At 46.2% G+C, this 142,963-nt stretch overlaps 2 protein-coding genes and 1 long non-coding RNA gene across 8 annotated transcripts; 1 reads left to right on the top strand and 2 right to left on the bottom strand.

The window, feature by feature from the left end:
* Positions 1–26,312: 26,312 nt before the first annotated feature.
* Positions 26,313–43,290, bottom strand: METRN (meteorin, glial cell differentiation regulator). Of its 2 annotated transcripts, none has more exons than XM_083414275.1 (4): positions 42,806–43,290; positions 36,124–36,548; positions 31,481–31,546; positions 26,313–28,821 (listed from the first exon to the last, which is right to left on the bottom strand). In XM_083414275.1, exons 1-4 carry the CDS (start codon positions 42,892–42,894, stop codon positions 28,505–28,507), a joined length of 897 nt encoding a protein of 298 aa, XP_083270401.1. In that variant the 5' UTR covers positions 42,895–43,290; the 3' UTR covers positions 26,313–28,504. The 2 variants fall into 2 exon arrangements, with proteins under 2 accessions (XP_083270401.1, XP_083270402.1); XM_083414276.1 differs by having other exon boundaries at positions 31,481–31,540.
* Positions 43,291–49,557: 6,267 nt separating this feature from the next.
* LOC310664754 lies at positions 49,558–66,435 on the bottom strand. The gene is made up of 3 exons (XR_014505050.1): positions 65,978–66,435; positions 51,874–51,940; positions 49,558–49,591 (listed from the first exon to the last, which is right to left on the bottom strand). It is a non-coding gene; the product is annotated as an uncharacterized lncRNA (long non-coding RNA).
* Positions 66,436–77,591: 11,156 nt separating this feature from the next.
* Positions 77,592–140,235, top strand: FBXL16 (F-box and leucine rich repeat protein 16). 5 transcript variants are annotated; one of them, XM_083414208.1, is made up of 7 exons: positions 77,592–77,642; positions 85,153–85,416; positions 128,861–129,582; positions 133,169–133,677; positions 137,314–137,398; positions 138,820–138,883; positions 139,968–140,235. In XM_083414208.1, exons 3-7 carry the CDS (start codon positions 128,875–128,877, stop codon positions 140,114–140,116), a joined length of 1,515 nt encoding a protein of 504 aa, XP_083270334.1. In that variant the 5' UTR covers positions 77,592–77,642; positions 85,153–85,416; positions 128,861–128,874; the 3' UTR covers positions 140,117–140,235. The 5 variants fall into 5 exon arrangements, with proteins under 5 accessions (XP_083270334.1, XP_083270332.1, XP_083270333.1 ...); XM_083414206.1 differs by lacking the exon at positions 77,592–77,642 and adding an exon at positions 84,462–84,556; XM_083414207.1 differs by lacking the exon at positions 77,592–77,642 and adding an exon at positions 84,703–84,803.
* Positions 140,236–142,963: the final 2,728 nt, after the last annotated feature.

The following is a 142,963-nucleotide window of genomic DNA, read 5'->3' as shown; positions in this document are numbered from 1 at the left end:
TTAACAAACATTAGCTCCTAGAATTCTTGCGGGGAGGGGCAGCCATGGCTGAATGGAGAGCTATAAATTGATGGTGTGACCTGCGTTGAATTGTTAAAGATACCAGCAGATGTAACACAGGGCAGGGTTCTATCACACCTTTAATATGTGTGTATAATACTTCCATCATGGCAGGACTTTCATGGCAGAAGGCTAGGAACTCAGCAGCATGAGCAGAAGGGAACACCCCCACCCCACCCTGCACAAGGCTAGCTCAACCCCTTTTGAAGTAAGTGAAGTTTCACAGGTTACCATTTAAAGCAAATATGGGGATCCTGGGCCCCTCAAGATATTGTTGGACTGCTGCAACAGCCTTCAGGCTGAGAAGGAGTGGCCCCCTCTAGGAGCTTTGTGGTGGTGGTGGTGGTGGGGTTCAAATGCTCTCTCATTCAGGAAACTTACTGCCAGTGACCAGCTCACAGACTAACCTACTTCATGGGGTCATTGTGAGAATAAAAGTTGGGTCATGCATGACATAAGGTGGCATAACATAAAAATAAAAATGACATAAAAATAAATAACTAGCAATGGTGGGGAATGATGGGAGCAACAACATATGGAGGGCCACAGGTTCCTCACTCTTGATCTAAAGGGAGGGAGTGGGACATAAGACCAATGAGCCCAGAGTCTGAAAACACCTCAATCTTGATGTATACAGATGATTTAGTGCTCATCTCTCTTTCCTGATTTGACCTCAAAAATCTCTTGGAGGTGTTCAGTACATACTGTAAACGTCTGGCATCTTCCCTTCAATATTCCAAACATTATCTAAATTATACCATGTATTAATTTCTACCATTCCCTAACTCTATCAGTTATGGGTGCCCTTGCCCCCCAAGCTCTGTTACCCCAGAACTGTGACAGTATATTAAAAGAATTGCTACTATGCCGGTTGAGCATTTTCTTGCACTGTGCTATATGGAATTGGGTAATAACCATCTCTAGAAAGAAGCTTGTCAAGATGTTTTAGACTATTATTATTTCCTAGACCTGATCTCTGCATTAACCTTGAATAAGTGTCATCTAAGCGGGATTGGCTCTCCTGGACAGAATGCAAAAGGGACTTCCAACTACAGTGGTACCTCGGGTTAAGTACTTAATTTGTTCCGGAGGTCCGTTCTTAACCTGAAACTGTTCTTAACCTGAAGCACCACTTTAGCTAATGGGACCTCCCGCTGCCGCCATGCTGCCGGAGCACAATTTCTGTTCTCATCCTGAAGCAAAGTTCTTAACCTGAAGCACTATTTCTGGGTTAGCGGAGTCTGTAACCTGAAGCGTATGTAACCTGAAGCGTATGTAACCCAAGGTACCACTGTAATTAGAAACACCAAAACATCCCCTTGGTAGAGCCAGTGTGGTGTAGTGGTTAAGAGCGGTAGACTCGTAATCTGGGGAACCGGGTTCGCGTCTCCGCTCCTCCACATGCAGCTGCTGGGTGACCTTGGGCCAGTCACACTTCTTTGAAGTCTCTCAGCCCCACTCACCTCACAGAGTGTTTGTTGTGGGGGAGGAAGGGAAAGCAGAATGTTAGCCGCTTTGAGACTCCTTAAAGGGAGTGAAAGGCGGGATATCAAATCCAAACTCTTCTTCTTCTTCTTCTTGGTATGCACTCCTAATAATGGAGTGTTATAGAGATGGTTATCTGAACAAACTCTCACCAGTTTCCCTAAGAAATGCCTTTATTGAGCTGCAGTCTTGGATTGCCACTATAGCAAGGTCCTGTGCAGAGGTGGATTTTGTACAGTATTTGTGTCACCCTCAGGTGAAAGACATCACTCTCTTAGCATGTCGCGTATATAAAAACTCATGTGTCCCTTAACTACTCTCTACACCCTTAACAAACCAGAGTTTCCAGGATTTTTAAGGGGAAGTCATGACTCTTAAAGTGGTATAAAAAGCACTTAAAATGTACGGTGTGGACATGGCCTCAGTTCTATGACTCTGCAGTTCTAACAGCACCCTAATACGCAGCCTTACCCTTGTGCAGCACACTTTTGCGAGCTTCCCCACCAAGACAGATAGTCACCCAGGATCTGTCTGCTGCCCATACTGGTTGGACTTTTCTCCTGGCAGTCACTTCATTACCCTTGAAGCCCAGGCAATGCTGGACTTTAATAAATAAATACGTAGCTCCTGTGTTTTAGAACATGTCTCGCAGAAAGAAGGGGGGGGCAAGAGGGAAGATTAGACACAAGTCTCTGAGAGGGGTGAAAAACCAGGGGGAAGGAAAGTTTGTATAAATAACGGCCTCCACCCGACTCGTGGCTTTTGGCGTCGTACGTCCGGCTCAGGAGGGAAATGTGATCCTGCTGGACAGATAACTTCAGAGGGAGGGAAACATCCATCATCTGACAGCCCATTAAACAGATCGCCCCAGTGTGAAACCAGCCCTCCTCCGCCTCCTTAAACCAACAGCTCCCTAGACCTCTACTGCCCAAATAAACATTGGGGTCCGGGAAAGCCGGGTGGGGGTGGTCACAGACAGGGATAAAGGCCAATAGTACACTGTAGTGTGTCACTTCTATACAGACTTTTCCCGTCGTCATTGGTTTCTGGATGTTGGAGCATATACGTAGCTCATTTCATCTACAGTGGTACTTCGGGTTAAGTACTTAATTCATTCCGGAGGTCCGTTCTTAACCTGAAACTGTTCTTAACCTGAAGCACTAGTTTAGCTAAAGGGCCTCCTGCTGCCGCCATGCCGCTGGAGCACGATTTCTGTTCTCATCCTGAAGCAAAGTTCTTAACCCGAGGTACTATTTCTGGGTTTGAGGAGTCTGTAACCTGAAGCGTATGTAACCCGAGGTACCACTGTACAGTGGTGCCTCACAAGACGAAAAGAATCCGTTCCGTGAGTCTCTTCGTCTAGCGGTTTTTTCGTCTTGCGAAGCAAGCCCATTAGCGGATTAGCGCTATTAGCGGTTTAGCGGCTATTAGCGGCTATTAAAGGCTTAAGGGATTAGCGGATTAGCTGCTCAAAGGCTATTAGCAGCTTAGTGCCTTAGAAAAAGGGGGTGGGGAGCGGAAAAAACCCCCCAGGAATCGCAAGACATTTTCGTCTTGCGAAGCAAGCCCATAGAGAAATTCGTCCTGCGAAGCACCTCCAAAACGGAAAACCCTTTCGTATAGCGGGTTTTCCATCTTGCGAGGCATTCGTCTTGCGGGGCACCACTGTACTTGTAAAAGTTAGTTGCAAATGCACACCTCTCGATTTTCTGGAGTGCAGGAGCAAAACTTCACCTTGATACAGAAAACGAGCCTGGCTGCTGCATAATGCCAAACATCCCTCTAATCTAGCAACCTTTTCTCACAGGTCCAACTAGATGACCCAGTGGGAAGACTGCTCAACAGCAGTCTCTGAGGTGCCTTGCCCCCAACAGTGGAGGGAGAGCACAGCCATCATGGTAAGTAGCTTGCGAATGAGTCTTAGGAATATAAGGAGAGCTCTGCTGGGTCTGGCTGTTGGCCCATCTAGTTTAGCATCCTGTTCTCACCGCGGTGGTAGTCTGTCTGCTGGATCAGGCCAAAGCCGCGTGTAGCCCAGCTCTCAACCCTACTGTGGCCAAACAGGGGAGTATGGGAAGCCCCAAGCAGGACCTGAGTGCTACAGCATTCTCTCTGAAACACATCCATATTTTAAAGAAAACACAGTTGCACTTCTTTGAATTTTGCAATGCAGCTCTCCAGCCAAGTAATGTGTACAAAGATGATGATGATGATTGAAAGTAAGATTAAAAAATCATTAGGGGAAACTGCTTTGAAAAATGTGAGTATTGGGCACACAAAAATGAGTATATTAGGTGAAATTCACATTGAAATGGTGATAAATTGTCATGATTTTATTTTAAAAAATCAAACTGATGTGAAAATGTGGAGAACTGAACTGAAGAGTGGAAAAATGAGAAACTGAAATAAATATTTCCTATTAGCAGTCCAATTTGTGGCAATGTGTTCCCAGTCTGCCTTTTCACACATTGTCTTCATTGGAAGGAAGGCAAAATATAAATTTAATTAATTAATGCTGATGATGCACACGTAAGATGAGAGCATCACGGAGGAGGGGCAGACAAATTTGGAGAAATAAGATATCGCTTCATGGAATTTTCCACCTCAAATGCACAGTGGTTTATGAATAACTGAACTTGGTTAACAACATTATCCCTTGCTTTTCCTTTCCTAAAATTGTTTTCATAAGCTGTTTTATTTCCCTTGATAATAATTTTGTATGATCTTGATCTTGCACTCTGTTGACGGACCGGCTTTGCTTATTGATCTGTGTTGTTCATTTGTCTCTTTACAGAAATTAATAAATATGTACAATAAAAAAAATGGCAAAGACGGTGATGTATGTATGATGATGCAGTGTGTGTTTTTAGGACCCGCCTTATTTTTATGGTTGCGAGTTGTTCGTTATTGTTCTATTAATGCCGCAACTCAGTCTGGGGCATTAGGGTGAAGGGTGGGAAACAAGCAAACAAACAAATGCACGTCTAAACAGTTTTTCAGCTCATGCTCTCAAGGTAGTTTTCACAATCAATCTCATTGAACAAAAACAAAATCTCACTTAACACCCTCCCCCACTATAAAATGACGCAACCAAACTATATAAAGCATCTGTAAAACAGAAGAAAAAGAGGGGACAGAGCTTGTTGCTGAGGATGTGTGTGGGTTCCTCCCACGCACACACACACACACACACATGCACAGAGCACTGATCCAATCCTTGCAGTGGAGGGCTTCATGTCTTTGGTCTGCTGAGGAATGCGGAGCTTACAAGCAAATCCGCTGGGAAACTGCTGGCGTGGTGAATGGGAATGGGGCTGTGGAACTGAAAGCTGCACGGCATTAACATTCCTCAGCTGCTGCTGCCGCTGCTCCTCTGCTTTTTTAATTATTTTTATTTGAAAGTTGCCTTCTCTCTCTCCCCCCCCTCAAAACCTCACAACCCTCTCCCTTCCCCCTCTCACCCAATGCCTCCAAAGGAAATTGGCTTGACTTTAAAGCATGTAGGGAGAGGGAGAAGAAGAAGAAAAAACCCGCCCCCTCCACCAGAGCTTTCCATTGTAAAACTCTAGACTGGCTGACTAGCTTTGCTCTTTTATTCAAAACAGATTCCGAAAATGGGGACGAAAGCCTTGGAAAAATAATGTCACTTTCTCTGCCCGGAGGAAAGCACTTTGCAGGCTGGTGGTGATTCTGGCTCACGAGACCACAGACCTTGCTCCTTGCCAAGGATGCTTTGGACCAATGCTGATGTAACTTCCCTCCTATACACACACAGAGAGAGGGTGGGGGGGGGAATCATTCATTTTTAGTTTTTATCTCCAGGTAGGATTGGGAGAGAACGCTGTCTGAAATCCTGGACAGCTGCTGCCAGTCATTGTCAACAACACTAAGCTAGATAGACCTACGGGATGCCAAAAGGACTGTAGCTCAGTGGTGGAGCATCTGCTTTGTATGCAGAAGGTCCCAGGTTCAGTTCCCCGGATCTCCCAGTTGGGTTAAAAGAGATCCCAGTCTGAAGTATTTAGAGTGGCTGACCAGTCAGTGTCAAAAATACTGAGCGAGAGAGGCCCATGGACTGACCATATAAATGGCAGCTCCCATGTTCCTATGTCTACCTTATACAGTGGTACCTCGGGATACATACGCTTCAGGTTACAGACTCCGCTAACCCAGAAATAGTACCTCAGGTTAAGAATTTTGCTTCAGGATGAGAACAGAAATCGTGCTCTGGTGGCGTGGTGGCAGCGGGAGGCCCCATTAGCTAAAGTGGTGCTTTAGGTTAAGAACAGTTTCAGGTTAAGAATGTACCTCCGGAACCCGAGGTACCACTGTACAGCAAATTTTTCCACAGATCTGCCTCCTGATCCTTTTAACAAATAACTGTGAGCTATTGTTGTCCTAAGCCCTTGCTTCTCCATCTGATTGAGCGGACAGGGCAGGACATAGGAAGCTGCCTTCTATAGAGTCAGACCATTAGTCCACCCAGTTCAGTATTGTCTACCCTGACTGGCAGCAGCTGTCCAGGGCTCCGGACAGGTAACATTCCCAGCCCTACCTGGAGATGCTGTGGATTGAACCTAGGACTTTCTGCATTTAGAGTGGACATTTTACCGCTGAGCTACGGCCTGCCTCCTAAATGAAGGTAAACTGTGTTACATTCTGGCAAAGTGGATTAACAGCAGTGACCTGTCTTCTTGAGGACAATCCGGCCTCCTTACCCTGTCTCTGAATCTGAGAGAAATCCTGCTGTCTGCCTGGGTAAGAGTCCCATCAGACACAGCATTAATTAGCACCAGGGTGAGGTTTCCGCATGAAATGAAAATATAGCAGTCTCAGAGAGGTGAATTTGTCAGATTTGGAGTCGGCCGAGGAAGAGTTAAACTTCCCTTTGCCACCCACTGCTGCTATTTACATAATGGCGGGCAGGGAGGGGAAGAGAAAATGTGTGGTTAATTGCATTCACACAATTGACACCAAATCTAGTTTGTGAACCTTAATCTGGATCTGAAATAGGATTTGTCTCAAGTTAGGGGAGTGAGGAGGAGCAATTGTGTTGTCCTTAAGTACACAAGGCACAGTTAATTCCTTGTGGCTCAACACAACACACTGCATAGATGGTGTTGAAGGTTCATGCAACACAGGAGCGGTAGCCAGTGACGCTCAGCCTAATTTTATGCGCCCATTGGCTTAATTTCAAAAGCCCTCTGAGAGTGATCAGTTCAGACTTGGACAAGACCATTCAGTTCCTTTCTTCTAGAAGCTCACCGATCAGGGAGGAAGAGAGTGAGAAAAAGTGGGTGCCAGAAAGAGAGACTGTGGGGGGGGCACCCATTTCACCCATTGTTTACACTTTCTCCACCCACAGTCAGCATGTGCTCCCCCAACAGATTACCCGCTGACGTTAATAAGGTTGGGGGGGAACTGCATGGGTGGATAAGTGTTTTCAGCCTGAGGGCCACATTCCCTTCTGGACAGCCTTCTAGGGCCACATGCCAGTGAGGGGCAGGGCCAGAGATAAAAGTGGGTGGAGCAGCTAATGTATCTCACCTTTCTAAAGGAGGCTGGTTTCTACACATGTTCACAAACACACCCCTCTCTATGCTCCCTCCAGGCAAGCAATAAGCATTACAGTGGACACTCGGGTTGCGAATGTGATCTGTGCAGGATGCACGTTTGCAACCCACAGTGTTCGGAGCCCTCAGTGGCGTGTCTGCGCATGCACGGTTGCAATTCGGCGCTTCTGTGCATGCGCAAAGCGAGATGTAGTGCTTTTGCGCATGCGCGGCTGCCGAAACCCAGAAGTAACCCATTCCGGTACTTCCGGGTTTTCATAGAATCATAGAATCATAGAGTTGGAAGAGACCACAAGGGCCATTGAGTCCAACCCCCTGCCAAGCAGGAAACACCATCAGAGCACTCCTGACATATGGTTGTCAAGCCTCTGCTTAAAGACCTCCAAAGAAGGAGACTCCACCACACTCCTTGGCAGCAAATTCCACTGTCGAACAGCTCTTACTGTCAGGAAGTTCTTCCTAATGTTTAGGTGGAATCTTCTTTCTTGTAGTTTGGATCCATTGCTCCGGGTCCGCTTCTCTGGAGCAGCAGAAAACAACCTTTCTCCCTCCTCTATGTGACATCCTTTTATATATTTGAACATGGCTATCATATCACCCCTTAACCTCCTCTTCTCCAGGCTAAACATGGGGTCCATAACCCGAAAAAACGCAATCTGAAGCGTCTGTAAACCGAGGTATGACTGTATAAGGGTTGAAGGAGGCATTCCTGCCAGGCAAAAGCAGGCTCTGAGCAGTTGTAGCCTGGAGAAGAGTCCTTGAGGCCAGACAAAGAGTCGTGGGGTGGCTACATTTGGGCCTAGGGCCTAGGATTCTCTATCTCTTGCTGTAGCATTTTTATGCAATATGTACATCATGGGCAACGATGCCACACCACCTTCAGAAACGATGGGCAAAGCCCAAGAGAGAGATGTGCCTGATTTGGGTTTTTGGTAAGGGGTCAGAGGCGATGAGCTTGCCCTGATGAAGACCCTTTCGTTGCCTATGAATCTGTGAATTGTAAATGAATCTGTGACTCCCACTCTAGCAAAAAGGGAGAGTGCTGGGGGTGGGGTGCATAGCTGTCAAATTTCCCCTTTTTTTAAAGGGAAATTCCCTTATTCCGAATAGGATTCCTCGCAAGAAAAGGGGAAAGTTGACAGCTATGGTGGGGGTGGGGTGGGGAGGGGATCTCTGCAGTTGGTGGGAGAGGGAGCCTCAGAAGGGGCTGGTTGCAATGAAGAAAAGAGACAGTTATGATGTGGCAGAATCTCTAACCCTCCCCCCTTTGGGGGAAAAAAATGCCCCTTTCCTCTAATTGACTCATTGTTGTGCCTTCTCTTATGTTTGGCCCAGTTGTGGGTGGGCACATTGTCTCCTAAATGAAGGGGAAGAGCAGCTAGCAAAGCCCGACTTCCACCCCCTCCATGCGTGCGCTCACACACACACACACACACACACAACTTCCCTCCTTCCCTCCCACCCCCACCCCCTTCTCTCCTCTCCCCAGGGCTCCCCACTGTCTTCCCACACGCTGCAACTTTCCCACAGATATACCCTCATTCCCAAGCCTGTTTTTATTAACAGGGGAAACTAAGCTGAGCATCTGAATGTAACACGGTGCGGACAGCCGCAACAGGTGGTGCCGTTTTCAGATGCAGTGGAGAGAAAGGAACAGGCACACACAGAGGCTGACGCAAGGGAGGGTGGGTGGGTGGGTGTGCAAATGTCGCAAGAGCAAGATGCAATCGAGAAAGAGGATTCCAAGGCAGGGTTTCGCACTCACTTTACAAACACGAACCAATCGTACAATATATGAAGAAAAACTTAGTCGTCCTCAGAAATCTGCACTTCTCTGAATTTTGCAACGCGGCTCTCCAGACAAGTAATGTGTACAAAAATGAATATGCTAAGTAAGGTATGCATTAAAACACATATATCTTAGTGGAAAGAACATACTAAAGTGCATTATATTAGGGAAGATTGCTTGGAGAAATGTGTACACCAGCAGAAGTTTGCACTATAATGGTGAGATATTGTGAGTGCTGGAACAAAATGCAAACGGATGTTGAATTGTGGAGAACGGAGGGCTGGGAAAATGAGAAATTGTCAGAAATTGTTAAGTTCACCCATTCTCTAGCCATTTTTGCTCATGGGAGGAAAAGGTGAATTTGGAGTCCTCAGACTTTGTTCTGGGAGCAAATGTTGCAGGAACAGACTCTTGGAAGAAGATTGGACTTTGGGGACTCACTTTACAAACACAAACCAGCCACTTCCTTGTGGCAAAAAAAATAGGCCCTAACAGGACAGGCGATGTATAATGATAATGATCTCAGTTCACATATTGAAAATGACACGTAAAAAATGAAGTATATCATCAGCCTTGGAGGAGCCCCATAGTTTGCAGAAGTGGAATAAATCCTAAGTGAGAGGAAAACAGACAAAACAGTCCAATGAAGATTGAGCATGCTGAGCTGTCTTGGAATACTGACTGTTGGTGTGGTGGGCAGACTGAAAATAATAGAAGGAGAAGGAATGGAATGGTATATCCTGGAAGAGGGCATGGCCGAATACTTCACACTGCAACACTGTGTTGCAGATTCCTCTATGACAGAGGTAAATGGATTTCAGGATTGCAGGGACTAACTTTGTTTTTTTACTAGGCTGCCAATAGCCCACTGACCAGAACCAGGTAGAAAAGAGTGGCTCAGAGGGAGGAAGGATCGAGCTCAAAAATGGTGACTCAGGCCTGGGGCCAGTCATCACCTCTACCCTGTGAGCTATACATTGAGTCATATACAAGAACAGTCTTCTCCAACATAGTGCCCTCCAGATGTTTTGGACTACAGTTCCCATCAGCCCCCAGTCATGTGTACATGACAGGAGTTGTAATCCAAAACATTGGGACTGCACCAGTTTATCAAAAGGTGTACAAATACATCTGAGTTGTTATCAATCAATCAATCAATCAATCAATCACTTCCCATGAGGTTTCCTGAAGCAATGTGCAATGAAATATTACATATAAAACAGCTACCTATGTAAAGTAATTTTTAAAAAAACCTACATATATAAAAACAAGCTTAAATAACAAACAAATATGAAAACAGTTTTAATCCAACAACAGCACATGTATAAAATCAATTAAAATCCATGACAGATACCAACTGGGATAAAGATTTGAGAAGGCTTGTTGGAAGAGGAATGTCTTTAGCAGGTACCAAAAAGACAATAGGGAAGGCACCCCGTCTGATACACAGTGGGAGGGAGTTCCAAAGGGTAGGTACTGCCACATGAAAGGCCCGATTCCAACATTGTGCAGAATGCACTTGATTGGATGGTATCTGCGAGACGCTCTCTCCTGGACATTGTGGGGGTGGGGGAAGAATCTCAATGGTAAATAGATGGGCGGAAAGGGTTAAGCACCCCGCCTCTCATGTTTCTACTTCAGGTGATCCCTTCTGAAAAAAGGTGTCTAGCAGAACCAGAGCCCTTCCAGACCCTTGCTCTTTTGGGTGAATTCAATCACATAATGGCAAATCCAGGTTGCACAATGAAGTATGATGGGAGGTCTTGTGCTTTCTGTTCCCCGTCCAGCCCCCCCCCCCCCCCCCAGATCTGAGTTTTGCCAAAAGGGAAAGCAATGGGGAAATGCACTGGAGAGTGTGCGATAACACTTAGAATAAGAGAATTGTAGAGTTGGAAGGTAACCCCAGGGTCATCTAGTCCATCCCAGGATCAGCTGCCAAGCGATGCCATTCCAGGGCCTCTGTATGCTCCTCTACCCACTTGCTTTGACACAACGCTGTTTAACCTCCCCACAAACAAATAAGAGAGAATGCCCAAGAAACAGATTTACTCATCAGGTTTAAACCACATGCTTGCATAGCACTCGTAGTTATGTGCGGACCCTGTGTGGTACAAAATTTTCAGCTGGGAAAGTGGTTTAGTTAGAGAGTGGGGGCGGGGGGGGGAAGCTTTCTCTTTCTTTTTGCTTGAAAGTCCCTTAGTTCTCCTGCACCCCCCCCCCCCAGCTCATTGCTTTTCCTTTCTATGCTCACCCGCATTTTTGTGTCGGTAAAAGACAACTACGAGCCAAGAAAGAGAGGCTGCCAAAACAGAATGTGTGTTTCTTTTCTTTTCCATTGCTTACGCATGGGAACCAAATATTTGGTTTCTTCTTGGAATCAGACTCTCTCTCTCTCTTGTACACACACTCACACATTAAAACTCACTCTGAAATCTAGACAATTGCACAACTGGGATTGCAAGCATCTGTAACACTGATCTCAAGGGGGAGGAGATGTAGTATGGAACATAATGGTGTGTGGTGGTTTTTTTTTAAAAAAAACAACAACAACCCTGATAAAGAAACATATGGATTTTCTCATCCCAGTCAATTTGTGCATTTGAGTTGTATATGAGGCTGGTTATTTATAAATACTATCATTCTACTGATTTGATGAAATGTTAACATACTGGGGAAGGGTGCCCTGATAAAGCAGAGAGGAGACAGGGGTTGTGCTAGCTGAACCATAGGGAACTGTGGTTGTAATTCCAGTTTTTCTGCTGGCTCCTAATTTGGCCTTGATCAACAATATCTACAGGGCAATCCTGTGTTTGCTTAATTGGAAGTAAGTCCCACTGTTTTCAGTATGTGTGCATAACAGAGGAGGGGAATCACTGCTGCAATCCAGGGCCACATTTCCTGCAGGGTAATGTGCCAGGAGGCGCATGCTGGCAGTGGGTGGGGCCAGAGTGGGCGGTGGGCGGAGCCACAGATAAAAATGTTCTTGAATCTGGAATATAGAGTACCCTGCTTCATTTTTCATTATGGCAAGCTCAGAATTCCCATTCCTAAGCAGGTCTGCTCAGAGCCCCACAGGGTCTGATGGGGTTGTTCTCAAATGAGAATTAAAGAGCTGGGTTTTTAAGTACAGTTTACAAACACTGCTACTGTTCTAAAAAGGAAGAGAAAGCGGTTCTTTTCTAACTTTAATGTGCTACATACACCACAACTCCACCACCAATTTCTTCTCGGACTATTGGAGGGTAAAACCTTGCACCCCCAAAGACATGCAACCATGAAAAAGGTTTGAAATCCAAAGAAAACCCCACATAATTTTATTTTCATCATACAACACATGACCCCTCACAGCTGCCCTGAGACTACCTTGAAGTAAGGTGTAGGGAGGCATGTTTAAAAAGCCAGGAGAGGAAGAAAAGAACAGGAAACAAGGAACTGTGGAGGGCTGGACAAATGAGCAGCTTCTGGGGGTGCTAAAGTCTGCATAAAATGAGACTGGGGCTCATGTGTGGTTATCCATCTGTGATGCATAAGAATGCAGCCTGACAGTGCAAGCCACATAACTCTTAGCCTTTCTGCTTAATTTGTTGGCTTGTCAGTTTAGAGGAAAGGTGAGTAAGAGTTGACATGATGGGCATCTAGCTGGTTAGCCACCATTAAGAACAGAATGCTGAACAATTGGCCTTTGATCTGATGCAGCAGATTTCTTAATATCCATCCATCCATAAGAAGAGCCTGCTGGATCAGGCAGAAGGTCCATTGTCACAATGACCATCCAAACACCTGCGAGAACCCAAGCAGAACCTGAGAGCAACAGCGCTCTCCCCTCCTCTGAGTCCAAACAATGTGTATTCAGAAGCATTTCTGCCTCTGACAGTGGAGGGGAAACACAGCTATTGTGGCTAGTGGCTACTGATACCTCTACCCTCCATGAATTTGTTTAACCTTCTTTTAAAGTTACGTAAGTTGGTAGCCATCACTACCTTGTGGGAGTGAGTTCCACAGATTACTATATGCCTTGCAAAGCGGTACTTTCTTTTTCAGCAATCAGCTTCATGGGATACTCGAGTTCTTGTGTCTTCAGAGAGAGGGGAATAACTTTCCTCTGTCCAGTCTACTTTTCCCCACACCACCAGTAATTTTGTAAACCTATCTATCATGAGCCCTCTTACTCACCTTTTCTCTAAACTAAAAATCCAGAAAGTTGTAACATTTCATCAGATAGAGAGAAATACATACATACATACACTTTCAGATAGATTCATAGATTTATTTTTTAAAAAAAAGGCTGAGAACCATTGAGAACCCGTGACAAAGGGTTACACTAATGTAAACAATCTGGAAGTTGGGCATATCCAAATCAGTCAGCCATGGCGGCTTCTCCAATTTTATGGTTCTCGCTGGCAGGTGCAGCCAATTAGCCTAATAGCAAGCAGAAAATCAGAGAGAGAGAGAAAAGGCTGGGGGGATATACAGAGGAAAAATAAAGAGGCGAAGGGAAAGAGAGGGAAAGAGAGGGAAAGAGAGGGAAACTGCAAGATGAAAGCAAGGAAAGACAGGAAGACGTTTTACAGGCAGAGGGGTTGCATCCGACTCTCCTTGCTCCCACCATACATGTGTGTTCACTACAACTTCTGAAAGAGTGCACAGACTGCATGGTATACACATGATGGGAGGCCCTGCTTTTTCCAGGTTTTCCAAATGTGCAGATTAAGCCTAAGCAACCTGTATTGCACACATGGAGGTTCCTTCAGAAGCTATATGCTGAATGGGTTTAGCGGGCAAGCCTAAGGCAGCAGCCATGATCCAGCTCCATCCTCTATGGCGTCATCCTAATGTGTGAATGGTCCTAGAGGGCTGGCAACTGATCAGGAAAAAGAAAACCCTATCCTGGTTAGGGATGGGCAAATGCGTCAGTTTTGGTCTTTCTCTGTTTCTCATTTTTGCCACCTTAGATTCATTTTTCCACACTTCCACATCAGTTTGCAATTTTTAAAAAAACCTCATGAAAATTCATCAGCATTTTGGTGCAAATTTCTCTTAATAAACATATTTTTAACTGACTAATCTAAATATTTTTGTAAGCAATTTCCTCTAACTTAACACAATTTTATATGCTATTTTCACAAATACATGCACTTTTATGCATACCCGAGTATATTCATTTCTGTACACATTACTTGGCGGGAATACAGCACTGCAAAATTCAGAGAAATGCAAATTTCAAACGATGGTTGCATTTCAGTTGCTGCGTTGCTGTGGGAAGCACAGTTTCAGTAGGTTTGCCTTTCAATGCAGGTTGAACGAAGTTTCTTCCCCATCCCACCTTTCGGCCTGTCATGCAAGCTTATGAAAGACACAGGAGCCCTGCCAGAATGGAAGGTGGCAATGCGAGCTTGATTCAAATCCTCAGTAAGGAAATAGACAGGAAGAACAACCCAAAATTCACAAGAGAGGCTGTGCAAGTCACTGAAATGGAAGAAACAAATAACTTTGGAAGCTTGCAGCAGGGGCAGGAAGAGGTTCTTTATTTCCTTGGGTGGGGGGGACATGGGAAACTTGCTTCTATTCTTATATTTGCTGCAGGCAGCGCTTATAAAGTTAAATCTCTTGTATCTGTATTTACTTCTGGTAAGCAGAGATACAACCGTACCAGTGAGGTGTTCCACAGAAACAGAACACTCAGAAGAAAATATCAAAGTTAGACTACTAGCAGAAAAAACAAGGATGGGTGTATTAAATAATTTCCCCTGCTTTCTATACTCTGAATACCGATTGGATGTGAGAAAGGGGCATGTGTGTCTTGGGAATGTGCCTTCATCCTCTCACAGCGGCGACCTAGCTGAAAACAGCAGGAGAAATGTATCAGTGGGGACTTAGTGATGACAGAAAACTTCACCTGTTTTATTTCTGCCTGTTGCGCTGCTGTTTAAAGGTATAAGCAGCCCGCTGGGGGTGGATATGTGTGTGCAGTGGCAAACGAAGAATGTAGTTTAGGCTCCAAGCCTGAAGCACTTATTATTTAACTAAGCAGGTGTGCCTGGGAGTAGCAGGCATCCCCTAGAGATGGTTCTGTGCTAATGAGAGCGAGTTTTTTTTTTTAAATAGAAAGCCTTCAATAAAAGCTGATTCTCTCTAACCTCCCTCCCCACCCCCCACCCCAAATCTCAGGACTTTTTCTCAGAGGCTGTAAAGCAGCAGTGAATGTAAAGAATTTGTCGCTATGCACTGCTAAGTTCTGCCTTCCCCAGCTGTCAAAGGCTCAGCCAGCCACTGGAAAAGCTGTGGGGGCCCAAACAGATGCACAGAGTTGGGGGGTGGCAGGAGGAAATGCGGACATGGAGGGATGGCAGACTGCGCCAAGAGAAGCTGGCTCCAGCAAAATAGCTGTATTGCAGCCCAATTCTGCACATTTACTCCGAAGTCTGACTCCTCCAGTTTCAATGCACCAGTACACTCATGCTGATTTCCTTCTGGAGCTTTTGCTATAGTGTTGCTCTTTTATTTTATTTTCTGGATTTGTACCCTATCCTTTACAAGAGCCTCTCCCAAGCTGGTGCCCTCCAGATGTTTTACACAACACCCACCAGCCGCAGCCGGCATGGTTGCTGGTTGGGGTAGTGGGAGTTATCCATCTGATAGCTTTGCGGATGCCACAGATGTGCTCATCGCTGACATGAAATCTGTTTTCCGGATTTCAGAGGGTGATGCATTTTAACAGTTAATATTTAAAATAATCTTTGGTGGGGCCTACTCACATGAAACTCCACTGATGCAGCAGCGCTGCACAAATCCTAGGCATAGCAGTTTATAAATGCTTTAACATAATATAAAATATTAAATTGGAAATAAGTGAGAGTGAGATAGCTCAGCTGGTAGAGCATGAGACTCAGTCTCAGGGTCATGGGTTTGAGCCCCATGTTGGGCAAAAAGATCGGTTGGACTAGATGATCCTTGTGGTCCCTTCCAGCTCTGCAAATCTATGAAGTCCAACTGAGGCAACAGGACTTGTTCTCCCAATGAAGTATGCACAGGACTGCAATCTGAGGCTTGCTCACTACTGCAGTAGAAACCTTTTGTTGTCATTATATTGTCCAAGATGACAGGAAAGATACCACCCTCTATTATCCAGTGAACACATAGCTTATAATTGTCAATCTGATTTACATACCTATTTGGATATATGGACTGCCTATATTAGTTCATTTGTTTAAATTAGAATTGATGGAATACTCCTATTGTTAATGTCAGCAGGCAATGTTTATACCTTTATTCATTCCTTCTTCTGTTATATTTGCAGTCTTTTTTAAAAAAATAAACCTGTTCTGTAATTTATAATAACATAACATAACAACATAACATAACATAACATAACAACATAACATAACATAACATAACATAACAACATACATAACATAACATAACATAACAACATAACATAACATAACATAACAACATAACATAACATAAACATAACATAAACATAAACATAACATAACATAACATAACATAAAACAAATATTTATATTTTGTTAGTGAACAATTTTACAAATAGAATATATTGTATTCCTGAAATTGCTCACTGCCACAATAAGAACCTTTTGTACAATTAGATTATATATTTGGTTGAATTAAATCAGGGTTTTCCCCAAGTTGTCAGTATTGACCCCCTGGGGTCATTGGGACTGTGCAGGGGGTGAATAAAGACCTTGGGGTGAAAAAAGTCCTAGGGAGGGGAAAGATGTTAATGAGTTATAATGTGAAAAATTGAATTGGGAACTCTGAGCCTCAGAAACAAGGGGCATGTGCGGAGTGCACATCTCTTGCTACCAGGGAACCTCTGTGTTTAATAAGATGATTCCACAATGCAACAGTATTCCCTTTTAACATTTTATGATTCCTGGTCACAGTGCTCAATATTGATTACATGCCAGTATTTCTTGATTTTAATTCATTTATGTTCCTAAGACTCTTGGTCGGGATCAACAACAACTTTATAATCTCCTCAAGGGGGCCAAAGAACTCAAGCATTTTGGGGGACGGGGACCTGATTTAAAAGGCATTGCGTAAAGGCTTACTTTGTTTACTCAACCACCTTAAAAACAAACATACCCCGCTGTACCCCCACTCTTCCTCCAGCCCATGTCAGAGGGTATATTAACCTATGCCCTCGAAACACCTGCCGTCCTGTCCTTTATTGTACGGGAGGCATAGTCTTAATTTTCTTGTTGAGCGCTTGGCTGGGAAGGATTACTTCACAACCAAAGTTCGCGGAGTTCAAGGGCCGGGGCCCTCAGGGACGCCTGAGAGCGATCTTTTGCCATTCGCTCTGCCTGCCAGCTCGGCGCGGCGGCCCTCAGGAATTCCCCCAGCTGCTGTTTTATTTCAGATAAGCCCCTCATGGCACTGCTGTCCGTCCCCCCCTCCATCCGCCTCTTCTGCAGACCTTGTACATCTACAATAGAGGGGGAAGAGAAGGAATCATCAGCACCGCCAAAGGCTTATTCTTCATCCCATAGGCCTCGAGCCCTTTTCACTGGTGGAGCGGCATTAAAGACTCCAGTTCTCTTCGCTTTTGTCATTCCCTCCTTTGTAATAGAGTGATTCACAAATTCAGGCTTTTATCTCCCTGGAAAAAAAAGGGGGGGAAGCAGCGGGGGAAGGAGGAAGAAAAAAATGGTGGTGGGGGGTTGCAAGAGGAAAGTGAAAGGCTACAATGAAGAGGGGAAAATGGCGGGAAATGTCTCCTCAGAGGTCCCATTGTGCGCCTTTGCCGTGTTACAAGGGTAAACACACTAATCATGTGTGAGAAGGAGGCCTTGGGCCCCGGTGGGGAATTCACTGAAAAGCTGCACATTCTTCACCGTTGTGGTTTTTCTTTTTTCTTTTCCTCCCCCCAGAGCTTTGGGGAAAATCACGCACCAGAAGAGAGTTTTTCTTCTTCTTCATCTTCCCTTCTCCTCATTTGCCTGAGAGCTCTTGAGTGCAGAAAAGAGCTTGGCCTATTGAGCTAGCCAGGCATTTTCATTACATGCATGGTCGTGAGTGACTGCGTTGGGGAAACACCCCACAGGATTTCTTCACAGCTTTCTGGGATTCGAGAAAGGATCGCTGCAGCCCCTCACAATGGCTATCTCTCCTGTGGCGCTTTCTTATGTGAGGGCTGCCATGTGGGAGCTGCTAGAAATGGTTAGGTATAGCCAAGAATGCCACACTGCACGGCAGAATGATAGCACATTTCCCATTATTATACATCCATAGGTAATAGAGCTCCTGTTTAAAGCAGGGACGGTCCTGAGTTTGTAACTTCTGCCCTTGCTTCATACACATGTTGATTTGGTTTCTCTGTCTCCAGTGAGCAATTTTTAAAATGTTACTGGGCACAGGTATAGGTTAAGGTGGAAGAAGAGCAAGCTGAAAATCTCTGTGTGTGTGTCTGTGAGAGAGAGAGAGAGAGAGAGAGAATGGTGTGCATATGAGAAAGTGAATGGGTGTGTGTGAATATGGTATGTATGTACATAGGCACATAAAGAAGCTGCCCTATTATGGTCCATCTATGTCAACACTAAGGTAGCAGCCCTCCAGGCTTTCAGACAGATGTCTCCCTCAGTCCTAGCTGGAGATGCCATGGATTGAACCTGGGACCATCTTTATGCAAAGGATGTGCCCTTCTACTGAGCTGTGGCCCTTTTTGTGATAATGTGCTTTGGCCTTATCCGCTTTCCCCCCACCTACCACCACTTGACCACTTTTCCCCAGGGAAAATGTTGTCCTCATGGGGGGGGGGGGGGAGTGTTCCACAGCCTAGTTCAGAAGTTCCCATCTTTCAGGTTTCAGCCCCTTCCTTGACTCCTTCAAGTTATATCTCTTGGTGAGACACAGGTGCATCTTGGGTCTACTGTGCATGCATAGGGATGTGCATACGTGAACACTAAGGTGCCAAGGATTGCATCATCTGCCATTTCACATTCTGCCATTCTGAAAGTTCAAAAGGACAAAATGGTGCCTGTTACAAGCTCTCCTCCCTGAGCTGGATCCCTCCTTTCACAAGACTCCTGGTCATTCCACTCTTGGTCCTCCTTGAGTAACTGATCTTAAAGAGAATGCATAATGTGCCATGCTCTTGGGCATGAACCCCACTGCTCCAGCATCTCATGTAGTCAAAGGAGTGATTCCAAAGTGGTAACAGGGTTGTACATTATGTGCATATGTCCTAAAGCAGTGCTCTTCAATCTTGGTACCCCAGAAATCATTGAACTCACCTTGATGGCTGTGTTCTGCGTCTGTTGTTGGAAGCAGTATCCCTCTGAATACCATTTGCCAAGGACCACAAGTGGGGATATGGCTGTTGCACTCAGGTCCTGCTTCCTTGCGCGTCATTGGCATATTTTTGTCCATTGTGAGAACAGGATGCTGGACTAGATGGGTCATTGGCCTGATCCAGCAAGGTTTTTCTTATGTTCTTGTGGACAGTGACTCTCATCATGCCCAGTCAACTTAGCCAATGGTCAAGGATGATGACAATTGTAGTTCAACAACATACTGTATGTGGACCAAAGGTTGAAGTATACTGCTCTAGAACCACTGCTGTAGGAAGTCCACAACACACAACACACATGTCCAACAGCAGCTTGGAAGTGCTTCACACCATCACAGTCACATTTAAGACAGAATGGAAGTGACAATGAAGAGAGAGACACATGACTTTTTGATTCAGCCACTGATAAGTCAAAGGCTGGTTCCGAGACCAGGGAGAAGAGTCAATGGAAGAAGATTGGAAAAAATTTAAAGTATATTTACAGAAATATTGCAAAATTAATGAATGTTAGAAGTATATTGGAATGAAGTCATACGGTTTTAGCAGAAGGGTTATTAAGAATTATATGAATATTAAGTGTTAATGTGTTAAATTGGAAAATTGAAAGTTAAATTGTGTTAAGATAAATTATAGAACAAAAATTGAAGAAGAGGGAAAGGAAATTTGGACTAGAATACAAAAAGGAGGTGCGAGGAAGTCGAGGAAATAAGTTAACGAAAGATTTGGATATAAAAATTTGGATGTGTGTTTTTGCTCTTTTTTATGTTGTATTGCTGTATTGTTTTTTCTTCTTTTTTGTTGTCGATGTATTGTTTGTTGAATTCATGTATTGTTTTTCTTCATTGTTTTTCTCTTTACAATTGTAAAATATCTAATAAAAATTTATTATATAAAAAAAAGATAAGTCAAAGGCTGGTTGTGCCATGTCAAGAAAACAAACTTTGTTTGTGCAAACAGATCATTCATCGCTCATGTTGCTTCTCTTGCTCACTCTCTGTTCTCTCCCATTGTGACAGGAGCTGACACACTGTTTTTCATCCTGCTGAGGAAATATTAATTTGGACGTGTCCCTTGAGGGGCATGTTTTCTTTTTGATACAGGTTTACTGAATTCTGTGCCAAGGTACCAAGGTTCATGAGGTTCTGTATAGCAAATAATTAAGCCAGCATGTTTGAGTTACAGCAGGAGCCCAGCAGAAGTCCTTGATAGAAATACACCTAAGCTGCACCACAGCCATGTTGCTTGTACCGTCTGTTAGTGTGGAAATACTCATATTACTGGAAAAACACTCCTGTTAACATTAATGTGAGGCAGGGGGAAATTGGCAGGCGAGTGAGAATGGGTTGTAGCCTACTAACATTTATTCAGAATATACCTACTGGAATTCAGAGATCCATGCTACTCATGTTCATTCATTTCAATAGGTCTACTCAGAATAGGAATAACATTGGATACAAACCAGTGTCCTGAACTGGGCTCCACCTGGCCTCACCTGGGGCCTGCATTCAGCTAGCAGGCTGGATCTTTATCCACACACACAACTGTGGACCAATTTCACATAGGCAAAAGCACAGGACTTTGCAAGCCCTGATGATCAGCTGATGAGCAAGGCCTGCAAATGTCATATGTAATGATAGGTGTAGGGCAGTTAGGCATGAATTACCCAAAACAGGCAGGGGAGGGGGTCGAATGAGGTCCATGGGCTGGAGGTTCCCCATTGTTTCAAGCAGAGTGCTGTCCTTTGTAAAGTAAACCGCATGACCATGCTAAAATGGAATAGTTCTCTGGATTACCACTGATGGGGCTGTACATAATTCTCTGCATCATCACTGGGCAGAACTCCAGGAAATGACCGTGTTGTGGTGTAATCGTTCATATGAAGAGCAGTTGATGTTTCTGTGTGTTTGGTTTGAGCTGCCTTGCTTTTGATTTGGAGTCTACAGCCTACCTTGAGCTCTCTTTCATTTGTTCTCATTTCCTCCGGTTTGGTTTGGCCATCCTTTGCTTTCTTTTTCTTTTCTTTTTCAAATAAGTCTTTCTATAGCACTGAAATTGGCTGCAGCCCAAACACCGCTCTGGAATGAGAGAGATGTGGGGAAGTGGGAGGGGGAGCTTGAATCTGACACAGGGCAGAGGGCAGCAAAAACAACAAAGGAAAAAAATTGACATGGGGGAAAGAGAAGAATAAATGTTTCACTTTGGCAGAAAAGGCTATCTGATTTGGCCAAAAAAGCCCTCGTTAAATCAAAACAAGATATTTTTCTCCTGGGCAGAAACCCCACCGGATGTGCACAGTATTAAATGCAATAATTTAAATGAGAGGAATGCATTGGGGAGGAGAGCCAAAATCTATGTTGTTTCATGAGCTGTTTTCTCTTTCCGCCTTTTTCCTTCCTCTTTGCTTTCTGCCATTCTCTCCCCTATGCACCCAGGGCAATTTGTCTGTGTGTTTCTAATGTGATATGAGACTTTTCTTGCTTAAACTGCAAACACTTTTCCATGGTACAGTCGTAACTTGGAAGTCAAATGGAATCTGTTCCGGAAGTCCATTTGACTTTCAACATGTTCGGAAACCAGAGCAAGGCTTCCGGTTGGCTGTAGGAGCGTCCTGCAGCCAATCGGGAGCCGCGCCGGATGTTCGGCTTCCGAAAATTGTTTGAAAACCAGAACACTCACTTCCGGGTTTCAATCATTTGGGAGCCGATTTGTTTGGGAGCTAAGGCATTTGGGATCCAAGTTATGACTGTATAACTATTGACAGTGGCAGGAGAGTGTGGCAAGGTGAGACCTAAAGAGGGACACTCTGGCCTGTAGTCTCTATGGTGCAAGACGACAACTATATGAATATGGTTAGCGGCCATACACCAAATCAGACCATTGGTCCATCTAGCTCAGTATTGTCCACACTGACTGGCAGCAGCTCTCTAGGGTTTCAGGCAGGGGACATTCCCAGCCCTACCTGGAGATGCTGAGTATTGAACCTGAGACCTTTAGCATGCTCAATCACTGAGCTATGGCCCTTCCCCCTCTAGCTCACCTTGCTGTGTGAGCTGAAGTCTCACATAACCAAAACAGTATATGTGTCGATTTGTCTTAGGCTGTTATGGGAGTGATAGAGGCTTCCTCCAGACTGTCAGTATTTGGCAGGAGGGATTCAAGGGCATATGTTGTTATCTGCCCTGAGAGCTATAGGGTGGCCTAAAAATTAAATAAATAAATAATACAGTATACCAGAGCCTGAGGGTCACAATCAAAGCCATACACTTTTAAGCATATTTGAAGCGCATGGCTTTCCCCAAAGAATCCTGGTAACTCTTTTGTTAAGGGTCTTGAGAATTGAAGCTCTGTGGAGGAAACGAGAGTTCCCAGGATTCTTTGGCAGAAGCCGTGATCTAAGTTTTGCACATTTAATGTGGATTAAAATGTTGTCACCCGAGAGCAACAAATCCACTTTAAACAAAAAACAAAAAACCCACCCACACACTGACTAGACTTTTGTGCTTTGGAAAGTGATGGGGGAAATGCATTAAAAACTATGGAACAAACAAATAGCTAATGGGAAGCCATATATTTGGGCTCATCCACACTTACCTTTGCTCTGTGTTTCTGGGCACAGGTCCGGGCTTTCCATGTCTGCATTTTACCACTGAATCAGAGAAAACGCCAATTTGATTTCCCACGAATTCATATTTGCTCTGATTCAGTGGTAAGAACATGCTTTTTCCTTAGGAAAGCTATAGGCATGGGCATAGCCAACATTTTTTGGGGAGGAGGGGGCAGGACTTTTGTTAGTGGGGGCAGAATCAACATGATTGATCAGTTAGTTGAGTATTTCTATTGTTTTACTTGAGGTGGGGGCTATGCCCATGGCTCCAGGGGAGGGGGGAATAAAAAAAAAACACCCCCTGCTCAGACCTGGATCTGTGCCTAGAAAACACAGCGCAAATGTTAAGTGTGGATGAGCCCTATGTGTACTGTATATTAGGATAAATCATCATTAAAATGCTGGTGAATTTTTGTGAGGCCTTAAAAAAAAATTCCAGTCTTGATGTGAAAATGTGGAGACCTGAAGACTGGGAGGGAGAGGAGAAACTGAGAGGAACTGAAATTGACAGGTTCACCCACCCCAACTCTATGCATGAGAGTGAGGGACTGACTGGTGCTTTCGGGGGACCCGGACCATGGTGTGTGAAAAATGAAAATGAAAAATCTTCCAATGCCCCAGTAGAGAAAGGATTGGTGGGCTGAGGAAATGACTCATCAGGAAGGAAGCAGGAAGACCCCTTTGGGGAACGGCCCACGAGCTGCTAGCTTTTTGTGTTTTGGGATATACGGACTGTCTGGCTGCGTTGAAAGGAGCCCAGTGGGCAGGGAACAGTGCCACTGTCCACCTCCTGGCCTTTTCCCAACTCTCTCTAGTCATGCTCAGAGAAGCTGCAGGCTAATGCAAAGGGAGGGGGGGGGGAGCCACAAATAAAGGCAGGGGGAATTCATTATTAGAGATGAAGGGCGGAGGGAACAACAGGGAGAAAGGACGGATGGGAATTTGGGAGCATGTAAGCATCGAAGCCAGGTCTCTTATGTTTGGCTGGGAAAATCATGTTTAACAAGCCCGCACAATGAGGCCTTGTGGGCTTGAGGCGTATGACAGAAATAAGGCCTGACAGCATCTAGGGTGGGAGCCTCTCGGGCCTCCTTCTCTCGCCTGCCCCTCCTCCAACAAAGCTTTTTCAGCCGTGCAGCCCGCTGCCGCCCACCACTGACAGCCCCAGCACCTCCCTGTTCCCACACACTTCTTCTCCAGCTCCACGGCTGCTCAGGCAGCCGGCTCCAAATGAGGGAAGATGCAGAGCAAGAATTACCCAAGTAGCACATTTTAGGGCGACGCCTCTTGACCGCTGCAAAGGCTTCATAAGGATATATGAAGAGCTTGCTGGATCAGGGCCATTAGCAGCATCCTGGTCTTACAGTAGCTGAAACCTGTGGGAAACCAGCACAAGAGAACTCTCCCTTCCTGTGGTTTCCAGCAACTGAAGCATTACTGCCTCCAACTGTGGGGGCAGAGCATACCCAGTGTGGCTGGTCGCCATTGATAGCTCTCTCCTCCATGATTTTTCTATCCTTTGAAAAGCCCTCTGGGTTGGTGGCCATTACTGTCTACTGAGGGAACGAGTTCCATGTGGTCCACAGTGTCCCCAGATTTGCTCTGGGTGGTTGGGGGGAACCCCCAGAACAAATTTAGGAGACCTGCAGGGGGACGAGAAGGGGACCAAGTTCCATTGTGGATAGTGGAAGTCATTGTTGGCTCACAGCGCCGCTCGGTGCTATACAGCATACAGTCCAGTGCATGTATTAGGAGAAAGGATGCATAAAAATGAATATATTCATGACAATATGAATACAAAAGTGTGTACAGTGGTACCTCGGGTTACATACGCTTCAGGTTACATACACTTCAGGTTACAGACTCCGCTAACCCAGAAATATTACCTCGGGTTAAGAACTTTGCCTCAGGATGAGAACAGAAATCGTGCAGCGGCAGCAGGAGGACCCATTAGCTAAAGTGGCGCTTCAGGTTAAGAACAGTTTCAGGTTAAGAACAGACCTCCGGAACGAATTAAGTACTTAACCCGAGGTACCACTGTATTAGGGAAAAGTTTGTGCCAAAATGTGTACACGAGTCAAAGCTGCATACAAATGTGTTTATTTGGAGAAACATGCACTATAATGCTGATGGATTCTCATGAGGAGTTAGTTAAAAGAAAAAGAAAAATGCAAATTGCTGCAGAATTTAAGACTGGAAAGATGAGAAATTGAGAGAACCAAAATTGACTGATCCATTCAGTTGTGGGTATCTTTCCAACAGAGGTCCACAGAATCAGTTAGTGCCAGCGAAGACCCAACTTCAGACCCCCTCCCCGCTGTGAAACTCATGGTGTGACCTTGGGCTGGTCACACTGTCTCAGTCCAACCTACCTTGCAGGATTGTAGTGAATATAAAACCATATACCACCTTAGCAGCACTGGAGGAAGAACAAGATATATATGCAATTTGTTGTGGTTGGTTATTAATGAAATGAGTTGCTGTCACTATTGTTACGATTTCTGTTTTGAGTCTTGAGCTGACCCCCTCAGAAGGCACTGCCAAGGCCTTCTTTGGCTCTGAAGTGGGTGCAACCGTTGCCCACCTCTGCATGCTATGCTCTGTCACTTCAAACCATGCATGGGGAACCTATTCTGTCCAAGGACCTCTTTCCCTTCCTGGGGCCACATGCAAGTGGTAGGCGGGGCCAGAAACAAAAGTGGGTGGGGCGACACATGCTAATTTTACCTTTGCACAGTCAACGAGTTTCTACACAGACCGGCATGTCCCGCTTTCCATCTTCCATCCAGACCAGAAAGAGCCCAAGGCCACATTTCAGCCAGGAAAATACACTGAATGTGTGAAACAGGGCCAGAGAAGGGCAGGATAGAAGTCTAGAGCAGGCTTCCTCAACCTCGGCCCTCCAGATGTTTTTGGCCTACAACTCCCATGATCCCTAGCTAGCAGGACCAGTGGTCAAGGGATGATGGGAATTGTAGTCTCAAAACATTTGGAGGGCCGAGGTTTGAGGAAGCCTGGTCAAGAGGGCCACACGTGACCCCCAGGCCTGAGGCTCCCGACCCCTGCTTCCACAACAAGCGCATTGGGCAATGGAGGAAAACACTGGAAGCAACAGAGCTCTGTGTCCCAATGCTTCCATTCTCATCACTCACTGAGTTGCACTTCTGGGAAACTCGTCAAAGGTGGCAACTGGTCAGTTATTATACGTGTGTGTACTTATGTGTGCAATGCGCAACTCATTGGGATTTTCCGCCTCAGGTGCCAAAATCAATGCTCCGGCCTTGTCCTTTGCTACTGCACATTCCAGAGCTTGTTAAATTATTCGAGCTCGTTTGACCGCTGCTGTTTCGGCTGCTTCCCTAGACAAATAATTATCTAGCTGACCATCCTCCAGCTCTTTTGAGCTCTCCGTTCATTTTGTTTGAAGACTGCCAAGGGGCGAAAGAATAAACCCAGCCAGGGAGAGAAATCACCATAGATCAGGCATTACTAAGAAGCATTTTTAATGTACCCTCCCAGCCCCAAGACAAATGGAAGATTAAAAAGGAACAAATAATGGAAAAGAAATCCCACCATTACAAGCTACATAGAGTCAGATTTGTCTCTCTTGACCTGTACACAGACATGAATATGTACAAAAACTATATTTAAAATATTACAGATCTTCTCAGCATTTTGTTTTGCTTTTGGTCTAAAAATTACTACAGACGGCCCAAATGCATCTGGCAGTGTCTCTCTGACTGTGGTGATTCACTTTATATTAACATTTCACTTTTTAAAAGAAAAGAAAATGAAAGAAACCACACATACACATAAACCTTACAATAGAATTTAGATTTAAAAAACAAAATCTCAAATTTGGTATCGTTATAACTTTAGTGCACATGATACTCCTTCAATCCTCACTTGTAAAAATAATAATAATAATTATTGGACTGAAAACTAGTTTTAAGGGTTTACCTAAACTTGAGATTTTCAGTGGTTCAATTTAAACTGGATTAATAAAACTGATTTAAGGTGGTTTGTAGACAGGCTAATTTCCCAAGCTTAAATTCTTTTGCTTGCTTGTTTATTTTGCATTTTCTGAAACTGTATTTTTAAATTTGTTTTTGTTAGGTTTTCAAATATGTAAGAACAAACAAGCAAAAGAAAAAAAATGACACATACAAAAAGCCCACACCTCAACAAGGTGGGGGTCCAACAACATCTGGAGAGAGGCAGGGGGTCCACCCCTAGGTTAGGGACAGGGAATTAAATTTTACCAGGAAAAGCTGCAACAACACCTGGGGTTGGGTCCTTAACACCTGAGCTCATCATTGAAGCTGGGTTAGAAATCCATATCCGATGGACTAGATTATCTAGATTTGGAATTCATAGGGGCAGAGAAACATGAAAGGTTGATTGTAATAGGGTTGGGGAACCTGTAGACCTGCAGGATTTTGGTGTACCTACAAGTTCATCGTCCCTTAACACTGGCCATGCTGGCTGCAAATGATGGGAGTCTAGCAACATATGCAGGGCCCACAGGTTGCCCGCCTTTGAACTATAGCCATATCTGTGGCATCTCAAGTGTTACATTGATGCAGGCTTTTCTTTTCTTTTCTTTTAAAGGAGTACACTGAGCAAAGCACACCAGCAGGAATGAATGATCCAGGACCCACAATTCAATCAGGTAGGAAAATTCCACGATGCAATCCAATGGAGCCTGGCCCTCCAGAACCGGCGCAGGAAGAGAGAGGCCAGGCAGGCCCGCAATATATCCTGGCCCTGGGCGTGGGGCTAAGCGCTGCCCCTGGGTGGTTGGTCCTATGCCCAGGGGAACACCCTCCAAATTTCTGCCACCATTGGCTGATTTGGCAGCAGGAAATGATCCGGCCTGTCATTCACCAGTTCACATGGAGGTCTGAGGCCCGCCTGCAAAATCACCTGCCCAAGAAGGGGCAAACGGACTTCTCACTTCTACTGCTTGCTCACTTTGTCTTCCTACCTGATGTCTTCTGCCACGTTTGATTGAATGAAGGTGTTCCAATGAAAATCAAGACTGTACTTTTTCAAAAGAGAATCTCATTCCTGTTATGTTTTTGGCCACTGACCGAGATGTAATCCTGGTTCCTTAGCTCATCCAGAAACTGGGAAGGAGGCAGGAGCAGCGAATGAAGTGTCTCCTTGTCTGTGATGCTATTTCCTGTTGGGATGGGTGGTAATGCATATGCGATCCATAGGCAATAGCAATAGGGGTTTGCTGGGGGGTGGGGCGGAACTCAGGAAGGGCATCATGCACTTATTTTTAGGTGTGGGTTTGATTTGGCGCTCCAGTAAATAATAGGATAAAGAGGTCCTGAGCAAGACAACATTTCCCACACACTGGGAGAGTTTCAATTCCCTTTATTCAATTTGTGGCATGTTCCAACCTAACCAAAGAGGAGCTCAGTTGCCCTTTCGCTTGGCCTACAATTCCTCCCTTTGCTGGAAAGACCCAATGAGAAAGTTATGGGTAGGGCCATCAGTCTCATAGAGGAAAGAAAAGAGCTTGTTCCTTCTGGGTTCAAAAGACAGGTCTCATCTCCCACTGTTAAGCCAGGAAATGCCATTTCCAGCATGGGCACGGTGTGGTTTGTGTGTGTGGATCCTGCCCTCTTGGCAAAACCGATTCCTGCCACCCACTTCCCATCAACAAATCAGTCCAAGGAGACTTCGCAGGGGTTTTCGTGAGCTTGGCGTGCACCCTCATAGATGTGGCGGAAGTCTTTGTAGCGAGGAGCGCAGCTGAGCCAAGCCTCCCCAAAATGCAGCCACCCGGTGAACAGGAAGCTGCCAGGTCCCGGCTTCACCCCACACCGTAGCAGAGTACGGATGCTGCCCGTGGATTTCCCATATTTGCCAACCGGTTGGAACAAGGCAAACTTTTGGCGGTGGATCCGGGTGGCACTGACACTGATGATGGATTCTTGCGACTCCATGTCATTGGAGACTGTCCGTATATTGCCACGGATGACTGCAGGGATGGAAGGAGTGGAGAAAACAGAAATGTTTGTTTGTTTGAAATATATATACTGGCCAACAGCAGTTTTACAAAACACACCAGAGAGAACAAACAGCAGATTAAATCCAAATGTACGGCAGTTTAAAAGCTAAAAATAGCACAGTCAATGAGATATATCAATAAAATGTCAACAATAACTTACAGAGCAGTGGCACACTGATAAAACCCAACTGTGTGTGTGTGTGTATGTATGAAATCCTACAAACCACGGATATGTGTACACACATGGGCATAGTCAAGGGGGGGCAGGGAGGCAGCTGCCCCCCAAATCAAGTAAAACAATAGAAATACTTCATTAACTAATTACATTGGTTCTGCCCCCCCCCCCCAATCCTGGCTACATCCATGTGCACACATCATGCATCTAAAGCACATTTAAAGCATAAAAGTAATGGTACCCCTGCCCGTACGGGCCAGTCTTGACAGACTCTAGGGTTGTGCGCCCATCTCACTCAAGAGGCCGGGGGCCAGCGCTGTCCGGAGACACTTCCGGGTCACGTGGCCAGCGTGACATCGCTGCTCTGGCGAGCCAGAGCCGCACACGTAAACGCCGTTTACCTTCCCGCTAGTAAGCGGTCCCTTTTTATCTATTTGCACCCGGGGGTGCTTTCGAACTGCTAGGTTGGCAGGCGCTGGGACCGAACAACGGGAGCGCACCCCACAGCGGGGATTCGAACCGCCGACCTTTCGATCGGCAAGCCCTAGGCGCTGAGGCTTTTACCCACAGCGCCACCCGCGTCCCTATTTAAAGCATACCCCCCCCCCAAATCCTGGGAGCTGTAGTTCACCCCTCAACACTAAGCTTTGGTGGGGGGCATGTCAGTTGTGGGTGGATCCAGAGGCAAAGAGTGGATGGAGCAGGTGATCTGGCCCTTATTTTTGTACAATAGGCTGCACTCCAGCTCTGCAAAAGTCAGAAGTTTTGACACACGTCTCTCTCTCTGTCTTCTCCTCAGGAAGCAAGAGGCTTTGCCACAGTTCAAGGACATATTCTGGCTGGGCAAAAGCACTTGAGGTGGTCATGGAGCAGGGCTGGCGAGTGTGGCTTGTAGAAATCTCTGAGGGCCAGACAGAGATGCCTGGAGGGCCACACTTGGCCCCAGGACCCGATATTGGTCCCCCATCCCTGCTTTAGGCAAACAGCAAAACTTACTTGTTTTGGCATGCATTTGTCCACAAACAAATCAGTTATTTCAGTTTGGTTTTGCTTGCTTGGCTTTTATGTATTTGCTGGCATTTCTAAATCAATGCTCTTCTTTATTGCTGCTGGGCTTGTTTTATTATTTTTATTTTTCTCAGCCACACTGGCGGTCCCTGCACTGAAAGGCAGCATGGAAACAAAACCAAATCAATCAACAGAAGTGGTTCTGTAGTGGCACCCAGCTCTAAGGCTACAGCTGAGTATAACTGGTCAGATCTAGCCAATTATGGAGAGGAATCCAGCTATTAGCCTGCTTGCACGCAGGTGCCTTTGGCTTCCTCCAAATCAGCAAGAATTAGCCCCTCCGAGATCATTCTGACAGGCTCGTGATCTGATCCGGCGTGGCAAATCCCCTTGTTCTCCTGTTTGACTTCCTGGTTGCCATGGGAACTTTGGAGTGGGCAGCCAGCGGACCCCCTGACCCCCTTCTCCTATTGTTTAGGGTTGCAAATCTGGAGGTTAGCAGAGCGTGCGGGGCAATAATTGGCAACTGCCCACTGAGCCGGACAGCCTTGAGTGTGCAGGCATTTAAAGGGGAGAATGGAAAGGCCACATCGTCCCAGCTGGGGAGCGAGTTGCTCTGTGGGGGCAGCTCTGGCTGCTGGTGCCTCAGCCCGGACTGGCAGGCAGGCAGCTCCTGGTTAGCTACTTAAGCAGCATTCAGGGACAGAGTTCCAGAAGGGCAGGCTTTAGCTTTCACAGCTGCACATGCATTATTAAGAGTGATTTCTATGGCATTTTTTCCCATGTAAAAGGAAAAAGCAAACGAGAGAGCCGTGCAATTAACAGTTCTTAGGCCTGGGTCCCTGGGTAACATTAGGCAAGTAAATCACAATCACAGGGTTGGTTGCAATGATGAATGCAATAAGGATTGCTAAGCAAATTGGGACGCAAACCCATGGGACGCGGGTGGCGCTGTGGGTAAAACCTCAGCGCCTAGGACTTGCCGATCGCATGGTCGGCGGTTCGAATCCCCGCGGTGGGGTGCGCTCCCGTCGTTCAGTCCCAGCGCCTGCCAACCTAGCAGTTCGAAAGCACCCCCTGGTGCAAGTAGATAAATAGGGACCGCTTACCAGCGGGAAGGTAAACGGCGTTCCATGTGCTGCACTGGCTCGCCAGATGCAGCTTGTCACGCTGGCCACGTGACCCGGAAGTGTCTGCGGACAGTGCTGCCTATAGAGTGAGGTGAGCGCACAACCCTAGAGTCTGGCAAGACTGGCCCGTACGGGCAGGGGTACCTTTACCTTTAAGCAAATTGGGCAGTCCAGAAGTCTGAAATCCTGAGCGGCTGCTACCAGTCAGTGTGGGCAATACTGAGCTAGATGGACCAATGACTCAGTATAAGGCAGCTTCAATTTATAATGCTGAAGAGAGGAGCGGAAAACGTGACGTTGAGGAAGATGTACTCACCAAAATCACTAGTGCAAACGGCCATCAGAATCTCAGTGTTGTTACACGGACGGCAGCTCCCTGCATCTTCCAAAGAGAAAAAAAAAAACAGCCACTCAAACTGAGTTCATGCCAATTGTTCTTCTTTAGAGAAGGGATGTGGAGAATGAGGGGAGGCAGAAGTAAAGCGTAGAAAGGCCTCGTGAAAAGTTTGCTTCATCTATGGAGGGGAAGGAGAAATAGCAGTCCAGGGCATTTTTGGGCCAGATGATTTTTACTTGAAAATATGGAAAGTGGCTGGTACACTCTATTCATCTTTGACACTAGAGACTCAGCCTCTGTGGCTAGAGGCATCATTTATCAGCTGTGACTGGTACAATATCATCAACTGCTCCTGGACTGGGAAAACTTGGCCACAGCAGTTCATGCACTGGTTACTTCAAGACTGGATTCCTGCAATGAGCTCTATGTGGGGCTTCTCTGCTGAGCAGGAAGAGCTGGGAAAGATTCCCGGACCAAATGCCTTGAAAGCCACTGCCAGACAATATGTGAGGAACCAGTGGCCCTCCTGAAGTTGTTGAATTGCAATTCCCATCATCGCTGGCTGTTGACCATTCAGACTGACTCCCATCAAGATCTGGAGGGCCACAGTTTCCTCATCCTTGATCAGGAGAGGTGTTGTGGTTAGAGAGTTGGGCTAAAAGCTGGGAGATGAGGCTTTCACAGTTACTCAGCCATGAAGCTCAATGGGTGACCTTGGGCCAGCCACTGCCTCTCAGCCTAACCTGCCTCACAGGGTTGTTGCGAGTTTTCAAACTCTTCATGTATTAAATGTCAAGTTGGCATATGCAGAGGTGGGGTGTTTTTTAAACCTAAATTCTATAAACAAAATTAACTCAACATAAATTCTCATTTTCCATAACTAGATATAGATAGACAGATAGATATGAAACATAAAAAACCCTAAACTAAAAGGTTTAGCTTTAAGCTCCCCCTTCTGCTCCTAGTGTTTAATGGAAAGAATATACTTAATAAGAGTTAAGATTTACAGCCAAACAAAATAGAAATTTTGGCATTATGAGCACCACGCTCCAACTAATTGGTCTTCTTAGGTTTAAGTACCTGTAGAAGGTTGCTTGAAACTAGTCAGCTTCTTAGTCTAATCTACCTCACAGGGTTGTTGCAAGGATAAAATGGGGGAAGGGAGAACCTTGAACGCCTTGAAGGAAAAGGAGGGATAGAAATGTAATAAAGAAATAGGCCTGACAAAATGGCCTGCCTTGGTAGAAGTCAGCCTCCTATTTTCCTAAGATGCCCTCTGGGCACAATCCCATTGGCATTAGAGAGCTAAGCTGGTAGGGCTCAAGTGGGCCTAACTCTGGGCTGGGCTGTGCCCTAGGTGCCAACATTTCTCAAGACAAAGCCTAGTAAAAAGTATTTTTTAAAAAAAGCCATTCCCCAGTTGGGGAGAATGCCTAGGGTTGCTATGGTAACCATGTTCAGGCCTTATCTGAGATGCAGCTGAACGTCTTGGCGGGTGACTCCGCTACGAGCTGCCGCACACTGGACTTTTGTTAGCTCAGAGATGAGGCCGATTAGATGTTCCTTCTTCGGCCTTGTGTTTTCGATTGCTGAGCACACTCCGGACGGCTTGGGTTACTTGCCCACCTCCTCCCCTTGCCGCGAGGGAGGCCCACACAGCATTCGGAGTCCTTGAAATGCAACAACAGCAAAAGGAGTTTCCACTTTCCTAAGCCTGGGAAGCAAATTAAGACTGTTTCCATGTTTGGTTTGCAAATGCTCTAGCATCAGGGTGCCTCAGAGCATGTGCAGAGTTCCTTTGCCCCAAGTAGGGAAAGACTTCTACTTTTTTTTTAAAGGATATATGAGTCATAGTACTCTGACCATTATAGAAAGCTGTTGCTTTGTGAAAGGAATGCTTTCTTGCCTGCCTGGAGAAAGCCCAGTGCGCTGTTTGAGCCGGGAATTGCTGAACCAACTCTTGGATTGGGCTAAGGCACTGCGCAAGTGAATGAGTCACATCCATCGTCCCACAGACTTTTGCCCTGGCCCCACCCAGCACTGAAATGTGGCCCCCGGAAAGTTGACCACGAGGGAATGCAGCCCCAGGGCTGAAAAAGCTTCTTCACACAGGCTAAAAAGGACACCATTCTAATCAGGACATAAATTTTCTGGTTGTGTGGCAACCTTATTTCCACACCAAGGAAAAAGCAAACAGCCCTCTTTCTTTCCAGCAGGACCTATAATAGCCCTGAACGTCATGTTTCTTCCTTATTTATTTTGTTTAATTTTACATTTATAGCCTCCTTTTCCTTCAAGGAGCTCAAGGCAACCCTGTGTGCTAGGTTGGGCTGAGAGGCAATGACTGGCCCAGCGAGCTTCATGGCTGAGTGGGGATTTGAACCCAGGTCTCCCAGGCTCTAGTTCAGCACTCTAATCACTATACCACAGTGGCTCATGATCCTACGCATGTGCCACTTGTAACACAATAGGCATAAGAATATGATGCAAATATTCATCTGTTCCAGGATTCAGTTCCTAGCAATATCCAGGGAAATTATCCTGGAAAGCTAGGAAATAGAGCTTGAGAGCACTGAGCCTCCCTTGATCTTTTCTTCCCTGAATGGGGATGGGGGATGAATTCAATTCAGTTCATGTTCAAAGGTAATGTACATTTTCCAAAACAATATGGAAACCGAAACACATCTATCTTTCAAAACGGGAGCTTCTCCAAATTTTGCAATGCATTTCCCCAGCCAAATAATGTGCACAAAAATGCACATACTGGGGTAAAGCATGCATAAAACGCATATATTAGTGGAAATAATATAGAGAAATGCATTATATTAGGGGAAATTGGTTTGCAAAGATGTGTATATTAGGGCAGATTGCATAGTAAATGTGTATATTAGGAGAACTTCATGGATGGGAACTAAAAAAAAAGCTTATGTAGAAATAATAGAATTGTAGAGTTGGAAGTGACCATGAACATCATTTAGTCCAAACCCCTGCAATGCAGGAATCGTTTGCCCAACATGGGGCTTGAACCCGTGACCCTGAGATTAAGAGTCATGTGCTCTACCAGCTGAGCTAAAATGGGGGCAACTGTACTTAAGTCTGGAGAAGTGAGAAACTGAGAAAGCCTGCAATTGACATATTTGTCGATCCCTACCTCCTAAGTGTCAACTTCAGATTTCAAAGGATCCTGGGCAAAATGTCCCGAGTGGGTTTAAAGTCTTATACAGGGGGACCCCTAGGTGAGCCTGCCTGGCCCCTGAGATCATCATCCAAAGCCCTTCCCTGCAAGCCAGGCACAGAGTGTGGTGTCAAGAGAAAGAGCCTTCACTGCAGTAAGCCCTTCTGTATGGAATGCTCTCCCTAGGGACACCTGCCTGGCCCCAAACTTAGCATCACTGCAGCGCCAGGCAAATATATGTTGGCAGCACCAATGCTATTACAGTTTATTATATTCTTTTAAATATATTTTGAATATTTATTACTGTATTTTCCACTTACTTGTATATTGCTTCAGGACCTTTTTAGTAAGAAGCAATATACACATTTAATAAACCTAAATCTGAAACCTTGCCCCTCCTTGCCAGTGTCACCACCACTGCCCATTGGCTTGCTATCTTCTTCTGGGCCAAATCTGCATTGCTGCAAGGCAGAGGGAAAGAGCCAGCTAAGAGGATGCTGGTCCTATTTCCTTGCCTTTTTCACTGCTCATCTGGCAGAAGGCAGGCGAACAGCCAGCAAGAGGGAGGAATGCTGATTATGCTGACCCTGGCCCTCTCCCGAGTCTTGTATTCAGAGGAATACCATCTTTCATAGAATCAAATAGTTGGAAGGGACCACAAGGTTCATCTAGTCCAACCTTCTGCAATGAGGGAACCTTTTGTCCAATCTGGGATTCTATCCCACAACCCTGAGATTAAAAGTCTCACGCTTGGAATGTGGGGGTTCCATAAGTAAAGGTTAAGGAATTATACCAAACTGCTTTACTTCAGAGTTGTTTGTCCTTTAACTTATTTTCCTCTTGAAGAAAAGCAGAACCAGTTTTGAGTTTGGGAGTCCCAAGGTCCAAGGAACTGGGTGAATTGAATGCCCCCCCAGCAGCAGAACTTCCTTGGTCTATGTTAGTTTTCTGAAAATGGGCATATACCTACTGCCCTGTAATTCTACCCTGATCTGGAGGCGGGAGAGAGGATGGGTCCCTGTGACATTTCCCTGTACAGTTTTATGAAAGGGGGGGGGGGTCACATTTATTTTAAGCTGAATCCACAATTATATCATGTTTAAGGAGGCTTAACTCTGTTTTGGCATGATGGCTAAATTGACAAAGTTACAGCCCCCCGCACCATGGAAATGGAAGTGGTGAGATAGTAAAACAACAGTAAACCATGGGTTGCCTATATGTTTGGAAGCTCAAACCATGGTTTGGGTTCTAAACCACGCTGGGTAGAAGCCATGATTTAGCAAGGCTGAATGGATTCTTGGTCTTGGTCTCTCCATGCTTACATGTGGAGAAGATGGTTGTTTCTGGGTTTGATAAGCTAGAAGATAAAAGCTTGAAGACAATACTAGCACAGATGCATCACAAATGTTCCCTTCAAACCCAGCCACGAAAGCCAAAAGAACTTTACCTTCCATGCTGAGGTTTCTGGACGGCCACGAGAAGCGGGAGTTCCAGTCACCCCGCAGCTCGTAGCGGAAGGCAGCGATCCGGCGGCTGATGTCCTGGTGCAAGGTGGACTGGAGGAACAGGGCGACCTTCTCCTTGGGCAGCCAGCTAAAACAGCGCACCTTGGGCTGCAAGGTAGCGTCAGCCTCCGAGAGGAGGAGCTCCAAGACACCGTCCCTCTCCAAGTAAATCTGAGCTCCTCGGAAGCTGTTGGAGGACTTGATGCAGGCTGTCACCCGCCTGGGGTTCTCTCTGCCGGTGGTGCCTGTGGGAAGGCGGGGGAAAAGGCTCAGCCGCAAGGCTCCCGCTGGGTATAGCCACTCCAGGGATCCCTCAGCACAGTGCAAGGAGATCTGTTCCACGCTGCCCGATTCCTGCGACAGACCACTGCAAGGGATAGTGGAATGGAGTTAGTATAACAAGGAAGCCGGGGCAGTTTCGTCTGTTCCAAGAAAGTCAGGACATACATCAGTCAGGTAAAGGTAAAGGGACCCCTGACCAATAGGTCCCGTCGTGGCCGACTCTGGGGTTGCGGTGCTCATCTCGCTTTATTGGCCAAGGGAGCCAGCGTACAGCTTCCGGGTCATGTGGCCAGCATGACTAAGCCACTTCTGGTGAACCAGAGCTGCGCACGGAAACGCCGTTTACCTTCCCGCCGGAGCGGTACCTATTTATCTACTTGCACTTTTACGTGCTTTCGAACTGCTAGGTTGGCAGGAGCAGGGACCGAGCAACGGGAGCTCACCCCGTCACGGGGATTCGAGCCGCCGACTTTCTGATCAGCAAGTCCTAGGCTCTGTGGTTTAACCCACAGCGCCACCCGCGTCCCACATCAGTCAAGTAGAAAGCAGCAACTGGTTTCGTAAGAATATCAGTAAAGAGAGGCAAGTTAGGGCTGAGAAGGGAGGTTTGAAAAGGTGTGAGAGGTGAGACATTGGAGAACAGAGCTGTGTGTGCTGCATAGCACCCTTCCAAGCTAGTCTGCAGCTCCCAGGTGTGAAAAAATGTCTACCCATCAGCAATGGCCATTGCAATGGACCAGGGTCAGCCCACCCATGAGGCACACTGGGGCAGCCTACAGACAGCTGAGAGGGCTGCCGCTGCTGTGCCACACGCTCCATTCCAGCCTCTTTTTAATCCCTGGGCTGCCTCCAGGCAATGGTGTCTCCAGAGAGGAGGAAGAGGCAGGGTGGTGGCTTTTCCAGTTTTTCCTGGAGCAACCAAACATCCTGGGCTGTCCTGCAGTGGTGTATGGCATGGAGTGGCAGCAGCAGCATCTGGTCCAGCAAGATTTATTGGGCCACCCCTGACTATTGCTGCTGTTCTCCAGCACCTAACTAATGTCAGAGCTGGCCCTGGCTCTCAGGGAGACACAGTGGCCAATAATGAGTCCCATAGTATTTCTCAACCACATTCTCAGAGCTTGCCTCTGCATCATTCACACCTGTTCAGATTGCTCTTCTCTCCCCAGTTTGAGTTGCCCCTTACTCTTTGTCAAAACGGATGAAATGCATCACAAAAAATGACAAAAGACACAGATTTGTACAAACTTTAAATATGCTAATGCAATAGCTTTTTTGTGGTTATCTTCACCGGTACGGAGCACAGTCACCTCTTTTTTTCGCTGCCCATGGCAGCCATTTTGTGCTGGCACTCACAGCAATTTTATAGATATAGGAGTATTGGCACTTTGTTTTTCACCACCACCAAAAATGTATGGTGCTAGTGTATATGCAAATTTAGACATAATCACTCTACTTTAAACAGAAATACATCTCAGCAGAAGGAGGAAGTTGGTGACCTGTTTGGTGGCTTAGGTGCTAAACATTTGTGGGTAAGCTGAAGGTTCCTGCCACTCTTCCTTCTTATGTTTGTAACACAATGAAGTTTAACTCAGAGGAGATTCAGTTACCTTGAGCCTAAGTTAGACCTGTCCGTTAATCTCCATGGGTTTACTGTGAGTAGGACTAGCATTGGCTAGAGCCCATTATCTGGATTTAGGCCACACAGCCTTCAAACAGAGGGCTCCATTGAATTCTGCAGGGGCAGGGAACAAATTTCAGTCTCAGGGCTGCATTCACTTCTGGAAAACCTTCCAGGGGCCACATGCCAGTGGTGGGCAGGGCCAGAGACCAAAGTGGGTGGAGCAACATATGTCCACTTCCCTACTTTCCACACATGGTGTCACACACTCTTTTCTATCTTGCATCCAGACAAACCAGAGGCATTAGCAGAGTATAGGGATGGAGCTCAGCCTGGAAAAACACTCAGGTTGCAACGCAGGGGCCACTGGGGGTGTGGCTTGTGAGAAAAGGGCGTGGCCTGGAGAGAGTTCCAAGGGCCAGAGACCTGGAGGGCTGCACTTGGCTGCTGGGCCCAAGGTCCCCCCCCCCCTTGGAACAGAGGACTTTCCCCTGTAAAGTAGGACACCTGGACATCCTATTCCCAATCCATGGACAGAAAAGATGTCTCTTGCAGCACAATGCCGTCCAGATGGTTGAAGACTCTGGAGCGACTTGCCATTTCGCAGCAAAAGTGACTCATCCGCTCTGCAAAGGATCAAGATCACTGAGAAACAGATGCGGCAGCTGTGTCACACACCCGACACGCCCCTCCAAAACCCTGTTATGCTGCCCTCTAGAGGCCCCACAAAAGCAAACGCATTATGCTAGAAGACACAGTGGGCCACTTCTTTATGAATGAAGTCTGAGGGTTCTCCTGTTCATGGACTGCAGTACACGGTTCATTCATATTCATAGAATACTCAGAAAACAGAAGGTTTGTGTAGCCAACTAAGTTTTACTCAGGGTAGACCTATTAAGATGAATGTGCATAAATAAGTCATGCCCACTAATTTCTGTGAGTCTTCTCTGAGTAGAACTAACCCACAAGGTTGAATTCTTCAAAGCTCTTGCAATCTAAATTATTCTGCCCTGCAGCTGTGAGTTATTTTCAAAAGGCTGCTTTGCCTGCAGATACCTCCCCGCCTCCCATTTTCATCTTGGACATTCTGCAAAGGACACAGGAGGAAGAACAGTTGTCCTACAGGATTAATGAGAGGAACAAGCACCCCCCCCCCCTTTTTATACTCTCCCCCTTCATTTTAAGGCTTAAAAGAGAAGTGGTTGGTACATAGTCCAAGACCTCTGGGTCAGATTATACTGGGCAATCTAAATCAATACTGGTCAGTCATCAACTCTGGAAAAATACAAGTTTCTGAGTTCAATTATTTTAATATAAAAAGACCTATAAAACTATGCCTTCAATACGATCTAAAGGGTTCAGTGCAGTTTGCAAATGTAAACATACAAATGTTGCAGAATACACCCGCAATAAAGCACCAGTCTGGAGGGGCCCTCGATTGTCCTGACTCCCCTTCCTCTGATGTTTTCCCTACGTTGCATTTTGAATCATAAACCCATCAGGATGGAGACTTGTCCGCCAGCACTCCCTACAAAGTGTTATGCTCAGTGATTGTGTAATAACGATGAAAATAATAATAATAAGACACACAACAACTATGGTCAGCTGTCTGTGGCTCAACAGCTGAATTGATTCAGCTGAGCTGCAGCAGCAACCTTTGCTCTATAAGGTAGCAAGGGCCTGCACTGCCCCACCTCCCACGGGGAACAGCTGCTAAAAGAGGGGAAATTGTAACAGAGCATTTGCTCACCAAAACCCAGCATGGTCTGTTTAGTGAGACTTTTAAAAAAACCACCAGCTTTCAAAGCCCCCACACAACCTAACAATGTTGTCATTCTTTCTTGCATTTCCCACAGGATACAACTATACTAAATTACGTGGGAAGGAAATAAAGGATGGTGAATTTATGGTAATTCCAATGCAAACTGTCAATACATTCTCTAAGTGCATTCCAAGTGCAAGGTTACCATTCAAGATGAAACGTGCAATAAAACCAAATCTCCAGTATTTCTCAGCTCGGCCACTGTAATGCATGCCACAAGGGGCTGTCATAGAGAGGAGGCTAAACGGGCCAAGCCAGCCATGCTCCAATCTCTGAATTAACTTCTGACTGTCTCTGCTCGATATGATGATGTCCTGTAAGTGGCCATACACAGGCGCTGCCTCCTTCCCTCCAGCCTACCCCACCATCGCTGCGTCACATTTCAGCATTCTACACAAAGGAAGTATGACGTGTTCTTTTGTTGCTTTTTGAAATTGGGAAGCGCCGCAGCTCAGTGGTAGAGCCTCTGCTTTGCATGCAGAAGGGCCCAGGGCCAGTCCCTGTCTGAAAGCCTGGAGAGCTGCTGCCCGTCAGTCTAGAAAACATCAGCCTAGATCAGGGGTGCCCAAACTATTTTCAAAGAGGGCCAAACAAGTGTGAAGGTCGACCAAAGTTGTTGAGCTTTTTATGATTTTACCCCAAAGTTGTTGAGGTTTTTTTTTTAGGATTGAAGTTTGTAGGATTGAAGGTTTTTTTATAGAATTTTACCCCAATATGGACTTTGGACATGCCTGGCCTAGATGGACTAGTGGTTTGACTCAGTATAAGACAGCAAAAGGACCCTGCTGCATCAATCCAATGGCCCGTCTAGTCCAACATCCTGTTCTCATGGTGGCCAAACAGATGACTGTGAGACAGCCGCAAGGAGGACCCAAGCCCAAGAGCACTGTCCCCTCCTGCAGTTTCCAGCAAGTGGCATTCAGACACATTACTACCTCCAACTGTGGAGGAATCGCATAGCCACCATGTTCAGGTATCAGAAACATTTTGAGTCCCACAAGCCACAATAGCTCAGAAGCATTCAGTCTAACGCCAATGTTTTCTCCTCTAGCCAGTGGTGCCATTAGGACAGGACTTTAGGGCAGAGGATCCCGTGGTGGAATGGGTCAGTGCGCTTTCCTGCTCATCAAAAGTTTGATGGCTCAAGCCCACCCAGGGATGTCTGTGGGCAGGATTCCTGGATCACAGGGGGCTGGACTAGATGACCCTGGGGGTCCCCTTCCAACTCTACATTTCTATGATTCTATGGTGGGGCCCCAACGCAGCAGAATAAGAAACAGGGCCCTGGAACGCAAGAGGGCTGGCTCGACACATTTTGATGGAAGCGAAGGAAAACCCATTACTGGGGGTGGGGCGATAGGGATTTAGGACCATAAATCCCACCATCTAAAATTACCTAGTTGTACCATTGCCTCCAGCCACACAGCTTGTCAAATTATTATTATTTTCTAAAGCAGAGGCTTCGGTCCAGCGCAGCTGTTCTTATGACCCTCTGCATCTCAATCTAGGCATGCATGCCCTGAAGTGTGGCCAGCATTCTGGACACCAGCGTAGCAACTAGTGTCACAAACCAGCTTCAATTATAGAAAGGTTGGATATAATATTAAAAAACAAACTAAGCCTTTCTGGTGCCAAATCCAGAAATCTTTATGGATTCGGTTTGCTACTGCAGCACACGTTGCAAAAAGGGCTGCCCTATTTAATCGGTTGTTCGGAAAATGAAGAAAAACTTGTAGCACACTAAAATGATGCCTCTAGCTGATCATACAATTGCAGAGTTGGAAGGAACCATGAGGGCTATCTAGTTCAACCCCCTGTAATGCAGCAATCTTTGGCCCAACATGGGGCTCAAACATACAACCCTGAGTTTAACAGTGTCACGCTCTACCAACTGAGCCAATTTAGCAATCCTCAGGCAGAAGTTTTTCTCCTATTTTACAGTACTTTTTATTTTGCAGTACGTACTTATAAGATTCAAATGACAAGCACCATCCTAAGAGAGTCCACAAAATCACTCAATCCGTTTCAGCCAGTATAAGTTAGGCGTCCCTAGCAGAAAACCAGAATTATGGTCCGTGAACAAGGATGGTTTAGGGCAATCAATGTTTTCTAAGCCAGCAGGAAAGTTAAACTCTCAAATAAGTATGACCTCACTTGTCTTTCTGGTAAACCATTGTCAAAGAACAGTAGGACATTCCAATACTTCTCTCTCTCTTATCCATAAAATATCAGAACAAGTTAGGCAGCAATCCTTTTCCACTGAACTCAGTAAGTCATATTTTTGAGTATGCACATATAGAATTGCACTCCCAATCTCCACTTGTGGGGAGGGGTTGGGGGACAACAATAACCAGCAGCCAAGTCCCATTGCAATTCCATGAAAAAGCTAAAATCAATCAGTTAAGGAGGATGCCAAACCAAGCCCAGGACATAGTTTTGCAACATAAAAGGCTCAGTTAAGGAGACCCATCACCAGCTCGCTTTGCAAAACCCTGAAGGGGACCCTACTCTTTATAAAAAGCTGTGGGTTGTAGCCACTGTTGGTTCTGAGTAGACCCCACTGAAGTTAATGAGCCTGGCTCACTTGGGCCCATTCATTTTGATGGGTCTACTCTGTGTAAAACTTAGTTGGCTAGACAAGCCCGTGACTCACACCCTGCACCGCTTCCGCATCCAAAATCTAATTTCTTTTTCTGCCTGTCTCCTTGAATTGCTGTTGAACCAGGACTCATTCTAAACTCCAGCTGCTAGCATGGAACACAGCAGGTTTGAAGAAGCTACCCAACCCAGTATTTCGAAGAGAGAAGGAAAAACCTCTGCGGATGAATGAAGGTCAAACAGCATCACTTTTCGACTACACGTTTTGAAGGCAAGAAATTCGTTCGTAATGAATACCTACCTCCCCCTCCAGCTACACTGATCTTCTGAGTAATTGCAAAGGGCTGTATGCAGAAGAACTAAGCCCAGGAGCCCCAACGCCAAAGACATCTTAAGGTCTCTAACTCCTGGGCAAAGAAGCAGGAGAGGAGAAGAATCAGATGTAGGGGAAGGAATCCTTTTGGAGCACCATCCTGGAACGTGCTGGCGGAGTTAGGAACGCCCGAGTCTCCCCACCATCCATCTCCTCCCTCTGCCGGCTTGCTTCTGGCTCCTCGCAAGGAATCCCCCGCTTTCTCTCCCTTCCCCTCTTTTTCAGGCTGCAAAGTAGCGCGTCCTCGCCCCCGCTCGCTGCGAGAGACGCTGCAATCGGGGGCAAGGCAGACCTGGAGAGAGATGGGAAGCTCCCGAGATTCTCATGGTGAGTTTGAAACGGACTATATAAGACGCCCGCAGAGCGCAAGGCAGTTTCAACCCGGGCGGAGGGAAGAGCCGGGAGTGTATGGGTTTGGAGACGCGGGGCGGGGTTGGAGATCCTCTGCGGTTTCCCAATCAAAACCAAGCTGGGAAACTTTCGGCCAATCGGAATGCAGACAAAGGGGAGGGTGCGATTCTCCGCTAGATTAGCAAGTTAGTGGTTCTGAGAACAATGTGATTTCAAAAAAAGGGGGCGACGGACGGACGGACTCTGAAAATATTTTCCTCCAGATGTGTGGAAGTCCATTGCAGGCAGAGGCAGGCATGCTTTGCTTTCAGAGTTTTGAGTGCATTTAAATCAAGCCATCATTTAAATCCCATTGGATTAGAAGCATTTAGAAGTTGTGAGTTTGGGAATTGCTTTTTCAAAGGAGGCAAAAATATTGTTTCGGAGAGTGAGAAATTCAGGGGGGTTCTTGTTTTGTTATTTCTAACTAACTTTTCTTTACAAGTTACAAAGTGCAACAGTTCAAGATAAGTGAACAAAATTCCCTCAACACTCCCCCCCCCTATATTCACTTCACTCCCCCCCCCCCCCGCTTCTAGATTACTCTCTAGAAAATGTGACCACATAGAATCTTTCATAGAATCAGAGTTGGAAGGGACCACCAGGGTCATCTGCTAGTCCAACTCTTTGCAATGCAGAAATCTTTTGCCCCATGTGGGGCTCGAACCCACAACCTTGAGATTAAGAGTCTCATGCTCTACCAACTGAGCTATCCTAGAATTTAGAGTTAGAAGGCACCGGAGAGTCATCTATCCAACCCTCCTGGTCCTTTCCAGTTCTACAATTCTATGATTATAAATTTTCCCAAGGTTGAGGAGGTGGTTTTTGCCTAAATTTGGATGCTGTTGGATACAGTGAGACCCATGTCAGAGACACACAGAGAGAAGAGCGCACAGCTAAAAAACTCACAAATTACATTTAAAAATCACACTTTTGGGGGTTTCTTTGAATTCCCAGGTAGCACCAGTGTGTTTCAAACTTATGTGCAAATAAGTCGCTAGGGACTTATTTCTCCCAAAGAATCTCGTGAACCATAGTTTGTTAGGTGTCCTGAGAAATGTAGCTCTGTTGGGGGGGGACACTACAATTCCCAAGATTCTTGCCAGAGGGAGTTGTGTGTTTGAAATGTGTGTTGGATATGCTTGAAATGTGTGGTGTGGATCTGCTCTCATCAGTTTATTGCATTTCCTGAGTAACAGATCCAGTTCTGAATCTACAATTAGCATTTCACAGTGCAATCTGAACCATGTCTACTCAAAAGTCAAGGCCTGTTGAATTAAATGGGGCTTACTCTTGGGTAAGTGGAGCTTGGATTGCAGCCCAAGTTGCTAATTTGCACTGATCAACTGATTAAAAGCTGCAGCTTGACTTTGCATCCAACTTCCTTCCTCTTTATTTCTTTTAACAAGGGGGGGGGGGACACCCACCGCCACAACCTTGATTACGAACCTTGTGCTGTGACTACTGACATTCTTTGTAACTAGAGATTTGGCAGGATTAGACCCAAAGGAATTATTATCCAAGCTTTCTTAATGCTAGGCAGTGATGCAATCCAGCCACAGTGCATTTTAAGACTTCTGCAAACATTTAATAAAAGAGAACCCCACCACACTGTTCTGCTCCCCACCAAACCACTGCTGTTATTATTAGCCTGTTCATTAGAACACCATACAAACCCACCGCAAGCCTCTTCTATTTATTCCTTCCCCTCCTCCTCTGCTCCAGACACCATTGTCCCCAGGTTTAACAAACCCTCCAATTAATTACATTTCCATCGGAGTGACAGCCCGCCAAAATGTTTGAAATAAACACGGAACAATTGCGATGCAGTGATATAGGCTGAAGAACAAAGCATCCAGAGGGGGGGTGGAGCAGAATGAAAATGAGGGATTGTAAATTTTGATGGGAGAAAGAGAGGAATGAGGGAGGGGAGGGGGGAGGGCAGACCAGAGAGTGCATTTGGGATGCAGCCTGTGAAAAGGGGACAGTGGAACAAGACAATCTGTTGGAATCCATAGAGAATGAATTCAGAGCATAAATAAGTCCTGGCGCTGTCAATTTATTAAAGCTCCCATCTGCTGCTAAAGCAACACTTGTGGGGAAGACACTGGCTTTGCATGCAGCAAGGTTCTAGGTTCCATCACTGGCGTCTCCAGGTAGGGCTGTGAAAGACTCCGGTCTGAAACCTTGCAAGCCAGTGTAGACAATGCTGAAGTCAATGGACCAATGGTCTGATTTGCTACGAGGCAGGGTGCTATATATGTTGAAATTTTCCAGTGGGGAAGGGCTGCAGCTCAGTGGCAGAACACCTGCTTAGAATGCAGAAGGTCCCCAAGTTGGATCCCTGGCATGCGCTCTACGTGGGGCTACCTTTGAAGGTGACCCGGAAACTGCAATTAATCCAGAATGCTGCAGCTAGACTGGTGACTGGGAGTGGCTGCCGGGACCACATAACACCAGTCCTGAGAGATCTGCATGGGCTTCCAGTATGTTTCCGAGCACAATTCAAAGTGCTGGTGTTGACCTTTAAAGCCCTAAATGGCCTCGGTCCTGTATACCTGAAGGAGCGTCTCCACCCCCATCGTTCACTGAGATCCAGCGCCGAGGGCCTTCTGGCGGTTCCCTCATTGCGAGAATTGAGGTTAGAGGGAACCAGACAGAGGGCCTTCTCAGTAGTGGCGCCCGCCCTGTGGGACGCCCTCCCTTCAGATGTGAAGGAAATAAACAGCTATCTTATCTTTAAGAGACATCTGAAGGCAGCCCTGTTCAGGGAAGTTTTTAATATTTAATGCTGTACTGTTTTTAACACTTGATTGGGAGCCGCCCAGAGTGGCTGGGGAAACTCAGCCAGATGGGTGGGGTATAAATAATAAAATTATTATTATTATTATTATTATTATTTCCAGGAAAGACTGAGGATAGACTCCTGACTGGAGCTGCCAGTCAGTGTAGGCCAACCTGTTTTGGAGCACAACTCTCATCAGCCTTTAGCCAGTGTGGGCAGCAGCCAGGGATGATAGGAGTTGCAGTCCAACAATATCCAGAGGGCACCTCGTTGAGGAAGGCTGCTGTAGCCAATATGGAGCTAGGTGGAGCAATGGTCTGGTTCAGTGCAAGGTGGGTTCCTTCCTCTGTTCCGCTGGTCATCAGAAGAGCATCTGCTTTGCCTGCAGAAGATTTCAGATACATCCTTGCCACCTTCAGGTGGGTTGGGGGGAAAGACCCCTCCCAGAAACCCTCGGAAGCTGCTGATGGTTGGTGAAGAAAATACTGAGCTAGATGGAGCAATGGTCTGACTCAGGTCACACCCACAGGTCTTAACTGTCATGGCTCCCCCAAAAAAGAATCATGGGAACTGTAGTTTGTTAAGGGTGCTGGGAATGGGAGGTCCATGAAGTCAGCAATGATAACAAACTGCAGTTCCCAGGATTCGTGGTGGGCAGCCAAGACTGCCAAAGGTGGCATAAGAGGGCTTTAAAGGTATGGTGTGGATGTGACCAATGCTGTTCTGCTGGATTTGGGCTTAGGGAGTGATTCAGGGACCCAAGCACACCTGATGCACAGCTGGAGAAAAATCACTGCTGTCCCGATGAGGAGGAGGAACTGGAGCATCACACAGAGACCACCAGGCAACCTCTTCTGTGGATAGGAGTTTTTGGCTTATATACACAGAGCTGGAGCACATAGAATCATAGAATTGTAGAGTTGGAAGGGACCCTGAGGGTCATCTAGTCCAACTCTTTGTAGTGCAGGAATCTCAGCTAAAGCATCCATGACAGATGGCCATCCAACCTCTAAAAACGTCCAAGGAAGGAGAGTCCACAACTTCTGGAGGGAGACCATTCCACTGGAAGCCACCTTCCAGGTCATTGGCCCATCTAGTTTAGCATTACCTGTAGTGCCTGTCCAGGGTTTTCTGCAGGGGTCTTCTGCAGTTGGGTGCTCTGCCATTGGATGGTGGCCCTTCACAAGGACAAGGAGCCCCTCTCCCTCCTTCCATTGACAAGCCCTTGTGGTTGCTTGCTTGAAGGAAAGGTACTTTTCACAGAGGGCTTGGTTAACCAACACCAAAAAGAAATATTTCAATATATAAATGCATGATAATTTTTTTTTTTAAGTGGGGAATTTGGTACTAAAAGAGCAGGTTGGAGGACTATGGAGCATGTGGCACGAAAGTGTTGGAACACATTCTGGAATGGAAATGTACATTTGGTGGCAAAAGGCAACAAGGGGCATGTGAACCCAAACTGAGAGGTTTCACTGTGGATCATGGGTTTTGTGGTTTTAAGGAGGCCTGGGCAGTCTCTTTGCATCATAGGTTTTGTAGTTTTAAAGAGACCTGAGCCATCTGTTTTGCATCATGGAGCCATACGCAATTCTCACGCATCTTCATTATTGAATTATTTTATTTCTCATGGCACTGGGTTTGGTTTTGGGTTCAGGCTATGTCTAGGAATCTGGGCTTCTTCTCCTTTTTTTGCCAGAGACAGAGATTCAGCTCTCTCTCTTTTTTCCAGAGTGAGAGATGTCGAAGGTTCGTGGTGGTCTCTGGGTCACCAAGGTGCTCAGAGAAAGGCGGGTGTGCTTTGCAGAGAAGAACAAGCGGTGGAGTTATTCACCCTTCACGTACTGCACACCCTGGACAAAACACCGTAATATTTGTGCGGTTCTTTGGATGCCTTTGGAGGGGAAGCATCCAAGACTGCTTGCGAGCAGGAAAGCAGCCAGGGCTCATTACCATAAAATGAGGGGAGATAAACGAAAAGGCGGCAGAGAGGAGGGGGGGGGTGGAGGGCAGGAGGCACAAAGTTGGGAGGCCCAATTGTCCTGCCCCCATCAATCACAGCTCCCGCCAGAATTGTGATTAGGAGAGAAGCAGCAAGTTTGCAAAAGGAGGGAGAAAGAGAAAGATCTGGGATTCTAGGCAGTTCGCTGGAGATTAAAGGGCTAGCCGACCCCTGCTCTCCTTTGTTCCGCAAATGCTCATAAATCTGGTAGGCTGAAATAAGAGCAGAGCAAGGCATCTACCAGTCTCCCATCTTTTGCAAGGGGTGGGGAGTAGTGCAGTGTTGTGTTGGTGAATTCTGAAAAACGGCAAGCAATCTTCATCACAAGGCCTCAGCCACAACTTCTTCCTTTACTATAAATAATTTTGTATTAAGATGTTTTTTTAATATGCCCACACAAACCCAGAATATTTAACTAGACACACACATACCCAATATGACGATATAACATTGTGCAGAGCCCAAGGTGGGGTTATATTGACCTTGGACTTGGGAAACCAGGGTTCAGTGCCCCACTTGGCCATGAAGCATGGGTATGTGTGTGTGTGTGTGGCTTGCGCCAGTCACAATCCCTCTGCCTAAACTCCTCCTCAGGTTTGTTGTGAGGCTAAATAAGGAGGGCGGAGGACCATGTCCACTACCTGGAAGAAAGATAGGATGTAAATGGATAGAAATAAGTGATATCTCTTGCACATAAAAACAGCTGGTAGAGTAGACAGTTCCAATTAAGAAGAGCCTGGCTGCTGGATCAGACCAGTGGCCCATCTAGTTCAGCATCCTGTTTTCATAGTGGCTGACCAGATGCTGCCTAGTGACAGAGACAGCCCTGGTTGCAAAGACATAAAACATAAAAATGCAAGAAGCACCGGACAAATTAGCATTAATTCCAGAAGTGTACGCTCAATTCTGACCAAACTAAGCCTATGGATGTATATTTTGCTCTAGTAGGCTTAGTTTGGTCAGAATCAAGTATACAGTTTCAGATTAAGCCCCGTAGAGGCCCCTAGGCAGTCTAAATCTCCATGGGGGGGGGGCTTGCAAATCATCTCCTAATACGTTTTTTATTTTACCAACCAACAATTTTAATTAAGCAGTTTTATGACACAATATTATTTTGATCCATTGTCGTGAGGCCCCTAAAAGACGTGGCGCCCACAGGTGCCTATTTAGTAATCCAGCATTGCAAGTACAGTGGTACCTCGGGTTACATACGCTTCAGGTTACATACGCTTCAGGTTACAGACTCCGCTAACCCAGAAATAGTGCTTCAGGTTAAGAACTTTGCTTCAGGATGAGGACAGAAATTGTGCTCCGGTGGCGTGGCAGCAGCAGGAGGCCCCATTAGCTAAAGTGGTGCTTCAGGTTAAGAACAGTTTCAGGTTAAGTACGGACCTCCAGAATGAATTAAGTACTTAACCCAAGGTTACCACTGTATGCACTTCAAAATGTCTTCAACTTGCACAGGATCCAGAATTCATAAATGGGGTGGAATCCATTAGGAGCCTCAGAGATTTACTGGTAGATCCTGTTCCATCTTCTGTTAGGGACAGTGGAGATATTCTATTCAGTTCGCGTTTAAAAGGGAACTTACCTAATTTGCATTCTCCAAAATAATATGTGGAACTCAACCCGCTTATCTTTCAAAATTCACACTTCTCCAGATTTGGAATGCAGTTCTCCTGCCAAGTAATGTGTGCAAAAATGCATAAACTGGGACGAAGTGTGCATTAATAATGCCTATATTGGTGGAGATAACATTCAGAACGTATTTAGGGACTATCGCATGCAGAAACGTCTTTATATTAGGAACAATTGCATACAAAGTGTGTATAGTAGGAGAAATTCACACTAAAACTCTGTTGAGTTTTCACGAGGGGATACAACACACACTCAAGCCCCCATATATTCAAGCCAATGTAGAAATATGGAGAATGGAGGTTGGGAGGGGGAGGGGGAATTAGAAAGTGAAATTGGCATATTCGTCCATTCTTAGCCTCCCGGTCATCAGTGGCATAATTTCTTCTCTTGGTTCTATTCACTTTCATGATCTTCATTATCTCAGCTCTGGAGGCTCCCTGCAGTGGGGCACTGAGACGGTGGGGGGTCAGAGTTCAAAAGTCAGGGGTCCCAGGGTTGGAAGCAACACAAGGAGAGGGGCCATCATAGCAGCCTCCTCCCAGCTGGTTATCATAAATGACTGTTAGTCTTGCCTAAGATCAAAGCCCACCATCTTCATAAGGGGTGGAGGGATGTCAGCATGAAACACTGCCCTCCCCCACCCCAAAACCCCAGTTCCTTTCACTGCCCTGGGGCCAGGCCTGCCACATCTGCACAGTTATGTGCTCTGCTACCCCTTTGTGGGAATAATGTATGATGCCTTTCAAATGGCAGGATAATTGTGCTTTAAAAAGTATTTACATGTTCCACAGATTTTGCCTTTCAGAGTCTGAATCCCCTGGACAGCTGGCTTAACGTAAGGTTGCCAACTGATTGGGAAGGGGCCCAGTTTCTTTCTGCTCCTTTAAAAAGGCAGGGGTGGGAAGAAGGTACACCAGGATTTGGGGTGCGTGAATCCTGTCAGTCTCACTTTTTCATTTTTCCGGTCTTGAATTCAGTTCTCCACAACAGGTTTTGTTTCAAAATGTTTTGCATTTTAGTGCAAATTTCTCCATGTATACACATTTTGGTAAAATTCCCCTAATATAATGCATTTCTGTATGTCGTTTTCACTAATAAATTACTGTATGGGGACATTTTACAGCGGTAAATGCCGTTTTGGACACATTCCATGACTGAAGAACTATACAGTTGTACCTTGGTTGTCGAACGCCCTGGAACTCAGTTGTTTTGGCTCCCGAACGCTGAAAACCTGCAAGTGATTGTTCCGGTTTGCGGACGTTCTTTTGGAACCCGAACATCCGACGGGGCTTCCACAGCTTCTGATTGGCTGCAGGCGCGATTTGGTTTTCAAACCTTTTGGAAGTCGAACGGGCTTCCGGAACAGATTCCATTCGACTTCCAAGGTACGACTGTACTGCAAAATTCAGAGAAGTATATTGTACGTTCTTTTCTCTCTTTTTGGTGAGCTGCTTTGAGACCCAGATGAGGTGCAAAGCAGGGTATTTTAAAATAATAAAAATAATAAAATCCATAGCTCCACCCACTTTTCTCTCTGGTCCCACCCACAACTGGCATGTGACCCACTTCTGAAAGGAAGCCAAAGAGATTCCTCAGATTTGACTTTGGTGCTCTCTTCACTTACATGATTACATAGCACTGCTGAATAACCAGCTCTTACGATATGCTCATATGTGGTAGCCTGTGCAGATTTAAAAGCCAGGAGGGCACTTGCTCTTCTGGAAAATATATACTGTATCAGACACTTCACCAGCCTGGTATTCCCCACCAATTGTATTAGACTACAACTTCTACCTGCCCTAGCCAGCATTGTCTGGGCTGGCTGGAAGTTGTAGCCCCAAACAGCTGGAGCACACCTGCTTGGCAAAGTGCCTGATGTTGTCTATTGTTATAGCTGATGTGGTGTATTGTTATAGTATATTGTTATCAGTGGGGAGTCAGTCTGGATGAGGCAGTCCAACATGCGGCCCTCAACGCCTTTTTTTCTTTTTTTGGCAGCCCTCAGCAACATTTGACACCCCTAGTGGCCCCTGCACTGCTTTCCCAAAGTAAGAAGGCGCTGGGCTTTGCAAAGGAGGTGTGATGGCTGTGACAGGGTCCTAGAGTCCTCCCACCTCCTTCCCAAAGCCTGGGTAGCACTTTCCCAAATAAACACACATAATTACAGTATTAAAAACTTACGGAAATTCAGCAGGAAGTTAGGGGACATGCACTAATTGGAAATGACGGAGTATGACTGCCCTGAAACCTGCAAAACAAACGGTATTGAAAATGCGAGAGCATAACTGCTCCACTACCATCAAGAGCATAAATTCACAAATGAAAAAGGCACCTGAAGGGGTAAGTGTGGCTGGGACTGCATAATAAATGTTCCATCATCCTCGCCATCAGCAGAGGAAGGCCAGTCTGTTCTAGGGTTGGTTCTTGGAGATTTACAAGCCCCTGAGTGCTGATTCCTGGCATGCTGCCGCCTTTCAAACTCCAGGAATGCCCAGCAGACCTGGCTTGTTTCCGGCATAGCAAAGCTTACTTAACGATGTTGACAAGCTGTTCCTAATTGGCTTCCAACCCTTTGCACCTCGTTAAGATGAAGAGGGGGAATCTCACACCACATGGGCAACTGTTGCTAGGCCTGGGGGTGCAGCTCACAGGTATGTGGTGAGCTGAAACACACACACAACCCAAATTAGGATGGATCAGATTGCTAGAGGGCAAAGATAAGAAACAGCCAGCCAGCCGGGTGTGAGTGCTGGACTATGATCTGGGAGACCAGGGTTCAAATCCCCACTCAGCTGTGAAGCACACTTAGAGCCAGTCACTCACTCTCAGCCCCATCTCCTTTGCCTGACCATGGTGTGGAAGGCTGAGACCAGGTGAGCTGGGGGCCTGCTGAGCCTGCTGTCTCCATGCTTGCATACCCTCCAGCATTCCTCTGATGAAAATAGGGACGTTTCTCACTCCCCCACAACTGAACCTCCTTGACCCCCCCATTCCCCTCTCAACCAGTTCCTATCAGAAGAAGGACACAGCACACTTGCCCTGCATTTTACCGTAATCCCATCCCTTTCTTAAAGGAGCTCTCTTCCTCCTCATAGGTCAGTTAGGCTGAGAGGCCCACAATTGCCCAGTGAGCTTCATAGCCAGGTGTGGATTCGAACCCTTGTCTCCAGGTTCTGGTCGGACATTCTAACCACTAAACCACACTAGCGCTGCATTGAAAGATCTGCATGGCTTGTGTGTGGCTTGTCAATCTCCAGCATCCGTCCAAGAATGGGATGGGGATCTTTCCGCACCTTCTCATTCACACCCCAACGTGCCAAACGCTTGCCGCAGGCCTGCCTCGAGCCTGCGCCTCCTCCGCCTTGAGCTCTCCATCCGGTCTGAATGAGATCAGACACATCTGTAGAGCCTAGAGAGCGGAATGCTCAAACAATGAGGGCATTGCTTTCCCCTGGATGAGAGGCTGGGCCACCTTCTCACCTACAGAGAAACATCTGCTCCCCGGCTCTTGTGAATGCTGCATTATATATACCCCACAAAGCCATCCACACGCCATATTCTTGGCATGCAGGCACTTCGTTCCGCTGAGGGGAGAAGAGGCCTTCTTGCTTGTCTCCGGCCTGCAAACAGATGCTGCCTTCCTTGGTGTTACTTGGTGGCCCATTCAGCATCAGCTGTCTGGAGCCTTTGCATTTCCTCGCTGGTGAACCCAAAGTCTCCAGCTGTCCAGACTCCTTCTAAAAGGCCTCCTCAATCTGATCATGGCAGAACGAACCATCTCCAACATGACTGGATATTGATTGATTGGGCTGCAATGGATAGGAATGGGGAAAACTTTTCAGTCCGTTTCTCATTTTTTCCAGTCTTCGGATCTCCACATCCGTTAGCAAATTTTTGTTTATTATTATTCTTGTATTATTATTATTATTATTATTATTATTATTATTATTATTATTTTATATTCTTTAATGAAAAATAAAAAGTACATAATTACAAGTGCACAGAGTAAGGTAAGACACAAAAAGAAGAAGAAACTAGTACCTATGTAGAAAACAAAACAACCAAAAAAGAAAGAAAAAGGGGGTGAGGAATGTTGTTGTAGTTAACCAGACCTTATCCTAATAAAAGTTCACTAATGTTTAAGTGCATCTTTCCCCCACCATAAATATTATTCTATGCGGTTTTGCCTAATATGCACAGTTTTGCAAGGATATTTTCCCCAATATACAGCATTTTAATATGTCTCCTGATTCAGAGGTCCTCAGCAGGAGGTGCTGCCTGCCTAGGTTGGCACAAGAGAAGACTGGTGATGAGAGCAGGAAGTGTGGACCAAATAATCAGGGGACTCAGCTACACAGCTGCAAATAAAATGTTTTAATTATAGTGCAATATACAATGGTGACACTAGATGACGAGAGTGAGCTATGGCAATTCCAATGTATTTTTCAAAAAGTTTTTTTAAAAAAGCATTGGCACAGCGTTTTTTTAATGTGTGTGTGGATTCCACCCTGGCTAAGAATGCAGAAATGTAAGAAGAGCCTAGGCCTAGATCAGGCCAAAGGTCCATCGAAATCAACATCCTACTCTCACAGTGGCCAGCTATAGACCAATGGGAATCCCACAAGCAGGACCTGAGCACAACAGCATTATCCCCACCTGTGATTGCCGTCATCTGGTATTCAGAGACTGTACTGCCATCGACAGTGGAGGGAGAATATAGCCCTCTGGGAGCTATGAAGCATGCTATAAATACTCGCAGAATCATAGAATCGTAGAGTTGGAAGGGTCATCTCTTGTAGATTCAAATCCATTGCCTCACTGCCCCTGGAGCAGCAAAAAGCAAGCTTGCACCATCTTCCATGTGACAGAACACACAAACAAGTACAGTTGTATCTCAGAAGTCGAACGCCTTGCAAGTCGAACGTTTTGACTCCCGAATGCCGCAAACCCGGAAGTGTGTGTTCCGGTTTGTGAACTTATTTTGGAAGCTGAACGTCCAAATCGGAAACTGTGCTTTGGTTTCTGAATGTTTTGGAAGTCAAACGGACTTCCAGAATGGATTCTGTTGGACTTCCAAGGTACAACTGTATACATTTCCTACAAAAGAGACGTGAAAATTGGCCTTCTCTTCTCCAGGCTAAACACACCCAACTCCCTCAACCATTCTTCATAAGGCTTGGTTTCAGACCCCCGATCATCTTGGTCACCCTCCTCTGCACATGTTGCCGCTTGCCAATATCCTTCTTCAACTGGACACAGGACTCCAGGTGGGTTCCGATTAAGGCAGAGTAGAGCAGTACACACTATGGCTTATCCTTGATCAGGACAAGTAAGTCTACGCTAAACAAAAAGCCCAGAAAACCTTTTGCTTTGGACTCTGCCAGTTAAAGTGGGCCTTTCCTGGTGTTAATCACTAGTTAATGATGCAGCCTTAGAAATAGCCAGTCTGGGAAGTGGGTGGGTGGGGGGTTGTTTTGCCACCCTGGGTGTGAGCAAGCAAGGGTGTTTCAAGGGTGTAAGGAAGGAGCAATTCCCCCCTGTGAAGTGACCTGGAGTTCGTGCCCTGAGACAGTCTCCCAGTGCCAAAACAGAGAAGAAAGATCTTCCTGCTGAGAAAAGTGGAGCATGGGGTGTGGATAATGGTAATTTTCTCTCCTCCGCACACCCCCATCCTGCCTCTCAGTCCAGCCAGAGGTGGATTCATGCCTCATTCATCACAGCTGTCAACAACACCACCTCTTGAGAACTGGGCTGTGTTAACCCTTGCCTTGCCGCCCAGCAGGAAATTTAGAAGGGAAGCTCTGTCCGTATGTGTCCTACGTTATCCAGGAAAGTCCTTTATTTGAAGGAATCCTCTATATTTCAGAGAGGAAGAATCCCAAGAAAGGAGAGTGGGTTGGGGCTTTAACATTGCCCATTGTTACCTATCACGCAAGTCACCTGGCCAAAGTCCTTCCCATTGCATTTCTGTTCAAATTATAGCACTTCTAAATTAGCATCTACACCTTGGAATTACCGTATACAAATTTTATGCAGATTTTTGTTCCCTTTCTTGGAAATGCATTGCCTTTATCCCTCCCAGCAAGACACCCCATATCATAGCATATGTTACAATTCTGTTCAGTTACCATAATTTTTGCTCTATAAGACTCACTTTTCCCCTCCTAAAAAGTAAGGGGAAATCTGTGTGCATCTTATGGAGCGAATGCAGGCTGCGCAGTTATCACAGAAGCCACAACAGCAAGAGGGATTGCTGCTTTCACTGTGCAGCGATCCCTCTTGCTGTTCTGGCTTCTGAGATTCAGAATATTTTTTTTCTTGTTTTCCTCCTCCAAAAACTAGGTGCGTCTTGTGGTCTGGTGCGTCTTATAGAGCAAAAAATACGGTAACTGAAATGGTAAATGATTGCTCTGTGAATTTATTTGTTTTATTACATTACATTTCTATCTCACCTTTCCTCCCAGGTGGCCTGCAGTGTTTTCCTCCTTCATGCTGTTTAAACTTCACAACAACCCTGTGAGGTAGGCTAGGTTGAGACTGTGACTGGCCAAGTAGGGATTTGAATCCCAGTCTCCCAGGGATTTGTCTGGCCCTCTTACTGCTGCACTGTACTGTCTCCCGTGCCTAATCTGATATGAAATATTACTTCTAATATTTGAGATTGTTCAGTCTGGAGTCATGCAGGCGTTAGACCATGTGGCCTCTTTATCCTGACCTTTGACACCTGAAATGTGTGTTTTCAGGGCACACCCTATTCCTGTGACTGTAACCAGTTTTAAATGTTTTTAATTTTGAATCTTATATTGTTGTAAATGCCTTAGCACCTGCTGGGGAAGGGCCGGGTGATAAATTTTATAATAACAATAAATATAAATGTACACATCACCAAAAAAAAAGAACAGGCAGGGGATATAGCCATGCATTAAAACGTGAATAACTACTTTACATCTATAGATGCAAATTTCAGAAGGATGACTTGAATTTAAAGAGAAGAGGGACAAATCCTGTGTGCCTGCTGTCCAAGTTCTTTAACTCAGGCTTTGACCAGGCAGCCTTTCAAAGTGGGGATGCCTTCAAATAGAGGACTGTCCCCTGACTGCCCTTCAGGCAGAGGTCTGCCTGCTGTAAAGTAGGACACATTTGGCCACCTGACTTAGAGGTTTCTTGTCACTGTTTCTAGTGTAATATAATTGGGATGTTGGTGGCACTGTGGTCTAAACCACTGAGCCTCTTGGGCTTGCTGATCTGAAGGTCGACGGTTCGAATCCCCGCGACGGGGTAAGCTCCCGTTGCTCTGTCCCAGCTCCTGCCAACCTAGCAGTTCAAAAGCACGCCAGTGCAAGTAGATAAATAGGTACCGCTGTGGCGGGAAAGTGTGCTCTGGTTTCCTTCACAGTGTTCCGTTGCACCAGAAGTGCTTTAGTTATGCGGGTCACATGACCCGGAAAGCTGTCTGTGGACAAGTGCCATCTCTCTCGGCCTGAAAGCAAGATAAGCACTGCACCCCATAGTCGCCTTTGACTAGACTTCACCATCCAGGGGTCCTTTACCTTATCTTTTTTACCTAATCGGGAAGGGGAAGGCAAATTAAACAGAATTTATATTCTTCCCAAGTCCTCTTCTCAGTATTTCATTGGTGTTCATGTTCTTTTTTAAAAAAAAAAAACTTCAAACTTTTGCAAAGCACACTTACACCTCTCAGCAGTCCTGTTTGGGCTTCATTTTTTCCACCTCTTGCGTTTGCTATTAGAGAGAACCTAAGAGCATAATGGACGCGGGTGGTGCTGTGGGTTAAACCACAGAGCCTAGGACTTGCTGATCAGAAGGTCGGCGGTTCGATTCCCCGTGACGGGGTGAGCTCCCGTTGCTCGGCCCCTGCTCCTGCCAACCTAGCAGTTTGAAAGCACGTCAAAGTGCAAGTAGATAAATAGGTACCGCTCCGACGGGAAGGTAAACGGCGTTTCCGTGCGCTGCTCTGGTTCACCAGAAGCAGCTTAGTCATGCTGGCCACATGACCCGGAACCTGTACACCGGCTCCCTCGGCCAATAAAGCGAGATGAGCGCCGCAACCCCAGAGTTGTCTGCTACTGGACCTAATGGTCAGGGGTCCCTTTACCTTTAAGAGCATAATATGGGCCCTGCTGGCTCAGGCCAAAGCTTCATAACAACCATAGGTCAGGGGCTGAGCATCTGATTTGCACGCAGCAGGTCTCAGGTTCATCTCCTGGTAGGGCTGGGAGAGACTCCTGCCTTGAATCCTGGAGACCCACCGCCTATCAGTGTAGACAATGCTGAGCTAGATGGATCAGTGGTCTGACTCAGTATAAGGCAGCTTCCTATGTTCCTAGTCCACATGCTGTTCTCACAGTGGCTTCAAGCAGCTGGTATTCAGATGCATGCTGCCTCCAGCAGTGGATGTGGCCATCATTGTTAGTGGCCACTGAAAGGCTTATCCTGCCTGAATATGCCTAATCCTCTTTTTTGAAGCCACCCAAGATGCTGGCCCTCACTGCCTCTTGTGGGAACTAATTCCATAGTTTAACTTCAGGCTGTGTGATGAAGTCCTTTCTTTTGTTTGTCCTGATCTTCATTGGGTGTCCCTGAGTTCTAGAATTATGATGAGAGAGGGAGCAGCCAGCAAAGGCCATTTAGTACCGCCGCTGTCACTGTGCTTGTCTTTCACCTCTTGCATTTCATGGTCTTTTGGCGCCACTGTTTGCATTTCCCCTCTCTATACTTCCCTGTGTGTGAGAGATGCACAGCAACTGAGGACACGACTTCATGCATACGTTGAGCTGGGCTTGAGACAACGGAAATGCATGCCACGGGCTTTTTCAGGGCTTTTTCAGCATGGGCTTTTGCAGGGAGTATATAGACTCTCTTCTATTGGGAGGGGGAGGGGGACTTCTTTGGGCTGGGGGCAGGGAAATAGTCATGGTGAGGAGGAGGATGTGATTGCCAAGGGAAGTTTGAGCCAGCAGCTGTTGCTGAAGTTATCCTTTCCCCGGGTTCTAAAGGACGCAGCAGGGGGTGCATATTGAATGGGAGAAGAGAGCTGGGCATTTGTGATTAAGATGGAGGGGGGGGTGCATTTTGCAGAAAGGGGGGGGGAGCAGAGAAGGGGAAAAGGAAGATTTGTTGATAGGAGAGATAGGGAAGCATTCAGTCTGGTGACCAGCAAAAAGAAAGAGCTACAGAGTGCTACGTTCTATAATGCTATCCCGCTTTGCTTACAAAACATTAAGACAATTTTCTGGTATGCCAAGAATACAGGTGACTTCTCTCTTGTACGTTTCACGTGTGATAATGTAGCCAACTACGTTCTACTACTCAGAGTAGACCCATTGAAATGAGTGGACCTGAGTTAGGGGTCCCTTTACCTTTAAGAGCGTAATATGGGCCCTGCTGAGTTAGTCAAGGCTGTTAATTTCAAGGGGTCTTCTCTTGAGTAGGGCTAGCATGGGCTACAATTCAACAGTTTTCTCTCCTTGGTCTGTCCTGTAATAGATGTTTCCTAGGAACCAACCTGGCCTTGTAGGTCTCTCTCTGCAGAAGAGGGGTTTGCATGGTGTTTAAGACAGATTGAGTGAGGGACACCCACATGCCCAGACTATCCCTGTACCTTTACTTCTTCTTGTCTCCTTGTAGTTTAGACAGATATGGCTCAAGGTGGAGACATGGTAGAGGTGTATAAAATTATATATGGTCTAGAGCAGCCTTTCTCAACCTGTGGGTCCCCAGATGTTGTTGAACTACAACTCCCATCACCCCTAGCTAGCAAGGCCAGAGCTCAGGGATGGTGGGAGTTGTAGTCCAACAACATCTGGGGACCCACAGGTTGAGAACCGCTGGAAAGTGGATAGGGAGAAGGCCCCGTCCCCCAAGTACTGAAACTCAAGGCCATCCAATGGAAGGTTCAGGGAAGATAAAGAAAAGTACCGTATTTTTTGCTCTATAAGACTCACTTTTTCCCTCCTAAAAAGTAAGGGGAAATGTGTGTGCGTCTTATGGAGTGAATGCAGGCTGTGCAGCTATCCCAGAAGCTAGAACAGCAAGAGGGATTGCTGCTTTCGCTGCGCAGCAATCGCTCTTGCTGTTGTGGCTTCTGGGATCCAGAATATTTTTTTTCTTGTTTTCGTCCTCCAAAAACTAGGTGCGTCTTATGGTCTGGTGCATCTTATAGAACGAAAAATACGGTACCTTTTCATGCAACTTACATAGAATCTGCTCCCACATGATTTAGTGATGGTCACCAGTTTAGGTGACTTCAAAAGAGGATTCATGGAGGATGAGGCTGCTAGCTGTGCTTTCCCTCTACTGTCAGAGGCAGAACACCTCTGAATACCACTGGACCGGAATTACAAGTGTTGCTGTTGCATTCTGGGCCTGGTTGCATCCTTCCCCTTGCGGCATCTGATGGGCTACTGTGAGAACAGGTTGCTGCACTAGATGGGCCCCTGGCCTGATCCAGGAGGCCTCTGCTTATGTTCTTAAAACTGTTCTTATATACGGACCAGCCACCATACGGACTTGGTAGATGGCAGCTTCCTGCACCCCTAAAACTGCAGTCCCAGCTTCTTAAAATTGGCCTTGTTATGGCACACAACTCTTTGGAGAACGGCTATAGACAAGAGCTGTGTTTGGCAGCAAAGCCTCAGCCCCTTTTGTATACCCCTGAAGCCCTGGATGCCAGCCAGCGGCTCTCCTGTCAAAAGCTTCCGAAACATGGGCATCTTTGCCCCTACGGTGCTGGGCGGCTGCCTTGGTTTAACCGTTTCGGAGCTGTTGCGCCGTTCCTCCCAGCAAGCCAGCCTTTCTCGCTGCTTTCTTCTCTTTGTTCCCTTACTTCCACCCCGCACCCCGAGTTAAATTTATGAATCTCAACGAGCCTGGGAAAACACGCTCTCACCCCCCTCCCACCACCCCCAACCCTCCCGCCCCCATCTCCATCCCAGCCAACACATCTTCCTCTTTGAACGCTTCCACATTGCTGAGGAGTGAAGTAAGCAGCGAGGGATGGAGATGACAGTTCTAGGTTAGGTTAGCCCAGAAATTAGGAAAGTGGGGAGGGGGGGAGGGCCAGGGAGGAGAGAAGAGGAGGCAGCAAAACTGGAGGCTCCTGGCATCTTGCCTTTCCTGCTGGAATCTTAATTCAATTAAACGCCGTCTCACTTTGACTGGGCACAGAAGGGCATTTATTGCTAGGGAGATGGAATATGGTCCTTTCTCAATCTGCACAGCTTCTGGGAGGGGTGAGCCTGAAAGGAGCAGTAGCCTCTCTCTCTCTTGCAAATGTGGGTTGATAAAATAGCCACTTGCTAGGCACTTGGGGTGAGGAGAAAACAACGCTTCTCCTACAAACTTATGACTAGAACATGGGTAGGCAAACTAAGGCCCAGGGGCTGGATCAGGCCCAATCGCCTTGTAAATCCGGCCCACGGACGGTCTGGGAATCAGCGTGTTTTTAAATGAGTAGAATGTGTCCTTTTATTTAAAATGCATCTCTGGGTTATTTGTGGGGCATAGGAATTCATTCATTTCCCCCCCTTTAAAATATAGTCCGGCCCCCCACAAGGTCTGAGGGACAGTGGACCAGCCCCCTGCTGAAAAAGTTTCCTGACCCCTGGACTAGAACAACACTGAGACCTGTAATCTTTTGGTGAAGTTGCTGTGATTCACAAGAGGTTAGTGTGTCATTGCACTCAGGTTCTGCTTTTAGGATTTCCAAAGACATCTGGTCAACCAGCAGGGCTCTTTTTGTGTTCTTATGGTGTAGTTCAGTGGCTGAGCAGCTACTGCCTTGCATGCAGAAGATCCCAGGTTCAATCCCTGGCATCTCCAGGTAGGGCTGGGAGAAACTCCCTGTCTGAAACTCCGGAGAGCTGCTGCCAGTCTGTGTAGCCAATACTGATGTAGATAGACCAATGGACTGACGCAACAAAAGGTAGCTTCCTATGTTCCTATTTTGCTGCAGTGTGAAGTGTCCCTGTTCAGTGACCCAGGCAACCATGCCTTATTTCAGGATACTCCATTCCATTCCCTCCCCCTAGTTGTCTGGTTCCACTTCCCCCAACACATACTCTGTAGCCATGGGGCATGCAGAGTCCTCATTGGTCTGAGGGTGGTTTTTTTTGGGGGGGGGGGAGAGGAGTCATGGGTCACAATATAAAAGCCTTTGAAAATTCAACAGAATCAAAATCACTAGTAAAACATCATCATAAAAGAGGCACACAAGACGGGTGCTAGCAGTGAGCCAATGAGTCTTTAACTGCCACCAAAAGTACCCCGAAAAAAGATGTCAACCTCATTCCTATTCCAAGCATGCAAAAGTGAGAGCCATTATCACAGATGAAAGACACATTCCAGCTGGGGGGAAACACTCAAGGGGGGAGTAGCATGAAGAGCAGGGTTTAGGGACATTCCTGAGAACCTAACAGAGAAGCCACTGATGGACCATATGCGGCTTCCTGGACCTGCTTTTCCTCAATCCTCTACCCACATTCAAGTCCTACTGGAGCCTTTGGGAGGGTTCCTCACAATGCAAAGAGCAGGTGCAAGAAGAAGAGTTTGGATTTGATATCCCGCTTTATCACTACCCGAAGGAGTCTCAAAGCGGCTAACATTCTCCTTTCCCTTCCTCCCCCACAACAAACACTCTGTGAGGTGAGTGGGGCTGAGAGACTTCACAGAAGTGTGACTAGCCCAAGGTCACCCAGCAGCTGCATGTGGAGGAGCGGAGACGCAAACCTGGTTCACCAGATTACGAATCTACCACTCTTAACCACTACAAGAGAAGGCTTGATCCAGATCTGGACCACAGCAGGGTACAGAGAGTTTAAATCAAGGGTCAGCAAACTTTTTCAGCAGGGGGTCAGTCCACTGACCCTCAGACCTTGTGGGGGGCCGGACTATATTTTGGGGGGGAAATGAACGAATTCCTATGCCCCACAAATGACCCAGAGATGCATTTTAAATAAAAGCACACATTCTACTCATGTAAAAACATGCTGATTCCTGGACCGCCCGTGGGCTGGATTTGGAAGGCGATTGGGCCTGATCCAGCCCCCGGGCCTTAGTTTGCCTACCCATGGTTTAAATCCTCCTACTCCCCAGGTCTAGTTCCAGTTCTGCCTCCCCCATCTGCTATTCACTCTTTAAAAAGCACACGGACACACTCTCTCTCCCTCTCTTACAGTGACCGCATCTAAATGGTGTTGGGTCGTTTGGAACCCATAGCTTGTCTCTAAATGGCGTTCACAAACGGCTGTTCGCGCAGGGCTGGGTTTAAATAAATATTTCCCGAGAGAAGGGATGGGACCCGTACTTTCTGGGCCGGACTCTGCAGAATGGGAAGCAGCAATCAATTGGGTGGAATTAATGGCCACGCTTTGGCAGGTTCCCGGTCACTTAATGAGCTGAGCTATGTGGTCATTTGGCTGGGATTTTTTTTTTTTTTTTTTTTTTGCCTCTCTATTTCCTCTTGTTCAATTGCCTGGGCGGGGGAACCTGGCAGCTGAACTTTTGACTCCCTGCCTTGGCATACTTCCCCTTTAATTAATACTTCACTGTGACTATCAGGAAAAAGACTTGGGAAAACATCACATTTGGAAAGGTGTACTCAAATAGGAGCAGCTGATGGGAGAGTTGGCCTGATCATGACACCTTAAAATTAGGCAGCAATCAGAGGAGAGAAAGAAGAAGAGTCAGAATTGGCAGCCTGCCAGCCAAGCTAAATTCACACACACACACACACACACACACACTTTATATTCCAGTTTCTAAAAGTGCTTAAAACAAACAATTCTCACATACCCCTCAAAAACATTCCATGCACATGAAATGTAAATTATGAAGTCAAATACTAAGCAGGTTTGTATAATATTTTAGAGTTGATTGTGCCAGTTAAGTGTCTTCTATTTTCCTCCTAAACAGATCGTCCCAGAGTTTTCAAAAAATAAAATCAATACAGCCATATACTAGATTTGCCTTGGAGTCTGATCCATTTAAAAGATGCAGAACTTTAAAAACAAAACAAAACCCAACAACAATAATAGATATTGTGCATTTAATTAAAAACCAAACTATTTAGTCCCCCCCCCCCACTTTTTACTAGGTCGTTCTTCTGACATAGGATGCTATTTAGAAGAATGAAGTAAATAAATAACAGTGTAGTCCTATATGTTCCTACTCAGAAGGAAGCTGCATTGAGTTCAATGGGACTTACTCCGAAGTGAGTATGTATAAGATCACAGCCTAAAATTAACAAACAAGCTTCAAGGAAAGAAATAAACAGAGATAGGACTAGTAGGAGGTATAACAAAAGTTCTGGCTGGGCGCACATGTATGTAAAAAAAGTTAAACAGATATAATCAATAAAAGATATAGATAGATATGTATCTTCTGCTGATTAATGTACTATTGAAGAGTATTCAAGTGGCTTTATGTATTTCCAATTAGCCATGTCCATTACATTTAGAACTAGTCATCATTTCATTATAAAATAATCATTAAATAAGGAAGCAGAGATTTCAATTGATTTGCTCTAGCCTTTAAATTAATCTGGGATTAGCTGGAGCCTTTAACTGACATGAGATTGTCTCCGTAGTTAATGTTTTCCAAATATTGTCGCACCATTCTTGGGTAGTTGGTGTCTTTTTTACTTTCTGTTTTGCTATTGAAGGGGGGCGACCAGTAGCCTTCTGATATGTGGTGTTGCTTCCTGATCCACATTACTGAAATAAACTTTGCAATCACCCCTCTGGAGGTGTTGCTGGTCAGTGTAGACGACACTGAGCTAGGTGGACCAATAGTCTGACTCAGTATAAGGCCATTTCCTATGTTATTCCAACTCAATATCCCAATGCTGCTCTACAAATCTATGGTGTGACTGCATTTTGAATGCTGTGTATCGTTCTGGTCGCCTCATCTCAAAAAGGATATTGTAGAGTTGGAAAAGGTTCAGAAATGGACAACCAAAATGATAACTAGGATGGACTGACTCCCCTGTGAATAAAGTTTGCAGCTTTTGGGACTTTTAACTTTAACAAAAAGCTGAGTAAGAGGCGACATGACAGAAGTTTAAAAAATTATGTATGGCATGGGGAAAGGGGATAAAGAAAAGTTTCCCTCTTTCATTTAACTAGAACTCATGGACATTCAATGAAGTTGAATGTGGGAAGATTTGGAGCAGATTATTCTTTTGTTAATTATGCTGTTTGAAATGTGCATTTTATATTTGACTTCTTTTAGTCGTACAGTGGTACCTCGCAAGACGAATGCCTCGCAAGACGAAAAACTCGCAAGATGAAAGAGTTTTTTGTTTTTTGAGTTGCTTCGCAAGACGAATTTCCCTATGGGCTTGCTTCGCAAGACGAAAACGTCTTGCGCCTTTTTCTTAAAACCGTCAATGCATTCCTATGGGAAACCGTCAATGCACAGTGGTGCTTCGCAAGACGAAAAATTCACAAGACGAAAAAACTCGCAGAACAAATTAATTTGGTCTTGCGAGGCACCACTGTACTCCCTTTTTAAGAGTTTGTGATAGGGGGGCAGTTAACTTTGCTGTGTTACATGTGCGTTCTGTAGTTAACCTGTTTTATAATGTTTTATTTTGCAATCTTTAAGATAATATTTTAGTTTCCTGTTAATTACATTGCTTTGAATATATACTTTGATTTCTTCAGTAAAGTTTTATTTTCTGGCTTGTATTAGCTGATGTTTTAATGTTTTGTAAACCACTTTGAATTTTGTTTGCAAAAAATATAATGAAATGAATAATGATAGAAGAAGAAGAAGAAGAAGAAGAAGACAATGGACAATTTCATGAAGGATAAAGTTATCCATGGCTACTAGCCATAAGGGAGGCAGCAAATGGTTCAATTGTTGTTACTATATATTTACCCCAGATAAATGAATATTTATTTAATGAATTAGATGTCTTCCTTGGCATTTTCCATAAAGTCCCAGTATGGCTTACATGATAAAACAAAGAACACGGTTACAACCATAAAAGAAAAACAACAACAAAAAGTGTAAAAGCAATTTAAAGTGAGACTATTAAAAAAAATATGATACAAATGATACAATTCCATCTATAAGAACTGTTAAAAATAGCTTCAATACAGATGCAGACTGGGATAAAGATCTCCACTTAAAAAGTCTTGCTGAAGAAAGAGGGAAGTTTGGGTAGGTACTGAAAAAACAACAGAGATTTTATGTACTAGGAGAGCGAGTGAAAGGATAGGAGCATAAGAAGCAGCTGCCAAGGGCCTGTCTAATCCAGTACCCTGTTCTTCCCACCTCCAGAAGAAACCTGGGACTTTCAGGTGCCTTCAGAGGGACCATGATGCCTACAGCAGTTCCTTTCGAGATCCCTTTCTTCCTGTCACCAGGAGCAGAATTAAACAGCCCGCCTTTGACGCAGTGACAGGCCTGGGGCTCATTCATCTCCAGTAAAGCATGGACTAAACCTCTGGCGTGTCTTTCTTGCCCAACCCTTCTGGTTGCCATGGCGAAGCTGCTCAAAAGCTCCATCTCCGTGTTGAGCCCAGGCTGAGGAGGTGGACCCAGTGGGCCAGCGGGGTTCAGCTGCGACCCCAGAGCACCCAGCTGCTGTCAAGGGGTCTCTGCCCCCCATGGGTGGCCTGGCACTTTCCTCGCAGAGGCAGTTGGGATGGGAAGACGTAGAGAAGGGGGTGGAGGGAATGAAAGCTTGGCCGGAAGCTGGAGCAGAGGCAAACGTGGGACCTGTGGGAATGTTCAGGGAGGTAGAAGTGGATATATTGTTTATCAATATCCTTCTTAACTTGCGCTAGCAAGTTCTATAACTTAGCAGAGTTTTAACATTTCCCTTTTAAACGCACAACGGGTAGCTGGTTCCAAGCTTGTTTAAGCTTCTCAATATAGATTCCTGGTAAGATCCCTTTACAGTGGTACCTCAGGATGCGAACGGGATCCGTTCCGGAGCCCCGTTTGCATCCAGAAGCAAACGTAACTAGCGATGGCACGTCTGCGCAAGTGCACGTCGCTTTTCGCCGCTTCTGCGCATGCGCATGATGTCATTTTGAGCGCCTGTGCATGCGCGAGCAGTGAAACCTGGAAGTAACGTGCTCTGTTACTTTCGGGTTGACGTGGAGTGCAACTCGAACACGCTCAACATGAAGCATATTCAACCCGAGGTATGACTGTATTTCCCTCTTAAAAGGATAAACACAACACAATCTTATTTAAGATATATAAAAGTAGTTTTCTCACAGCATCAGTTCACAGTTGGATCCCTGAAGGCAGACTTTGTTACAAAGATATATACATGTGGATCTACCTCATATGAGGGGATAATCCCAGTGACTGCAGACTAGCAGTCGCTGCAGCTCACACGACGAAAGGAACTCAAAGAGAAGAAGAGAAGAAAGAAAGAGATGACTGCATGCCTTGTCCTTTTTGTTACCTGGACAGGTAATGTCACGTCCACCTCTAGTCACATGCAAGAGGAAGTATGTCCCGGCTCAGGAGGAAACAGGATGTTTTTGACTGGCTGGAACAAACATCCCCTTTGCACATCCACTCTAGGCAAACAAGGAATGTTGTACTTGACTGCTACTTGTGTTTCACATCCCACAGGACCTTCGTCTGCAATGGCTGCTGAGTTAGAGTTGCCCTATTTCAAAAAGTGAAAATCCGGATGGAAAAGTTGTTGAGCTAGCACTGTTTCCGGCGGCCGGCGGCCATGTCCAACCCTATGAATGTTCAAAGTGGCCAAATTTGCTGCATTTTATAAAACTCGCCAGCTACTTCCCAGGTGGCTCCTGATCTGTCCAGCTTCCCTGGAGGGGGGTTTCATCACTCCAAAGCCTTCCGGGTGCCGGGACAGGACAGTGACTAACCACTGGCACACTCGGTTATTGTGAGGTAAAAAAATGCCCGCAGTTCACTTCAGTTTGGGGCAGGCCCGGTTGGAGGGGCCTCTCACCAGTGCCTTCCCGAGACACCCTCTTATTTCTGTGACATTTTCCACCACCACAACAGGCGTTATCCAGCCATTTTAATGTGAAAGTTTGGTACGTCAAGTTTATCAGACTGTGCCCAATGTCTCCTTCCCACCTTCCCAAATTAGGATAGGCTGACATGGGCAAAAAAGATATCCCGGAAGTCCCAGACGGAATCAGGAGCATTTAGACCCGCTTGTATTTCATCTGGCAATAAAATGATCATATAGGTCGGCCTTCTTATATAGGTCGGATTCTTAATTCCCATCAGCCCCAGTTGGCACAGCCAGTTATCAAGAGATCATGGGGGATGTAATCTGGCCCAAGTTGAGGAAAGGCTGATGTAAGCAGTAATGAAATTTTATTTTGATCTAGGAAGCTATGAGGGAAAGTGGGGATTGTCATGGCCTGCAGCAGATGCAGTCTTAAAGTGCCCTCTGATGGCCACAGTTAGGAGTTTACAACATAAGAGCATAACAAGAGCCTGCAGGATCAGACCAAGGGCTATGGAAGTCCAACATCCTGTTCTCACAGTGGCCAGACAGATTCCTGTGGGGAAACCCGCAAGCAGGACATTCTGCCTTCCAACTGGTAAAGTATTGTGGGAATTAAACTTAGTACACATATATTTCCTTGGCAGCAGGGGCAGATTTAGGGTTGTGCGAGAGAGGTGCTGACAGGGTCCTAGAGTCCTCCTGTCTTCTTCCCAAAGCCTAGTTAGCACTTTTCTAGCTTTGGGAAGGAGGCAGGAGGACTCTAGGACCTTATCAGACACCTCATGCCTCCTTCCCAAGCAAGGTTGGGGAGAAGGGCAAATTTTAGGGTCACACAGGGTGCCATAGTAGCTTGAAGTGATAGAGCAAGTCAGGAACCAGAAGTTGAGTGACAGGCAAAGCTTGGAAAGCTCATCTTAAAAAGGAACTAATTCCAGTTCACATCCATCCTGCCACCAAGCAAACTGGTTTGGTTCACTGTTTGATTCAAATCATCCAACTGATCCTCAGTGATTTCCCCCCCTTAGCATCCTGAGTGTTACAAGCTGATGTGCTAACATACAAAAGATACATAAGACTAAGAAAACACAATCTCTCTCTCTCTCTCTCTCTCTCTCTCTCTCTCTCTCTCTCACACACACACACACACACACACAGTGGAATGTGAATGGTTTACTTTATTTTCCTCAACAATTATGATCTTTAAACTTTAAGGCCCAAGGAATCTGAAGAGTAAACACACAGATGTAAGAGAATGAACTTTAAGACAAACAAGAAATTGTTTAATGTTCTATCCCGAAGTGCACTTAATTCATATTCAGTTCACTCAGCAGTTAAGGGAAACACTTTCAGGGGAAGTTCAGAGATTTTTGAACTAATTCTGTGAACTTTGTTAAACCACAGAATCCTAGAATGGTACTGCTGGAAGACCCTCAGGAGCCATCTAGTCCAACCCCCCCTCCCTCCGCAATGCAGGAATCACAGCTAAATAATCCCTGACAGATGGCCAGCCAACCTCTCTTTTAAAGCCATCTTCCAAGGTAGTTTGTTCCACTGTCAGACAGCTCTTCCTTCAGAAAGGTCTTCCTAAAGTTTAGAGAGAATCTGCCCCCCCCCCATCCCGTAATTTGAATCCATTGGTTCAGGTCTTACCCTCTGGAGCAGGAAAAAACAAGCATGCTCTATCTTCCATGTAAGAGCCCTTTAGATATTTGAAGATGGCTTTCATATTCCCTCTCACGTCCTTCTTAAACTGTGGTTCCCAGAACTGAACACAGTATTCCAGGTGTGGTTTGACCAAGACAGAATAGAACAAGAGCATAACTTCCCTTGATCGGGACACAGATCAAGGATGCAGCCTAGAATAGCATTAGCCCTTTTTTGCTGCTGCATCACACTATTGACTCATGTGAAGTTTGTGGTCTTGTAAGACTCCTAGATCCTTTCCACATGTATGATTGTCAAGCCAGGTGTTTCCCATCCTCATTTTGACAGAGGAACAAAAAGCAAGGCTGGTCCCAGTGTGCTTCCCTTTGCTTCTCTCTTTCATCCCAGGAAAGGCTCGATGATGAAGCATCTCCTTTGCATGCAGAAGATTCCAGGTTGGTTCTCAGCATCTCCAGGTAGGGATGAAATCCTGCCTAAAACCCTGCAGAGCTGCTGCCAGTCAGTGCAGACAATGCTGAGCTAGTCTGACTCACTATAAGGCAGCTTTCTGCTTTCTAGTGTCGCTCACCCACCCAACCTGCAGATAAAATCTTTCCTGCATCCCACATACTGATGTGACTCCTTCCAAACAGCAGAGGGCAGTGCTACACAGCTAGTAACAAAACGGGGAAGAGAGATTGCTTGTTGCCTGCCTGGCACTTATCAAAAAAGACCCATCAGCATTTTTAGACCAGGGCTGCTAAATGAACAGTTTGGAAATCTCCGAGTCTCATTGTTCGCAGCTGCCATTCTGGAGAGAAGAAGAAGAAGAAGAGTTTGGATTTGATATCCCGCCTTTCACTCCCTTTAAGGAGTCTCAAAGCGGCTAACATTCTCCTTTCCCTTCCTCCCCCACAACAAACACTCTGTGAGGTGAGTGGGGCTGAGAGACTTCAAAGAAGTGTGACTGGCCCAAGGTCACCCAGCAGCTGCATGTGGAGGAGCAGAGACGCGAACCCAGTTACCCAGATTACGTGACTACCTCTCTTAACCACTACACCACACTGGCTCTCAAGAGAGATGAGGACCCTCTTCTGCACTTCCTTCTCCATCTCTCCTCTTTCACACCAGCCCTGCTTTATATCTTGGGACCCTCTGCATGCCAAACACATCCTTTTCAATTGCCTCTCAGTTTCTCGTTTTCCCACCAATCCTAAATTCAGCTCTCCACATTTCCACATTAGTTTGGAGATTTTTTTTCCTCTTGAAAATTCTTCTTGAAAATTCACCAGCATTTTAGTGCGACTTTCTCCCGAGATACACATTTTTGCAAAATGGTTTCCCCTAATACAGGCATGTCCAACAGGTAGATTTACCGGTAGATCACTGGACGTCTGCAGTAGATCACTGGTAGATCATTGGCTCCCCACAAAGAAGCTGAACAACTGTGGCTCCCCTAAAAAGAAGCTCAACATTTTACCTCCTGCCTGAAAAAACTCAACAACTTTGACCCAACCCCCCCTCCAAACTGGCCTTCCTCCTTCCTAAAAAACCGTTTGACCTGAACCCAAAAAAAGGGGGATCAAAGAATACTGGGAAGCGTAGTTTGCTAAGGGTGCAGGGAAATGTAGCTCTGTGAGGGGGAACCACAGTCATCACCAACCCTCCTTCACAAATGGCCAGTTCTCCTCTAATAATATTGGGTAGCATATTTATACAAATATGTGGCAAACTGATCTGATCTAGGCTTGCAGCACCTGATTGCTGCAGCCTCCAGGTGTAGCATGCATTAACACGTCAAAGCTCTTGAACGCTTAAGAACAACTACAGCTGGGAGCCTTTGTGATACACCAGGGGGGCCAAGCAGCTTATTAGCCCAGTAGGCATTAATCACACACCTGGCTGAATGGCTACACCAACATTTCAAGGTGGTGGGAGCAACGGGGAGGATGTTGGGATCTGGAATAAAGGTATGGTGGTATCGCAAAACTAGAATGAGTTGGCTGTGCCTCCAGAGGCAGATTTAAGTAAGCATGACCAGTGCAGCTGCAATGAGTGCCACAACAATGCTGTAGAATGGAGTGAGGGATGCTGAATTTTAGCATTGCACAGGGAGCCACTGAAATCTGAGAGTCCAAAGTCCGCCACTGCCACCTGTCATTGGCTCTAGCTCCCCCTACTGTTGGTCTCCCTGCCTTCGGCCCTATTGGTCCCGATGGGCCCTGGCCATTCGTGAAAGAAGCCCTTGCTGATACCTCCCCCTTTTCCTCTTGCGTCAAGGCAGGAGGCCTGAAGCCTCCCTCTGCTCTCGCCTCAATCCATCTCTAATGATTCACGCTTGCATATTCATAGCACGCGTCACTGTGTCTTTGAGTCACAGCACACTCTGAATGAAACTGCGCCCTTTCAGCAAGGAGATAATGTTATTCCCCCCACCACCACCAAGTTGGCGTTTCTTATAATAACCACCTCTGTCAAACAGAGGTGCCCCCTAAGAGCTGTTCAGTCCCAAGCTTCGAAAACAACCTTAACAGAAACAATATCAAAAGCAGTTCAAGAGCCAAGCTTTATTGCTTGCAATCGTGTTTGAACCATGAAGATCCGAAACATGTCTTCACACGGGCAGCAAGGGGTGCTGGTTTAGCACTTCTTTTTGACTCTGTATGAAGTGATGCCATCCTTTCTGTCTTTTAAACCTGGGGGGGGGGGCAGGAATATTGGGCTTGGGGGCTGAATACAGTCCTCTCCAGTCCTCTCTATCTGATCCCCAGAGCTCACCCCACGTCACCTTCCCCTTTCCAGAGCACACCACTCACTGGCCCTGCTTTCCAACTTCTTTGAATGTTTTTGCCTGGCTGGAATTTGTCCTTGAACTCTGGCAATAGCTATTTCTTGCCTGGAGAACACAGAAGGATGTGTGAATGCGTACAGAAACTAGCCTACTGTAGCAAGGGGAAACTACATTTGCTGCTCTACCTGACAGGGGTTCTTTGCTGGTGTTTTCTGCAACAGGTCACTGATGCAGCAACAGGCCATTTGGGATGGATTAATCCTGGGCTGTCCACACACCAATCCCTCTGTGTTCACTGTTCTGTGACACTTCCCCAAAGTTACTGCATTATTGCCATCTGGAGGGGCACCCTTGCACTGCAGCACGACAAAAGCTGGACACAAAAATAAATAAGCCTGGAACATTTTTTGGTGTAAAAAGTTGCAGGATTTCAGTTGCTGGACAGGCACTGGTTGAAAATAAAGCAGGATATCCGCTCCAAAACTTTTTGCAGGGGCAAACAGTATAGAAAGCGGGTTTGTGTCTAACTGCCCTAATAGCATCATTAGCACAAATCCTCATGAATGCACAAGAAAAAGGTTGTCTGGAGGGGCCATGACACTTTCTCAAGAGAGGAGGAGCTGCTACACCCCTTCCCCTCTAGCCTTTCCCAGCTCAAAATCACTGCCCCCTGTTCCCGATCTTCTCTTCTCCCTGAAGATTAAAAGATATAGGAAATCTGCTTTGGGGTTTTGTGTGTGTTGAAAGTAAGAATCAGCAACAACATGCACACAATTGCCTGTCAAGTGTAGTTTCGGCTTCCTTTAAGTTAAGGCTGAGCCTCTGCGACATCAGCCCGTTTGGCAGGAGACGCCACAGGGACTTTCACAGTGGAAACTGACTGGTTGAGGAAGTCCATACTCTTGAATTCAGGTTAATTAACCCTGGCAAGGAAACCTAATGGGACAGAAGCCCTTGAGAGGCTTGCCTGTCTCTCTCTCTGACCCACTCCACTGTGAAAAACTCAAGGTCACTCCTTTTTCATCTTCAGCAGGGCTGGAAAAAGAAGAAAAAAATCACACTTGCTTAAAACAGAATGTTGATGGATTTTTCTCTCTCTTTTAACAGCTTTATTTCTTTATTTTCACTCATCACTCTCTCTTCTCCGCTCTTCCTTACTCTCAAGCACCCACCCCAAATCTCAGGCTCAGGTTGACTTACACCAGTATTTAAACATTTCCTCCCCTTTGGCTCTTACTCATTCATTCATTCATTCATTCATTCATTCTTATATTTCTGTCCAGCCTCTCCTACAGAGAGCTCATGCATTGTTTTCCTCCTCTCTGCTTTTTATCATCACAACCATCCTGTGAGTTGGGTCAAGCTGAGAGAGGCTGTGACTGGCCCAAGGTCACCCAGCGAGCTTTCTGGCCTTGTGGCCAAGTGGAGCCAAGTGCAAATCTAACACGCCACACACTACACTGGTTTTTCCAGGTGGAATTCAAGCACGTAATGCTTTTGAATTATGGTGCTGGAGGAGACTCTTGAGAGTCCCATGGACTGCAAGAAGAGCAAACCTATCCATTCTGAAGAAAATCAGCCCTGAGTGCTCACTGGAAGGACAGATCCTGAAGCTGAGACTCCAATACTTTGGCCACCTCATGAGAAGAGAAGACTCCCTGAAAAAGACCCTGATGTTGGGAAAGATGGAGGGCACAAGGAGAAGGGGAGGACAGAGGACGAGATGGTTGGACAGTGTTCTCGAAGATACCAGCATGAGTTTGACCAAACTGCAGGAGGCAGTGGAAGACAGGAGTGCCTGGCGTGCTCTGGTCCATAGGGTCACGAAGAGTCAGACACGACTAAATGACTAAACAACAACAACAGAAAATCCATGTTTTTAAAATGGATTTGGTGCTCTGGCACAATAAATCAGATTATTATCATTTTAAAACAAAGAAACAGGCTTTCACAGGTGAGGAGACTTCTGAGACTTGATAATGGAATTCCTGCATTCCACGTCTTTAGGCTCAGGGCCAAAAAGGAATAGGGATGACCAAGCAACTGGTCAGTTCTGATGTGTCTCTGAATGATCCAATCACACCTAATGCAGGCTCAGCAGATTTCCCACCCCAATGAAGGCAGATTGCAAGGAGCAAAGACCAGAGGGGTGAATTATAGAGAGATTGGGGGGGGGGGGCAGCATCTTCTTGCATAGTCACTGCAACTTTGGCATTCTTGCAGGACGCATTAGTGATGCCAAGCTTTGGTTGGATTCCCAAGTAGGGTTATCGTTTGGGATGAGCGGCGTATTGTTTGCAGAGCAGCCAAAGGCAGAATAAAGCCACTTACTTTCCAAGAGGGCTTCGTTTTCCATCATGGCCAATTTTGATCCTTATAGCTTGTGATGCACCAATGTAACATTCAGCTTCGAGGCAAGAGAGGCCTGTAATGTACAAGTCTGCACCCCACATCTATGGCGTGTCTTTGTCTGAGTGTGAGAGAAAAGGGGGTCATGAATAATTGTTTTTATTTTTATTTATTTGGCAACAATTATACCGCTTAAACATCAATACCTCTTAGTAGTTTACACAAAACAATATAAAATATACATTAGGCATTCCAATAAAATCAGATGTGAAAATCAAGTTAACCTATTATTGTCCCCCCCAAAAAAAATCAAAATTACATGTTTGAGTGGGTCAAAACAAAAAGGTTTTAGTAGGCACAGAAAACAATACCATGAATGTGCTATTCCAGCTGCATGGGGAGAATATTCTCCCTTTCAGGGCCCAAGATTCTTGTTGGAGACAACACCGAAGGGAAGTTTTTTATTAAATATTACTCCAGTGATATTATATGCCTTTGCGGAGAAGCAAATTGTACTCAGGAAGTCCTGGAGGATGTTGGCACTGTACCAAAGACAATGCAGACTTTAAACATATTTGGTGGGATTGCAAAGTGGCTAGAAAATATTGGCAAACTATATTAGAACACATAAAAGCAATTATAGGATATGAGAGATGAATGAATCCATTATTAAATCTATTAGGGCATGTCAGGAATGATGTGGGAGAGAAACATACCGTTCTTGTGGGAAGGTGATGGTAATGGTAGAAATTTTACTTGCCAAAAGATTTGAAAGGATGAAAATAATGCCAGCCATAAATGAGTAGGCATATTATGCTTCTGAATAAAATATCTTTTTAAAGACATTTCTGGTCTAAGTTGTGTACATTGGGGAAAATATTGAGAACTTTGGCAATCTTTCATCCTATATTAGAACAGGATAAGCCAATGGAATATTTAAGGCACCAAGTCCTTACAGAGTGGTATTCAGCTATGTTTTACCCAGAGTAGACCCATTTAAATTAATGGACCTGTCTTTTATGTATTTATTTCCTGCATTTATATCCTACTTTTTTTCCTCCAAGGAGCTCAAAGTGACATAAATGGTTTTCCCGCTTCTCATTTAATCCCCACAACAACCCTGTGAGGTAGGTGAGACTGAGAGGCAGGGCCTGGCCCAGGGTCACCCAGTGAGCTTCATGGCCAAGTGAGGATATGAACCCTGGTCTTCCAGGTCCCCATCTGACACCATACTGGCTGTTAGTCACGTTTATTAATTTCAGTGGGTCTACCCTGAGTAAAACATGGCTGAATGACACCCATAGCATTGAAAGGATCTCAGAAGTAGTCCAATCCCCTGTGGATGTATGTTCATGATTTAAGAACATAAGAACTGGAACTCCAGTCAGATATGAACAGAGGAGAGGCGCAAAGACCTTCTCTCCGTGAGCACAGTGGCAGATGTGGTGGGTGCATTTCCCCATATCAGTGGCACAGCTGATGGGGAGGGGGTTATGTCCACACATTTTGCAGCCCTGTCTCTTTTTTCTTCTCTTTTAGATGTGGCGGCCATTTTGCTACACACCATGGCAGCCATTTTGTGTTCTGCCGCACCCCATGGCAGCCATTTTGTGACTGGCATCCTCAGCACTTTATCAGAAATCCAGATGTGCCTACAGGCCCCCAAAGGCTGGCAACCTCTGCTAACTGTTATTTCCTGTAGCTGTAAATCCCATCAGTTAACTACATGTTACGGGCGAGGCATTTGTTTGTTTGCCTGCCCTGAATGCATCGTCAGCCCTACCATTAGGCTGAGTGGGGCAGCCGCCTCAGGTAGCAAATCCCCGGGGGCAAGAAAGTAGGGCCCCCCCCCATTCCCCTCAGAGACCCCGAAGCTAACTTGTACTCTCTAAGCCAGCCTTTCTCAACCTGTGGGTCCCCAGATGTTGTTGAACTACAACTCCCATCACCCCTAGCTAGCAAGGCCAGAGCACAGGGATGATGGGAGTTGTAGTCCAACAACATCTGGGGACCCACAGGATGAGAACCACTGCGAGTCTAAGCTATTTGGCCATTCCTAGATGCAGCAGAAGGCGCTGTTCCTTCACCAGTACTGAAGTGAGATTCTGCTCCCACTTGGATTTTATACATGGAAGGTGACAGCTCCATCTTGCCCTTGCCCTTAAGCAGCAAAAATGTTTGGGGCTGCCCCTGGTTTCTCTGGAAGAAGCTAGGAGGAGGAAGAACATCTTCTATGCCAGCAGAAAGACCCAGGTTCAATCCCCTGGGATTGAAAAACCTTTCTGAAATTCCGGAAGGTTACTGCCAGTGATTGACAACAATACTGAACTAGATCAACCAAGGGCCTTGCTCAGTAAAGGGAGCTTTCAGGTAGGGTTAGAGCTCAATGGCAGGACACCTGATTTGTATGCAGAAGGTTCAAGATTCAACCCCTGCCACCCTCAGGTGAGGATGTCCCAAGTCTGAATCCCTGAGAGACACTGTCATCACCATGCATTTAAAGCATGCCAAGTGCACATTTGAAGCTCATGACTTCACCCCAAAGAATCTTGGGAACTGTAGTTTATAAAGAGGGTTGGGGGTTGTAGCCCTGTGAGGGGGGAAACTACAGTTCCCACGATTCTTGTGGGGGAAGTCAGGTGCTTTAAATGTGCCTTGAATTGGCCCTAAATGTATGGTGTGGACCTGCCATCATCATTGACAATCCTGAGCTAAATGGACCTATGGTCTGACTCATTATAAGGCAGCTTCCGATGAGGAACTTTCAGTTTCATGCTTCTGGGAGCCTGGGGCAAAGATTCCACTTGTCCCACAAATGAGGCACAAAAAGCAGGCTTGCAACTAAGTACCAAGTATGCGTTGCTAACATAGAGAGAGAGAGAGAGAGAGCGTGAGCGAGAGAACAAAATACCTAGCAAGCCTATTCTCCAACAGCAAAGAGAGCTATCTATTGATTTGCGGGAATACCAAAAATAACTTTAAACTCTCCATCCAGAGCTGTGAATTTTTTTTCCTCATATATATATATATATATCCATCCTATTGCTAGGAGACCGTGGTTACTGGGAGGCAGGCATTGCTAGGCGACACCGGTTGCCGTGGTGACAGCTGGGAGCCTGAGTCATCTGCAGTGCAGTCTATCTTGGGTAAGAGCTGGCCAAATGGTGACTGAGCGCCTGCTGAGAGGTTTCACACCCCCTGCTCTGTTTATGTTTGTTTCCGGCAGAGTGGGAGGAGGGAGCGGTGGAGATTTGGGCTCGGGAAGAATCAGGCTTTAAAAAAAATATTCAATATACAGAAGGACATTATATCTATACCAATTGCTGTGGAGAGTAGTGAAGGCAACATTTTTGTGTGTATTACCCTGAACACTGTGGAAATGCTTTTCTGCAAGAAGGATAGGAGAAAGAGAGAGACAAAGAGAGAGAAAGAGAGAGAGAAATCCTCACATGTCATCTGGTGCATGAATGAAACATAAACCTTAGTCCTCCTAGAGGCAGGTCGGCCTAAGTGTTTGGACTGTACCACTTCAGGTGGCAGGACTTCACACCACAGAGTGCTCCTCCACACCATAAAATGAAGAAAGAAAATTCACATGTCAGGGGGAAAATCAGGCTCGCTCCCTGAAGTGCTGGTTTTCTGCATGAAGGGGGTTCCTCCCCCCCACAGAGTATTTTGTGACATGTGCCCCACAGAAACATAGGAAGCTGCCTTATCGCAGGAGCCAATTCATTGGCTCGTCTAACTGAGATCATATTAACACCGTAAATTTAAAGCACTATGATACCACTTCCCCCAAAGAATTTTGGGAGCTGTAGTTTGTAATGTTGCTTAGCGTTATCAGGAGACCCCCCCCCCCCAATTCCTTCATGGTGTTACAATTCCTAGAGTTCCCTGTGAGGCGAGATTGATAATTAAAACCAGTCTGAGAACTGTAACCTGCAAGGGGAATGTGAATCTCCTAACAACTCTCAGCACCTTTAACAAACTAAAGCTCCCAGAATTCTTTGGGGGAAGCCCTGACTGTTTAAAGTGGTATCATAGTGCTTTAAATGTATGCTGTGAATGTGGCCTTACTATTGTCTATGCTGTCTGCTGCTCTTAAGGCTTCAGGTAGGGAGTGTTCTCTGTTCACACCTGAAGATGCCACATGGGTTGAAACTTTTCTGCAGGGGGCAGGGGTGATACATGACCCTTTCCCATTCTTTTGGGCAGTGCTTAAGAGGCCTGTCTAAACACGACTCCTCTTCTGGCATTTCCTTCCTCACCTGATGTCTAAACCCACCAACCGGGTTTGGAATTTATTTGTGGGCCAAGATAGTTTTCCTACTGGGATCCCGTTTTTTATCTCCTTTATCCTGCCTTGGCCAATTGGCACCATCCAAGACAAATCACATGATGTCTTTTGTAGGTCAGCTGACTACCTGGTAAGACACCTGGTGCTCCTATAGGTTAGAATGGGTGAATTTGTCAATTCCAGTATCCTCTCAGTTTGTCATTGGATAAGGCACTCTTTTGGGTAATTGCCTCCCAAGCCATTAGGGTGTTAATTATGAGCACATAAAGTTATGAGTAGAGTAATGCCCTGGCAGCCAGTGCAGCAGTGTCAAGACTGGTGACATTGGGCTGCCCCACTTACCAGCCTAGCAGCTGCATTTGGATTTCTGCCTCATCATATACCAAATGCTTGCCTGGCAGAGTCATCTGCATGAGGTCAGGATGAAATCACCAAAGGATGATCATGCAAACATGCAATCTTGATTTACTATTGCAGAGGGTTTATTTCTGATTATTTCATATTTGAGTTGCTCACTGGTCTGCTTGGGGCAGGACTATCCAGGGACTATTTTAGGGGAAATTGCTTTGCAAAGATGTGCATTATTAGTGCTCTACTTGGGGAATGCTCCCCAAACCCATGTTTTAAAACCACCTCATTGGGAGCTAGGTTTTGGGCATAGTTGGGAGATTATTTCTACTTATATGGGATGAAACAAGAGGATGGATTTGGGTATGGTGAAGCAATGGCGGCTAAGAAGTCTATATATCCGTATGCAACTTCCTTTGATATAACACATATTGTATACCATCTTCACTAATACATACATGTTCTCACACACTTTGCCCAAGTCTGTGCATTCACTCTTTTTCTTTTATTGGACACCTGGATGGAAACCTTGGTGGCAAAATTCAGAAAAATGCAAATTTCAAAATGAAATTTCAGACCAGACAGGTTCACCTTTCAAGGCTGGATTTCTCCTGACTACCCCTCATGCATAGCTCTTAGTGGCTTCCGTTAAGTTCTGTGGGACAAAGTTTAATGGGCTACAGCAAGCTGAGAGAGCAAGCCAGGCCCAGGCACAGTTTGTATCCTTTCTTGAGAGGAGGGTGCAAGAAGGCTCTTGAGCAGAAAGCAATCCTTCGGAAGCTCCCTGTATAGTTTTTAGGGTTTCACCCATGTCCCTCCGCTGCTGTTGCCATGGCACCTGCTCCCTTCAGCTAAAATACCCCACCAGGGTGGAGCTGGGGTGGGGTGGGGGGATGAGTTGCACTGCTCATAAATTAAGGACGCAGCAGGGGATGGGAGGAGGAGGCAGAAGCCGTGTTTATCTGCCAAGGGACGCCATATCCTCCTTGCCACCGAATGCGAGAGTCAGTAAAAGGTTCTTTCCCCAGCTGCCACTGGGACCGGCCTGTCCCTGGGGCCTGTGAATGGCTGATGAAACCCAGGATAGGGCCTGCAGGGATGGCGGCCGCCTCTGCCTCCCCCTCCTCCTTGGTTATTTAAAAGGCAGGTCAGGTTTCTCAATCTGGCAGGCGTGCAAAATGCTAAGGGGGGGGGCTGGCGGAGAGGAAGAGGGAGACTGCAGCTCTTAAAATAGAAACATTTCCTCCCTCCTTTCTCTCTCTAACACACACACACACATTCCCTGCATATTAGCCGACCCTTTCTCTAGACAGATTTTCCCTTCCACTTTTTTCACCTACCCCCCCCCCCCCGCCTCGCCCGCCTTAGGTTCAAGATGGTTCTTCTTCCTCACTGTACTTTTATCACTCAGCGACTGGGCTGGATTAATCATTATGCTAAGTAACCTACAGAGCAGGGCTCCCACCTAATTAGGGTCCCTGCCAGGATCTGATTACAGGCATTCCAACTGTCTGCCCTTGTTTACTAGAGGACAGGTCGAGTTTTCTGGTACCTGCTCCTCTGTGTGTGTTTGTGTGTGTGTCTGCATGATCTTGGGGGTCGTGCACAAAAATGCAAGCAGATACATACGTCAACCAGAATTCTTTAGGCTTCATTCTCTCCCCCCCTCCCAATCTTTTAGATCAGGGATGAGGAAGGTGTCACTGGGCATCACGCTGGACCATTGGCTAAGCTGGCTGGGGCTGATGGGAGATGCAAGTCCAGCAGCATCTGGAGGGACCATCTATAGTGCCCATCTCTATGGCAGGCGATGAATCTCTGCACTTTGACTCTAGGCATCTGAAGCAAGGTACACATTGCCCCTCCTCCACCGCCACCCTCTCTCAGTGCCTATCCCGACACTGGATGTGCCAAGCTTTTCCCAAAAAGTGCACCCTTACTCAGGTCCATTCTGAGGTAAAACATTCTGTTAAACAAGTGGGAGTCAGTGTGTGGCCATGGCTGGGCAGTCTGACTACAACCAGGGTTGAGACCAGGGTTCAAATCCCCAAGAAGCGTACTTGGTGACCTTGGGGCAGCCCCTGTCCCTCTTTCAGCCTAGCCTATCTAATAGGGCTGCTGGGATAAAACAGAGAGCAAGGGGAATATACCACCTTGAGCTCCTTGGCGGAATATGGAATACAGTACCTCAAGGACTGCCTCTCTCCATATGCACCTACCTTGACCCTGAGATCATCCTCTGAGGCCCTTCCTTATGTGCCTCCTTTGTAAGAGGTCTGGCAACATGAGAACAGGCCTTTTCTGCAGTGGCTCCCCATTTGTGGAATGCTCTCCCCAGGGAGGCTCACCGGATGCCTTCATTATACACCTTTAGGTGCCAAGCAAAAACGTTCCTATTCAACCAGGCCTTTGACTGATTGACATCTTATACCCCTTTTAAATGTGTTTGTAGGAGGGGGTAGCAGGGAGGGGGCATGATTGGTTTGTGGTTTCCCCCCCCTTTTTTTAATCATGTATTTTGTATTTTTATGTTGTGAACCACCCTGAGATCCGTGGACGAAGGGCAGTTTGCAAAAGTAATAAATGACAATAAAGGGAACTAAAGGGAACTAAAGCAAAAGGTTGCAGTGTGTGGAGTGTTCCAGTCAGACAACCATGGCCTCCCTTACAATACTGTTTGACTTCTTCTACCCCTCCTCGCCCCACCCCTTGAGTTTTCCATTTCCCCCCTAGTAAATTAGCGTTGTGTGCTCATTGGGTATGCTTAGTCTGCACTGAACTTTTTTCTTTTTTAGCTGCTACCCATTTTGGATTCCCCCTCCCCTAAATATTTTTTGTACTTCTGAAAACCTTAGGGCTTCCTCAAGCCTGCTAACACCTCTCTCTGGTGCGTAAGTGGAGCTGTTTGGGCTACATGGTTTGCTGTTGTTTTATTGATTGGAGTTTAGAAATTACTTATTGTAATTGTTGAGTGGATTTCTGTTTAATTTTGAAATGCTGATATTTAATATTATTTTATATTATTTTACTGAATGTTGAATGTTATTTTATTTGCATATTGTATATTATATTATGCATATTGTCTTATTTATATGATGTTAGCTGCTCTGAGCCTGGCTTTGGCTGGGGAGAGCGGGATACAAATAAATTTTTTTATTATTTTTATTATTATTATTATTATTATTATTACATAAGGAATGGCACTCACACCTTGAACTAGAGGGATGACGTGGGTCTTAGCGCACAGCTCTGAGTTCCAGACACACCACCCCAAGTAGTCCATACCCAGTGAGCATGCTCAACCTTCACTGGCCTGGGTCCCATTCCCCCTGAGTTGCCCCCTCCATAATTTTTGCAATTTATGTAAACCTCAGAGGTTTCCCCCAACCACTCTGATACATATTCTTTTTGTGTGGATTTTGGCTGTATAATGAGACACAGAATACTGATATTAGTGTATGTGATGATACCCTTGCATTTAATTCAGTGGTACCTCGGGTTAAGTACTTAATTCGTTCTGGAGGTCCATACTTAACCTGAAACTGTTCTTAACCTGAAGCACCACTTTAGCTAATGGGGGCCTCCTGCTGCTGCTGCCGCGCCGCCGGAGCACGATTTCTGTTCTTATCCTGAAGCAAAGTTCTTAATCTGTAACACTATTTCTGGGTTAGCGGAGTCTGTAACCTGAAGCGTATGTAACCTGAAGCGTATGTAACCCGAGGTACCACTGTAATAATAAACCCAAATACTGTTAAGCAATAAAGGCTGCTTCCATTAGGGTGAATGGGGCTCTGCCTGCCAGCTTTCTCCTCCTCTGTCTCCATGTTGTCCTTGTTGAACTCAGCAGGGAGGGGAGGAGGGGGACAAAACAAGAAGGAGTTGTGTCATTGGCTCAGGCTCTGCCTGTTATTGGCTCCGGCTCCACCTGCAGTTGGGCTGCCTGCCTTCTGCCCTACCAGAGGTGGCCAACATGGTGCCCTCCACATAATAGTAACAACAATTTATTATTTATATGCTGCCCATCTGACTGAGTTCCCCCAGCCGCTCCGGGTGGCTTCCAACAAATTAAAACACAATACAAAACCACATGTGGTTGGACTCCGACTCGGCTCAGCCCCAAATGACCCCAATTCCCCTTGGGCAATGCCAGCATAGCCAATGATCAGAGATGCTGGACATTGCGTTTGAATAACTTCTGGAGGGCGACAGGTTCCCCAGCCCACCAGACCATTGTGTGGCTTCTCTTGTTTTGTACAGTAGGCTCTTGTGTGGTAGGATTCAGTAAAATAGTTTGCTAATATGTCACCTTCTCCCCCCCCCCTTTACTTTCTGTGCTGGTGGTAGTTGCTGCTGCTTTGTGGAACATCAATAACCATTCAGAAACATGCTGCTCTGTCCATGCTACTAATCTGCTCAGGGAAAATGTGGATGGGGGAACATGGATATTAATTTCGTTCCTAATTCCCCCTCAATTTTTTTTTTTTTCAAAACGTGGTGATTGGGGATGAGGGAGAAATTGGATTCAGTTCGCATTTTAGGTAAACCTACCTAATTTGCACTTTCTGGATCAGTACACAAACCCATGCTTTGAAATTTGCACCTTGCTGCATTTTGCACCATGGTTCTCTAGTCAAGAAATGTGGACAAAAATGCATGCACTTAGAATCATAGAGTTGTAATCGAGTTGGAAGGGACCCTGAGGGTCATCTACTCCAACCCCTTGCAATGCAGGAATGAGCAGCTGTCCCAATACGGGGACCGAACCTTCAACCTTGGGGTCATCAGCACCTCGCTCTAACCAACTGAGCTTTGGGTAAAGTGTATCTAGAAATGCATCTGTTTGGGAAAGCAGCATACCAAAATGCATTATATAAGGAGGGATTTGCTTTGCCTTTTCTCAAATTGTAGAAATTGTGTATATTGGACAAAATAGAATACAAATATATGTATATTAGCGGAAATTCACACTACTGCTGAATTTTCATGAGGACTTTTGTTTGTTTTTTTAATTGCAAACAAATGTGGAAATGAGGAGAACTAAAATGAGAAACTGAAAGAAACTGAAATGGACATATTTGCCCATCCCTAGCGGCGATGAACACAGTGGGGAGGAGAGGTTTGATTTGAATCTTGGAAGTTAGAAACTGTCTTGAAACACCCTGGGCCTGGCCTTCAGAGCTGCTGGCCATACCTTGGCATTGCAAGTCTTAGGATCGGAATGTAAATTGGTTTAAGTCCAGGCTCAACTGGGTTGTTGATGGGGCTATAAAAAGCCTCTTGACAGCCCTATTATAAACCATACACACTAATCCCCTATCCATCATTTCATCCCTCCCTCCCTCCCTCCCTCCCGAGCTTGCAGATATAGATATATATACGGTTTGCAATAGATCTCTTGCAAACCCAACCCCACTTGATCGACCTAAACTGTAAAAATAATCCAAATCAAAACAAGGTAAGGCCGTAAAGGAGGAGAGTGGGGAGCCCTTGTATTTATTCACAGCGAGCGGTTGTTGTAATCTCTTTAGGATCCAAGCCAGGAGGGGTGTGTATATCTCTCTGTGTGAGTGAGTGTGCAGAGGTGGGGGGGGGGGAGAGAGAGAGAGAGAGAGAGAGAGATGGGACTCACCGGCCTGCAGTCATGCATTATTGATAATAACAGCCGTGCCTCTTTAACTGGCTTTGCTCTACGACACTTGAGGGTGCGTGCATGAACATGCCTGCAAGCGGGTGTGTGTGCATGTGAGTGTGTGTTGAGGGAGGGAAACAGGCAGAGAGAAAGAGAGAGAGAACCAACGCCAGCATCTTTCATTCCCTGCACTCTGGATAACCATCTCTTGATTTTTGTTGGGGGGGGGAGAGAGAGGAGGAGAGAAAAGAAGGGGACGCCTATTTTCCCATCGCTGCCACCTCTTCTGCAGCTCCATTCATCCTGATCTGGTGGGATGCATCTCGCCGAGTATTCCCCCCCCCCCCCAGGTTGTTGTTGTTAGTATTATTCTCTCTCTCCCCCCTCCCTCTGTCTCCCATCTCCATTTCTGAAAACAACAGAGACCAGCCGTGGATTCTCCTCTGAGCAGGCTGGAAGCAGGAGGTTTGTGTGCTGGAGGAGAGGGGAGAAGGAAGAAGGTTCCCTGGCTGAGGTTCTCCATCAGGCTGGATTGGAAAACAAGGGAGATTTAGACTCCTCTTTGCTGTTCCCCCCACCACCACCTCTGGCATCCCTCCATCCGGTCCCTGATGCTTCTCTTCCTTACATGAAAAGGCCGTCGGTGTGCGGAAGGCATGGCATGAGCTAAAACGACTCTCCTGGAGGTAAGCATGCTGCATCTGTGTATTTAATCCTTTACAGCACAAATATCTCCCTCTCTCTCTCTCTCACGCTTGCACACACACTCTCCCTCCCTCCCTCCCTCCCTCTCCCCTGAATACCTTCCCACCAGGTATTGATGTCTGTAGGACGGCATCCCACCCAGAGGGTTTTTCTTGCATTTGCACCACCAAGGGAGAGACCATCCAGGGGCTGTAATTACATCCCTCCTCAATGAAGATCAGAGCATCTCAAAGCCAGTGTTACATAAGGACAAACCTCCTTGCTTTGCTTAACAGGGATCCGACTCTGTGTTTCTATCTGTCTCCAACAGATACTCTAATATAGTCTGGCAGCCTAGGTGGTGGTTGTTTTTAGATTGGGGGGAGGAATTTGACCCCTCCTGCTCAAACAACCCCCTCCCCCAGTTTTGGTTTGCTGCATTGAATGGAAATTTTGGTGGATTGCTACCAAGGCAATCTCATCGAGAGGCTGGGTGTTGAGTGGGACACACTGTTGTTGTTGTTGTTGTCATTCTTTTTCGGGGAGCGGGGGGTGTTGCTGCTGCTGTGATTCATGGATTTGAGGGGTGTCTTGGTGGCGCCATTTCCTGATCCCCATCTGGGCTGGCCGAGAGGATGTGGCGGTGAGATGGTTGATTTTTGGGCCCCACGTGGATCTCTTAGTTTGGAAAGAAGGTAGACCGGGAGAAAGAAAACAGGGCAAGCCTGACCTGACTGTTTTGGATTTTGCTTCTCTGGCCAGTGGAAAGAGAAGAGGGCCCTGCTGTTTGGTCTCTTGCCTTCCATCCTGGTTGAAAAAATGGTTTGGTTTTTTTAAAGAAAGAAATGATAATAATAACAACGCAGGAATTTTTGTTTGATGTCATATATCCACTTCTGTGTGGGTCTTGAGAGTCCACTGCTAGGAACACTTGCCTGGGAGTAAGCTCCCCTGAACTCGTCAAGAATTATTTCCATGCACAGATTTGGTCTGCACAAATTTAATTTTGTGGACCTTCCCCCCCCCCCCCCATACCTATGCTTTCCCCCTAAGAACCTCTGGTACAAAAATAAAAATAAAAAACAGGTTGACTGGCGCAGAACAAGAAATGACCCAGGAAAGTGTCACCTGTTACATTTTTTCAGGGTTCTGTAGTTAAAGGCACACCAGAAGGGTTGGGTTTTTTTTAATTTAAAAAGTGGCAGCACTATCAAAAGCTCCCTTTCCCATATATATATATATACACATAAAAAGAGCAAATGGTCTTCTTGGGGGGTTCTGCCTAGAGACTGCCAAGAGCCGAGATTTGGAATGGCACTGTAGTGATCAGCAGCCATAGAGGAGACACCAATGGCAGATTTCAGCAGGATGCTGTTTGGCTTGCCTGTTATTGTTTCGAAATGCAGTGGATTTATTTTTGGGTTGGTGATGCGAGGTCTGTGTTGTTTGGAAGATATCTCTGCAGCTTTCTTCCCATGCTTAAGAGAGTGGTCTGTGGCTAGCTGGAGAGCTTCTGTTTTCTCGTTGAATTTGGGGCTTGGTTTCTTTCTAAAATGACTATTTTGGAGGCTCCAACTTGTGTGCTCTGTCCTGAAAATCTTGATCCCTTGTTCCATGAGTGTGGCAGCTGGTGAGATGTGGTTCTCTTCCTACCCCTGGCTAACAAGCAGTAGAGTTGCCAACTCTTTTTCTAGCCTCCGCTCCTGCACCTTTCCCAATAGCTGGAGCTGAGCCACAGATGTTGTCAGATGAACAGGTGTGTGTCCTCCCAAAGCTTCACCTGCTGATATCTGCCCATGAAGCAGCTCTGAAAGGCAGAAAAACAGCCTAGGCCATTTTTATTTTCTGGTCAGTTGGAAATTCCAATGGTTGGTGAAAAATATCCTGGCATATGCCAGATGTGCTGCCCTCTCTGTTTGAGAACTGAATTCTGATATGAAAAGAGGGTTGTGGTGTAAACATTGTGAAGGTGTGAGAGAGAGCTGATAATAATTCAGTCTTAATTTAGCACTGAAAGACGCCGCAGTTGTTAACTAAACAGGGCTGGTAGTCGTGCAAGTTTAGCTGTGCTGATTCCCCATAATAACAGAAACAATGAGCAGATTATGGTGGGCTGTGTTCTTCACTGTTTCTGTTCTAAAAATGGCCATTCCCTGGTTAAATTGTGCCTGCTGCGTTGGAAATCCATAATCGCTAAGCCCAGACATGTGGGAGCTGGCTGTGGCTATTCTCAGTAGTGGCAAACAAAACATTTTGCATATGCTCAAAGAAACTATTTTCTGTGGGATCCATGCCTGCCATTAGAAAGATGGGCGAGGGGTCACCCAAGGTTCAGTTTCAGCATGCTGGGTTGGTTGGTGTTTGCTTCACTCTGTGTAAGAGTTCACCCACATTTCTGCTTGTCCTGTGCCTAAAAAAGATTAGGGGCAAGCGGTTTCACACTTGACCCACACTTTCTAGACACTGGTCCAAGTGGTTTTGCCTTTGACGTGACACTTTCCCCGGGATAACCCTCTCCTTCGCACTAAATCAGAACAAATGAAAATCCGTGGAAAACCCAATGGCCATTTGTTCCAATGCAGTGCAAACAACTGGCTTTCCCCAGGAAGAAAATGGTGGGGCAAAGGAAGGTATGGAGAAGCCCTCAGACAGGCTTTCATAATCTGGTTCCCTCCAGAGGTTTAGGGTGGCAGCTCCTGTCTGGGACTGATGAAACAATAGCCCCAAACATCTGGAGGGCATAAGAAGATCCCTGATGGATCAGGCCAATGCCCACCTAGCCCAGCATCCTGTTCTCACAATGGCCAGCCAGATGCCTGTGAGGAAATTCTCAAGCAGGACTTGAGCACAAGAACATTCTCCCCTCCTGTGGTTCCCACAACTGGTACTCAGAAGCATTGCTGCCTCTGACCATGGAGGCAGAACAGGGCCATCCTGGCCAGTAGCCATCAGTGACCGTCTCCTCTGTGAATTCGTCCAGTCTTCTTTTAAAGACATCCAAGTTGATGGCCATCACTTCCTCCTGTAGGAGGTTGTTGTTTTGGGTTGTTAGTGGAGAAATCATCTGCAAAATTCCTGCTTTTTTCACTTGAAAAAAAGAGAGAGAGAAAGTTGTTAAAAGGTCGCAATGCTGATACTGTGTGACTGTGTATCCTGAAATATTTCACAAATGAATTTAGGAATGCTCTTGTGTCTATAAAAGGGCAGCCTCCTTATCATACCAAGGATTTTCATCCATTTGTATTGCTAGAGTAGCAGGTGACAGATCCCTGTTCTGAGGACCTTCCAATTTAAATCAGGGTTGGGGGAAACTTTGGCCCTCCAGATGTCGCTGAACTACAACTCCCATCATCCCTGGCCATTGACCATGCTTGCTAGGGCTGATGGGAGCTGTAGTTCAGCAACATCTGGAAGGCCTAATGTTCACCACACCTGGTCTAAACCAAGGAAAAGGAGGGAAGTGCAGCCAGAATAGAGGAGGAATATCGGCTTGTTTCAGTTGCACGTGTTGAGGTTTGGCTGCAGGCTCAGTTAGATGTGGGAAGTGGGAGGCTGTGCGAAAAGGTTCAAAGAGAAGGTGGCTCTTCAGGAGGGATCTGAAGGCCCAAGCCGACCATTCATTATACGTGACTCTCATAAGAATGTAAGAAGAGCCTGCTGCATGGGGCCAATGGCACATCTAGCCCACCGTCCTGTGGCTGCCCAGATGCTTGTGGGCAACCCTCAAGCAGGACTTGAGCACAAGAGCACAGCTACCCCCACCCCATAGTTTCCAGCAACTGATCATGAAGGAAGAACATAGCCATTGTTCCTAGCAGCCATTGATCAACTGATTCTTCAGGAATTTGTCTAATCCTATTTTAAAGCCATCCAAGTTGGTGGCCATATCATGGACCCTTGTGGCAGTGAGTTCCATAGTTTAACTATGCACTGCATGAAGAAGGACTTCCTTCCATCTCCAGTGATTCACTTACTCCTTTTCCCCTTTTTCTTTTGCTAATGCATAACTGACCACCCTACCTTCAAATGCTCTGTGCAGGTACATTGTGGGGATCCCTTTCAGAAAATTTTAAATAGCACATATGCCAAAAGTTCTCCAGATTTTTGTGTGCACGCAAATCTAGGTGATAAATAAAGAGGATGGAGCGACTCTCCTAGAGGAAAGCTTACAGCATTTGGAACTTTTTAGTTCATAGAAAAGATGAATAAAAGGCGACATGGTAGACGTTTATGAAATTATACATGGCATGGAGAAAGTAAATAGAGAGGAAAAAATCCTCCCTCTCTCACAATGAACACCTGAGGATTCAAGACATACAACAGTGCATAGATAAAAATATATTATTTGCTCCCACCAGATATATTGATGGCCACCCAATTGGATGGCTTTGAAAGACAATTGGAGAGGTTCATGGAGAAGGCTGCTAGACACAATGGCTATGCTCTGCCACCACTGCTCTGAAGACCAGATGCTGGGAATCACAAGTGAGGCTGTTGTGCTCAAGTCCTTCTTCCAGGCTTCCCATAGGAATCTCTGCTGGTCATGTTGACAGCAGGATGCTGGGCTAGATGAGCCTTTGGCCTGACCCAGCATGGCTCTTCTTACGTTCCTAAACCATCATGATACCTGGGTACCACTTCTGCTGTCAGAGGCCGTATGCCACTAAATACCAGTTACTGGGAATTGCAAGTGAGGAGAGAAGTGCTCTTGTGCTTGGGTCCAGGATGCTGGACCAAATGGGCCATTGCCCTGATCCATTGGGGCTCCTTTAATATTCTTATGTTTATATTCTTGGTTTTCTGCATCAGGTGTGATTGGATGACCCAATCACAGCTGCTGCAGAGAGGTAGCAAGATTAGCCACACTCAGAGGAGATCAGGCGTGAGTCAGTGCCCCAGTTCTTCCTGTTTCCAGTGCAGACGTGGGTCCAGCACAGTGATTCACTCAGAAGCGCTGGACTGGGAGTCCTTATTCTTGCAGCCCTTCAGGCAGAAATGTATTTATTTATTTATCTCTCTATATTTAAATCTGCTTAATATAAAAATAAATTTCATATATATACACAATTGAATAAAATGCCTTTTAAAAGGTAAATGAAACCAGAATTGAAACTATATACCATAGATAAAATAGAGCAGTGCATGAATGAAAAAGTTTAAGAATTGGGAATCAAGAATCTAGGACGGCTTGGGTGAACACAGAGGGGTCATGTCCAATGTTACAGTTCCCAGAATTCCTTGTGAAGAGGGATTGACTATTAAACCACACCTGGAGTTGTAGCTGGGTGAGGGGAAGGGGGTTTCTCCTAACAACTCTCAGCACCCTGAACAAACTACAGTTCCCAGGAAACTTTAGGGGAAGCCACAACTGTTTAAAGTGGTATGATGATGCTTCAAATGGTGCAGATGGGGCATTAGAGGAATGCAATCCTATACTGTACGTTTAAGAAGTGTTTTAAAAGCTGGTTACTATTTCTGCCTCTCAAAGCACCTGGAGGAAAGGGTGTCTCTCTGAGGAAATGTAGCACATTAATAGAGTGAAAACAAAACTTTTGACTTTACCAATGGGCAGTATTGTACTCCTTAGTGGTAAAACATGTGGTTTGCAAGCAGAAGGCCTTAGGTTCAATTCCTGGCATTTTTAGTTAGATAGGAACATAGGAAGCTGCCTCATACTCAGACCATTGGTCCATTAGGCCTAGTATTGTCTACAATGACCAGCAGCACCTCCTCAGGGTTTCAGGTGGCAAGTCTCTCTCAGCCCTACCTGGATATGCCAGGGATTGAACGTGGGACCTTCTGCATGCCAGGCAGATACTCTGCCACTGTACAAAATAGCAGGTGATGCAAAAGATCCTTCTCTGCCTGAAACCCTGGAGAAGACCTGCCAGAGTAGCTATGATGCTGAGCTAGCCTGGGGTGGTATTAGGCAGCTTCCTCCATTCCTATAGGGACAGTGCTATTGCATTCAGGTCTTGCTTGCAGGCCTCCCTTAGGCACCTGCCTGGCTTCCATGAGAACAGGGTGTTGGACTACATGGCCACGGACCTGATCCAGCAGGGCAGTTCTTACACTCCAACTTGAATTTAGAAAAAAGTGTAATTCAGGAGGTAGGGAAACGGTATCATTTCTTGCCTGAAGTTTGCAAACCTCTAAACGATTGCACAAAATATTTGGGGGGAGTGAGGCGATTGCTGCAGTGAGCAGTTTAGATGTCACATTAATTGAACCCGGTAGCTCACTCTGCTAAAGAGATATTGGGAAAAAAAAGAGATATTCAAAACAGCTTTCCCTTCAAGGCCAGAAAAGCTTTTGCACTTAAATGTCACAAATTAGCACCTTTAAATTTTCACAGTATCTCACTTCCAAAAATATCAGACCTGTTCCCTACCACCACCCTCCAAAGTTTAATACAGTATTCACAAGAAAGTTGTTTGAGCAAGTTCCTAAGGGAAGAGATGGTAAGATTACCCAAACAGAACCGCCTCAGCTAGGGATGGGGCATTCAAGACTTTGGACTCGCATAGCTGCATACAGGAGCTGCCTCCGTGGCAAAGCGTTTGCCTCTGAGTCTGCATCTGGTGACAGGAACACTCTAAGCGGGCAATAGGTGGCTCGTTCACACATTCAACATGTTGCTTGATGCTGCCACCAGCAAGTGATGCATAGGTGAACTGATCAGTAGAGTTTCCTTAATGATGATATGCCTTGTTGTTGTTGTTGTTGTTGTTGTTTATTGTATCATCCCATCTGTCCACCTAGAGGAGCCCAGGGCAGCAAATATTACTGATAAAACAATCAACGATGAAAAGTGTGAAAAACAATTCCATATACAGTCATACCTTGGTTGTCAAAAACCTTGGTACTCGGATGTTTTGGCTCCCAAACACCGCAAATCCGGAAATAAGTGTTCTGGTTTGCGAATGTATTTTGGAAGCCGAACGTCTTTTTCGGCTATTGGCATTGTTTCCAGAGCCAATCAGCCAATCAGAAGCCACACCTTGGTTTGCAACTTTTCGGAAGTCGAACGGACTTCTGGAAAGGATTCCATTTGACAAACAAGGTACAACTCTCCCCCTCTCTCTCTCTATATATATATATTTAAAAAACATTCAAATGTAAATATCTATATGAAAGGCTTGTTGGAAGAGGAAGGTCTTCAGTAGGTGCTGGCTAAACAGTAGAGAGGGTGCACTATCTATCCTGTTGATGTCCTCTTCTAGCTTGGCTCAAGGCTTCTGGGGAAGGCTGTGCTGAGGATGTGGCACTTCCTGGCAAGGCAGGGTTATGCGAGGAAGAGGAAGAGTCACAACCAATAACAATGCAAAGTCCAGTCTGGTAGAGCAGAGTCAAGCTAGGCTCTGCAGGATCACAACAAGGCAGGTCTGTCAGGACCCTGGACAGATCACTGTGGCAAATGCTGGCTGCAACTCTCCCAAGAAGAGCTGTTGTCTTAGCAGCCTGGCTGATTCCTTATGAATTGTCACTGGTCTGACTGGCTGTGGGCCCTGCCTGCCTCCGAAGACCTATTTGTTTCTCAAAGGGCCATTGCAGGTTCCTAGGGCACAGGGGCAGTGAAGATTGCATGGGGCAGTGGGGTTTTAGTCCAATGAATCAGGTTAAGCCATGTCATCTGACCAGGAAGGTCCTGGAGCGGGAGGTGATGCCTCCCTGGGTGATGCCTTCTCCCCTCTGAGTCTTCCTTTGAACCAGAGGTGGGAACTGAGAACCTGAGGCCTAATCTTTTTTTTTAATATTTAATATTTCATTTTTTAAGACAATATTGTTATACACTCACATCTTTTTCAATTTCTACATTGCTGGGATTACTCAGATCCCTTGGACTTCCCCCACCCTCTGGTTTCATATATATATATATATATATATTAATTATATATATATATATATATATATTAATTTTGCAGATTCCAAATTGCTCTTTAACATGGAACATCACCACAAGAGAATAATCATGGAAGCCATCGAGATAGAGAAACACCCTCACAACATGAACAAGCGTGACGACACATCCCGCTTGCCAGACATCTGGAAATTAGCCCTCCCCACAAAATCTGACACCAGATCCAGAGGCACACAGAACGCCATCACCAATCAACCACACCAGACCCAAACCCAGACCCTCTCCACAGATAAATTACAGACACCATCCAGTAGCCAAACCAGGGTGGCACCTCCGGATGCTGCACCCCCCTGCAATCCCTACACAGATTTGGCTGGCACAGGCCACAAAACCACAGCTCGCCCCTATACACGAAGCCAAGCCAGAGCACAACCAAGTGCAGTACAGCCATCTTCTCAGAAAAACTCTTCACAAAGTTCAAGAGTTCAAGACACGAAGGCTTTAGCAACTAATCCACACCTAATGACCCACCTAAGTGGGATTCAGGAAATCACTCAAGAAATCACTCAAGATATCCCTCAAGTAATTAAGGAACAAAAGAAGAAAAGGCACACTAGCCTGGGAACCTCCTCTCTGCCCAGAACATTGGAGGCTATACACCACACCTCCTCAACAGTATTTATAGGAACTCAAACACTGAGATCCTGCTCTGTTCCAGTAACAAGAAGCCGAAAGCACCAGCCTGAAGATGACGAGTGAGACCTCGTCGAAACGTCGCCTAGACACCCCAACTTTTACACGGGAAGACACCCGAGGACACCAAAACCTGCATTCCTGTACCCGTGAAAATCTACGAAAGCATATATATATATATATATATATATATATATATATATATATATATATGATAGATAGATATATCATTACATTTTTCTAATTCACATTATCTCCTTTTTGAACTCCTTAACTCATATTACATTTACAGGTAGGTAGCCGTGTTGGTCTGCCATAGTCGAAACAAAATAAATAAATAAATAAATAATTCCTTTCAGTAGCTTAGAAACCAACTTTCAGTACCTTTCAGTACCTTAGAAACCAGCTAAGTTTGTTACTGGTATGCACATGAAAGCTCATATCAATAACAAACTTAGTTGGTCTCTAAGGTGCTACTGGGAGGAATTTCATATTACATTATAAGTGTTACAACAACCCTGCCAATGTTTTTAAGTATATACAGTGGTCTTTAAGGTATTCTATAAACTTTTTCCACTCTTGACTGAATTTTTTGTCATCTTGGTGCCTGATCCTCATGGTCATCTTTGCCATTTTGGCATAGTCCATCATCTTGGTTATCCATGCTTCTTTAGTTGGGACTTTCTTTTTCTTCCACTTCGGGGCAAGTAGCATTCTTGCAGCTATTGTCACGTACATACTGGTAAATAGTCTATTAAAATCTTTTGGCATTTCGTCTCCTGTTAACCCTAGTAAAAAGGCTTCTGGGTTTGTTTGTTTTAATAAAAGTTATCTTAAACATTTTTTTCAATTCCTTGTATATCATTTCCCAGAAGTCTTTTTACTATTTTACATGTCCACTGTAGACCAGAGAACATGGCAGTCTTTGTCCCTATGTCCCACTTTACCGAGGAAAGTCCTCTATTTGAAGACATCCTCTGTTTCAGAGTTGGGTAAGCTGTGATTCTCCAGATGCTTTTGGACCACAACACCCATCATCCCTGACCACTGGCCATGCCGGTTGCTGTGGAGATCAACCACATCTGGAAGGCCACCAGTTTGCCACCCCAGCTCTGTTCAAATGCCGATCTATTCATTCCAAGTCTGGTTTTAAAGACAACAATCCTTGCATAAGCAAGGAGATGCATATGCTGGGGTCAAGCGTGCATAGAAATACATATATTCATGAACACAAACACAAAAATGCATTATATTAGGGGAAATGGCTTTGCAAAAAATTATGCTTTGGGCAAAATTGCATACCAAAAATATGTATGAGAAACCTGCACTAAAATGCTGGTGAATTTTAATGGGGACTTGTTCTTTCTTTCTTTCTTTCTTTCTTTCTTTCTTTCTTTCTTTCTCTGATGTGAAAATGTGGGGAACTGAACTTAAGCTTGGAAAAATGAGGGAAAAATGAAATGGGCACATTTGCCCACCTCCTTCACTCTTGTGCCATCTGAGAGCATCAGACAACATCGCTTTGCGGGTTCTTCTCCTGACACTTTAACTGCATCTGGATATTCAAAAAAGAAACTGGTGATCTTGTCGCCCTGTCCCTTGTTTGCCACACCCAGAAGTTCTTCTGCTGCTGCTGCTTCAGGGTTGTCGAATCTCACTGGATTTGTATATATATTTGTTTTTAAACATGATTGTGGGGGAACAGCCCACTATTGGTTTCAATTGTCTAAACCAAAAGGAAGCTGTCCGGTCTTGTGGTTCATCTTCAGGAAACCTTGGTTTTATCCTCATGTGCCCTCAGCTGAGTCACTAACGGCTTCAGTTTTTTGAATGGCTTTTCTTTTCAAACAACTCTGTAGCAGAATTCCATCCTGGAGCCCCTTGTTCTCTTCCTCATAAATCTAGAGTTTGCAGTCTTGAGTGTGGCTAATGGCAGGCGATCAGATGCAAAAACAAAAACAAACAAACCCTGAACCCACCCCCACCCCCCACCATTTTATTCCTTCCAGGGACACCTGTCTGTTTTTGTGGTTGATTTTCTGCAGAGGTGGGGGCTCCTCGACCCTCCAGATATTGCAGCAGAGGTCATCTGTTCAGAGTCTTCTCCACTATGGTGAAAAGTATTGTGCTTCTTTTAAAATCATAGTAATTATTTACAAATTGCATATAAACCCATATTTCATGCAAATCTGCACCCTCTCTTATCCTTTTTTTGGGGGGGGGGGGTGATGTAGCAACAGTCACCACCACCACCAACTTACTGAGAAGGCCCCATCCGTCCATCTCATCTTCCTGAGCACTTGTGATGGCACAGGGGATGGGCTGGGTGAGTGGGCAATAGCTCAGTGGCAGAGCAGCTACTTTGCATGCAGACAGTCCCAGATCTCCAAATAGGACTGGGGAATGCTCCTACCTGAAACTCCAGGGGGCTGGTGCCAGACAGCTCTGACCATACTGAGCTAGATGGGATGGTTGGCCTGACTCTGTTTAAGGCAGCTTCCTATGAGAGAGTGCTGTGGTAGTCAGGTCCTTGCACGCTTCCTCCAGGGGCCTCTGGCTGGCCACTGTGAGAACTGCTTGAAGCCCTGGAGAGCTTCTGCCAGCTGGTGTTGACAATACTGGGTTAGATGGACTAATAGTCTGACTTGGTATAAGCCAGCTTCCCAGGCTTCTATTAATGTGTCAGCCCTTTAATCATAGCCATGAGGACCGGAAGCTTCCGTTATTTTATTTTTTAGCAAACAGGCCATAACTCGGTGGTAGAGCACCTGCTTTGCATGCAGAAGGTCTCAGGTTCAAAACCTGGCATCTCCAGGTCAAAGTGGGAATAGTGTGGGGAAACCCAGGAGTACTGTGGGAGAAGGATGATGGTATCTGCTGAATCTGTCTGGCTTGGTGCTTCTCTGCTCAGCACTGAGTTATTAATATGTAATAATACTAAATAATAATAATAAATCGGGACATGCTCACAACACGCCAATTCTCATTTGAAGGACCCAAGAATGAGTGGTCCTGAGACCTTCCACTACCCTTATTTTCCATTGCTAAGGGCTTGACTCTATCTCTTCCTTGTGCTCTCTTTGCTTGCTTTGCAATCGCCTCTCTCCTCCAGCGATTCCAAAGCCAGAAGAGGGTTTTGTTCCTTTCTGCTCAAAATAAACAAAACAGAGCTGTCCCAAAATAGGTGACCAGCAGTTCAGATGCGGCTCAGCAGCTGCTGAGTGTGAAATGGCAGGCTGTGAACTGCACAGTGCTTCAGTGTCCTCATGTCTGCCTCGGCACTAGAGAGGAGGCATCTGCTCCCCGCTCAGAGGTTTCACTTCCAGGGAGTCTGGGGACGCAGCTGAATTCTGAAGAAGAACGACTTTAGCAACTCACACTCAAGGGGGGCAGGAATGTAACAAGGCATCCCCAAAAGGCAGGGGACATGAATTCACTAGGGACACGAACCAAAAAATGGAGCCATTTGGAGCATACGTTTTAAAAGGAATAGGGTAGCAGCTATGCTGGGTAGATGCAAACATCATTGGAAAGCACACTGTGCAGGAGAACCCAAAAGGGAAACTGATGTGGGGTGTGTGGGTGTGGGTGTTCGGGTTGCAGCCTGCCTTTGCTGAGCACAACAGCATTGCCTTAAAGTTCTCAGATAGCCACTGAAGGAGAGCCATATGTTCGCTTTTTCAAAAGCTGCAGCAATTTGCAGGCAGAGGGGGATGGGGAGAGGGGAGGGGCTGTGCTTGCTGCCTCCGCCACTCGCAGTGGGATGTCAGAGAGGGTGAAAGCCAGGCCTCTCTGTGTAAATAACCCTGCAGGGCGCTGGTGTGTTCACTCTTGCAATAGACAGCGACTCCCATTAACCTCAAAAGGGTTTGGGTTTAATGGAGGGTTTCTTTGGGTTTTGGAACCGAGTGCTGGTGAATGCTGAACTCAGAATAAACCCTGCTCACGAGGCTGGTTAGACGATATAGATCACGAAGACATTTGCACACTGGGGAAACCCTGCTGTAAAAACAGGATGGCGGGGAATGTCTACCACGCAGAGGATTTGTTTGCATACAGTTAAGGATAATTTGTTCCATTATCCTAAGAGCAAACAGCCAAGGCCTCCGTGATCAAGGTATTCCAGAGTGTTTCAGCTGTGTGTACCCACCCACCATGATTACAAGTCACTATAATACCCTCTAGGGTAGCAATCCTAGGGCTGTTCACCCAACCAGATTTGCTTCATACTAGGAATGCTTGAGGGATTAGGTTTTTGGCAAAGTCCACTGTGAAACTGACCTGATCTGTCTTTTCTAGGCTAACATGCAAATCAGAACTTAGGAAAGTAGGAAACTGCCTTATGCTGCACTAGACCTTTGGTCCATCTAGCTCAGTATTGATGGACCTCCAGGGTTTCAGACTAGGAACAATCCCAGTCCTACCTGGAGATGCTTCAGATTGAATTCAGGACCTTCTGCATACTGTTAAATGTGTGTAATAGTGTATGGAGGGAATTATGCTACCCGAAGAGCTTCAGAATAAGGAAAATGAGAACATAATGAGAGTTCATCTGGACCAGCCCATCCAGCATCCTGTTCTCACAGGGGCCAACCTGGTGCCACACAAGCAGGACGTGAGCCCAACAGCACGCTCTCCACTAACGTTCCCTAAGAACTGGTATTCAGAGGCCGTATTGAGGAACTACACACAGCCATAATGAGTAGCAGTCATTGACAACCTCTATCTCCATGAAGTTGTCTAATCCCCTTTGAAAGCCATCCATGTTAGTGACTATGTCCACACTGCCACTTGTCTCGCACTTTCCTCTGGGAAAACCTGCTCCTTATCACTGAATTGGAGCAATTGGCTTTTCCATAGACTGACATTTGTTCTGATTCAGCAGTGAAGAATGTGTTTTCCCAGGGAATGCGGCAGGGCAAATGGGAAACTGCTTGGACCCTTGCTTTCTAGGTGTGTGGACAAGCCCACATCTCTATTCCTTTTGGTGCCTGTTAAAAACATTTTTGTTCAGGCAATTTTATCCAGGCGTGTAGAAGTTGGCATGTATTTTAATCAGTTTTCAGATGAATTGTTTATTTTATTTATATTTTGGAGTTTTTGAATGCGTGTTTTTAACTTTGTCTTGCGTTGACAATTTTAATCTGTGGTGTGTCTTTTTTTTTGTTTTGTTTTTGGGCAAACTGCAAATAGACCCTCTAAGCAATCAAGCGGTATATAAATTATGTTAAATAAAAAAGTAAACCTTTGGAGAGCAAATTCCAGAACTTAACTATGTGCTGCTTGAAAAAATGTTTAGTTAAAACTAGTTTGCAACCTGCGCAATGTATCCAGCTTATGTTCCTTTTTATTGTCACCTTCACCTCACAAATAAGTGAGGTTTGATAAATAAGGAAGCATTCACTGAAACAAGGAAGAGTTAGGAATCCTATTCCAGATGCAGCTGCTCACCACAAAGGCACAAAGGCTGGCATCAGACATGGGCCATGTTGGGGTGCTTGGGCCTTTGACAACTGCCCAACAATGTCGGGTACCAACGACTGCTTTGCATAGGACAGTGGTTTGCAACGGATGTGCCGCCGTGCCCTTGGGTGCATTGTATGATGGTCAGATGTGCTGTGGGTGGGGGGAATCTCGGGCAGCACCAGCCTCCATCCCTCTTTCCTTCCTTCCTCTTAATAGATAGATTAGATTAATAGAAGAGGCTGTGTGTGGCAGAAGTGAGGGCTGCATCACCTGCAAGGCATGGTCTGCAAGGCCTGATGGGAAATGTAGTTCCTGAGCCCTGTCTCTGCCTCAGATGGGGTGAAGTTCCAAGGCATGTACACACACACACACACACAGACACACACACACACACTATCTCTCTCTCTCTCCAACCCCTGACCCTAGGGGTGGGAATTTAGTAGGGCTTGCTTACAAGTAGGCACAGTTAGAATTGCAGGGAATGGAATTCCTTCTCTCCACACACGTACCATGCACACAAACACACAACACACAACTCACACACACCAGGGAGATCTGTGTGTGTGTTGTATGAAGACTAAATGGCCATTGCGGTATATCAGTATACCAGTGCTTCAAAGTGCACTTTGTATCTTTTCCTGATTGCTATATAAATTTGTTTTCATTTTCCTCCCAACTTTCGAAAGCAACATTTAGCAAAGCAATGAATGGCTCATAATTTTTTAAAAGCCTTTTCAAAGCTGTACTGCTTAAATTTGAAGCCTTAAAGGAATGATGGGCAAAACCAGTGAATGATGAAACTACACAAGTTTTTACCAGATATCCCACAGGGGAGCCGCGTAAAGAATGTAGTTGGTCAAGGGAGCCGTGGACTCAAAAAGGTTGAAAGCCTCTGATATAGGAAATCATTCTCGAGGAAATCATTATTTGCAATCTGACCTGATTTGCACCTTCTGGGCTAATGGGCGGATCAGCTTCCAATTGTCCAGAGGTGTACCTTGGGGTTGGCAAAAGTGCCCCCCCTGGGGGGAGGGATAGACCGCCCCCCAAAAAAATAACCTATCAGGCTATGTAGTACATGTCTGTGGCTCTGCAGTGCAGCTGTCATGGTGAGATCAGATGCAGGAGAAGTTTCCCATCCTCCTTGCACCGTGGCACAAAGGCATTCAATTTTTTTCACTCCTTTGGCAGGCACCAATATGGCTCCTTGCCAGGGGTGCAAGTGACCCTAGGCACACTTCTGCAGCTGCCCTTCAGATTTCACACTTCTCCAAATTTTATGGTGCAATTCTCGACTCACAATATCCCCATGTGTATTTTAGGACGAAATGCATTTAGAAATGTGAATTTTGTGAGAAAACTGCATTTAAATATGAATTTTTAAGTAAGAAAAATGGTAGATTAATGTAGGAAATGGGACACAGCAGACTTATTGCACAGACTTATTTTCCATATATGTTTCTCTGTGCCCAAAGCTGGCAGAAGCAAACAGCTCTCAGTGGCAGGTGATTCACATCAGGGCTAGGGAAGTCAGGGAAGCCAGACATGGGTGGAGCCAGAGCCAATGATGCTCATAGGCAGAATCAGTGGCAAGCAGAGCCAACTGATTCTAGTTCTGTCCTATTCCTCCTCCCAGCTGAATTCTACACAAGCAAGACTGAGACTAAAGAGGAGAAAGCTGACAGGCAGGGCCCACCCTCTGGACCACTTGTAAATGGGAAAGGTTGAGAGCAGACTGAGGTTGGTGGGGCAGTGCCTTATTTGCCCTAATGGGGCAGCCTTGAATCCCCCTTACAAATATTTTGGGGAGATAACTGTGTTGCCAGTCCACTATGGAGAGAGCTTCAAGGTATTAAAAGACCTGGCTATCAGAAAGACTGCCTTCTCCTATATAGACCACCACTGTGATCTACTGAGGCTGACTGAGCCGTTCACCTGACTGCAGTGTGGGGAAGGGCCTTCTCAGTGGTGGCACCTGCCCTGCGGAATGATTTTCCAGCAGAGATCAGGCTTGCTTCAATGCTAGGTGGTCTAAAAAGTCCTCACTTACCCCAGCATTTTCCTGATCATTTTTGCTTTATTGGTTTGGCTTTGCGTGTTTTTGTGTGTTCTGACTAGGTTTTATTAATCTGATTTTATTGATTGTAGTAGATGGTATTGTGTTTCATATGCAAGCTGCTTTTATAGTTTGTCACAGAAGTGAAAAGTGATGTACAGATGTTCTGAACGAAGGAATAAATCCAGGTGTTGGCTCACACCGCGATCCAAATTGGAGAGAAACAAGCCTTTGCTTTGTTCTTCCAAACAGAATTCAACTGTACATCCCAGACAGATACTTACAGGCCAATCAAGTAGTCTATTGTGTGTGGCTGATTAGTCTAATGGCGTCATACGCTTCATGCATGACACTTCAAATTACATCTTCATTCATATTTGAAAAGAGAAATGATTACCGTTGCCTGATGCCCATCTTCCTGCTAGAGCAAGGCAGCTATTCAGCTGGGGGGGTCAGTCCTCCAGCTTCGTGAACACAGCACTCCTTATCACGTCTCTTCAGGGCCCTCTCTTTGTTTTGTTACTGCCACACTGTTCCTACAGGGAGAGACAAATAAATAAATACCCCCGTTATTCTGAAATTTGCATGGGGCATTTTTCTTTCCAGTTGAGATTTGCATAGCTTGGTACCCAGATGCAGCTCACGCAATGTGAAGGGAATCTAGCATTTTTGATGAGGTCCCTTTCAAAGGCTAAAAAAACACACAAAAACTCATCTAGATTTTTGGAAACGGATATTATGCAAAAGTAAAAGATTTGCATCCACTGACTTAGTGAGCGTGGTTCCATTGGGGTAGGGAGGTTTAAAAGTTTATGGAGATGGGCTAGAGTAAAAATAGAAGGAAAATGTAAAAGCAGGCTTCCCCAACCTTGTGCCCTCCAGCTGTTTTGGACCACAGCTGCCATGAGCCCCAGCGAGAACTCTAGGAAGGCCTCTAGTCACAGCCACCCCACATATATTTAAAGTACATCTCCCCCCCCCCAATAATCCTGTAAACTGTAATTTAGCCCCTCTCAAAGCTACTACAGCACCCTTAGCAAACTATGGTCTCCATGATGCTTTGGGGTAAGCGATGCTCTCAAAATGAATGATGCGGACATGATCTTTGAATACCCAGTACCCAGTCACAGGGGAGAACTCCAGCCTTCATGCCTTAACAGGGGTCTTCCCAGTTCCTCTAGGATGTGACCTGGAGGCTCCATTGAGCTGTCATGTGACCCAAAGCCATAATCTCTTGCCACAGAAAATTGCTTTGCAGGCAGGAGGTCCCATATTCAATCCCTGGCATCTCCAGACAAGGGCTGGGGGAGACTTCTCCCTAAAACCCTGGAAAGCTGGTGCCAGTCAGGGTAGACAATACTGGGCTAGATGGACCAATGGTTTGACTCAGTGTAGGGCAGCTTCCTATGTCACACTGCAGATTTGTCCAAAAGCATCGCGCTATTGGCAATTCTATTTAACTACAGCAAGTTCCAAGAATCTTTGGTACTCAGCTCACTGATGGCAACCCCACCCACCCTGCCAAGAGTGCAGGACCAACCAGCCACACACTTTCCCAGAGGTGTGTGTTTGCTGATACCAGAGCAAGCACTGTCCTTCCCCCCTCCCCTGCACCATCTAACATGCAACCCCTGCTTCTTCTGTTCCTCCTTCCCCGGAGGTCTAGATTCATGACCCATGCTGAGATCCATTATCTGATTTCTATAGCCAGCTGACTCAGAGAGGGACAAAAGCTATTCCAGAGATACAGGGGAAGAATAAAATAATGGACTTTGCTTGGAAACAAATTCCCTCTCTCCCTGTCCCCCTTCACAGCTGCGTTCTCTTTGTGTAACGAAAAGCAGGAAGGGCTCTCCAAAGCCCTCTCCCACATTGGAGGACAAGGGAATGGGATGTTTAAATGACCCCCACCCCACCCCTCCGGCTCTGGGTTCAGAACGCCAGTAGAATCAAGTGGGAAGTGGGAGAAAGTGAATCAAACCTGGCTCATAGCCAAAGCAAAAGGCCTCTGTATGTCATCAGTTCCAAGCCATAGTGCGGCCAAGGCAAGATGTCAGGGCTGGAGCCCAGCCCTTTGCCCCTACAGCTGATAATGATGGCTACTGCACAGGGGGACTGGTAGGCTGGAAGGCGGGGAGCCCAACACTAGGTGGCGCCAATGACCAGTTGGTAGTTCAGAGCACAAACTTGTAGACTTGTAGAGGTTTGACTATTAAGTGACGGAGGGTAAATTTTCTGTGGGAATATATTTGCAAGATACAAGGTAAGGTGAATGCCAGGGGAGGGAGGGATAGCACCATGGTGTGTGCTGCACACTGATTAGCTGGGACTGGAGTGTGACAGAACAGGGGTTTGTGGTGAGGGCAAAGGATAGTTGGGTGTGGGAGTGAGTGGAGGGTGGCTGGGTGGGTGCTGAGGAGTAAGGGGTAGAGCAGGCAGGATAGGGATGGGACTGGAATTATAAACACATGCTGAAATTCAAAGCATCCAAACACTGTTATTAGAAGCAAATCATATTAGAACCTGTTACAGCCAGCTTTTACTGTAGTAATAAAGTTTGCTTAATCCAACCACATCTCATATTTGGCTAAGCTATCAGGGCTGTGACAAAATAAGTCAGAGATAGTGGTACAGTGGTACCTTGGGTTACAGACGCTTCAGGTTACAGACTCCACTAACCTGGAAATAGTACCTCGGGTTAAGAACTTTGCTTCAGGATGAGAACAGAAATCGTGCAGTGGCAGCGGGAGGCCCCATTAGCTAAAGTGGTGCTTCAGGTTAAGAACAGTTTCAGGTTAAGAACAGACCTCCAAAACGAATTAAGTTCTTAACCCAAGGTACCACTGTATCTATATGTTGGCAGTGGAAGTCCAGCAGCTGGGAAGTTGCTTGAGGTCTTGGGAGCCCAAAGCTGGGAACCCTTTAAATCAAATAGCAACCCAGCGGAGTTGAAATAACTTTTCCAAAGCAAAAGGGATGCGTGGTTGGAGTCAAAGTAGCCTCTTGCTCTTAAGTGGTGGGCTTGAGTAGGGGAGGGCACAACTGTATCCTTACAGCCCCTCCCCTCCTCAAAATTTCCCGACTTCTTTTCTGAATCTGCATGGATGAGCAGGAACGGTGAAGGGAAGCGGGGAAGAGGAGAAAATACTTGCAGCGCCCATTATGAGCTCAGGGAGGATTATGAGAGTATCACATGGACGTTCTCTTTTAAAACTGACATGTGGATTCTGGTAATTTAAAGGCAGAGACAGCGAATCCAAAGAAATAGATTTCCTTGCTGTCTCCGATCTTTGATTTGTGGAGTTCAGATGAGTCTATAAATAGCAGGCAAATAAGAACCAGCCTTGGGTTTCCCCCAGTGTGTTTGATGGGTTATCTGGAGGTGAGAGGCTGTTGTCTCATTGTCAGGCTGCTGAAACTACATGGGGCCTGGGAGATGAGAGACTTTTGAGGAAGAGGGGGTAGGTTGAGAGTCTTAAGGAGCAAAGTTCCACTTTGGCTCTTGAAAGGCTGTATAGCTCAATGGCAGAGCATCTGGTTTGCATGCAGAAGGTCCTGGGTTCGATTTCCAGCATGTCCAGGTAAGACTAAATGAGACCTCTGTCTGAAATCCTGAGCAGCCACTGCCAGGCTGTGTAGCCAATGCTGTGAAGTGATGGACCAATAAGGCAGCTCCCTGTGTTTCATTTCAAGATGAAGACACCCTAAATAAATAAATAAATAAATAAATAAATAATTTATACCCAGCCCATCTGGCAGGGCTTCCCCAGCTACTCTGGGCGGCTTCCAACAAAATATTAAAATACAGTAATAATTGTCAAACATTGCAGGCAGTAGAAAGAAAGAACACCAAATAATGCAGCAAGGTCACTAATGAAGAGAAGCAGGGGATGACAACTCAAAGTCCGCGATGATACATGGTTACAGATAAGTTTGTGGGGCAATTACATATAAAATAGCATCAGCAACTGCCAGGAGTGTCTGGATATATGTAAAAGCCTGTCAAATAGCTCAACTGGTTGAGCACAAGACTCTTATCCTCAGAGTCATGGGTTCTAGCTTCACTTTGGGCAAAAAAATTTCTGCATTGCAGGGGGTTGGGCTAGATGACCCTTGGAGTCCCTTCCAACACTATGATTCTATGAAAAAATAATGCCCATCAAAAGCCAGCTGAGAGGCCTTAGGTGTGGTGTAAGTGCTATTCCATTGGTGGAGACGGGAATCTCTAACAGTGCCACCCCCGCCCCCTGAAGGGAAAGCTCCCCTGACTTGCCTATGAGAAGTGCAGAAATTTAAAATGCAATACAGTGGTACCTCGGGATAAGAACTTAATTCATTCCGGAGGTCCGTTCTTAACCTGAAACTGTTCTCAACCTGAAGCACCACTTTAGCTAATGGGGCTTCCCGCTGCTGCTGCACCGCCAGAGCACGATTTCTGTCGTCATCCTGAAGCAAAGTTCTTAACCCGAGGTACTATTTCTGGGTTAGTGGAGTCTGTAACCTGAAGCGCCTGTAACCTGAGCTACTACTGTACAGGGATTGGGGAAGAGGGAACTGAAAAATCATCTCCACCCCCAGCTTCGGTCCTGGCCAGAGTGAGCCAAGGCGGCTGAGGCCACAATGCCTCCTCTGCCACAAAATAGCTCTCTCCCCTTTGCACGTACCTTCAGATTGCTTCATTAGTTATTTAGCTGATATGGGGTCAGAAAAATAAGCACCTGCATTTAATTGGCTTGTTATCACTGAAGCAGTCAATACACAAAACTGAAAGCCTGGGTCGTGTTGATGCACTTTGACATAAATTTATTTCCCAACCCCAAATGCTGCAGTCCTCACTACACCTGAAATTAAAGGCCATTTTGCTGGGACATCTGTGCACAATAGCCTGGATTTGTATTTTATTTTTGGTTGTGCCCAGATGCAGCAACAGCAACATCTGCCCTGAGTGCAACCTGAACTAAGTCCCTAAGCAGGCGAGCCTGAGTGCAACCTGAACTAAGTCCCTAAGCAGGCGGGCATCGGCAGCTTGTTTGGGTTTCTTTAACAATAAGATGTTTGTTGTTTAGTTGTTCAGTCGTGTCCGACTCTTCGTGACCCCATGGACCAGAGCACGCCAGGCACTTCTGTCCTCCACTGCCTCCCGCAGTTTGATCAAACTCATGCTGGTAACTTCAAGAACACCATCCAACCATCTCATCCTCTGTCGTCCCCTTCTCCTTGTGCCCTCCATCTTTCCCAGCATCAGGGTCTTTTCCAGGGAGTCTTCTCTTCTCATGAGGTGGCCAAATTATTGGAGCCTCAGCTTCACGATCTGTCCTTCCAGTGAGAACTCAGGGCTGATTTCCTTAAGAATGGATGCATTTGATCTTCTTGCAGTCCATGGGACTCTCAAGAGTCTCCTCCAGCACCATAATTCAAAAGCATCAATTCTTGATGAATAAGATAATGGGATGTTATTATTTCTTTTTAGCATGGAACTTTCATAATTGTTGATGAAAAGCTAAATATTAGCTCACACTGAGGACAGAAGGCTAGGTAGAGGGGCATGATTGCAGCTTCTGATTGGCCCTGTGCCTGCAGCCTAACACAGTCAAGCACATTTGGCCATTGCACCCTCCTGATATTGCTGGGGGTAGAAAAAACTGGAAACATACAACATCCAGTGGAATTTAGGGGTGGGAAGTTCTTGCCTACAATAGCTGTAAGTAGGAGAAGTCTATATCTGACCAGTAAGAGAATTTCAGCAACCATATCCATACAGAACCACAATCATTTCTAAGCATGCCCCAGTATTACATGGGGGGGAGGGCAGTTAAAAGTATGGAAATGGCTTAATACAACAGTAGAAGGAAAGGAATGAGATCATGGATGCACACAAGCACACTCACATGCTGCCTTTCCAGGAATTTGCAACATTCCCAGCCCCATAAGTTCCAAGCACCTGACAGGGATCTTACAATTGAGACAGATAATATATATTGATCTGCCTAAATAAACAACAGGAGCAGAGGTCAACTGGATGACATCAGCTTGCAGAGTGCTCAGCACCATCTGCGAAAAGGATACAAGGGAGGTGCATTATTTATCAGAGAATGACTTTATTCTTGCCATATGCCTAGTGAGGTTCACCACCCAAAGCTTGCTGAATGCTTAACTGCACAGCTAATTAGACCCCCTCCCCAGGCTACTCGTCAAAGGCTCCAGATAAGTCTTTATCCCTCTCATATTCTCCTTCTCAAAAACAGAGTTATCTAGTTCAGTGGTTGTTTTGTTTTCTCCTTGAGAAGTTAGCCTGGAGTGCTAACATTAGCAAAAACTGAGAGCAGCAGCCATGAAGCCGGTTGATGATAACCCTTTGTGTATTTGCATTGGGGCTGTGTTCTTCAATGGGTAGATTAATAAACTAAAGATTTACTCCCACCATTTCCAGGCTGTGCTCTTGAGACCCTTAGAACTTTCCACAGTTCCTCAATGAGAAGGGAAAGTGATGGCCGACTCATTTCCCTCTGTGTGCTTGAATACAGTACTTGGGTCCCTGGTTGTTGTTGTACTCCAACTCCCCTAATCCCCAGCCAGCTTACCCCAGTGATCAAGGATGATGGGGACTGTAGACCAACAGCATCTGGGAGAACCAAGGTTGAAGAACACAATTTTGATGTATTGTGTTTCATATTGTGCTCCAACTTCACTTGAGGGCATAGTGAGGCCTGGCAGGGCTAGGTAATCCTCTTGGGAGCAGAGTGTGCAGTCTGGCATATGTTCCAGAATCCTCTGCAACATGCTAGAATTCCAGATCCCTTGGCAAAGCAAGTCAATGAGGAAAGGGTACCTTGGAATTAGAAAGAGTAAAGCCCCACTGTGTGTTCATACTGGGAAGGTACTTTGGTTCCGGTGTGTTTCTGTAATAGAGAATGAAAAAAGAAAATATTAGAGATGGCCACTCTTTCTAAGTGGCAACTTATTATATGGTATGATGATGATGATGGCTTGTTAGACGCTTTTTACCCAAAGGTTACCATTATCTTCCTATATACATAAAAATACAAGGTGTCATCATGCTTATTTGTTGGCAAACAGAGCACTTGTCTTCAGGAAACATGGCAGAGAAAGGAGACCTTGGAATATCTTTACCATCAGTCTATCTACATCTATATCTTCCTGTTCACCCATATACTGCATCCCACAAGAAAAGAAGTTCCGTACTCCAGTAGGGGTTCTCAACTGCCTAAATACCTCTGTGCTACATCACTTTGAGCCAAGTTGGTCTAGAGACTGTAGTGTTGGATTTAAGTTGGGGAAGGCTTGGGTTCAAATTGCTGCTGAGTTGTGTAGTGACTTTGGTGCAGTAAGTGTAACCTTCCTCACAGAGTTATTGTGAGAATGGGGGGGAGGGAGATGTATGCTTCCCTCCCTGAGCTCTTTGGAAGAATGGTGATATATATACATACTATTCTTCCTTCAAGAAGCTCAAACCCTCCCCTTCTCTCATGACACCAGTCGTCATAATTCTTCTCCTATGGACCACTTGAAAATTGCTGTGGGGGTCTCAGTGGATCACTTAATAAACTTTTTTTGGTTCTACAAACCACAGCGCATCCATAATTCATATTTTAATAACGGTAGCCTTGCTCTTCTAGTGTGATGGATGTGCCTGTTTTTGTAAGCAAAATGTTCCACAACCTTTCCACGGATCACCTGAATGGAGATTGTGGGCTACCAGGGGACAGAAACCACAGTTTAAGAGCCTCTGACTCACAACAATCCTGTGAAGTAGGTTAGACTGAGACAGAGTGGCTGGCCGAAGGTCACGAAGTGAGAGTCACGGCTAACTGGGGTGCTGTATAAGAAGTTCCCCCACTTCTGGTCACCACCACTTTATAATGGCAATTATTTACTGAATGTAATTGATACATAAGCACGAAAAATGTTTGTTTCAAATGTAGCTTTCCTCTTTAAATGGACATGAGACAAGTAAGAACTTATCAGCCTCCTGCTTCTGCGTGTTTTTAAAGGGGAAATCTGCCTTTGAAATACATCTGCACCCTTCATATTGTTGTTGTTGTTGTTGTCATTATCATTTTAAATGTATTACCAACCCTTCACTGTGAGGTCCTAAGGTTATAACACCAGTGTGGTGTAGTGGTTAAGAGCGGTAGTCTCGTAATCTGGGGAACCAGGTTCACATCTCCGCTCCTCCACATGCAGCTGCTGGGTGACCTTGAGCCAGTCACACTTCTCTGACGTCTCTCAGCCTCACTCACCTCACAGAGTGTTTGTTGTGGGGGAGGAAGGGAAAGGAGAATGTTAGCCGCTTTGAGACTCCTTAAAGGGAGTGAAAGGCAGGATATCAAATCCAAACTCTTCTTCTTCTTTAAAATTCAATGTTGAAAACAGAACAAATTACAGGAATCGGGTAGGTCCTGAAAACATGTATTTTTGGTGTGGAAGGTAAAGTAGTACATCTTTAGCATATAGCAGAAGCTATATAATGAAGGTGGGCAGAGAATTCCACATCCTGGGAGCTGCTACAGAGAAGAGCCTTCTCATCGACCACTCCCTCCACTCCAAACTTCTGAGGGCAGTGGCACTACTCAGGGGCCCCCCTCTGCTTATCATAACACCCAAGAGGGAAGGAGGCAGTCTTACAATTGTATGAACTTTTGTGATTAAATAATATAATATCTCCTTGGTGCATAAATGTGGGAATGAAATTCCGCACCTGAATTTCCTAATGTGTGGACAAGAAGGAGAGAGAGAGAGAGAGAGGGAAAGAAAGAGCCAAAGGAGATGTGGAACTGGGGCCCAGGCTTCAAAATATTGGCAAGGGGAAATGGGTGCATTTTGCAGACATAAAATACAGCATCTCAGCCCACTCCCATCTACTCTTGGAGAAAATAAATGTGTATTTTTCGCTCTATAACACACACCCAACCATAACACGCACATAGTTTTTAGAGGAGGAAAATCCGTAGGCATGCCACCCGTAGGCATTTCCTCCATAACATGCACAGACATTTCCCCTTACTTTCTAGGAGGAAAAAAGTGAGTGTTATGGTGCAAAAAATACGGTATGTGGGCTCTTTAGCCAGGATGGTGTAGAAACTGAGAAGGAAGTCAAGAGTGTAAAATGGCTCTGAATGCCCCTGGGTGCTTTGAAAGCCAGAGAGCTTTTGTGTGCTTTGAGGAAAGACTGTGTTTATTCTTCATGACTTCTCTTTAGTTTGTTCCTGCAGCCAGTAGCCATGCAGCGAAAACACGAAAATGGGTTTTTGGCCTACTGAACTTTTTGCTACTCTCCAAGGTGCTGAAATGCCAGCCAAGCACTTGCCTTGCTGTCCAAGGTGCTGAAATTACCACCACTATGCTCTTGTGGCCTGAAAGCCTGTGGGAAACTGCAGTGGATCAAAGAGGGAGCGTAGGAAGCTGCCTTATACCAAGTCAGACCATCTAGCTCAGTATTGGTTCATCTAGTATTGTCTACACTGACTGGCAGCAGCTCTCCAAAGTTTCAGACAGGAGTCTCCCTCAGCTCTACCTGGAGATGCAATTTGGCAGTACTACTCAATGGGCTGCTACCCATTTGTTGGGTGGATGAAGTTGCAGGAACCTGGCCAGTCCCTTTTAATAGCTTAGAGGTGGGTCTTCTATAGGGCCCATCCACTCATTCATTTTATATGTATGCCGCTTTTACACACACAAAAAAAAACCATGCTCAAAGTAGCTTACAACCAATAAAATCATAGAATTGTAGAGTTAGAAGGCACTTGGGGATCATCTAGTTCAACCCCCTGCAATGCAGGAATCTCAACTGAAGCATCCCTGACAGATGGCCATCCAACCTCTGCTTCTCCAGAAAGTTCCCTTCAAAACAAAAATTGAGAAGTTATTAGATTCCTGGGGGTGCCTCCCAACTCTAAACTCTCTGGACCTTCAATTATTTTAAAGGGATGGGCAAATGTCTGCCCTGCACCTTCCAACATGGATAGGTTGTTTAGACTGCAGAGCTAAGTCCAGGAAAGATCTTACGTAGTGCCAGTAATATCATTATTGGCTCTCCAGAATCACTTAGCTTTGATTCCTACGTTGCAGGGGGTTGGACTAGATGACCTTTGGGTTACTTTCAACTCTATGATTCTATGATCTCTCTTAGGCTGAGTGGGTGCAGTTATGGAATAAGAGGTGCTATTTACACATATAAAAATAATATTAATGATCATTAGCTCAAAGCCCAGCATTCTCGCTCTACTGTGGTTATATAGCTGTGGCGGTTGTTTGTTTTTAAAGATCAGTACTACCCCATCTGTGTTGTATGCCTCAGCCAGATAGGAAGATGCTCACTTTACAAAGATGCTCACACTGTAAAGATGTTCACATGTTTCTTGGAATCTCACCAGGCTACCTGGGAACATCTTTATGCTGTGGCGTATGAGAGCTGCTTTGAACACCACAGGAGTAGACGCCAAGACTTTTGCTTGAAAAAGGCAGAGTAAGGAAAGCACATGAGTCTGGGCTGTCATGATGGGCAGGGGTGGGGCAATATTTTCAGGCCAAGGACCACAAGGTATTGGGGGCACAATCCATTAGTTTTCCCTCCCCCCACCTTTCTCTCTCTTTCTCAAACAGAGAGCACTATTTCCCATGGAAACCAGCATATATTGAATGCCCAGAAACTCCACTTATCCTTTATGTGTCCTGAGAGCACAAAAAGCAAAACAAATCCCAGTCATCCCAGGAGAATGATTCAGATAAAGTCAATATACAGCTGAACTGCGAACCCTGCTAACTTACAGCAACTTACACCAAGCCTCAAACTTCAAAATGGAACTACATCCCAAAAATTGCATCGGCACAATTGCAAATGCACACATAGCTTTCTGCATATTTGCAAGGAACACGAGTCCATCTCTCTGCTGACACATTTCCCCCTACTTTGATCTTCTTGCTGAGGAAAGGGCTGCAGTCACACACTTTGTTCAACACCAAAGGTGTTTTCCCTCTCATCTGCTTCCCCCTGAGCAGCTGATGGGCAGGAGAGGATCCAGAGTGCTGGATGAAATATGACTGCAGGCTACATCTGGCCCATGGTCTCACCTAACATTGGGAGTGCCTGTGCTCATAACCCACCTCCAATGTCATTTGGTGGTAAGATGGCAAATCCATGTGGCCTTGATTCACATGGTGAGTCCTATTGATTGATGCTGTTGAGGGTGTGGGATGAGGGCTGGGAAACTCTAGAGCAGGTCAGCATCTTGGTTTAGAAAGTACTGGTACATAGCAAAGGTTTGTTCTTAAGATCATGGGATATTCTGGGTCCAGGCAGAGAGTTTCTGAGGGCCAGATTGGATCTCTGCTGTTCTTTATAAAATAGACACAAAGCAGATTGCAATCACCAACTTACTAATGATTCCTGGATCTTTGCATGAAAAATCTGCAGGTGGAGTTGCACAGGTGGTGTTGCCCCCCTCCCCACTCCATTGCAATGTAAGAGTTCTCCTTCTGTACATATTCCTATGAAAGATGACTGTTATGTTGAGAAATTGCCTCTGAAGAAGCCAGGCTTGTATCTCTTGGCCGCTTTAACCAGAGGCTGTAAGCTGATCCCTCTTCCGAGGATGCTTGCCAGCTGTGAGCTCAGGATGAGAGAACGCTTGCCTCACATTGTGCCACTTCGCAGACTGCAAGGTGATCCTCCAACGCAAGGCTCTCCATTTCCGGGCAGCCTCAGCACTACAAAGGGATCACGATTCCTGGCCCACCCCCATCCGTGGGGAACTGCATCCAAACTCAGACTCTGGAGCTTGAGATCAAATGGATGCCTGCTTCTGCTGCGAGTCAAATGGCACTATTGTAACATGTGCATGCCTGGATGGAAACTGACTCATGATATCCTTGAAGGCAGGAGCAAGTGAAGGGCCCACAGGGTGGTATGTGCCAGTGGGCCCAAATTGCACACCTGTTGCATCTATTGATCCTGTGGTTGGCAAGGGGAAAGCCAGGACATGTGCAAGGTGGCTGGCTTGGGGGCAAAACAGGTTCGTGCAGTTTCAAGAAAAGCTACAGGTGAACAGATAGCCAGGTCAGTAGGGCATCACTCAGGGTTGGTGTTAGTTCACGGATGCTGGGGGTGAGTGGCTTCAGAGTGCAAGAAGGCCTGGGGCAGCAGCAGCAGCTCTCCTGTGGCATCTAATTCTCTCTGAGTTGTCCTCATTCACCATCCTTATATTCCTAACTTGCTCTCCAAGAACAAGACAGTGCATAAGAAGAGCCTGCTAGATCAGGCCAATAGCCCATCTACTCTAGAATCCTCTTCTCACAGTGACCAACCAGATGTTTGTTGGAAAACAGCAAGCATGACACAAGCACAAAAGCCCTCTCCCCTTGCCTGGCTTCCTGGAGCTGGTATTCAGAAGCATCACTACCAACAACCGTGAAAGTGGAACAGAGCCATTGTGGCTAGTAGCCCTTGATAGCCTTATCCTCAATTAATTTGCCCAATGCATGCATATGCAGTGGTACCTCGGGATACAGACGCTTCAGGTTACAGACTCCGCTAACCCAGAAATAGTACCTCGGGTTAAGAACTTGGCTTCAGGATGAGAACAGAAATCGCTTGGCAGCGGTGCGGTGGCAGCAGGAGGCCCCATTAGCTAAAGTGGTACCTCAGGTGAAGGACAGTTGCAGGTTAAGAATGGACCTCCAAAACGAATTAAGTTCTTATCCCAAGGTACCACTGCATATATGTATGGCATTTGTATATTGCTTAATAATTAGCATTTCTAAATGGTGTGCATAAAAATAAACCATGTGGAAAATAAAATAATAAAAAGTAATCATAAAACCAAGCAGAAACCCGAACACCAGCTGAAAATGCCTGCTGGAATAAGAAAGTATTTTATCATGCACCTAAAGTTCAACTTGACTGTCTAATCACAAGAGGGCAATCCACAGGCTTGGGCTCCCAACACGGAATGCATGACTTCTGGTAGTAATGAACTTTACGTGTGAGTCACGGGGCCACTGGCAGAAAACCTCCCACCCACGATCTCAGTGACTGGGCAGGGATATAAAGCATTGTGATATTTCATCACCATTGATCATTTATTTCCATTCGTTGTGTATCCTGCTTTTCTGCTTAGGAGAAAATGTATAGCACATCAATAAGTGCAACAGAAATGAATGAGAGTAAATCAAAGGCCCCACCCCACTCCTAAAAAACAGAAGGCATCTTAGCGTATTAAAAGGCCTAGTCCACTGAAAAGATTCAGATGCCTGTTGGAATAAAAAGGTTTTTCTCAGCCCATCAAATGGACCTTCCCTGTAATAGCTCCCCTCCCAACCACCCTGTCTCTGGAATGAGTGCCCTAGGGAGGCATGCCTGGCGCCAACTTTACTATCATTTCAGCGTCAGGTAAAACCCTTTTTATTCTCTTGGGCATGTGGGGAGCTTTAATGATATTGTTGCTACAGCTCCTCAATCCAACCTTCACAGTGTGTTTTTTTTCCCATTGCTATTGTACTGATAACATGTATTGTCTGAATACGTTTTGTATGAAGTTTTATCATCATCATCATATATATATAGAGAGAGAGAGAGATATAGATATAGATAGATATAGATATAGATATACTGTCAATTGCTTTGAGACTTTTTTGGGGGTACTTTATATATAAACCTAATAAATCAAATTGAAAGGGTAGCAAAGATGGAGCTGGATAGACCTCCTTCCTTTGAAAGGATATTCCATACTGATGGTACCACAACCAAGAAGGCTCTGTCAATTCTGCGCATCAGGTGCACCAGTAGTGGTAGGGAAGAGGCAGGGAAACACATTCCGGATCCTAGATCCCACTACAGGCCATTTTGATTGGTGGGTTTACCCACAGGAATCATTTTGTTACACCAAGTGACTTTGTGTCCTTTTTTGATGTAGGACAAGGAAAATTCAATCTCCTAGCCTGTCTCCCAATTTGTGCTGGCTGATCATTAAGAGCCAATTCTGTAGCTCAACTTTGAACATCTTCTATCTTTGTTATGGCTTATAGCTTGGCAAATAAAATTGCTGCTGCTACCTTGCCTATTTTATAAATGCCCGCAAACACAGGAACAACAACTACATTTTTATCCCACCTTTTTCTCCAAGCAGCTCAAGGCGGCGTATATGGTTCCCCCTTTCCTCCTTTAATCCCTGCAATAACCCTGTGAGGTAGGTTAGACCAAGAGGCAGCGTCTTGCTGCCAGTGAGCTTCGTAGTCAAGTGAGGATTTGGACTGTGGTCTCCCTGGTCTTAGTCCAACACCCTAACCACTACACCACACTGCCTCTCAAAAGACACGGCTGCCACTGTGTGGAGTGCTTCCCCACCCCCACCCCGATGGCTGAGAATTCTGAAGTTTCCTTGCAGAAAAGCAGAGAAAGCTGGAAGTGATCAAGCACACAGGAAAAAACAAGCCCTTGACCATGTTGCTCCATCCGCTTCTTCAATTTGCTCCCCCACCCTTATGCTTTTTTGCTCTTTTAGCAGCTAATTTCTCTAGGGATTGGGAGGGGAGGAGCAGGGGACAATCAGCTGCTCCAAGAGAGTGAAGATAAGCAGAGATGAATGGCAGAAAGGTGGTCGGGGTCTCCTGGTTCCTTGTGGGCTCGGCCCTTTGATCCCCTCCAGCTGCCTTTGTCTGCCTTCTGGGTTTCTTCAATCCGTTCTCAACTGTCAGGTCCTGGCACAGATGTGGCTCCTTTGGACGTGATGAATGTTAACACATAGCCAGGCTCTTAGAAGGGAAGCATCCCCATGGGGAATGTTTTCCTGAGCTCCTAATTGATTCCTCCATAGGCAGCGCCTGTCCATCAGCATCACCTTTAATCTCCATCTTCCTGCTCCATTGCATGAGAAACCTCCCGTGTCCATTCTGAGCTCGGTTGCATGGGGGTTCTACCCTGGGTCTACACAGTCACTGCAGGAGGGAAGATTCTCTGCTGTCTGTTCTGTTACTGCAGAAGGAACATACTAAACAGGTTTCTCTGCACTTATCCGGGGAGACTTTTAAGTTCTGGCTTCTAGGAAATGTAGTAATTGGATGTTTCCCTCATCTTCCGGAAATGTTATTTACTGCCAAACATCACTGTAGCTGTGCTTCCCAGCTGGGTCTAATGATCTCCAGCAGTTTGTGTCCAGGTTTGTCTTTCCGAAACTTCACATGCACCATGAAGGGTTCTTAGTCTCTTCCTCTCCAGCCAATTAACTGTGGGAGACATACCAATCTATTTGTGCTGCTTCAAGGTGGGGGAGGGAAAGGTGGGTCATTCTAAGTTTCTGGATATTTGCTCGCGAGAACTTTTTAAATAAGTAGTGTAGTTTGAAGCTGGCAGTGCAATATCTCACACGTTGATTCTGCACCATGCATGAGCCATTGCAGATTGGCTGCAACTGGGTGCAAAAAGAGTTGGCTATTCTGGGTTTAAGCGAGAACAATCCCCAGTGGTAACCAGTGTGCATTGGGACTGGTAAGGCAGAAGGCAGGGAGCCCAACAGTAGGTGGCACCAGAGCCAATGACAGGCAGAGTCAACTAATCCTAGTTTTGTCTCCATTTTCCTCCTCCCTGGTGAATTCTACAAGAAACTAAGGAGGAGGTCGTTGACAGCTAGGGTCACATGTTCAATGAGTTGTAAATAGGAAGGCAGGCAGGTGGGGGCTGTCTAGGGGGCTGTCTGAGGTTGCTGGGGCAATGCTCCATTTGCCCTAATGGATCAGCCGCCATTGCCTAGTCCTTCAGGCCTAATCTGCACTACATACTTATATTGGGTTTTCCGCCAGTGTAGCTGTTGTGGCTTCCCATTGAGAGTCATGGGAAGTGTAATTTCGCAAGGGTGCTGAGAATTCTCAGAGACTCTCGCTCACCCCTTCACAGAACTACATTTCCCAGGGTTACCTGTGGAAGGCAGCTGACTGTTAAACCTGTGCAGATCTGCCACAAGCATCCTCTTGGAGGACCAAATGCCTGACTCCTAGCCTAGCCGTCCTCTGCTGAGCATGTCCCACTTCCTTCCCTGCCAGACATCCGCAGCCACCACAAATTGCAGGCTCTCCACGCCATGTCATCTGCCTTTTGTGCTGACTGTGCCATAATTATCTGTTTTGATTTGTGTCGCATCCCTCTAATTTAGACGTCCTTGCATGTTGTGCCGCTCATTTCTTCTAATTGCTGCTAGGCGCTCAGCTGACTTCTCCCTCTCTCTTTCTCTTTTTTGCATTTACATCCTCCCCCTTCCCTTTCTCCTCCTACTTCATCTGATTCCAAGTAAATTTAGCGTACCTGAAAAGGAGGCAGATGGATCAAACCAACCCCTTGAATACTGTGACTTTGCAGGAGGTAAAACTACTGTTGGCAGTTCTAGACTGTCCTGTGGTTGCATTTTGATCTTCCCCTGTTAGGGTGGAAAATGAAAATCAAAGGTGGATCAGGTGCCCAGAACAGAAGTGCAAGCAGTCTTGGACTTAGAGGTAGATGAATGGGTAAATCTGTTTTCTATCCATGTAACTATCACATGTGATCATCTAGAAGTCTGCTCCGTCCTGTAGCTCCATGGAAGAGTGCATGTCTTGTGTCCAGGAGACTCCAGGTTCAGTTTCCCTAACTGAGACCTCAGAGAGCTGCTGCCAGTCAGCATGGGCTGAGCTAGATGGACAAATGGTCTGATTCAGTATAAGCTTCCAGGAATGGCCTGGCTCAGTACTCTCTACACTGACTGGCAGCAGCTGTCCAGGGTTTAAGGCAGGCGTATCACTCAGCCCTCTCTGGAGATGTCAGAGACTGAACCTGGAACCTTCTTCATGTCAAGCAAATGTTCCACCACTAAGCTACAGTCCTCCCCTCAATATGAAGCCCTCCAGCTTGATGAATTGCCAGGGACTGGCTGGATGCAGAGAAGTGCGGGAGGCTGAAAACCACATTAAAGCACATGTTGATATTATATATGTTGGGATAGGCTTGCCTAAACAAAACTGTTTTGAGCAGGTGCTGAAACAAGTACAACAAAGGCACCTGCCTGATGTCAGTAGGCAAGGAGTTCCAAAATGCAGGTGTTGCCACATTAAAAACTTCATTTCTTACAAATACAGAATGAGTATTATGTGGCATCTGTAACAGCACCAGTTCTGCAGATGGAAGCAGTTGAGTGGGCGCATGTGGGGTAAGCCAGTGGTCAGCAAACTTTTTCAGCAGGGGGCTGGTCCACTGTCCCTCAGACCTTGTGGGGGGGGGGCTGGTCTATATTTTTTAAAAAAATATGAATGAATTCCTATGCTCCACACCCAGAGATGCATTTTAAATAAAAGCGCACATTCTACTCATGTAAAAACATGCTGATTCCCGGACCGTCCATGGGCCAGATTTAGAAGGCGATTGGGCCGCATCCAGCCCCTGGGCCTTAGGTTGCCTATGCATGGGGTAAGGCAATCTTGCAAGCCCCACATCCTGACATTCTCCAATTGTAGCTAAGCCATGCCCATCCCTTTAGCATTTCATAAGCAACATCTTAGAAGATTATCACAAAAGGCAACAAAGGAAGCTGCCTTATACTGAGTCTGACCATTGCTCCATCTACATCAGCATTCTCTACACTGACTGGCAGTGACTCTCCATGGTTTCAGGCAGGGGCTTCTCCCAGCCCTGTCTGGAGATGCCAGGAATTGTGTTCTGCATTACAGAGAACATACCTCTAGTTCAAAAGCTGCCCAGTTCAAGTCTGATTTAAAAATAAAGAACTGTAAGAAGGGAGAGCTGGATGGAGGTTACAGTTGCTGGTCAACTGTTTCAGCACCACGGACAGCAGGCAGAGCATGCACACAAGGCAACGGACCACAATCTTCCTCACCATGGGGAAATGCACTGTGTAGTTCTGTTTCAAGTATAGCAGTTGTTTCTAAATTTGCATCCATGCATATAAAGGAGCAGGCACAGATTTCCTGCAAATCTGAGCCTTCCTTTCTTCGCTTCGCGATGCCTTGCCTCTTCTGTGGTGTTATGCAAAGGGTTGCCCCATCCACCCTTTGCTTGTTCACAGCAATTGCAGGAGAACTGTGCCTCTACCCAAGACTGTGGGTAATAGTGCTGTCTCCCAATCTTCGGCTCCCATGCTGGGCTCGCACGATGTGCTTGCTGCCAGTGCTGCAGCAGAGAGGTGTGGGAGGATGTGAGCCCATAATTGGAACCTTTCCTTTGAAGTGAGAGCCTAAAGCTTTTTCCACTTGGGAGTGTGAGGATCTGTGCTAATAAGCCTGATGGCACTGTAGGCACCGGTTGGATTCTACAGAGCCCACAGCCTCCAAGATCAAAATGGGCCTAGACAGCCTCAGTGGTCCCCCCTCCCCTTTGCAGTGTGATGAGTCCTAGAGTTGCTTCAGGCCTCACGCCCACACTAAAGATGGAGGCGGCTGGAGATGAGAACCTATTTGCACACTAGGCAGGCTGCAGGGGGGTGGAATTATGGACTGCACCACTTTAGGATGCAACCGAGGGTGTGAGTGTCATTTTTGTGAATACTTTCTCCATGGAATAGTTTTTTTGGGGGGAGATGCATGTCGTAAACTAGGACACCAGGGAGGCAGTGGCGGAGCTTCATGCTCTGGCACCGGGGGGCGGCAGAGAGCGGGCGGCGGGGCTGGCGTGCATCCCAGGAGCAGGGCACGCCGCCTGTAGGGGTGTGGCACGTGTTCTGGGGGCGTGGCACACCGCCTGTGGGGCAGGACACCCAGCGTGGGGGGCCAGCCACGATGGCACCCTGGGGATTGCGCTGCCAGGGGCAGTGCGCTCCCCCCCCCACTCCTCTTCCTCTGCCAGTGCAGGGAGGGCTAGTTTGTGCAGCTCCCCCCACAAATGTGGGGGGATACACACACGCACACACCACAGAGCCTAGGGCTTGCCGATCAGAAGGTCAGCGGTTCAAATCCCTTCAACGGGTTGAGCTCGGTCCCTGCTCCTGCCAACCTAGCAGTTTGAAAGCACATGAAAGTGCAAGTAGATAAATAGGTACCGCTCCGGCGGGAAGGTAAACAGCGTTTCCGTGCGCTGCTCTGGTCCTTGTTTGTTTCTCTCCGTTTCTCATTTTTCCAGTCTTAAATTTAGCTCTCCACATTTCCACATCATGTGATTTTTTTTCTAAATTGCCCTCATAAAAATTCATCAGCATTTTAGTGTGAATTTATTCAAATAGACACATTTTTCTAGGCAATTTTGCCTAATATCATGCATTTATGTGTGTTGTTTTCATTATTATATGCATTTTTATGCACACTTTACTTGAGTAGAGTAATGACATTGCAAAATTGACAGAAGTGCAAATTTCAAAGGATAAGTGCGTTTCAGTTTATGTAGTTATCTCAGAAAATGTGATTTAGGTAGGCTTACCTGTAAATGCAGACTGATTTAAATTTCTCCCCCATCTCAAATCACCACCCAGAACTAGATAGGCTAAAGATGGGGAATCTCAAGCCCAGTGACTAAATGTGACTCTCCAGGCCTCTCTTTCTGGCCTTTGAGACTCTCCCTAGGCCACACCCCTTCTTTGGAGGCCACACCCCTCACTGGCTCTCTTTCAGGCCTTCCTTGAGTCTGGAATGTGTCCTTGAACTCTGATTGTGCCTCTTAATTGCCTGGATGGAGGACAGAGAGAAAAAGGGATGTGTGAGTGTGTAATGAAACCAGCTTATTCACCTGGGGGAGCAGCAGGTGAATCTGGAGACCCTGGGTAGTTTGGCATCCCTTGTAAACACCCTGCAAGCAAATCGGGGTGGAGACTCATTGCCATATAACACATACCCTCCAGCATTTCTCTGATGAAAATAGGGACGTCCCATTCCATAATGATAATTTTACTATTTATACCCCACACATCTTACTGGGTTGCCCCAGCCACTCTGGGCAGCTTCCAACATACATAAAAAAATAAAAATAAAACATTAAACATGTAAAACATGTATATAGGATTGCCTTCAGACAGCTTGGGGGGGTGTCAGATAACTGCATATCCTCCAACATTTCTCCAATGAAAATAGGGGCATCCTAAGGAAAAGTGGGACATTCCAGGATCAAATCAGAAACCGGGACGGCTTCTCTAAATCAGGGACGTCCCTGGAAAATATTGACACTTGGAGGGTCTGATATAACAGCCCTTCATAGAGTGGGTCCTCAATAAAGGCCAGTCACTGTCTCACCACCTTGTGAGCTTTGTGCAGCCAAATCAGGGTGGATGCTGAACAAACAGGTTGTTTGCCGACAACCTTCTGTGCGGCTGTTGAAAAGGCACAGGAGCCAGCTAATGGAAAGTGGCAACCTTCACCAGTCTCTACCTCCACATCAAGCAGGAAAACAACAACAAAAACACAGATTTTGCTTGGCCATCTCTCTGATTCCTTCCCTCTTCAGTCAGAAATGGGTGTGGGATGGGAAGAAGAGGCTACTGGGAAGCCGGAAGAACCCAGAGGGTTTGTGGGCAGTCTCCTCATTGGGAAGCTTCCCATTGAGCTTGCCACCCAGCCAGACATAATCTGACTCATTCATATTTATTTACAAACCATCCTTCCCTTCCGCCACCTGGCTTGGGAGTTATCGCCACGTTCCATCTGCTTGAGGTCGGGATAATTCCAACAGCGGTCTTCCCTTCCCTTGCACCCCCTGCCATGTGCCTAAAATAAATAATCCCCTTAGGGGAGCATGCACACATGTGCACACATGGAGTTTGCCAGTTTCACATTGTCAGAAACAGATGCACAAAATGCACACAAGAGAAAAAAGAGGACACATTTTTTGCAGGAACTGTGCCCATGCTGTTGCCTGTACCTAGGTGCACATATAGAAAGAGTGACTCTGATTTAAATGGAAATAGAGGACAGTGACTCTTCAGGATCTCGATCCAAAGGTCTTTCCCCCTATCACTTGCTACCTGAGAGGCTTTTGAACTGGTTATGATGGGAATAGAGTCTGGGCTCATTTGCACAGCAAGCATACACTCGACATGCTATGATCCAGTTTTCAACTTAAGTGAGCCTGGGATGGATGCAAGCTTCTACCAAGTCATTTCACTGGGAACACAGGGAGCTGCCTTAGACTGAGTCAAACAACTGGTCTATCTAACTCAGTATTGTCTTCACTGACTGGCAGCAGCTCTCCAGGGTTTCAGATAATGAGTCTCTCCCAACCCTACCTGGAGATGCCAGGGAGTGGACATGGGACCTTATGCATTTAGAGCAGGTGCTCTACCACTGAGTAATGACCCTAATGAAGAAGTCCCCGACTTTTTAAGGCAGTCTATTCTACTATCGGGACGCGGGTGGCGCTGTGGGTTCAAATCCCCGCAGCGGGGTGTGCTCCCGTTGTTCGGTCCCAGCGCCTGCCAACCTAGCAGTTCGAAAGCACTTTCGGGTGCAAGTAGATAAATAGGGACCGCTTACTAGCAGGAAGGTAAACGGTGTTTCCATGTGCGGCTCTGGCTCGCCAGAGCAGCGATGTCATGCTGGCCACATGACCCGGAAGTGTCTTCGGACAGCGCTGGCCCCCGGCCTCTTTGAGTGAGATGGGCGCACAACCCTAGAGTCTGTCAAGACTGGCCCGTATGGGCAGGGGTACCTTTACCTTTACCTTTACCTTATTCTACTATCAAACAGCTTCCACAGCCAGGAAGCTCACCCTATCATTTTTATTGTGATTTGAACTGCTAAGTTTGAGGCTTCACCTCCAGAGCAGCAATAGCCTCTCTAGATGTTGCAGAACTGCAACAATGGTAAGGGATGATGAAAGCTGTAGTCCGGCAACATCTAATGAGTGCCATGCCTACAATCCCTGCTCTAGAACAGTAGGAAAGACATTTGCGCCGTCATATATTTGACCATGGGACGCGGGTGGCGCTGTGGGTAAAACCTCAGCGCCTAGGACTTGCCGATCGCATGGTCGGCGGTTCGAATCCCCACGGCGGGGTGAGCTCCCGTCGTTCGGTCCCAACGCCTGCCAACCTAGCAGTTCGAAAGCACCCCCGGGTGCAAGTAGATAAATAGGGACCGCTTGCCAGTGGGAAGGTAAACGGCGTTCCGTGTGCTGCGCTGGCTCGCCAGATGCAGCTTGTCACGCTGGCCACATGACCCAGAAGTGTCTGCGGACAGCGCTGGCTCCTGGCCTATAGAGTGAGATGAGCGCACAACCCTAGAGTCTGGCAAGACTGGCCCGTACGGGCAGGGGTACCTTTACCTTTACTATGTTTGACCATGGCAAGGTGGCTATCATAGAATTGTAGAGTTGGATGGGACCCCAAGGGCCAGCTAGTCCAACTCCCTGCAATGGAGGAATCTCAACTAAAGCATCCAAAACAGCATCATAAGGTAAAGGTAAAGGTACCCCTGCCCATACGGGCCAGTCTTGACAGACTCTAGGGTTGTGCGCTCATCTCACTCAAGAGGCCGGGGGCCGGCGCTGTCCGGATGGTACATTTTACCATCATTGCTGCTCCCACAATTTTTGCCCATGCCAAAATGCCAGCATGTGGCCCCTGGAAAGTTGCTCTGAAGGAAATGCGGCCCTCTGACTGAAAAAAGGTTCCCTCTCCATGCCAGAACTCCTGGTTAAAATAGTAAACACTGCAAAATCAATCCTGTCTCCTAAGAGAGGGCACGCCTTACTACTCTGTGCCAGTTAAACAGGGTGCAGAATCTAGTTCTTTTGGCCACGGAGTTCTTGTGGGGCAGAATGTGGGGTGGTGCAAATGGAGAGGCTACCAATGGCTTTTCAGAAGAAGGGGGGGGGAACCACCCAGTATCTGTATTCCATTCCTCTCCCAGCCAGCTGCCTGAACTGAAGGAAGGCCCGTTGTCTGTCAGTGGAGAGGAAAGCATGACTGTTGAGCATCTCTCTCTCTTTCTCTCTCTGTGTCTTTGTGGGGTTTCTCCAAGCCAGCTGGCTCAGCATAGAAACAGGCAGTCATCTGCATTGGCACGTGATTGCAAGCAGCGTCCAGGCCGGCAGACAGCAGATCCTAGCCTTGCTTCAAACATGTCTGTGCTGGCGAGTCTCCTGGGATGCAGACTCTTTGCTTCCTCCCTCCCTCTCCCTTTCAAGGTTTTTTTTGGGGGGAGGGTGCACCTCCCAAGGCAAATGGGATGTGACAGGCTGTGGGGCTGCTGCCGTTTTGGGGCCTTCCCAGTCCAAGGCCTGGCCAGTGGAAGGCACCCTTAATAATTCATGGGCTTATTTATAGACTGAAAAAGCACTTTAGAAATACATCCCGCGAGGGCGAGGGGAAGGCAGTGCCGTTGCCAACTTTTCAACCAGCTGCCGCAGCTGTGCCTTAGTAGCAGGTTGGTGCGCAGGTGTTAGGGCATGGGTGGTGTATCTTGGGCCCAAGGGTCAGATGCGGCCCTCCAGGCCTCTCTGTCTGGCCCTTGGGTCTCTCCTAGACCACACCCACTCAGCAGACCAATTCCATTCCTTCCTTGGGTGCTTTTGCTTGGCTGGAAAGTGCCCTTGATCTCTGATCATGCCTTTTGCTTGCCTGAATTTATCGATAGAGATGGGGTGTGTGAATGTGCATAGAAACTAGATTACAGTACAAAAGTTAACTTCACTCTGCCCCCTTGGCCCTGCCCCCCACTGCTGTGTGGCCCCTGGAAAGTTTCCCAGAAGGGAATGTGGTCCTCGGGCTGCAAAATGTTCCCCTCACCTGTGTTAGGAGGTAATAACGGGTTGCTTTTGTCATCAAAAGATTCCCTTGCCAATTTCTGCACCTTAATATGCTGTTCAATGCACAAGAGCAGGCCAAAGTGATTTTTTTCAGGTCAGCTGGCAACACAAGACGGAAAGAAGTGTCCCTGCCTCCTCTGTCTAAAATTGCAATTCTCTCCCTGCCTCCCATCCTTTCCATGAAGAAAAACAGCAGCAATTGCTTTATGTGCAGTGGGCAGTTGTCATGGCTGCAGAGGTGGCTGGTGCCCATTGGGGCTGGTGGGGCAGAAGGCAGGGAGTCCAACTGCAGATGGAGTCAGAGCCAATGGCAGGCAGAGTCAACTGGTTCTAGTTTTGACTCCATCCTCCTCCCTGCCAAGTTCTGCAACAGCAAAACTGAAACGAAGGAGGAAGGAGCTGATGGCTCGTGCCACACCCTGGGGCTGGTTGTAAGAGGGGACCTGGCTGAGAGCAGACTGAGGTTGGTGCCCCATTTGCTCCAAAGGACCAGCCTCCACTGTGTTGCTCTTTTCCAGCAAAGGAGTGTTAACGTGTGGGATGATGGCAGCCAGATTTCTCCCTCTAGCGGCCAACTTGGATAGGACCTGAGGATCACTATGGATGGCAATTGGCCTGATAGATGCAGCGAAGGGAGGTGTCTGCATGCTCGAAGGGACCCCCAAGATTTACAGAAGCACATGGTTTTTTTAAAAAAAGAACAAAATTCCCTAACACACAAACACACACACCTCTCTGCATATGGGTGCACTAATGGAGAACAGGGGAGGTGCAAAAGTTTAATAAGAATAAGAGGAGGAGGAAGCAAAAGGGCAGAGGGAAATAAGAAAATCCAAGCAACAGTTTGTCTTGGTCCCACACACATTCTAACTCCTGACAACAGCCGGCTGTTTGTCAATCAGTTTTGTGTACTGGAAATAACCATTTGGAGTCTACAAATTCTGATTTCTTACTTGCTGCATGTTTGATCTATTGCTTGTGCTATGTTTTTTTCATCTCCCCCCCCCTCCCCATTCTTATTAAACATGAAATTCTGTTGAATGCAATACTGAGGCGCATAAGATACTGATAATGGCTTACATTAGCTAAGGCTTTATTGATTGTGTATACCTCAAGATGCAAGTGCGCACTTTAGTTCAGAGCTGGCCAGTGCCTGGACTCTCTGGGGCCACACTATTCTCTGGACTGAGGGACAGGGCTGGAAATATATTTTACCACATCATCTTGTTCAGCTCTTTAAGTGATCAGGCTCTGTAACCAAGATGGCACCCTCTAGCAGCCAGAGCATCACAACTATGGTCTGCAAATGGTCTGGTCCAGCAGTGCACTGTGTTGCACACTGTATTGGAGTCAGTCCCTGTGAATTATCTGTGCTGTGACCTGCTAAGCACAAGCCAATCTCCAGACCTGTCTTCCCATCCGCCCATCTCTTGGCTCAGGGAAATCCCTGCTGCAGGCCTGCGTTAGGAGTCCTGCCAGGCAGCTGGGTAAAACGGCCCCCTGTATACAAACCAGAAAAGCTACCCAACCGTGTGCGAATTCTGAATTTAGGTTCAATGGATAACACATATGCAAAATGAAGTGTGACCTTAAAAGTGTGGGATTTAAAAATATGTAAAATATTTGTATCCTCCTGTTCTAGTAATATTGGGTCCAGCATATAAATAAAGGCAGTAGATAAATCATGAGGGTTTCTTAAAAAAAAAAAAATGGTGACGATGCTTATGGCCAGAGGTAACTGGAAAGAAAAAGGATGAAGACTCTCTGGAAACAAGGCACTTTCAATCCAGTGGCAGCTGATGCCCCTTGTAACTGGTAGGGTGGAAGGCAGGGAGCCCAACAGTAGGGGGAGCCAGAGCCCATGTCAGGCAGAGCCAACTCAGTCTAGTTTTGACTCCATCCTCCACCCAGATTCAGTCTGTGGCATTTCTGGGTAGGGAAACCTGGAGAGTTGCTGCCAGTCAAGACAATACTGAGCTTAGATAGACCAGTGGTCTGATCTGTGTAAGGCAACTTCCTATGCTTCCTAATCTGTTCTCTCCTAGAAGACCAATATTAAACATGTGGGCTTCCCTTGCACCACCACCGCCCACTCTTGCAAGCCCCAGGATTAAGTTGCTATCAAAGCTGCCACCTTTGGTTGCTGTGGTTACGGCCGGAAAGTTTCATTCGCATGACAATAGCAGAGCAAGACGAACTCAGCAACCAAGATTTCACTAAAGGAAAATTGGCTCAATTTCCAACCTTCTGCTTAGTTTACTGGAGAGAGCGGCAGACTCAGGACTCGCACTCGCTGAGGGGGAGGGATCTCTGGGCTGTCAGAGGGAGCTTGGTTGATGGAATGCTGCTTCGTGTAAAACATTCCCCATGGATAGGGATGGGGAAGAAATTCACTGAAAGGTATTGTACTGAAAGGGGAATGTATCAAACTTGCAATTTCCGTATCACTGTGAGAACCAACATGTGGTGTAGTGGTTAAGAGCAGTGGACTCGTAATCTGGTGAACTGGGTTCGCTTCCCCGCTCCTCCACATGCAGCTGCTGGGTGACCTTGGGCTAGTCATACTTCTCTGAAGTCTTTCAGCCTCACTCACCTCGCAGAGTGTTTGTTGTGGGGGAGGAAGGGAAAGGAGAATGTTAGCCGCTTTGAGACTCCTTAGGGTAGTGATAAAGCGGGATATGAAATCCAAACTCTTCTTCTTCTTCAAAATTCGCACATACCTGAATTTTTTAGTGCAGTTTTCCAAGCAATCAAAGTTTACAAAAATGCATATATTATAGGAGAAAGTGCACATAAAAATTAATATATTCATGAAAATAACATTCCTAAATGCATAATATTAGGAAAAGTTGCTTTGCAAAAAGATGTACAATTCGTCAAAACTGTATGCAAAGATGGGAGAAATTCATTCATGCTGATGAAGTAAGCAAAGCAATACCCATTGCCAGTCACAGCCATGCCCCCTCAAAGTCATACCCGCTTCTAAGATTATGCAACCTTCTAAGATTGCACAATACTGCTATTATACAATATTAATTAGGGATGCATTGCAACAGTTAGTGCTGATCTCCATGTGTTGCCTTTCAGCCAGATTTACTATTTTCTGTAGACATACATGGGCAAATGGTTTGGAATATTCCAATATCTTCTTTTGAAGTGACTTAAGTTGTGTTTTCCTTGAAGTTCCATTATATGTAGCAGAACTTGAACACCATCCTCTTTTAAACTAAAGCTCCCCTTCCATTTTCTGTGTTCCTAAATGCTTAGCTTTGGAGCAACTCTTCCTATGGTGTTCTTCCTATGCACCATCTACAGAGTGACCCTAGGAGTCAATCCTCAGTGGCTGACTCACCTCCTTTCACTCTGACTGACTCCAATCAGCACAAAGCGTGAGAAGATTTCTTCTCATTGGCTAAAAAGCTCCCCTTCTGTGCTGATTGGGTGGCCCTAGGATGCTGCAAACAGGGACGCTGCTGGTACCCTACTGCATAAATTGTGATGGGTCTTCAACCTACTGTGATCATTGGCCACTACACTTCTGCCCATTACCAACTAAAAGGGGGGCAATTTCTCCTGCATGATGATTCAATGAAAAGCTGGTGCGCCATGGGTCCAATTCCGTAACAGCCTTCCTTGTTGTTTTTCCAGAGTGACCTTGGAAGATGTCGAACCAGAGTAACGGTGATACGAAACCTCCATGTTTACCCCGGAACGGACTTGTGAAGATTCCCGCCCAGGCCAATGGACTCGGCTCTGCCAGCATCACCAAAGGGACCCCAGCGATGAAAAACCGCTTGTGCCAGCCTTCATCTGTGCCTGCTCTCATCGGTCCAGCCTTAGCAAATCACAGCGACCTGCCCATCCCCGGCCTGGCGCCGCCCTTGTCCTTGGCGGCTCTGGCCGGGGTGCCATCTCCTTCTGGAGTTGCCATGGTGGGACTGAACTCCAGCGAGGCTTCCCCGACAAACGGGGAGGTCACTTCCCTTGAAGGCCTCTCCGGTTCCCCCAGTGAACGGCAGCTGGCTGTGGACGAGAAGATCCTCAACCGCTTGTTTACGTACTTTTCCGCCTGCGAGAAGTGTGTCCTGGCCCAGGTCTGCAAGGCATGGAGGAGGGTCTTGTACCAGCCCAAGTTCTGGGTGGGCCTGACGCCGGTGCTACACACCAAAGAGCTTTACAACGTCCTGCCCAGTGGAGACAAGGAGTTTGTCAACCTCCAGGGTTTTGCTATCAGGGGTTTTGAGGGGTTTTGCCTGGTTGGCGTCTCTGACCTGGACATTTGTGAGTTCATCGATAACTATCCTCTGTCCAAGAAAGGGGTGAAATCCATGAGCCTTAAGAGATCGACCATCACAGACGCAGGCCTTGAGGTAGGTCTCCTGCACAGAGGGGGAAACTCAGGCCCAGGAGCCACAGGCAGTCCTCTTCTAGCCACACCCCCTTCTAGCCACACCCTCATTCCCCCAGCCACACCCCCTCTCCCCAGGCCACACCCCTTAACAGTCAGACTTTATCCTCTGGGTGTTTCTGCCTGGCTGGAATGTGTCCCTGAACTCCGGTAATGCCTTTTGCTTGCCTGGATAGAGGATAGAGAAGGGTGTGTGGGTGTTACTTAGAAAGTAATTTTTACATGTGTTTCTCTATCCAGGGACATGGGTGGCACTGTAGGTTAAACCACAGAGCCTAGGACTTGCCGATCGGAAGGTCAGCGGTTCGAATCCCCACGATGGGGTGAGCTCCCGTTGCTCGGTCCCAGCTCCTGCCAACCTAGCAGTTCAAAAGCACGTCAAAGTGCAAGTAGATAAATAGGTACCACTCTGGCAGGAAGGTAAACGGCATTTCCGTGTGCTGCTCTGGTTTGCCAGGGGCGGCTTAGTCATGCGGCTTAGTCAGAATAACTAATAAAGCGAGATGAGCGCCGCAACCCCAGAGTCGGCCACGACTGGACCTAATGGTCAGGGGTCCCTTTACCTTTACCTTTCTCTATCCAGCTTTGCCTCTCTTCCTGACCCCAACACTCAGCATGTGGCCCACAGAACGTTGCCCAGAAGAGAATGTGGCCCTCGCAGTGCAGTATGTCCCATGCCCCTGGTCCCCTGCCTTCATGCTGAGAGAGCCTTTCCCATACCCTCAACGTTCCTCCGATGAAAATAGGGACGTCCTAAGGAAAAGCGGGACATTCCGGGATCAAATGAGAAACTGGGACAGCTTCTATAAATCTGGGAGTGTCCCTGGAAAAAAGGGACACTTGAGGGTCTGCTTTCCTCTGTTGCAGAGCTGGAAAAGTGCGGCATTCCATATGTTGCTGGTCTACAACATGTTTGAGCATCGGCTGTCTGTTCACTATCACTTGATTTAAGCCCCATCTGCATTATGCATTTTAAGCAGCACCATACCACTTTAAACTGTCATGGCTTCCCCCAAAGAATCCCGGGAGCTGTAGTTTGTTCAGGGTACCGGGAGCTGTTCGGAGACACTGATTCCCCATGCAAAGCTACAATTCCCAGAATGCTATATTAATCAATACATCTTCCATGGGGACGTCTAATGCTCCTTTATAATGCATAGTACAGATGTGACCTTATTTGTTTGCTTGTTTACACCCCGTCTTTAAGGACAAACCGTTATTCCAATGTGACTCAGCCACAACCATATTGTACGCACAATATGAACATCACAAAAACCACCCAACATATGCAAATGATGGAAACACAGATCCAGTGCAAAATCAATCCCAGAACACCATATGATGATGGTTGCTGTTATTTTAATAAAGGGAAGGGTCTAAAGACAAGCAGAGCAGAGGTGGCCTACAGGAGCTGAGCAGTCTGGGCAAAAGAGAGCCCTGATCCACAGAAAGAACTGAGCAGGCTGATGGGGTGAGAGGTTAGGGTAGATAGATGGATCAGCAGTCTGTTTATGGTAGTGCACCTCTGTAAGCCCTTCTGCCCCATTTAGCTTTGATTACTAATTTTAAAAAAAAAAAATCATGCAGAGAAAATCCTATCTAAATGCATATCTTCCCATGAAATGCATGCTTAAAAATATATTTTATCCCACAATATGCCTTCCTTCCTTCCTTCCTTCCTTCCTTCCTTCCTTCCTTCCTTTTAGCACGGTTTTGCTTATTTAAACAATTACATATACTTCAATAACAGACAAGCATAAATAAATGCAGAAAAACAATGCAATTGAATGAAAATGAAAATTAAACACATGCACACACAAAGTATAAATTCAGTTAGCTTAATTCACATTCCCGGTGGTGGGGAGTAACTTTAAAAAAACTTTTTAAAAATGTTTACTTTATTCATAAATATCAGGAAAGCTGAAATGTTACTAAGAGTTCCAGACAGTAGCATAATTCACAGGAGGCATTTGAACATTGTTATCATCATATATATTTCTGCCACTTAGTTGAAACTGAATCTTTTTCTGATTGTCCTCTAGTATACCTTAATTTTTGAATTAGTTTTTCAGCAACAGCTATGGACCAGATTTGACTACACTTACTGAACTCCTCTAAATATTTCCATTGTCTTGCGATAACCATCCTAGCAGCTAACAATACATACAGAATCAATTCTTAAGAGAAAGATACAGAATCAATTCTTTATCCAAATCATCTTCATTTGGCCCATCTCATATCCCCAGTAATTCTAATGGAGGGATTGGTATCAAATTTTGTTTTGTTATTAAATTAATTCCTAGGAGCACCACCTCCCAAAAAGCTGCCTCTAGGTGTATGCATTTCTAAACCTATCTTACCCAAAAATATGCAAATTAATTACGGTAATTGTTGGCTTGTTGGCAATTTAAATAACTGTTGGGATCTGAGGAGTGTCTTGCAAAATTCAGAGAAGTGCAAAATCTGTAGAATAATTTCATTCCAATCCATTGATAAGGTCGGAATGCACAGATCAAGTCTAATCCCAATGGAATTCAAGGAAATTCAGTTTCTTGAGCATCCGTAGAGTGTGATTCTCTTCTTTTTTCTCCCTCTTTGAGTGCATGAGGTGGGTGAAAGTTGCAATGCTATTGTACAGTTGAATCAGAGGAAGCACTTTTGAACTCAGTGGGACTTACTTCCAAGTACACATACCTTGTAGGCAATTTACAGTACGCACCTACAAGTGTCTGCTTGAGAGAAAGCCCACTTGGTTCAAAAGAGCAGGAGGGTGGGGAACCTTTGGCCCTCCCAATGTTGCTTAGCCAGTGTGGCATAGTAGTTGAGTGCCAGACCTGGGAGACAAAGGTCCCAGTCCCCACTCAGCCATTACTTAGGGCCACTCACCTTCTCCCACTCTGATTGGCTCCAATCAGCACAAAGTTTCAGAAAGCCCTCTTCTCACTGGCTAAAAAGCTCCCCTTCCTATTGATTGGATGGCTCTAGGATGCTGGAGACAGAGACCCTGCTGGAGAAATATTAACAGGTCTTTAACCCTAGGTGGGGACGCAGGTGGCGCTGCGGGTTAAACCACAGAGCCTAGGACTTGCCAATCAGAAGGTCGGCAGTTCGAATCCCTGCGACGGGGTGAGCTCCCGTTGCTCGGTCCCTGCTCCTGCCAACCTAGTAGTTCGAAAGCACGTCAAAGTGCAAGTAGATAAATAGGTACCGCTCCTGCGGGAAGTTAGACGGCGGTTCCGTGCGCTGCTCTGGTTCGCCAGAAGCGGCTTAGTCATGCTGGCCACATGATCCGGAAGCTGAACGCCGGCTCCCTCGGCCAATAAAGCGAGATGAGCGCCGCAACCCCAGAGTCGGTCACGACTGGACCAAATGGTCAGGGGTACCTTTACCTTTACCTAACCCTAGGTGACCTCAGACTACTACATCTCTCCCCATCCACAAGTCTGATGCCACTGATCCCTGGCTTAGACGATGTCTGGTGTCCTTTCCAGCTTTGCCACTCTACGATCCCCTCCCTCAAAATGAAATCTGTGTTTTCCCTTTCTCAGGTCATGCTGGAACAGATGCAAGGGGTGTTGCGGCTGGAACTGTCCGGCTGTAATGATTTCACCGAAGCTGGCCTCTGGTCGAGCCTGAATGCCCGCATCACTTCCCTGAGCGTCAGCGACTGCATCAATGTGGCCGACGACGCCATTGCCGCCATCTCCCAGCTGCTGCCCAACTTGACCGAGCTGAATCTCCAAGCCTATCATGTGACGGACACGGCCCTAGCCTACTTCACTGCCAAGCAGGGTTACACAACCCACACCCTCCGCCTGAACTCCTGCTGGGAGATCACAAACCACGGGGTGGTCAACATGGTGCACAGCCTCCCTAACCTGAGTGTCCTCAGCCTCTCTGGCTGCTCTAAGGTGACGGACGATGGCGTGGAGCTGGTGGCAGAGAACCTCCGCAAACTCCGAAGCTTGGACCTGTCATGGTGTCCTCGGATCACAGACATGGCCTTGGAGTACATTGCCTGTGACCTGCACAAGCTGGAGGAGCTGGTCCTGGATAGGTAGGTAGAGAACTGAGCCCTCTTGAAGTTTCACAGAGGATGGGATGGAGGATTGAAGCGTGATCTGCCGAGAAATGGCTATGCAGCGGTGGAGAAATATCTTGCCAGGCCTTGGCTGAGCTCAGAAACCAGGCCACATATATCAGTGGCAGTGCACCTGCTTGGCATGCAGAAGGTCTTAGGTTTGATACTCATCACCTCCAGGTAGGAATGTTTCCCCTGTCTGAAAAGCCTGGAGATCTGCTGCTGGTTAGTGTAGACCGGGGGTAGTCAACCTTTTTATACCTACCGCCCACTAATGCATCTTTCTTGATGGTAAAGTTTCCTTACCACCCACCAGTGTTCGATAGAAGGAGGATTCAGCTTCTACCACCCACCTAGAATCCTGAAACTCCCACTAGTGGGCGGTAGGTTCCAGGTTGACAACCCTTGGTGTAGACAATACTGAGCTAAATGGCTTCCTACAACCCTAGGGCTTGGTTCTAGCACAGACACACAACAATCTGCAGCAGTTCTCAACCTGTGGGTCCCCAGATGTTGTTGGACTACAACTCCCATCATCCCTAGCTAGCAAGGCCAGAACTCAGGGATGATGGCTGTTGTAGTCCAACAACATCTAGAGACCCACAGGTTGAGAACCACTGAAAGGGTACGGTCTAATGGTACGGTTTAAAATGGGCTGGGCCTCTTTCCAGAGGGGCAAAACAAGGAGAGACGTCTGTGCAGCAGTTTCTCCCCTCGTAACTCAAGGCTCAGGGGAAGCTGATTGCAGCAGAGACACTTGCTGATAGGGCAGAGTCAGAGCAGGCAAGGTGGGGACCAGGGGTGGCCCATAGCTCAGGGGTAGAGCACCTGCTTAGCATGCACAAGGTCTCAGATTCAATTCCCAACATCTCCAGGTAGGGCTGGGAATGTCCTCTTGCCTGAAACCCTAGAGAGCCACTGCCAGTCATTGTAGACAAGTACTGAGCTAGGTGGACCAGTGGCCTGATCGATACAATGAGGCAGCTGTCTATCTGCCTGCAATGCAGCTTGGTCACCATGAGACCAAGGGGTTTCCAGGGAACTGCAGTGCCTCAAGGAACAATGTTCTAGCCTTGATCTCCAAACACCTGTGGCTCATTTCCACTTGCTGCTGTAGATGACCCTGCTGGTGCAACGTCTTTATATGAGATTATGTTTCTAGCCCACCTTTCCACCATAAGCTCATGGTGGATTATATACTTCTCGTTTTATTCTCACAACCACCCTGTGAGGAAGGTGAGGCTGAGAGATGCTGACTGGCCCAAAGCCCACCAATGCGCTTCAGGGCTAATTTGAACCCTCTGCTTCTGTGTCCTGGCCTGGCATCCTAACCACTACGGTAAGCTGGCTCTCTCCATCAGTGTCTGGCTCCAGTTATGCCAAGGCACTAATTATCTCAGCTGCCTCCCCACCATAACTTCAGGTACCAGTTGTGCTTGTAGCTTCTGATCTCTGGGCATCCGGAAAGGCCCTCCCCTCAGCCTAGGGACTGCACAGTCAGTGAAGCTTCTCTAATTCAATGCTGCCCCCTTGTGAGTTATCCTAGCACATGCAGAGAATCTGTGGGTCTGTCCAGACTATAGTGTGTGTATTCCGCAACATGTGCTTGACACAATCATAGGGCATTTGTGGTAAGTTTATTCTGCTTGCTTAGCTGTTCTGTGGTGCTTTTCCAATGCTACCAAATTATTCCTGTACAGAAGTGCAACAAAAGTGAGGCAACACCTCCCCACCCATTCCAGAACATTGTGGCATCTCCAGATAGGAAACAACCCTGTCTTGGATCCTGGAGAGTCTCTGCTAGGTAGTATAGACAACACTGAGCTAGATGGACCAATTGTCTGACTTGAGTAAGGCAGAGGCCAATGCTCCTATGAACATAAGAATAAATGCTAGATGAGACCAGTGGTCCAAGTCCAACATCCTGTTCCCCCAGTGGCCTAACAGATGCCTGTGGGAACTTTTGAGCAGGACAAGAGCATCCTCCTCTTTGGGGGCTTCCAAAAACTGGTATTCAGGAGCACAATGCCTCTGACTATGGAAGCAGAGCAAAGCCAACAAGGAAGTTGCAGGAGATGGGCTACCTGGAAATGAAGCAGTATGGCTGACCCAAAGGTTCTACGGGTGCAACCAGTCATGAATGTAGGGTCACGTGTGACCATCCCACAAACATCCCACAACATCATGAGCACAAATCATCATGAATGCACAATAAAAAGTACACTTGGAAGAGACCTGTTTTGGGGTGATGGGTGCTCCTTAATCATGCCAGTGTCCACATGGCGTCGTTGGCATCAAAATACCAACTTTTGTATGCCCTTGCCACCAAATTAATCTGGATTTACCTTTGTAGAAGAAAATCTGATTTTAAAAAAGCCTTTTGCCAATAACCCATGTGCAATTTCTCCAAGACCTGTCTCCAAATTTAAGTCCTCATCTGGAAGCTGTTCTGGATGTGGAGATGTCTTCTAAGTAGTCAGCTCAAAATGCACTTGTGCCTCTCCAGAATGGAGCTCTTATGAAGAGGATTGGCCGACACAGTTCTGAAAGCTTCACAGCACTGATTGGCTGTCCACTCTGATGTCACCAAGAAACACCCCCCTGCCCCATCTCCCAGGTTCCTTCCTTCCAGTACAAAATGCATAGCAATGCATACATGCATTTAATGCCTAGTCTAGTTTGGTCCTCTGACAACTGCTGCTGTTTAGTTTATTGGTGTTTCATTAAAAATGTGGGGTCAATTTGTTTTAAAATGCACATTGCCCAGGTTTTCATGGCAACACATTTGGAAAGGCTGGAGTGTAGCCAACTAAGTTTTACTCAGAGTACACTTGTTGCAATTAATGGACATAACTCTGAGTAGAACTAACATTTGATACAACCTGATGGTTTTAGAAACTGTACCATCAAAAGGTCCCCTGCTTTCTCCCCCCCTCCCCCCATGCCTGCTGCTCCAGCTTTTTACAAATTGTATCTAGTATTACTTATATTAAAAAATATGGTGCATACAGTATTTCAGCACATACAGTACTTAGTACATATAGGTATTATATTCATCAACAGCATCATACATCATATAAATAAAATCTATTGAATTATATCACACTGGCAGCCTCATATTTGGCTTCGCTAGGGAATTCTAGGGGGGGAAATATCAGTTCAGTTTTGAAATCAGTTGTTAAGATCAGTACAGTTTTGAAAGGTGTGGCCCGCCATCTTGATTCCAAATGGCTTCCAACTTTATCCAAACACAGATGAAACCTGCTCCTTGATTGAAGAATCCACCCTGCAAAATTGGGTTAGGATATATTAAGAGCTGTCCAGACACAGAGCAAACAGAGAAACAACTCTTCAAAAGATAGATATAGATTATATACAATTTTTTTTTTTTATTTGTATTATGGTACATTTTCTAATATTCCAGCTCTCAAAATATGGAATCGATACATTACTCATCTCAGCATAAAAAAGGCATTTAAAAACATCAATTATACTGCTACTTTATATCAATAATAAAAAGGGACTGGGCAGATGAGAAGTTCCCCCTTTCCCCTTGCTCCTATTGCTCATGCTTTCCTCCTCACAGCTGCGATTTTCCCAACTCTCTTGCAGGTGTGTGCGGATCACAGATACCGGGCTCAGTTACTTGTCCACCATGTCATCTCTTAGGAACTTATACCTCCGTTGGTGCTGCCAGGTAGGTAATAGATAGGGCTGGCCCTACTAATAGAGTGGTGCAGGTGCCTCTGGCGGCAAATGTTGAGGGGCAGCTCTCCCCCCTGACATGACTTTCTTTGTTAGGCTTGAAGTACAATTCAGTAGCAGCTCTAGCCAGCTTCTGTCTGCAAAGCAGGGTGTTATGCCACCTTGTCGTCAAGGGGCAAAATCTCTTGGACAGTCCCCAAGAATCCTCTGGTAATGGGGAAAGAGCAGCCTGGTTCTTTCAATCTGTTGGCAGAGGCTATAAAGAGGTTGGGGAGGTGGGAAAGATTCTGGGGGTCTCCCTTTACACAATCCCTGCTTCCTGCTCTCTCCCCCAACAGCTGGCAAGTGGTGGCAGCTGCCAGGTCAGTAGGCAAATGACAATATTCTGGAGCTTCAGGTTGTCCTGTAGCCTCACCTTTGGGGAGGTGAGTCCTCTATTTGAAGGACTGACAACGGTGATGGTTGGTGCCCATTGGGACTAGCCAAAGCCAATGACAGGCACAGCCAACTAATTCTAGTTTTGTCTCCATCCTTTTCCCTGTTGAGTTCTACAAGGGCAACCACCGAGACTTAAGGAGGAGGAGGTTGACAGGTAGTGCCACATCTTGGATGGGCTGTAGGTATGAAGGCAGACAGGTGGGGGCTGGCTGAGGGCAGACTGAGGCTGGTGGGACAGTGCCCTATTTTCCCAAATGGACCGGCTTCCACCGCTCCAATATTTTGTTGATGAAAATACGGACAGACATAGAGTTGGTCATCTGGTCCCATTTCTTTCTCAGTGTAAGATCTACAATACAGGATGCAACTGCGGTATCTTTGAGTAGGCCTCTGCTGCTAGATCTCAAGTCAAACAGAGCCCCCTGCTTCCTGAAGCAGAGTGTTCCACTGCTGAACATCTCTAGCCATCAGGAAGTTTCTCCTAATGTTGTCATCTGCAGTAACAGAGAACCGGTCTGCTCCATCTTCCGCCTAACAGCCATTCAGACCTTTCAAGGCCACCATTATGTCTGCCTAGACCAGGTGTAGGGAACCTTCTGCTCTCCAGTTGTTACCGAACTACAACTCCCATAATCCCCAGCATGCATGGCCAGTGTCCAGGGCTGATAGGAGCTGTAGTTCAGCAACATCTGAAGGGCCAAAGGTTGCCCCAGACTTCTCTAGAAAGGTCATTTCCATAGCTGTCAACGTTTCCCTTTTTTTTTAAGGGAAATTCCCTTACTCCGAATAGGATTCCTCACAAGAAAAGGGAAAAGTTGACAGCTATGGTCATTTCACAGTTGGCACCCGTGCCAATAGAATACCCCCATATTAGCAAGTCTTAAAAACGAGCATAGTTAACAGACTTAACCCACTTGCTTCTCAAGTAATAGCAATTCAGGCTCACAAATCCTCCCTCCTTCTCTCCTGTTTCAGGTTCAAGATTTTGGCCTGAAGCATCTGCTGGGAATGAGAAGTTTACGCCTTTTGTCTGTTGCTGGTGAGAGCCAAACTAAGGGGAAATTTTCTGATGCATGTCATGAATCCATTTGAACCCACCACTTTGCTGAGAAACTCATTCATACAAACACTGTCACCACATTCTTTTGTGTGGGGTGGGGGCAGGGCAAAAGGAAAATAAGGGAAACTTTGGCTAGGGATTACACACTACCTCACCCTCTCCCCAGAGAGCTGAAAGTGGCAAAAGGGAATTGATAATACTCATTTCTTTGGTCATGTTACTTCAGAGGCGGGAAACCCTTTTCTGCCTAAGGCAGGCTTCCTCAACCTCGGCCCTCCAGATGTTTTGAGACTACAATTCCCAGCATCCCTGACCACTGGTCCTGCTAGCTAGGGATCATGGGAGTTGTAGGCCAAAAAACATATGGAGGGCCAAGGTTGAGGAAGCCTGGCCTAAGGGCTGCATTGCCTCATGAGAACGACAATAATGTGCACAAAAATGCATACAACTGAGGTAAAATGTCTACTAAAACACTTATATTTGTGAAAATAATATTATAAAAATGCATTGTGTTCAAGGAAATGGCATACAAAAATGTGTAACCGGCCAAATTGCATAAAATGTGTATATTAGGATAAATTTGCACTAAAATACTGATGCAGTTTCATGCTAACTTTTTTAAAAGAATCATGAACTAGTGTGGAAATGTGGAGAACTGAACTTGAGGCTAGAGAAATGAGAAACCTAGAGAAACCAAAACTAACGAGTTTGCGTGTCCCTAGGTTAGCTTCAGCTGAATTCAATGGGGATGACTTCTGAGGCCACATTAACACCACACATGTAAAGCACTATGACACTACTTTGAACAGGCATGGCTTCCCCCAAAGATTTCTGGGAGCTGCTGAGCGTTGTTAGGAGGCCCCTGTTCCCTTCCTGGAACTACACTTCCCAGAGTGGTTTCACAGTTAATCCCACTTTGCAGGGGGCTATTAAAAGTGGTATCAGAGTGCTTTAAATGTGACGTGTGAATGTGACCATTGTTAGCCTTGCTTGCTGTAAGTTGTGGTCATCTGAATGAGTTGTTTCTTGTTCATGGGGTGCTCTCTGATTTTGGTCTTTCCAGGCTGTCCTCTCCTGACCACAACTGGGCTCTCGGGCCTCGTCCAGCTTCAAGACTTAGAAGAACTCGAGTTGACAAATTGTCCAGGGGCCACTCCAGAGCTTTTCAAATATTTTTCCCAACACTTGCCCCGTTGCATGGTGATCGAGTAAGCCGCTCCCTGGAAGAATCTGACCATCGTCTGGAGCCAGGTCCTCCAATCCCAACCCAGCACTGACCAACCAATCAGAGTCATGGTTTTATTTATTCATTTAATATATCTATATATATATTTTCTTTTCCGGGAGAGATGCTGTGACTTATAAACCACACATGCACTCACATGTACACTGAGAGAGAGATCAACGCAACGTGTGGCAAATCATAAGCCAAGAGTTAGATCGTGCGTATGAATGACCAGCGCACTTTGCATGTGCGTCCACGTCCCATGAAGCCGTGGCAGTGGCAACTTGGAAGAAATCCCTCCTCAAGTTTGTAAAATCCCCATGCCTCCATCACCTCCCGTCTTCCTTGTAGTGATCTGTCCTGAAATCTTAATTTTTGAAAAAAAATAACGATGCTTAAAAAAAACACAAAAAAACAAAAAACACAAAAACACAAATGAAAAACAAACAAAGTGGTATATGGAAAGAAACAAGAAACCGCTGTGGCAGATTGGCAAGTTGGTGGCAAAAGCTGCTGCCGCTCAGTGCTGGATCAAAAGTGGTTTCCGGCCAAGTGCTGGTGGGTAGAGGTTCGCCTGTGTCCCCCCTGCCCAGTCTTGGGTGGGTTGTAATGCAAGAAAAAGGGGAGAGAGATCCCCTTGATGGCCTTCCCAGGTATGGATTCTGGATGGCCGAGCCTTCGGTTGAAACAGTCGGCGTCGTTCGAGGTAGAGGTGGAAAGCTGAAGAAAAGAGATAGAGGAAAGTCGGTTCAGGATGAATAATGGAGCGATTAGGGATGCGTGTTGGGTTCCACCTCTGGATTCCAAGAATGGGACGCTGCAATGAAGTGTTTATAGGAGGAGACAAGGGAGGGAAGAAAATGATAGAATAAGCAAACCGATCAACGCTGTGAAAGAAAGCCTTGTCCCCGTGACTCTTGGGAGACCGGGGTGGATGGGTGCTCCCACAGGCAAAAGCTGGTGTATTGACTGTAAGTCATCTTCACATGAAGAGAGCAACCCAAGGAGCAAACGTTTCCCAGGAAATGGATTTAACAAACAGTCATCTGAACAATCCCGGCTGACCCTAAGGTCATGCCATGCTTGGCAGACAGCCATCTGCCTCCCTCTGGGTTTTTTAAAAAATTATTATTATTATTATTTTGCTAATGATGAAGGGTTTTTTCTCCTTCTCTTCTTCCTCTCTTCGGAACAAACCCGCAGCTTTTGCATGCTCGCTTGCTTCCGTCTTGTGGTAAGGTAGACTCTGGATTTTGCTTCGTCTTGGGCAGGGCTGTGGGCAGCAGCCTTGACCCCAGGCTCGGCTTGTCTGTTCCAGTGTAAAGCTGGCGTGGCTTTGTATTTCCATCCACGTTCCATTTACTGATGCACAGGGATTTTTCAGCTGTGTCTTCTGCTTCCGCCCAGAGGAGATGGAGGCATCTCCTTCCCTGAACTTCCCGCAAACCACTCCCTTACACACAAGTTCCTTCCTTTCCTTACGCAACCCTGCCAACCGAAGTGGGCAATGCGGAGTAGGGGTGAGGGAGAGATTCGATTCAGTTTGTGTTTGAATACGAATCTACCTAATCCACACTTTCTGTAATGATACGCAAACCAAAACTACGGCCCTCCTTTGCACTTCTCTGAATTTTGCAACGCAGTTCCACAGCCAAGTAAATGTGCAAATTAAATATGCATATACTGGGGTGAAGAGTGCATAACAATGCATTTGTTAGTGAAAATAACGTAGGAAAATTCATTAAAGCAAGGAAAACTGCTTTGCAAAAAAAAAAAGTGTATATTAGGAAGAATTCACACTAAAGAAAATACTGGTGAGTTTTCATGATGGCTTTTTAATGGAAGAGACGCCAACCGGTGTGGAAATGTGGAGAACTCAGTTTAAGACTGGGAAACTGAGAAACCAAAATGGATAGGTTTACCCATCCCTACTCCAGAGTCTATTGCCCTGCCCTCTCCTGGGTCAAGGATCGGGCTGGCCATTGCTTGATGATCCTTGACTTCTTTTTAAACACTGCTTGGTAGCTTTTCAAAGTCCTTTTGGGGCTCTGCTGGCCCTTGGGTGCTGGAGGGCAACCTCAATAACTCAGGCACTCCACTCCCAACCACCCACCTACCCCTGCTGCAAGCTACCATGGAGATCCACCCCAAAGAGGCGGCACAGCTAGCTACAGGATCTGGACAGGCACCTCTGAAGCAGCTAGGACGCGTTGTATCCTGGTGGTGGGATCTCCTGTCAGGACAGCTAGAGCCGCTGCTTTATTGATGAGCAATGCTCACTTGCCATTGCCGCTTGCTCTAGCACCTGTACACACACACACACACCCTTCTGGCTGATTCACTGCTATGGAAGGAAAGGGAGGAAGCTCACCTCCAAACAGCGAAGGCTTCTCTCCTCCTCCTTTTGGGGAATGGTAGAAAGAGAAGCTACTTCCAATTTCGCTGGATGGTGCAAGTGTGTGTCCGCAGGCTAACCCAAGTCGCCACGGTGGCAGTCCTGTGCACCCTTACCTGGGAGTGAGACCTGTTGGACATGGTGGGCCTTACTTCAGACTAAGCATGCTTAGGATTGCACTGAGGGATGTAAGCCATGATTTGTGCCGTGTTTCTGCAGAAATGAGAGGAGGGATTTTTCAGGGAGGCCTCAGAAGACTTTTTCTGCCTCTCTTCTTGCATCTTGTTGCATGGGGCAAGTGTGTGCCCTCCTTGCGGGTTTTCCAGGTGTTTGCAGCCCTATTTCCTTTTTCCACCCAGGCGGGACAAGCAAAGGGGCAGGAAGGGATGCTGATCGCCTGTTGCGTCCTGTTCTTCAGAGGCAGAGAAAGGGGATGTTG

This window comes from Podarcis tiliguerta, assembly GCF_965153285.1.
Source record: "Podarcis tiliguerta genome assembly, chromosome: 14".
Taxonomy (NCBI): domain Eukaryota; kingdom Metazoa; phylum Chordata; class Lepidosauria; order Squamata; family Lacertidae; genus Podarcis; species Podarcis tiliguerta.
This window is presented reverse-complemented; position numbering and strand designations above follow the sequence as displayed.

Coding starts and splice junctions, on each gene's coding strand:
- METRN (XM_083414275.1), bottom strand. CDS start 42,894: ATGTCTTTGGCGTTGGGGCTCCTGGGCTTAGTTCTTCTGCATACAGCC. Junction 31,547..36,123: donor CAGAAACCTCAGCATGGAAG/GTAAAGTTCTTT, acceptor TCTCTTTGGAAG/ATGCAGGGAGCTGCCGTCCG. Junction 28,822..31,480: donor CGTTTGCACTAGTGATTTTG/GTGAGTACATCT, acceptor CCATCCCTGCAG/TCATCCGTGGCAATATACGG.
- FBXL16 (XM_083414208.1), top strand. CDS start 128,875: ATGTCGAACCAGAGTAACGGTGATACGAAACCTCCATGTTTACCCCGG. Junction 133,678..137,313: donor GAGGAGCTGGTCCTGGATAG/GTAGGTAGAGAA, acceptor ACTCTCTTGCAG/GTGTGTGCGGATCACAGATA. Junction 138,884..139,967: donor ACGCCTTTTGTCTGTTGCTG/GTGAGAGCCAAA, acceptor TGGTCTTTCCAG/GCTGTCCTCTCCTGACCACA.